Source organism: Terrapene carolina, unplaced genomic scaffold, assembly GCF_002925995.2.
Source record: "Terrapene carolina triunguis isolate 2854851 unplaced genomic scaffold, T_m_triunguis-2.0 Scaffold234, whole genome shotgun sequence".
In the NCBI taxonomy this organism is placed as follows: Eukaryota; Metazoa; Chordata; order Testudines; family Emydidae; genus Terrapene; species Terrapene triunguis.
The window spans coordinates 7,071,298-7,215,476 of NW_020664585.1; the positions used below are offsets into that span (position 1 = coordinate 7,071,298).

The 144,179-nt window shown below is 41.6% G+C and overlaps 4 protein-coding genes across 6 annotated transcripts in view; 2 read left to right on the forward strand and 2 right to left on the reverse strand.

Moving 5' to 3' along the window:
• The window catches only part of CAMKK2 (calcium/calmodulin dependent protein kinase kinase 2), a 46,684-nt gene extending 38,927 nt beyond the window's left edge, over positions 1-7,757 (forward strand). For both annotated transcript variants that reach the window (XM_024196181.2, XM_024196182.2), the window contains exons 16-17: positions 600-700; positions 4,662-7,757. In XM_024196181.2, coding sequence (XP_024051949.1) covers positions 600-700; positions 4,662-4,737 — 177 coding nt within the window. In that variant the 3' untranslated portion in view covers positions 4,738-7,757. The remainder of the gene's footprint in view (positions 1-599; positions 701-4,661) is intronic.
• Positions 7,758-8,109: 352 nt separating this feature from the next.
• On the reverse strand, positions 8,110-25,326 carry P2RX4 (purinergic receptor P2X 4). The gene is made up of 12 exons (XM_024196184.2): positions 25,090-25,326; positions 18,926-19,073; positions 17,235-17,306; positions 17,008-17,080; positions 16,005-16,101; positions 14,933-15,013; positions 14,629-14,770; positions 13,476-13,612; positions 11,470-11,563; positions 11,296-11,361; positions 11,107-11,202; positions 8,110-10,182 (listed from the first exon to the last, which is right to left on the reverse strand). The coding sequence occupies exons 1-12, from the start codon at positions 25,227-25,229 to the stop codon at positions 10,150-10,152; spliced, it is 1,179 nt and encodes a 392-aa protein (XP_024051952.1). The 5' UTR covers positions 25,230-25,326; the 3' UTR covers positions 8,110-10,149.
• A 2,437-nt stretch (positions 25,327-27,763) lies between these two features.
• On the reverse strand, positions 27,764-53,789 carry P2RX7 (purinergic receptor P2X 7). Its single transcript, XM_024196185.2, has 13 exons — positions 53,659-53,789; positions 51,093-51,225; positions 50,466-50,537; positions 48,266-48,338; positions 46,010-46,106; positions 42,752-42,832; positions 41,582-41,711; positions 39,312-39,442; positions 33,724-33,817; positions 32,535-32,600; positions 32,326-32,439; positions 31,033-31,131; positions 27,764-29,856 (listed from the first exon to the last, which is right to left on the reverse strand). Exons 1-13 carry the CDS (start codon positions 53,781-53,783, stop codon positions 29,365-29,367), a joined length of 1,707 nt encoding a protein of 568 aa, XP_024051953.1. The 5' UTR covers positions 53,784-53,789; the 3' UTR covers positions 27,764-29,364.
• Positions 53,790-60,795: 7,006 nt separating this feature from the next.
• On the forward strand, positions 60,796-120,844 carry IFT81 (intraflagellar transport 81). 2 transcript variants are annotated; one of them, XM_024196110.1, is made up of 19 exons: positions 60,796-60,830; positions 62,011-62,175; positions 63,008-63,111; positions 64,735-64,915; positions 68,415-68,504; positions 69,702-69,767; positions 70,079-70,189; positions 71,543-71,627; positions 84,332-84,495; positions 87,679-87,774; positions 89,958-90,104; positions 106,711-106,860; positions 108,499-108,627; positions 110,944-111,033; positions 112,735-112,821; positions 114,997-115,068; positions 115,166-115,251; positions 118,283-118,328; positions 119,352-120,844. In XM_024196110.1, the coding sequence occupies exons 2-19, from the start codon at positions 62,032-62,034 to the stop codon at positions 119,532-119,534; spliced, it is 2,031 nt and encodes a 676-aa protein (XP_024051878.1). In that variant the 5' UTR covers positions 60,796-60,830; positions 62,011-62,031; the 3' UTR covers positions 119,535-120,844. The 2 variants fall into 2 exon arrangements, with proteins under 2 accessions (XP_024051878.1, XP_024051877.1); XM_024196109.1 differs by lacking the exon at positions 60,796-60,830 and having other exon boundaries at positions 61,441-62,175.
• Positions 120,845-144,179: the final 23,335 nt, after the last annotated feature.

The following is a 144,179-nucleotide window of genomic DNA, read 5'->3' on the forward strand; positions in this document are numbered from 1 at the left end:
TGTAAGTTATGAAACTAAGTGGTAACATGAATTTCAAATTCTTTTATTTTGGTAACTTTTGTGCTTCACAGTTAAAGTTAGCTCAGTACAAACTATAGAGTTTCCAATCACAATTCAGTTTTGGCAAGTATTAAAGCATTCTCTCTCCCCCCTTTCCGCCCCGAGCAAATTGTGCTTTGAATGAGTATTCTTGCCATTAAAGACCAAGCAGCTGGAAATTCACAGAAAGTGAACCCAGCAGGGTGACAGATACATGCAAATCAAAATTCACTTTTGAATTGGAAAGATTATTGGAGAAGAAAATGTCACATTCTTCGCTCCGGTTTCATATCCAGTCTCCTGTGGTTTGAAGTATGCATATGTAGCTCTGAGGAGTTCCAGATAAAGAAATGAGCTTCTGTACTAAGCAGTTGGAGACCTGGCAATCGTCGTTATTGTTAAATGAAAACTTTGCCCAGTCTAGGCTTGTTTTTAATAGTTTGCTAAAGCACAAACTCTGTTGGTTCAGTATAAACTTTAAACATTTCTGTTACTCTTGAGTGGAAATGCACTGCTATTGGAAAGGGTTATCCCTGACTGAAATCAATCTTGTCCTGCAGATCTTGGTTAAAACGATGATCAGGAAGCGATCTTTCGGGAATCCATTTGAGGGGAGCAGGAGAGAAGAACGATCGCTGTGTGCCCCAGGGAACCTACTGAAGTAAGTGTCTTCATCTCACTCAGGCGCAATGGATACTTCCAGAGTGATTTACAGTGAGTGAATAGTCACAGTGCAAAACACCAGCAGAGCCTGAGAATTTTTATTTGAAACCTGTACTACAACCAGGCTTTTAGTTGATACGCTGTATGTATTGAATCTAATCTCAACTCTATTTGTACCCATAGAAGACTGCATTTCAGTGGTAAGGGAAGTGGTTCCTGTAAGTTACTTGTAACTGAAGCACACAGTGCTATGATACTACACAAATGGTATCCTGTACCAAATCCGAATGAAATCAAATCCTTGTCCCTAAAGAATGCTCAGCCTCTGTTTTATAGCTCTACTGTAGCCTGAGCCAGTTCAGGACACATGGCTCCCTACGCAAGTATGAGTGGAAATACTGATTTAGAACCAAATGTTCAGAGGTTCTGAGATCCTGAACTCCCCCAGGAGACAGACCTGTAGTTGCAGGAAAAGTGTTCGACGTCCCTCAGGATTTGTCCTTACTGCTGCCACTTTTGTGCGGATTAGAGGCACAGAGTCTCATAAAGGCAAAAAGCCTTCTAATAAAGAGGAGTAGGAGACATATGAAAAGGCTAGCTCTGCTGTTCACTTCCTGCATGTGAATGGGAATGGAGCCTTCCCATCGGAGGAATGTCAGAGTGATTGTAAAACTGGCACCTTCTTATGCATCCCATCTGCTCCTTGGGTGTATTCAGTCAAAGCTGCTCCTGGAAAACCAACACAGCTAGGAGACTGCAAGCTGGATTCTAGTCCACGTTGGTTCCTTTCAGCTCATTATTAGGGAGGTGGCGAAAAGGCCTCGGACACTGTGGTCGTCTTACCTGATTTGTGCTCGTTCTCACTTCACTTTCCCACTCCCCACAATTCTAGAAAAAACAAATCAGTAAATGTGAAATATTACATCAGTCAGACTTACCCAGCAGTGCCTTCTGCCTGTCCATTCATGTATGCAACGTATACTCCATGGAGCTCTGGGACATTCACAGATAATGTGTGATGCAACTCAAGAGAAGCGTTTATCTCTTTGGGTTTGTGTTCCCTTCAAAATTGTCTCCGTACAGAGATCTAGGTACAAGGAGAGGGAGCACAATTTGGGGACACATTTACACCAGGAAGCAGTGTTAGTGCTACAAGCAGTGGCTATCATATGAAGGTTTCAGAATCGGGGGCTGTCCATTCACCAGCGTGCGTGAGCCCAGTAACCGATTGCCATTGTTTCAACCAGTGAAGCCCATAAACTGTAGGAAAATTACATTTAAAATAGGATAGTCCTTTAAAGCATTAATGGAGCTTTCTCAGAAAGTGGATCACGCATTACTAGTAAATAACTGGTAAATAACAAAAGCTCTTCTGGCTGCATGCAGTGGCTGATAGACATGCATGAATTGCTCTTCTGATAACAGGAATGGTCTTGTATGGATTTCCTTGCTAAAATGGAGGACACAGAACTGAATTTTGCCAGTAAACTAATCCGGCAGATTAAAGGTGCATTGTTTTTCTTTCTGTTTGCATTGCAGCTGTGAAACGTTAATAAGTTACCTTATTAGGTAACTTAATACCTTAATAGGAGGGATAGCTCAGTGGTTTGAGCGTTGGCCTGCTAAACCCAGGGTTGTGAGTTCAATCCTTGAGGGGGCCACTTAGGGATCTGGGGCAAATCAGTACTTGGTCCTGCTAGTGAAGGCAGGGGGCTGGACTCGATGACCTTTCAAGGTCCCTTCCAGTTCTAGGAGATAGGATATCTCCATTATAAAAAAAAAATAATAATAAAAAAATAAAGGTTTCACTTTAATAAACTGATCCGTTGTGTTGGGATCTGCTTTGTACTAAATACAGATTAATAAATGAAAACAAACGTTGGACTTCTTGTTTGCCATCATCTTTTCCCCCTCATTTGAAGCAGATTTTTTCACCTGGACTCATTCCATTGATGATAAGATCCCAAGGGCTTGTATGTGGGCCAGCACTGAAGTCAATAGCAAAACACTCACTGACTTCAGTGGAGCCGGGATTTCACCCCAAGTGTCTATGGGCTCCTGAGCTGGAATGAGGCTTTCTAAGGGCCTTGCTGAGCTTGTAGATGCTTACTGTGAAGTTCCCATTTCCTAACCAGCCTATAGTATGCCCGGCTCCACTGGTTCCCAGATGGATGAGGGCTTGGTGTCCTGCCTGCTAGTGCTTAGAATGGGCTGCATCTGCATGGGAGTTCAAGTGACAACATCTCTTAAGCAGAAAGCTCCTGTCTGGGTCAGTCCTGTGTATATTCAGCACCTAACTGCCTGGTGCAGAAAATTGATTTTAATTTGAACCAGAGCCCTTGTATATGAACCCAAAAGACTGCTAATGCCTGTGATTTTGGTGTGTTACATTTGTAATTCAGGCTGTATAAGGCATTTTCCATCTGGATAAACTGGAAGATCAATCTAGTGAAATATCATCAGAGACTTAATAAAGAGAGATCATATTCATTGTCAGTTTCAAGTTACTGAAGTTGAAACGCATCCTGGCAGATTCAATCTGTCTCAGTTTAAGGTTGCAATACAAAGAACACGTTATTGGATTCTGCTGCTCTACCAGTGTCTAACAAAGGTAGAGCTGCAGTTTCTTGAAACACTTGTATCCTGTTTTAATTTCCCAAAGTAGCCTGGGCATTTGCTTGGTTTTTCTACAGAGAATCTTAAAACAGATGCACCGTGGGGGATTGAGCTTTCTGAATGGAAGGGTTGACAAACCACTGAACGTGCTGTTGCTGGACACTGGCTTCCACCACTCACGCTCCTCTCTCTAGCAGTATCTAAAGGGCATGGTAATTTACTTAAATTTTCCCCAAAGACCCTGTATTACGTTGATTACAGGAGGCTCAGCTGACAGATGTGTGTGTAATCTGAATCTTTTCCATAGCCAATGCTCTCGATTCCTTTCTGGGCATGCCTGGAACTTAAGCAAGTAAATCCCCCAATTATCCATTGGGGAGTAGGTTTATATAAGTTCTTGTCCTGAGATGTGTTCAATCAGTAAAATTCACCATGTGCAGAGGGACAGAACAAGGCCTATGCACCAGCCAACTGAATCCTATTTTGAGAGATTAAGTCGGATTTAAGTTGTATCTAGACCTCAGGCTGGCCTGCAGAGGGGTGAATTTCAGTTTATGCATGTGACTCTTGTTGACTTCAGATGGAGTTGTGCATGGAAGACATCTTCCCATAATGTATGTTATTAACTATGAGATAAAAGAATTTATCTGTGTATTTTCGGAGTCTTTTTCTCATATTCCGAATTGTAGCTGACAATCTGACACTCAAATCCTTTTCATAGCGGTGATTTGATTGTTCTACAACAGAGCCGTAATATTTTACATGCTGTGATTAGCAAGCTCCTGTCTCTTCCATCACTGATCAACTACCGAAGCGGTTGTCAAACACAGTAGATGAAAGTAACTTGTTTTATTTTTGCCACCCCCCACAAACACTGGTTAAATCAGTCATGTGAAGTGAAGTAAGTGGCTGAGGGCTAGACAGAGGGGGTAAGGAGGTGATCTGTTCTCTTTTACCATATATGTGTTTTATCATTTGATTTTATGTGGCCCAGAATCTTCCCATATTTCTTTAACCTCCCCCCAGCCTCCACTATCCTGCAGTCTTTCATGTGAGACTGCTTCCATGTGTGTTACGGTCTAATCTTTGATAGCTAGTATTATTGCTTTCGAGTGGTTTGGGATATTGTTACAGCCATTAGAATGCTAGTTCTTACCCAGTCTGCTCTGTCTTTACCTATTTAGGTTTGTTGTGCTTACAAAAATAAACCATGATTGTGATTGGCAGTGTGGGAATTGTTTACTAGATGATATGTTGAGACCATATACAGGGTTTTTTTCCCCCCTCCTCATATAAAATGTTTCCTTTTTAAGGACACTAATGTGTTTTATTTCATTTTAAAGCAGGAAGCAAGGCAGCGAAGATAATCTGAAGTGCAATGACCTGCCAAATGTGGGAGGAGATGAAGTTCTTTCGTGAAATCCAACATTATGGTTATGATGAGCAACTTGGTCTATGGCTCCTTTTATACAATGTGCATCTGAGGATAAGAGATGTAACAGAGCCTAGCCAAATAAACACCGCATGACACGGCACTCATACAGCATTATACGCTGCATGTAGCGCTTACATAGCAGCATGTTGTAAGAAATCAGATTACAGTACTTGTCATAAACATTGAACATCTCTGATTGTTAAATACATAACTAAATGGACGGCTTGATTTCTTGTTGGAAACATGTTGGCAGAGATCAGAAGGGTGAGACGATTGTGAGGGGCAGTGGTGATGATTTGCAAAAAGCAAAGAAAGAAAGATGCAATTGGAAATGGCTTTTAAGTGGTTTTAATGCCAAATATTTCACAGAGACTAATGCCACAAGGTATTGTACAAGGTAGGTCGGCAGGCATGTGAAAGTGTGAAGCTTCGTACACAGCTGTAAAAACCAGAATTATGCACTTTGAGAGTTCACAACCTACCAGAAATATTGTTGCATCTATTTTTTATTGTTTTTCTAATTGACACATATTAATTGCACGGAAGCAAAGTAAAAACCACCACATCACTTTTTTCAACAATGCCTGTCTTTTTGAGCAAAGTTTGAACAGTTTGAATAAACAGCATCTTCAGGTAGTTCACAAACTAATGTTAATTACTGTGTTTTGAAGACACCACTTTTCCTAAAATCTTGATATTAGCATGGATAGATGTGCACTAGCTGGGCCATGTATTCAGGGTACAGATGGGAAATGTATCTAAGGGCTTGAAGTTTGGTCTGAACTCTTACAGCAATGGGCGTTTTGTGTTAGAATATGAGTTAAAACCTGTATTGCTTGTGGGAAAGTGAACTCCAATTTTGAATAGCAAAAGAAGCACTAACTTTTTCTAAATCTTTTACTTGAGCTCAGTAGCTATATAGTTACATGTTAAATTCAGGGTAAAATCCTTCACTTCCGTGTACATCACATGGTTTAATACGTACAAATAGCATAAATTGTTTTTTTAAATTGTATCTAAATAGACTTAGGGCTCATTTAGGATTTAAGATCTTATTGAAATATTTAGATTAGCTGGTAACTTTCAAAGAAGCTTTTTTTTTTTTTTTTTTTTTTTCAAACTCTTAATTTGGATTTTGGGGCTAGATATTTCTGCAGACTAGTAGCCAATAATTTGTGAATCCCTGTGGATCAGAGGCTAGTTAGCAGACTTCAGTAATTTAAATGCACATCTAGTCTACGGATGACTCCTTACTAAGAGCATTTTCATCGTCCCTGAGATTGCTTCGGAATGATTTTGTGGTGGTGGTAAAATCTAAACGGCAAGTGGTGGGATTCTGGCTTCTACATTAGATTTTCAGCTCATGCATGCTCTGTTAGTGGCTAGAGCAGAATAACTGAGATAATCATGAGTGGGGATGAGATTCTCCATTTGATTGGAGAAGGGTCAAAATAGATAGGATAGTCCTGCGATAAAGCATGGCACTGAAAGGCGGAAGAGCTGATTCTTTTCTCAGCCCTCCCACTGACTTGGTGTGGGACCTTGGGCAAGTCACTTAATCGGCCTGTGCAACTGGGAGAATCAAACTTCCCTACCATGTAAGGGGCGTATGAGGCTGAATTCTTTATCCTTGCATGGAAGGCACTATAGAAGTGTCAAGTATTATTTTGATCACTAGTGATTTCCCCCACCCCCTACCCTACAGAGGGCTTATTGGGCCAGAGCCATTATGAGGTAGTTATATTCTTGCCTTCCTCTGAAGCATCAGTTAGTGGACATTGCAAGAGGCAGGATTTATTGGCTCTATGTTCTGACCTGGTACAGCAAATCCCATCACCCTAGAAATGACAGACCTTTATTTAAGAGTCAGGAAGTTAATTTGGTAATTAGCAAGAAAAGTCCCACTTATGCAAGTTCCCTTTAGCATAATAGTCTGTATAGTTGGCAAAACCTTCTGGGTCCCAATAATCCAAGATTCCCTGTGTTCCCAAGTTGGTACTGGAATGGTATAGTCATCTTCTTTCCAAAACTGATGACATGATTCATACAAGAACCACAACTTCAGTAAACGTTTTCAGAGCAGAAACAATGAATCCGCAGCAGTGAAAAGGACACTCCATTCTTCCTCTTGCTTAATTTGAAGCTGTGAACTGCTATTGTTGGCTCTGCTTCTTTGCTTTTGAATACCAAGAGGAATACCAAAGTAAACTCAAGCGTCACAATTTCTCCTTCCTCTTTTCCCCAATCTATTTTCTTTGTGGAAATACAGATCCGATAAAGAGCTGCCAGTTGGTTTCCTGCGCTTGTAAGTGGATTTGTTGTTTTGCAAAAAAAAATGCATCTAAATGCTTAAAAGAAAATTCTCTTTAATTGTTCTTCCTGGGTAGTTTGTGTGTCGTGTTTTTGTTTAAGGTCTGTGAGCGATATGGAGATATAGTGCTGAATTTTTCCATTTCCATTAATGATTTGGTACATGCCATTTTATATAATTAAAGCTTAATTTACAAAACAGGAGTGATCAGGGCCTTGAGAGGTGCAATGCAGGGAGTAATGCATCTACTAAAACAAGCTCAGGTCTATCAGCATCGTATCGCGGCACCAGAGATTAGCTGTAGAACAGTTTATGGACATTGGCCTTTGACTCCTAAGCATCCAAAACCTAAGAGCTTCCTTGAGCAAACTCCCCAAGGAATTTATTTTCCTGCTACAGCTAGCTCCATGGCTGAGTAACAGTCTGCAGCCTGACCTCTCTGCCCAATATACTTTTCTGAATTAAGCTCCTTGTTTTACGTGGGCTTCCTTGTCAAAGTATAAAGTGTACAAAGTGTGAGGAAGATCTGTTATCTAAATGCATGAGCTGTTAGAGAAACTATAGATACAAACCTGTTCAGCTTTGTACCTACCGTCCTTTACTAGTCACGCGATCTTTGCTGTAGTGAAGTAAACCTTTTACCTGTGCCTTTGAACGGGGCTGTGGCTAGTTTTCCCCTTGAAAATCCTTTAACAAAAAAACCCAACACTGGCCATAAATTGCTGCTGACTGATGAGCCACGTGGCTCTGAAATTGCACAGTAAAGCTGTTATTGGTTGGTGGCTCCCTATTCTCTACTGGATAAGCAATCTGTTTTTTCAAAGTTCTGTGATCTTGCTGACTTTTATACCGTATTTAATGCCTAAGGCTTGTTTTATTCCTCTCCCTGTTTACTATGCATTTTACTTCATCAAGTGTATAAAGTTTAAATACTGTGTATTTATCACTTAAATTATATTAACTAATAAAATAAATGTAGGTGTTTTTCCACAGATGTTTAAGCTTCTCTGTACAAGTTGAAATAAATAGCCTGCAAACATCAACCCCCAGTTAGCTTCTTTATTGGAGAACTTTTATTCTGCTTGACCCAGAGAACTTTATCCTGCATTAGAGAAATGGTGAAACAGCAGGAACCTGCTAGCATGGCTGAGAGCTTGATCATTCGTGCTGCTAAATGAGATGGATAGTTCTTAGTAGTGGCAAGGGGAAGAGACCAGGATACCCCCGTTAGCAGTGGTGGGAGTATTGCTGCAGGCCCGCTGCCATTTGTTTAAACCATTGTGTGCAACTGTCTCAGCCTATTTGCATGAGATGGTAGGGAAAAATCTTCAGTGTGGCCTAGGCTTAGTATTAAATGTGCAACTTAAGTGGAAGAGATGAGTAGCAGCCCTCCAAAAGCAAGATCGTTCCTACTGCTGCCTTTGTGGGTGGTTGTGTGCTAATGGATGGCAACTTCTGACACTTCTTTTGGGAAAACTTTTCCACGGCTGGCAAAATATTCAGGGTACCTCTTCCCTTTTTTGCTGAGAGCACCTGGTGACAGCATTATGCAAAGAGCCAAACAACAGAGCTTGGCCCTGTCCACAAGGTAACCCCCCACCCCATTTCCCCAGATGTAGGTCTAGCCATGTCAATGGAAGAAGTGTAGTGACTTTCAGACAAGGTTTAGGAGGCTTTACCTGCTAGCCTCTGTATCCTGTACTTAGGTACAGCTGACTTCCTCTGAAAGCCTGATTTTTCAACCCCCGCCCCCCCAAGCCTGTTCTCCTGGCATTTAAGACAGGCCCATCTAAGCTAAATTCAGTGGCTATGCTGTTGAAGTTTAGGACTGTGGAGGGGAAGGAGAACAGGGGCAGGCTGTAGCTCATAGAGCACTAGTCCTTGCATCTGTCCACTGGATAGATCGTAGCTATTAGGACCACGTACAAATCCTGCTGTGGAAGGGTGAGTTTGGTTCACAGCTGGAGTGGTCAGAGTCTGCTCCCTCCTCTAGGCTGTGTACACCTCTACCCTAGCACCAACATAGGAAAAGCGCTTTTCCAACAGTGGCAGTAGCTGGTGAGAACACTTCAGCTCTGCCCTGGCCTCACCAGCTGCAGCATTTCTAAGAAAAGAGACCATGCTTTACCTTTGCGAGGGCTTTATTGGTTCACTATAGAATGGATTCACCTCTTATATCAAATCACTTAGAAGAAAGTGTATTCAATATAGTTAATTTGTGTATTTGGAATATTGGCATCTCCACTCATTGTGAAGTGCTATCACTGTTGTCATCTTTTTCCTTCATTACAAACACTGAATTTTAAGAGGACCAGAAAAGCAGCAGCCTCTTTATAAATGCAGCAGCCACTTACTCAAATGCAGGAGACCTAGAGAGCGCTTCATCTCCGACTCTGGGCTCCTGAAGATCAGATACATGAGGGGTAACCTGCAGGTTAGCGGTTGACTTGCCCTCACAGTAAGGAAATACATTTTATTACCATCATGCTGTAGCTAGATGCTCTCCAGCCCTGAGGGGGAAGACTAGCCACCAGGTTCACCACAGCTGGGGAAGGGATCTCACCTCTTAAGAGGGGCCTGGCTCTCCCACCAACAAGTAACCTCAAGGGAGGGCAGCTACCCTTCCCCCACTTAATGTCACTCATCTCAACACTCATCCTGGCTCAACTGTCTAAGCCTCTAGCAAAGAGGTAGGCTTTGGCTGGCTGGCCCCTCCAGGGAGCTTTCTAGAGGATATGGGGATACAGGAAGTAATGGGGAAGGGGAGACTTACTCCACTGTTACTTATCTTGAGATGCTTTCCATGAAAGTTTGGCATACATTTGTTTACTGTGGGCAGAATTTGAACAACTAGTAACTTCAGAACTTTCCCTAGTTTGTCAGTGACAGGGAACAAGAATGCACTGTTTGTCAGCCCTAAAGTAATGAGGGAGGTTTCTCTTTCCACTTGGAGAACGCAGATTGATTAACCCAGTTCCAGGAAGGGAAGCCTGCAGCATCATCATCTTACTGTCTCTCCATGAAGCAGAATAACATTCACAGCAGCTCTTCATGTTGGGCAGTTGATGCTGCCGCACCACCGCTGTCATGATTGTGTTCCATAGGTCTCACTGGGTCCCTTTAAAAAGGACAGAGGGTAGACCATCATTACACTTACAGTGAGGGCAAAATGGGCAGACCCTAGTTTAGGGTAGTGCACTAGCAGCTCACTCCTGGAGACCAGCATTGGAATCCTGCCTTGATCTAGTCAGCCAAAAAAGGAACCTTCCCACAAGAAATCTGCTCCCTGTGTGTATTAGATAATCAATTTGTGGTTTTTCACAGGTGAGTCCAGCTCACGCATAAGCATTTCCAACCAAATTTCAGCTGCAGGGCAAAAATCCTGCCCTCAGCAGCTTGGGTGAAGTCCTGTTGAAGACAAGGAGGCAGCAGAGGGCAGACACTCTATTCTCCAAGAGATACTAGGAACAGCCCAGCCTCACATCTAGATCCCAGAATTGTTTATGGTGCTGGCAGTTAGGAAGCTAATGTCAGTTACAGACAGACACTTTGACCTGTGAATTCAGATCAACAGGAATAACTTTTTTTTTTAAAAGTCACTTTTCAGAGCAGGATCACACTTAGGTCACCAGTGGAAAGGTTTGGGGAAGAGGAGTATTAGTCTTTATCCCAACATCTTCGGCTCACAAGAGGCAGGTGCTGGGGTTACAGGTCAGGACTGAAATACAGTGAGAGCAGGTTGAAATTTCTCCCATCCCTGCATCAGGAACAAGATCATGTTTCATGGAGGATAGACACTGGTTCCTAGGGTCTTGGGTTCCACCAATACATAAAATTGGCCCCTTTGAGAAGTCCTGTCCTTCTCCACCCCCTCATCTATGAAACTCTGCATTTGGGATCTGGATAGAGCTAACTTAGGGGTCATCTGGCTGCAGATAATCATTTCCATTTATCCATGGACAAGCCACAACGTCGGGGGGGGAGGAGGGGGGAGTGAACTTGGCTGCAACTATGACTAACCACACACAGCCATGCTGCTTACCAGTTCATAATCTTCTACGTATTTGTATTTCTTCTCTCTGTAGTAATATCTCTTCTTCATGAAGTACAGAACCACGATGTCACACAGGACTGTTGCCTAGTTGAGATCAAAGATCTTGTAACTGTTCTTACTTCAAGGCAAACAGATATTAGTTTAAAAATCTGTCTCAATAAAGACAATGTAACTTACCACTCCAAACAGTGCTAGCCCAGAGCCAATGTTAATCATTGTAGGAATTATATCAAATTTTCCTGCCTAACAGAGACACAGAGTGACAGTTATAAGCATTTTTGCAGACTCTGAAAACATTTAGAAGTGAATAAAGGAGTCAGCCATGAGACTGCTCAAGAAACAAAGAGCTACCTTTCCAAACACCATGATATCAAAACGGATGCCGTAAGCCTTAATTAGTGTCCGCGAGTCAGTGCCACTTGCGTCCTTGTAGTATTTTGCAAACCTGAAGAACAAGTGTTTTAGAGACTTTAAAAAAATTAGGGGTTACTTTCTGTTCCACCCCGATCCCACTGTTGCCATTATTTTACTCATACTGGCCAATGAACGGATGAGCTTGTATTATTACAATTACACATGCCATGCAATATCCATCAAGGAGAAGTTGAGAGAGCCTTAGACAGAAGTAGTTAGTGGCTAGATTAGAAGAGCTGGGTTTGGAAGAGTTCTGAAGCACAGGCAGGGGAGGAGTGGAAGAGGGGAAATCCACATGAGTGCTCTTTATAACCAACCTTGGATACCTCTTCGTGCAGTCAGAGCATTTCAGATGAGTAATTTAGTTTTCAACAGGACAAAGTGCGAGTGAAAATATCAAGAGGGTTTTAGTTTACAGATTTATAGCAGAGCCACCCAAAGGATCCACCAAGCTATATACAGTCTGATGTGGGAGGTACAGAGGATTTTTGCAGGTATGTGATTTGCTAAAGGGAACAGATAGTACTTCAGACTTGAATAAGACTTGCTTAGTGACAGTACTTGGAGCTACAAGGTTGCAGCCACAGAAGTCATTTTCTTAGCTCAAGCAACACTACTTGCATGCAGACATTTAATAGGGGAGAAAGAGGGAGATCAGACTTACTGTGCCATGTGATTTGCTGCTTCAAGTGGAAAGAGAAGAAAGGACGGAAGAGAAGAGGAATGACTGCTATTTGGCTACACGTTTTTTCCATAATAAGCACACACAATGGTAAGTGTCAATGGCCAAGTCTAGAAGCAGTTTACGCTCTGCATAGTTGGACCAGCCTGTTCTAATCAAATACGCTAGTGTAATAGGTCTTGACAGCATTTGGAGTTTGCTAGACATCCTAAAAAGCCTGCAGGCCTCTATAAGTGTGAACAAACCCTATCAGCTTTCCACAGCAAAGCAGCCTCCCGTGACAGACGTTGGATGAAACACTGTCTTCTGTTTACATGAGAATCTCTACATAAAGAGTCTTAGCCTTCGGGCTGTCACATCATAGTCTTTAGGCAGTCGACCTTCTGCCAGAATTTAAGATTCACAAATTTTCAAGTTCTATCAGATATGCCCGCTACGCTAGCTGGAGTGTTTTGTAACCTTAGTGACATAGTAGACACAACTTGAGCCAGCACACATTACAGTTAGTGCTGTAACCACGGTAGACAGTCAGACATTGCTCTTGCCGGTGGTTTAAGCTGGCCCTCCAGCCAGGTCTAGGGCTGTGATCTCCCTGATATAGCTGTACTGCTAAACATCCCTGGTGTAGACGCAGCTACACTGGCAAAATGGAGGGAGAAGCAGCTGAAGCAAGCCACACTTTCTCTTATCATGAGCTCTCCCAGTTGCAGCCACACTAGGAGTGCTTTGCCAGCAGAGTGGTAGAGCTATATTGGTTAAGTGCTTCTAGTAGTTGTCATCTTGTAACCAGAGTGAAACACTATCATCTAGCTGTACCTACATAGTGCAGTGGACTAGTTCTCCCTGCACCCAAAATCTAAACAATAGGGGGCGCCAGAGTTCATTGCCCCACGTGCAGATCCTCTGGGCACTCTATCCTCCTATGAAACATGATGGGAGGGCTGCCCAGATTTTCATAGGCTGCACTGCTACAGACATGATTCAGTGCATGTTAAGCTGAGGCTCTGACCCAGCCACTTAAGTCACCGTATCTCCACTGACCTCAGCATTGCTACAATGAGTTATAGCAGCTGAGGATCTGGTCCACGGTAAGGGGGACTCTTTGGTGGTCATAAGACAAATTGGTTTTTGGTAGCTAGATCATGACATGAACTGGGGCAGAAAGAGCATCACAACCTGGTTCCCAAGAACCCCCGTAGTTGTACTAATAATGTGGAGTGAGCCATAATGACACCGCAGACTCTGCTACTCAACCGTGTACCTGAAATTATATCCAGGTGAGACCGTGTGGTCAGAATCCTTGTTATCAAGGCGACGGAAGGTGTATTTTGGCACACAGTAAGAAGCAGATTTGTCAAGGTCACAGTTCCAGTTGATCTGCACCCCCATTACTCCACCCTGCACAGCACAAACAAACAAAAAAGCGCACACAGAGCAAATGCATCAGAGGGGGTAGCTTAAAATTGCTGGCCAACCTGTCAAAGGGATTTCTTCACGTTGACCTGGACACGCTAGTTTAGAGAAGAGCATATCTGGTTTCGAGGTACACATCAAGATTTGCTTCTCATCCCACTGCAGATACCCCACTAGACTTAAGCTCACACATTTGCCAATGTGAAACTTGTAATTCAGGGGTGATGTACGTGGCGTGTCCCCCAACTTCCTACCCATAGAACAAGCTGTTACTTTCCAGCCCATTTAAAAAAAAAAAAAAAAAAAAAAAAATCAGCAAGAGAAACCAGGATCCAGTTTATTAAAACAAACCAACCAACCAAAAACTACTTACACATGGTGTCTTTCACTGAAAACGCAAGACTTTAGAACGGTCTCAGGCACACAAACCCTTTCCACTGTTAGTGGTGCACAGTCCCAGACCCCAGCTGAATTGTTTACCAGCTTTACTTCACTTATGCTGAATGAGCCCTTGTTCATAATACTGCATAAGCGTTTTCACGAGTGCCACGCAAGACAAACAGAAGGGAAGTTAAATATTTACAAAGTAAAGTTAAAATATTCCCTATGGCCCTGGGAAAAAAAAAAGCCTTCTAACTAGCAGTCGTTTTGCTACTTGTTAGATGGCTGCCAGCACGAGCAAGTATTACGTTCTGAGGCAGTTGAAGAAGCTGCGTAACAATGGCTCCTGTTCCTTTGTTGCGTCCTCTCATTGAACAAACACGAAAGGGCAGGTCTACACTTCAAACGCTGTAGCACTTTCTCCCGTCGGCGTAGTTAATCCACCTCTGTGAGAGGTGGTAGCTATGTCAGGGGGAGAAGCCCTGCCGTCGACAGAGCGCTGTCGCCCCCGGGGGTCAGGTCAGTATAACTGTCGCTCAGGGGAGTGGATAACTGAGTGACATGCCCATGTAAGTTTATAGTGTGGATCTGGCCTAAGTGAGGACAGAATTTCCACATACCTCAACAGCCATCTCTTGAAAATTCTGTCCTGCAGCTTCAACTATTCGATGGACTCGGAAGATTGGGCAGAAGGGATCCGTTTTAGGGTCGTAAATGCAGGTCTTGAGGTAAGTGGTACTGATAGAGGGCAGAATATTTCGCCTGAAGCGGCACGAAAGAAGAGACGAGACGTGTTACAGCAGCCCTGTGCTCCTGCACATCCTCCTCCATCCCAGCCCGCAGCTCACCAAGCTTCTCAACACCCTGTTCAGCAGAGAAGTACTAGCCCCAGTGATCACACTAGCACCTCTACGGGATACTTACCTGGTGAAGTTGAATTTGGGATACCAGATATTGTTCTTCACCAAAATGGTGAAGTTCTCAGCATCCTTTAGGAAAGCCGGCCTATGAAACAAGATTAAAAACATTCACCTTTGCAGTGTCCATACACAGCATCTCAGAGCACTTTGTGAAGCCAGTTATCCAACACCCTTGTAAGGCAGGTAAGTTACACCTACCTTACTGGTGGGTAAATTGAGATAGAGGAGTGAAGGCACTTGCCCAAAGCTCCTATAGCAGTGTGCACGTTATAAAGCTAGACAGAGGGAGTGGGAGTGAAATAGGGGATCATAGGCGTCACGAGTTTGACTCCTGGTTTACTTTTCTAGCAGCACTGAATTAGACTCCTTAGTCTACATAGGGGGATGTATTAGTATTAGATTTATGTTGTGGTAGAAGAGTGCACTGGACAGTTCCTGTAATCTAAAACTGGGAAGTGGCCAGTACGCAACTAAGGCTACGTCCACACTTATGAGCTAGGAGTGTGACTCCCCACTCGAGTGGACGTACTGCGCTAGCTCTCATTGATTAGTACGCTCAAACGGTACAGTAGCCGCAGTACCATGTGCTAGCAGCCCCCAAATAGGTACCTACGAGGTCTCAGCGGATTTGTACTCAGGGCAGCTAGAATGGTCCCACTGCTTCCCAAGTTACGCTATTCTCTTTAGCGCACTACCTCCGATGCCAGCCGGGACTCACACCTCTGGCTTGTATTGCCACCCGGCTGGAAGTTAGCGTCAGCCATTGCTTTCCATGTTACTCATCCACCTTGAGGAAGCAGCCCACTGTGCCGGCAGGTGACACCAGCTGCCATGCAGTTCCGAGATGCCGCAGGGCTTATCTGACAATTCTTTTCAGCAGGCAGTGACTGCTCTCAGCTCTCCCCCATTCCTGCTACAAGTGCACCAAAGCCTCCTTGGCCGTGGTTTTCAAACTTCCATTATTGGACCACACAGTAAGAGCCACTGGCCAGAGACCACCCCTCCGGTTCAAGACCGCATGGGCCGCCAGCCCGCCCATCAGTGGTAAATAGAATGTGGCAACAGACAGCACTCACTTAGGTAAATGTGTGTCATTCTCCACGGGACACCAAGCATAGATCTCACAGGTTTTGACAGAGGTGGAGTATTCCCTACACTTCCCAGTCTGGACTCCTGGAAGGACATGGGAACAGAGTTAATACCTGGGCATCGAGAACAGCATGGCAACATTCACACAGGCTGTGACACACAACCCTCATCACCCTGTAAGGCGCTAACAGGCTGGATAGGTTATCCCCACATCACGGGGAAAGTTCAACAACAGAACCCCCTGGTAACTATACTAGTTAGGGATAGCACCAGTGTAAACCTGCCTGTTAGGGGAGGGCTAACGCCCACCGCAGCGGGGTTAACATTAGCAGTGGGTGGCCTCTAAAGAGTCAGCAGGAAAACTGGCTTCTTTGCCGCTTGGTGAGAATCTGGTAACAGCTGGTTCCTATGGTAAGTCTAACCTGGAAACCTCAATACTGCCCTTGAGAAACTCTGCCAAAATCGTGAGAGGGCCAACCCAAAACCACCAGCCATGTCTCCATCCCAGCCCATAATGGGAAGAGTCTGATTAATTATGGTGCCATTTTAGAACATCAGTCTGATACACTGAAATTGAAGGGCTAGAAGAAAATTCCAGGGTATTTTACTGTTTACACGGGACATGAAGCGTTATAACTTCCCGCCATTTAAACCGATCTTGTTAACCTGGTAAGTGGATGCTGACTTCTGAAAGGCTGTGCGTAAGGAAATCTAACTTGACCAGAGGGGAATGACTAGCACAGCAGAGGTTTACAGCTGCCAATAAACTTCACTTTATGGAGTTCAGATCAGTAACGTTCCTATTTTCCTGTGGTACTAGAACATTTATCCCTTTGTGCTCCCTTTTGTGAGGCCTCTCGTCTAAAGTTGTATTACACTTTGCTTACAGAATAAAAGCCAAGGTAATCGGACGAAACACTGCTTCCCCTCCTGTACTAGTGACAACACAACCTCTTAGGTGTCCCAATACAGTGTACATTGGTTTCATACCATTGCTGTGAGTGCCTATGTATCCTGCAGTACAGTCCTTACTGGAATTACACACAGTTGTCTTATCTGGAAGCTAGAGGGGAAGAATTGTTACTATAAGTCACAAAGATGACTTGCCACCCTCCCCCCTTCCCTCCCCGCCACGAGATGGGAGTTACTCCTCCCAGTTAAGGATTAGACTCTTCTGGAGATAAAGTATAAAGGAGACTGCCAGAGACCGTACCTACCTCAGGACAATAGCCTTGTGTCTGATTCAGTGTGATTATCAGGTTTGTCATGATGAATAACGTATTCTCCCCCTGAATAGGCAAGACAATCAATGAGATTTATGGGTTAGTTCTAAGCAGCGATGCTCTGGAAAGCAAGAGCCTCACTTGATCTGCATTAACAGGTTCTCAGGTGGTGCTGTAGAAAGCTAGTGTTTGGAGAGAGCACATGCACTGCTATTGTAATAGAGTGTCTCAGGCATCACTTGAAGAATCCTCATTCCTTAGGACAGAACAGTCCTGAAGGAGTATAACCCTTTCTACTGTGCTCTGTCCAGAGGTTCACTGAATCCACACTATGACAGTTAAGGACCACTCCATAACTCTCCAATGGTGCAGCTCTAGTGGGGTGGCACTGGCACAGACAAGGCTCCCAGCAGTTGAAGCAACAGCTCAAGTCAGGTGTAATGAAACAAGGAGATGACATGTCACCCTTGATCAGTGGTTCTCAACCTGTGGCCCATGGGCTGCTTGCAGCCCAATCAGCACACAGTTGCGGCTCATGTGACATCCTCAGGGCCATACAGGTAGTGTATATATTATTTGGATGCGGCCCACATAACACATAGAAAGCTGCATAAGCAGCCAGCAATGGTAAACAGGTTGAGAACCACTGCCCTAGATATTAGTTTAGCACCAGGCTGAACACCTCGAGGGACGTTAACATTAGTATGTAGATCTGTGACACGGCCAGAGGCAGCTACTGCTAGAACATGCTGGGGTTTTCATACGAGTGTGCAAAGAGGACCACTGGCCACTGCCAAGGACCACTCAGTCCTGCAAGCTGATCCACACAGGCACAATGCTCCTGAACGGAGTACCATTTATTTCAATAGGTCCGGTGCAGGCAGAAAGCTCCCAACTGCATGGATTAGCTGGCATGACCAGAGCTTGCGTTTTTAATCTCTTAATGTGGAACCTGTTCCAGCCTTAGTGCTTTTGTACTTTTCCACCTGCAGGCACTGATCTCCCACCTGCATTTCTTTAGGGCACAAGCCCAACGGGCTCAGATGCCTTTCCTTGCTCATGCACCAGCAAACTAGTCTTAATTACTTAATTGGCAAGTTCCCACTAAGAAGGCTCTGGCACTTCTCCACCAGGTTTGCTGTGGACAGAGTCATTCAAAGGCTGGCAGGCTGTAGGTGTCCAGGGAGGGTTGAAGGCCAAGTACTGCCCACTCAGAACATACAAGTATCGAAATGGCTGCAGGCTCTCCTCTGTCAATCAGTAACTTCCAACAGTTCCTGTTTAGTTCCGGATCAGGTTATTTGAGAACTGTTAGGACCATTGAGCCTGAGAGAATACAGTGTTTAACTTTGGTCTATTGGCTTTTAAACAAACAAAGCAATACAGAAGTAGGAGAGAATACCTGGGTCATTACTGCAGCTTTATCCAGAGGCTGGATACATACAAACAGACAAGCTTCATGCTCAAGACACAGTAGTGCTGAGCACTCTTAAACCCTGATGAAGTCAGTGGGAGTTGCAGATGTTTAGTGCCTCTGGAAACCAGGCTAATAGCCAAATGCCTTTTTCAGACCAGTAGTTTTGCTGCAGCCACAGAGAACGGGCGTTCCAGAGTTGAACACCTGTCTGCGAGAGACGTCTGTTTGTTGGCAAAGCCCTATCAAACTGTGCCAGAAAAGCCCATACCTGAGGTGGAATAACATAATCAGCCACATCCCAGACCCGGAGTCCCAACTCCGAAGTGTTTGTCATGGTTATTCCCTTCACCTTGGTGGTAACAGAACTGACCACAGAGTCGGTTTCCTGGTAGCCCTTTTCCCACACAAAGACCCAGCTGCAAAAGAAGGAAAATTCATCATGGCTTCTGCACTGAGACACCTTTCGAGATCCCAGCAGTGTGACTGGGAGCCTGGAGGCCTGGGTTCTATTTCTAGTTCCTTAGATGACTTTGGGAGAGTCTCTTAAGATGTGACTCATTTCCCTCCCACCCCCATCTGTAAAATGGGGCTAATAGGGACCCATTTCGCCTGGAAGGACAGCCTTAACTAATGCTTCTCAAACACCTGAAAGACGCTGTAATCCCCCCAGTCACCTGCTTTGTGGGGTATTATATAACTATTGGATCCCTTCAGCAGTGGGTTTGCACTGGAAGTTTTCACAGGTAAGTTTTAGGGCTAGGATCTGAAATGAGAAGGGTGATCTGGCAGACGCCAGGCATTATTTGAGGTGGAAATGACAGATACACTCACAACATCAAATGAGAATCAGCTGCAAAGACTGAAGCAGAGAACAGCAGACACTTGTGGGCTTTTGTATCTAGACAAGTCCCATCCCCCATTCAGCTCTTACTCACACTGGTATAGTGACATCAGTGGAGTTACTCTTGCTTTACACCAGTAAGGGTGGGAGCAGAATCAGGCTGACAATACATATGGGTCCCATGTGCTTTTGTTATCTGACAGGATCATCTATTTTAGGAGAGCCCCAGTGAGCAGCTTGCATTTACCTTTTATTGCTCCACCATCTACAGATGTCACTACCTGGTTTGACCAGTCCATTAGCTCCATTCAGGCAATGTAGGGGCCTGTTCTCCCTGTATTGGGCCTTGCTGTGTTTCCAACCATGAAAAGTGGGTATAAAACGGGACTGCTACCAACAGAGTTCTCCACCCACTTATACAAGTGGTAAATCACTCACACATGCATAGATGCTCTCACACAGGGTACGTGAATGCACGAGGCAGTGGAAAAGTCAGGCCCATAGATTTTTCCTTAAGGGAGGCCATTTAAAGTAATACTGACCAGGGTGGATTTGATTTGATTTAAATCACTAGTCAGGAAGACTTGATTTAATCATGGATTTCTACATAAAAGTGCATTCTGGAATATGCTGCTCAAACAGTTTCAATTTTGTTTCTATTGCCTGTCCCTCCCTTCTCACATTTATCTCCAGACTTCTTCTCCTTGTCCAGATCTATTCTGCCCCAACAATCTTCTATTCACTGAACTTTTTGAAACTTTGCACTTTTAGAGAGAGGTAAGGAATTGACTCTGTGTACACAAATTTGCAGAGGGACAATAGGGTTGAGGTCTGTTCTTTCTCCCCTCTATATATTATTTATTTATTTAAAAACATTTTTGCTGTTAACAAGCATGTTATCTCCGGATACACAAATCCACAGTTTGAGAACGGCAAAACTAAACATCTCTGATGGTATCTTCTAGACTGAGCACTGAGTCCAATTGGGCAGATAGAAAGATTAACCTAAATAATCTATACAGAAGCCTGTGGAACCCCATAAAACTGGATCGCTAATCCATGAACTATTGGAACTCATATACAAGACTTTTCTTAAACATTACGTGAATATATTGTCTCATACTATAGAATTAGAATTTATAATCCCTATTCCATGATGAGATATCTTTGAGCTATAATGTATCTTAATTAAAACTATCTTTAGATAGGTTTTTCCCTCAAAAAGCATTTTATCAAAAAAATCCGATTTAAATAAAAAAAAAATCCAATTTTTTGATGGGGTTTTTTTGTTTAAATTGATTTTTATCCATCCTGATACTGACATTACCTTAGTACATCAAGGTAACAGGAAATTTGATCTCTCTTGCAGTTTTTGAGAATTTTAATGTTGCCAAAGTTTGTCATTAGCCTTGGGATATTTGGAGTTTCTTAAAACCCCAGCTCCCGGACTCGTGTTGAGAATCTCAAAATTTTAGAGAAAAGTCTAGCCCTCATGATTACAGAGAAAAGCTTGAAACCATGAACTCTAAGAGCTAAAAAAAACCAGAAAGCAAATGAAGAGCCCATATTGTTGTTTTAAAAACTTCATTATTTCTAAACCAATCTCATGATCTGTGGGAGGTCCCCCGTGATTTTTGAGCACTGGAGGTTGGCAGTACTGTTACTGACTAGTATGAAGATAGTTCGGGGACAGGAAATGTCTCAAACATGTGAGAGGAGGAAGTTACAAGTAACAAGCCACATTGAAGACAAACACATGAGATCATCCTGGTCAGTGATCTCCTGGTCCAGCCTCTGGTGCCAATTCCCAAGACTCTCATACTGTAAAAGGCAGACAGCTATCCCTCAGCCCGATATGCTTCTGTCCTGCACAACAGTTTAGCCTACGAGTCAGGTATTGAAAATTCAAGCCCCTGAGAGCAGCTTGGGGCATTCCATTCACAACACTTCGGAAATCCCACAATTCGGAACAGCCACAAGGCCATTCTCTCTAGAGAGTTTCTGCTCTGTCACTTGGAAGCCATCTTATGGGGCTGAGCCACTTATTTAGGGAAATCCAGTTTAAGATCCTTTCAAAAGGCCTGATGACTTCCCTGGATGTCTGAGCCTTGACAGCTAAGGACAGCCCCATTAAAGGGAGCTGGCACTAGACGTGACACTATCCATGAAGAGGAGCTACCTTATCTCAGAAGACAGAAACACCAGCAATAGCCAAACAAGCTTAGGTTCCAGTTGAACTCCCAGTACAGTCAAGGGGAGTCTTTCCATTTGCTTTAATGGGACTGGATCAGGCCCTTAAGTTAATTGCCTTAGGTTCTCCATTCTATTTTTGGAGATTTGTTCAGCTGAAAAAGGAACTAGATAGGCTGAGGTTTCTTTCCACTTTACATTTAGTGGGCAGATGGGAAAGGACTTTGGGGAGGATGGCTGTGGAGAAAACCACTGAGCTGTGGTAAACGAAGAACTGACAACAAGCCAAAAATCTCAGAGTAGAAGAGCACAGTGAGAAACCAGATAGGAAGAAGCCAGGTAAGAAATGACCTCAAGTTTTTGTAAGAAAAAGCAGAGATGACAGCACCGGCGTTTTTCCTTGTGCATGGAAACGGGCTGGTCTCCTCTCACCCAGTCCAGCGCATATCAGGAGTAACTCCAGCACAGTCAATAGCATTACACGCATAAGACTGGGGAGAGAGGAGAATCAGGCTGCCAGCAGAAGAATCCAACCAAGTCACAAATTAATGCCACTTTACCATTCCTCTGTTATGCAGTCAAGTCACCCAGAGACCTTTTGGTGCCCCATGGAAGTTAAGGCAATACTGTTAAAAAGACATTCCAATTACATATCTTATTTCTCCTCTTTGAGGGCTTGTGACATCCGCATTAAGTTAAATTTCTCGCTATCATCTGATGTCCATCTTTCTGTTTGTGATATCAGCTATTTCAACAGCAGTCAAGTGACACGACCAAAATTCACAACAGATGACAGAGAGAAATGCAGATTCTATGATAGAACAGCCAGTTAAGAAGACACTGATGTTTCCATAAGGTGTATGCAGTGTTGTTGTAGCCATGTCGGTCCCAGGATATCAGAGGGACAAAGTGGGTGAGGCAATATCTTTTATTGGACCAACTTCTGCTGATCAGAGACAAGCTTTCGAGCTTACATAGAGCTCTTCTTCAGGGCTGGGAAAGATTCTCAGAGTGTCACAACTAAATAAGGTGTCAGCAGTTCAATACAAGACCCTGAATTTTTCAATCTATTAGCATAACAGATATTAGATATGTAAGAACTATTAGACTAAATGTAATTCTCTCCATCCAGTAGCAAAAGGCTCTGTGGCATATTGAAATGCTTTACCTAGCCCAGTTTTAAGTAAAGGGGATTCCATCACTGTCCATGTGAGACTCACTATTATTAAAAAGAACAGGAGTACTTGTGGCACCTTAGAGACTAACAAATTTATTAGAGCATAAGCTTTCGTGGGCTACAGCCCACTTCTTCGGATGCATATAGAGTGAAACATATTGAGGATATATATATATTATATATATATATACATACATACACACACACACATACAGAGAGCATGAACAGGTGGGAGTTGTCTTACCAACTCTGAGAGGCCAATTAAGTAAGTGAAAAAAACTTTTGAAGTGATAATCAAGATAGCTCAGTACAGACAGTTTGATAAGAAGTGTGAGAATACTTACAAGGGGAGATAGATTCAATGTTTGTAATGGCTCAGCCATTCCCAGTCCTTATTCAATCCTGAGTTGATCGTATCTAGTTTACATATCAATTCCAGTGACATCATCACAGGGCCTAATCACATCAGCCATACCATCAGGGGCTCGTTCACCTGCACATCTACCAATGTGATATATGCCATCATGTGCCAGCAATGTCCCTCTGCCATGTACATTGGCCAAACCGGACAGTCTCTACGCAAAAGAATTAATGGACACAAATCTGACATCAGGAATCATAATACTCAAAAACCAGTGAGAGAACACTTTAACTTGTCTGGTCATTCAATGACAGACCTGCGGGTGGCTATCTTACAACAGAAAAACTTCAAAAACAGACTCCAACGAGAGACTGCTGAGCTGGTAAGACAACTCCCACCTGTTCATGCTCTCTGTATGTGTGTATATATATATATATATATATATATATCTCCTCAATATGTTTCACTCTATATGCATCCAAAGAAGTGGGCTGTAGCCCACGAAAGCTTATGCTCTAATAAATTTGTTAGTCTCTAAGGTGCCACAAGTACTCCTGTTCTTTTTGCGGATACAGACTAACACGGCTGCTACTCTGAAACCGGTCACTATTATCACTATTATTAGTAATTCCTGATATTCACCTTAAGTTTCCTAGCTTGATTTCACTCCATTACACCCAAAAAAAAAAAAAAAAAAAAAAAAAAAAAAACAACCTTGGTCTCTAAATAATTCTTTTTCTGTTCTTAGTATTTACTCCCTTGAACTTTTTCTAGGGGATAAAAACCACAACAGCTATGTCCCTCATTTATTGGGACTTACAACTGCCCCAAAAAGATAGTCACTGAAGTCTGAACTCCATGTTTTAATATATTTCAGACCCTGCTGAGTACTCAAGTCAAGATACTTTCTTTTATTAACCGTTTTCCCGAGTATTGATGACCTGGGCGACTAGCTACTATGACAACTCTGTAAACATTAAGTTCCAGGATCTGCATGAGCTTGTAAGATCACTTGGTCAAAGGCCCAACCCATCAGGTGAGCTTTACAATGGGGAACTTCAGGGCACCAACTCTGTTGTGACAGACAAGCTGAGCAAGGATAAGTTCTCTAGGCAAGAGCCCTCCACTGCAGACATAACCTGCCTGCTACAGGAAACTAAAGAGACCAAGATCTTCCTTCTGGCTAAATCCCTACATTTGCCTTAGAATCCCAGAGTTTAGTTGGTTTGATTTAGAGTCAGTTACAACACAGGGATCCGGAGCCATCTGGGCCACAACCTACCTGCCAGGCATATTTCCCTTATCTTGTGGGCAGGGTCACTTTCCTTGTTGCTGCGCATCCTGGCACCCGAAGTATTGAGTCCAAATATTTTGGAGGCAGCGCTGGGGAGCTCCCGTGCTATTACACCACCGCCCAGAGACCCTGATCAGGAGCAGTACAAGCAGAGGCCAAGCTCGCTCCCTGCCCCCAGGCAACTCCCAGTGCAAAGGGGGTGGAAGACACGAACGTAGAAACGTCGTTACACAACTCTGTATCAACTTCACCTGTCCCATGCGCCCACTGCCGCTAGCCATTGCTTGATCCCTGGCCAGGGGACCCAGAACACTGCGCACCCCCCGCTAAGTCAGCAGCCCCCCATCAGGCGGGGGGGGGGGGAGAATCTCTTCCCCGGAATCCCCTTTGCAAAACACAGCTGGGATGGGGGGGGGCTGTTTTCCCAACGGCGTCATCACAAATGAAAGTGAAAGTCCCTGCAAGGGGGGGCGGATCGCACCGGGGGGTGGGGTGCGCCTCGTGCCAGCCCCGGGGCAGGGGCTCTGCAGGGCGGACCCGCCGCGCCGGCTTCCCCCAGCCCCGCTCACCCGACCACGTAGGCCAGGATGGCCAGTTGCACCGCCCGGTTCACCAGCCCCACTTTGCGGCTCTTGATCAGCACGATGCGGGGGGTGTCGTACTCGAAGAGGAAGCCGCGGAGCGCCCCGCAGCACGCCCCGGAGGCCATGAGTCCGGCTGGGGGCTGCGGCCCGCACCTCCCTCGGCCGCGGGTTCAGGCTCGGCAGCTGCTGGACCTGCCGGGGCCCTGGCTCGGGAACTCCCTCCCCCGGCCGCCCCCGCAGCGGTCCGGCCCCGGATTGACAGGGAGCGGGCACCCCCTATTGGAGCAACTCCGCCCCGGGCCAGCCCCCGGCGGGCGTTTCTGGGCCGCCTCTTCCCGCCCTGGGGCAGGAGCCTGTTGTGGTGGTTCTGCTACACAATCAACTCAGGGTTAAACAGGGATTGGGAATGGCTGAGCCATTACAAACATTGAATCTATCCCCCCGTGTAAATATTCTCACACTTGCTTCTTATCAAACTGTCTGTACTGGGCTACCTTGATTATCACTTCAAAAGTTTTTTTCTCTTACTTAATTGGCCTCTCAGAGTTGGTAAGACAACTCCCACCTGTTCATGCTCTCTGTGGCCTGGTCTACACTAGGACTTTAATTCGGATTTAGCTGCCTTAATCCGAATTAACCCTTCACCCGTCCACACTACAGAGCCAGTTAATTCGAATTAAAGGGCCCTTTAAATCGATTTCTGTACTCCACCTCGACGAACGGAGTAGAGCCTAAATCGATTTTGTTAATTCGAATTAGGGTTAGTGTGGACGCACACCACCGAATTACTGTGTTTAAGTTAATGGGGTAGTGTGGCCGCACACCACCGAATTAATGTGGTTTAAAACCGAATTAAGGTGCTTAGTGTGGCCGCGCACAATCGAATTTATACAACCTGTTTCCCAAATTCGAATTATCTAAATTCGGATTAATCCTGTAGAGTAGACATACCCTGTATGTGTGTATATATATCTCCTCACTGCTACTCTGAAACCGTGCATTAATCCTGGGGCTCTCGGGGGGGGGGGGCTGCTGCACCCCCTGGCTGGAAGTGGTTTTACAGGGTTTACAGTTTGGGTCAGTGGCTCTCAGCACCCACAGATACAAACTGTTCCAGCGCCGCGGTTCACAGCCCTTTAAATGAAGGCAGGGGGGAGAGATAGGGATTGCCAAGCAATCTCATGTTCAACAATCATGAGATTTAAAAAGAAAATATCAAATTTTGGGTCCTCTTGCCGCCTGGCTTCTGAGCCTTTAGGGGGCACTACGTGTTTTCAAGCTTTTTCGCTACAACCACAAGGGCTAGAAATGCACTTTTAAAAAACATGAAAGCTGATCTCTCCATGCAATCTCGGATTCCAGCAGCTGGGGAGTTTAGATAAACACTGAATACCGTGAGACTCACGTCAAAATGACGAAAGTTGGCAACACTGATTTAACACAGACAATTTTAATCCCAAGCATTTGAGTTAAGTAGCTGTATTAACAAACAAAACAGAGTTCTCATCCGTCTGAACAAAAATCATTTCCTTTTCAATCGAATTGGGTTTCACTTGTGCGATGACTTTGATATCATCGACCAGTCATCCATAGAGCCTACCCTGCACAATATGGTGGATACGACCTTAATTTCTAATTATTATTATTATTTAACCCAAAAATCTCATCAGGACTAGCCCTCCCCTTGTGCTAGGCAGATGGTGGGAGTACTACCAGTGTTTTAGTGCAGGTAATTTTTCTGTGGAATTTGTATCATGTTATGGCCACGTCCTACCCCAAGAAAAGACTCAACTAGAAGCCCCCAAGGTGTTTAGCAACCACAAGCATGAAAATAGATGCAAAAGGGAAGCTCGCAATGAAGGCAAAGGGGACCCCACTACACACTAGGGTCAGATGACCAGGGCAGTATCAAAGGTTTAAAGAGTAAGTGCGGGAGGAGGTGACTGTAGAAAATCAGGCCAGAAGATTAATGGAGGGGTGTCTTCAGTTTTCAACTGCTGCTGATGGAATTTTAAACAGCCAAGACATAACGGCTTCTGGCGCGCGCGCACACACACACACACAATGCCCGCCCCACCCCCCACTGGGTCAGATTCTCCCTACAGCTACCCTATGCCAGCACACTGAAGTCAGAGGGTTGCTGGGAGCAGAATCTGGCCCAGTAGTTACATATATCTAGCAAGGCCCCAATTCCGCTCCCATTTACAGTGAGGACAGAACTGGGCCCTAGATGTCTTAGGCTCACCATTTATCTCTTCCCTTAGATCAAATCCTTTACTGTATTTTTTCTCTCCTACAAAATTGATCAGATGTTCCAAACAATTGAACTGCAGTGTGATACCAAGCTATGATGACTAGATGACCTCCTGAGGTCTCTTCCAGCCCTAATCTTCTATGATTCTATGAGCTTTAAAAGTGGCCACGATTTGCTAAGGACAAAGAGCTCTGACACTTGGCTGCCCAGATACTATGGCGATGGGGTTTTCGAAATATGGGTAGCAATAATAATGATTTTCATAATAGTCCAACAAAGCATTAGAGAGGGGAAGGGGATTGGCTGGGGATTTAATGTATATGCTACTGCAAAATCACTAAAAGAGAGTCTTCCACTCGGCTATGGATTGATTAAACATTGTATTTATTAATGGAAAAACTCAGTCAAAACTGACCGCAAGATAAAAAGGGTTGCAGAATGAGCATAAGAATGTATTTAACAGGTCCTTAAAAAGACAGTCCTAAACAAACACTCCATGTTCTGACATCAGTATTTCCAAAAGCAAAGAAAGAGTGCTAACCAATATATATTAGTGCAGAAATGTATCAGTGCCAACATTACAAAAATAACACAATCCCAAGCCATCGCTGCAATGAGATGCTGCCACATGAATGTCAGTGCAATTAATACATACTGCCATTGGAAATGCAACTAGAGCTGGAATATTTTTCCAGACACTGGTTTTAAAAATATGTACAAAATTAAAACCACAAACTACGGAGTTGCGCAGATTTACAATAATGCAGAGCTGAAATTGGCCCAGTATATACTAATTAATATCCTTCTTGCCGCATTGCTACAAAAACAGCTAGTGAGTTTGAGTCAAAGCACAAGAAAAAAATAGGAATCAATGCACAAGTTAATCCATCATTTATTTGCAGTCTCGGGGCCGTATATACTGCCCTGAGACTGCATACTGCTATGCAACTCACTGGGAAGCTAACTGAGCATCTTGGACGGTATGTAGCCCTACATGAACTTAGAGCAAACATGAGGCTAAAGTCTGCTCTTAGTTACACAGATACCATCCCGATGACATCATGAATTAGCACCAGAGTAAATGACAGCAGAATTTGATCCAAGGCTTCTGAAAAGAAGGTAGAAAGTCAGTAAAAAAGTTGTCCATTTCAATTCCTGAGTTTATGCTTAAAGGGGCACTATCTACATAATAACTGTATGGTTACAAATGCTTTTCCTGTGTTACCAAAGTGAGCTGGTTTCCGCTGGTAACAGATTTGATCAACCACAAAGCTGAAAGAATCTGAAATGCCACACCGTTTGTGCACGACTTTGTCCATGAAATACACCCTCAAGGGGCTCAATCCTGCAAGACCGTTCTCCGGACCTTAGGACTGCTTGTGTGACTACAGACAACTGACATGAATAACGATTTGCAGGACCGAGCCTGAGCAAACAAGAATACTCTGCAGTTCTAAAGCATCTTTCATCCAAGGCTCAAAAGCCTTTTACTAAGGTAGGTAGGTATTATCCCCATTTGACAGATGGAGAAACTGAGACACCAAGAAGTTAAGGGTCAAATTTTCAAATGTCCTCTACTTTTGGTTCCCTGAATGTTTGGGTTCTCACCTTGAGGTAGCTGTTGGTGCAGTCTAGTTTTCAGCTGGAATGTTGAGTACTCAGCACCTCTGAACATCAGGGACAAGGTGTCCAATACTGGGCATGCAAAAATTGGGGCAAGATTTGAAAGCTACGGGCTATTGCCCTGTTCGAGGTCACAGAGAGAGTCAGCGGTGGAGTGAGGAACAGAACCCAAGACTCCTGACTCCCAGCCTCCTGCACTAATCATTAGCTAATACTGCCTCATTAACAACACAGAATACGGAATTCAGTCATACGGCAGTGGATTCTGAGAAATCACAAGCTTTTCTTTTAAAAATGTCTCCGGAGATAAATGAAGGGGTTTAAACTGTGAGAAATAAGCTGCATTGTGGTTCTGGAGCTATATAATAGAGGCTTAATAAAGGTTAATTCTTCCTCTCTAAACCAGTATACTTGCCGTCCTCACTGGGATACGTTTCTCTGATCTTCCACCTGCAGCAACTTGGTATCAGGGCACTGCTCTCCACCTCAGCAGAGCCAAAACGCCAGTGAATATACTGTCTGTAAGCACAGTGACGAAGCTGGTTATTGAGGGTCTCAGAATTCAAGTCCAACAAGGGCTCTTTGTAAAGCAGGATAAACTCCAGTGCTGATCTGGAAAGAACGAGCTGCTCGAACAAAGCCGAGGTTGTAATGCATGACCCTTCTTTTCTTCGGCAGCAGAGCTGCTCCCGGAAAGCCTGTGTTTGGTGGCATTTCCCACAGCAGCACCAAGAAGGGCGGTCGTGGGATGGAGAAGTTTGCCCTTCGCTTTTAAGGGGTTGCATCTCATGGGCTTTTGCTAAGACAGGGACCCGGTTGGAACATTGTGCTGCGAGCTTGGTCGTGTCAGTAAAAGCCCCATTGTCTCTCGGCAACTAAAATTCCCAAACACATAATCAGAGGAGTCAGGGTGAAAACAAGAAAATGCAGCATTTACTTTGCTCTGTGTCTACATCTGCACTTATCTGTCATTAGAGAATCCCTCTGTATTCCCCGATTTGATTCTAATTCCTCAAGCTTCACATTTAATGCAGCAGGACCGTATAATACAACAGTAAAGAGGCAGATCAGGAAAACAAATGGTTACTGGCTTTGAATCCTAATGCGGAACAAACCCAGGGAGCTGTTGGTTCATTCCCACTCTATATGGGACAAGATCAGAATATTCTTTTAAATCTGTTTTGTAAGTTTATACCCCGTGATCGACTGTATTAGTGACAGGATTCTATGCAGTGTAGTTGTAGCTGTGTCAGTCCCAGGATAATAGAGACACACGGTGAGTGACAGGAGTCCTTTTTCCACATAGCAGTCACAGCACAGGCAATTGTAATAGAAACTTCCCCCATACTTCCCTGCCCATGTTCCTTAATCCTTGTATTATGTATCTTTAGCACTGGATGGGTAAGTCAATTTCATGGTCTTTGGTTTGTCTCCAGAGACAGCCAAGAAGGGACCCAATGAGTGCCAATTATAATGGTTGTCTTTCTGTGATGGGAACACCCATTCCAATGGGAGCTGGGCTGAGAACTACCATGCGTATGTAAACATTGCAATAAAAGATCTGTGGCATGGCCGCGGCTGGTTCGGGTCAGCTGACTCAGGCTCACAGGACTCAGGCTGCAGGGCTAAAAACTGCTGTGCAGACGTTCAGGCTGGAGCCCAGGCTCTGAAACCCCTCAAGGGGGGAGAGTCTCAAAACCTGGGCTCCAGCCTGAGCCTGAAAGTCAACACTTCTATTTTTATCCCCACAAGCCCAAGTCAATTGACCCAGGCTCTGAGACTCTGTGCTATGGGTTTGTTAGTGCAGTGTAGATGTACCCCAAGTTGTTTCACGCAGGCCTAAGGACACCCACTGGGCGGTAATGAGATCTTTTAGTTTTACTCTAGAAAAAACAAACAGTCTCGAGTTCCCAACACAGTCAACTTCAGACGTTTCCCAGGATCACCAGCGTGGCCCTTCCAAAACCTAGCTAGAAACTTAGGGAGAACAAAATCAAGTCACTCAGGAAATAAATCCACAAAAAGTCATAACAGTAAATGCTTGAACTTACCTGAACAATCTCGCCTTTAACGTTCTGCAGACTTGTGCTCAACTGTTTGTCTACCAGAATAATGTGCGGGTCATCAACATATGACACGTACATCAGGGTCTGTGCAACAAAAGGCATTAGCATCCTCAGCTGGAGTATTTATTTAGAATATTCAGGATTTACACTGTATTGATTTGACCCATAACTAGGGTCCTCAGGGCCCAGATCCTGCATTCCTTATTCAGATAAAAATCTCTCTGAAGGTGCATGTTCATTGGGAGGCTGTTCCTGACATAGGGGGCAGCATGGAGGAAGGCCGGGCACTGGGAGCAGGTAAGGGAGACAAAGGGAACAGTCAGGTGTTAGCCCAGGGAGCAGGAAGAGAGGAGGTTGGAGCTGTAGGAGGGAGATGGATTGTACAAGGCTTTAGAGATAAACTTTTGAGCTGAGGTTTGGACACCTAACTCCCTTGGACTCCTTTGAAATCTCAGCCTAGAAGTTCAGCTGTTCAGCATGCCACAGTGATGTGTGCAGCGTGAATTTCTAGAGAGAAGGAGACTCTGGAGCTGAATGTGGACTGGAGCTGATGGACTTGAGAGAAACAAAACTATTTTCATGCAAATGCCCTCAACCGTTTCGTGGGGGGGAGAAGCTCTGAGGAATGCCTCTCTCTCAACCCGTGACCCAATCCTTACACAGCTGCAGCCCATGTGACATCCTCAGGCCCATACAGGTAGTGCATATATATTGTGTGCATGTGGCCTACATAACACATAGAGAGCTGCATATGTGGCCCACAATGGTAAATAGGTTGAGAACCACTGCTCTACAGCATCTTTCCACTGCTCTCTAAAGGGTGAAACCTGCCTCCTGCAACTGTCGCCTCCTGCAGCTGTCAAAGGTCCTGGCTGTAGTAGACCTGTGCAGAGGAGCAGCGTTCTGAGGGCTCAGGCCTTGGGTCCACAGCTTCCATGCACTGCAGAGCACAGCTCTGTGGGGTTTCCCAGAGGCCCCCTGCCTGAAGGATTTTGGGTAATGGCTGGCTGGGGGAGGAAGTGTGGACCCATAACTATAGGGACCCATTGGCCACTTTTCTGTGTAGCTGCAAGGAGTCCTACAGTGCTAAGATCCGCTCCTGCACTCACACCACTCCCCAGCATGCAACCCATTCCTGCAAGGTGCGCACTGGGGGCAGGAGAACTCAGACCAGCGGTGTATTGGGAACAAATCCACAGAGAGCTGATGAAGGACACAATGAAGGGCCCGATACACTGGATTCTCCTACTACTTTAAGCAGCTAATTGCATCCCTTACCCATTTTGGCCCCAGAGCAGACTCGCACTTCTTCCTGAAGTAATATTCCTTGATGGAATCTTTGCAGCAGGGATAAGTGTATGAAGTAATAAGAAAATCAATAACGAACTGAGCCTGCATGCAAAACAAAAGTGAGCAGTGATTCCATTTTCTTAATGAGACTGCGTCTCCCGAAGCCGCTCCATCAGTACAGGAAATAAATCTCTTACCAAGCCAAAGTAGGACAGCACAGACCCGATGTACACCAGCAGCTCAAAGATGTTAAACCGTCCAGCCTTAGGCAAAGCAGAAGAGAGTCATTTGAGAATTCAGATAATTTCCTTCAGTTTGCAGAAGAACGGCAACAATTGCTGCATGATCAGGCCCAGCCAAATTGCTGTCATGTGCAAGATTTCTAGCTCTTCTGACATGATCCGACTTAAAGCACCTAACCAGGTGGAATGTGTTTAAATTAAAGGGTAGTTTTGCTGCACCCAGCTGCGAACTAAGGGGTCCCTTTTAGCCATGCTATCTCCTGCTGGAAGGGTCCCTTGTCTTCTTCCAATCAGAGCCAGTCGCTTTCCCCAAGGTCCCCTTCCCAGCTGGAAGGGGAACCAGAGACAGGGAGCAAGTCCTCATCTGTACAATATTAAGCAATGGCACAAAGGCTCCAACTTCACCTATTCTCTCCCTTCAGCAGGAGCGTCCTTCCCCTCCGCCTCCAACAGCAGGAAAGAAGCAGCGCTCCCTTCCGGGTACATCGGTCCACCCTAACAAGGGCCCCAGGGCATTATCCCCCTCCTCCCTCATCCTCGGAGCTGAGAGTGGTACCTGCCAGGCCGGGAACGAGGGACCAAGCCTTGATCTCTGATCCCACAGCATGGCAAGGCCAAGTCCTGCCATTTGTTTGAAGATTCATTTGATAAGACTCGATCCTGCAAAGTGCCCAGGATCCTCCCCTCCCACTGGCACCCCACTGGCAAAATCAGGCCCTTCATTTCCGTAGTGCTTTGTAGATGTCAAACACTGTCCACCAGGGACAGTACGTAACCATAAAACCATGCCCTTCTACAGCACCTCCCCTCCAGTGACCTCAGTGCATGTTACGAACAGCAAGTGTCACAAGCCCCACCCTGCCGTAGGCACCAAGCACAGCCTCCGTTTTTCAAACAGGGGAACTGAGCCACAAAGAGCGGAAGAGACTTGTCCAAGGTCACACAGAAAATCACTGTCAGGATCAAGATTGTAACCAGGTCCCTGCCACGGTCCTATGCTGTAATCACTAGGCAGTGCTGTCTCCCGGAAGGGCTACACCGTTGTTATTACTGGAGTTATTTTTGCCGAAGGGCCAGAAATTCTCATTTCTTTTTGGAAGCAGACAGGTTTGCAGCGGTGATGAGAAAACAGGGTTGCACTTACTGTGCCGAAGACGAGGATATCGAATCGTATCCCATAGGCTTTGATCAGCGTCCGCTCCTCCTGCCCATTGGGCCGTTTGTAGTACTTCGCGAATCTGTCAAAACCAAACAAGGATCCATGCATCATGTCAGGGGAATTCAATGCCTCTGGGCTAGAGAATAAAATGGGGTTTTGGTTCTACTGCCTCCTCCCCTCTTTGCCTGTTTAGTATTGTACCCTCAGTCAAGAAGTCAAAGCTCTTCCTCTCCCAGGACCCAGGAGTGCTGCCACAGATTGTGGGTCACTTTGATGAACAGCATTTCACCCAGCTTAGAAAAATCAGAGCAATGCCCAGGAAGGGATCTGCTATCCTGAATCAAAGGGTTACTTTTAGCGGCTCTAGGGAGGCAGTCACCTACAGGAAAAGCAGAAAGAAAAACCCAGGAAGATTTTAGCAGCTGGCAATGGTGGGAACACTAGTGTCTCCCAGGCACCAGTGCTTTTACCGCTGTGTTGTCTGCACCTACTCTGAGCTCTTGGGGTCCCTTTCTTCCACTGGTTTTTATAGTCACTTTCTGCTGCTCTGTTTCAAAGCGTCTATGAGAGTATTAGCTACAGGGATAAAGGGCAGCTTTATAACTCATGTAGCTGCCTGGGACAGGGTCACACACCACCTCAGTTGCAGAAGTGAGAAAACTGACCCCCGCAACTCCTGAAACCCAGCCCCTTATTCTACTCACTACACAACACTCCTTCTCCTCATCCCCAAAGTCAATTACCATGAGAAATTCCACTGATAACACCAGCATAAGGATCAGCAAACAGGGACACTGTGAACATAGAACAAAGAGAATGCTCCCACCTGATGCTGAGAGACTTACTGAGAAATGTTCAATGACATTAAAATCTTAACTCCAATACTAACATTCGTATCACTCATGTCAGTGCGCCGGGCTCTTGCTGAAAGCACTGTCCTGTTCTTGATCAGTTTACTTCAGTATTTTCTAATGTGTGTTCTCTGTGGATTCATTTAGCCTAGTAATTCTGACTGTAATTTTTTTAGTGGGGTAAACAGGTGTCAGCTCTGTGGAGAGAAAGTAATTCAAGGTCGCAATGTCACTGCGGATGCCGATTTTATTTAGTGGTTAGTCTCCTGTGTAGTAACCAAAATCTCTGGTAAAAACAGGTGGTGCTCAATGGGAAATGGCCCCAAATGCCAGGCCATCAGCTTAGTCCTCTGCTCTCTAATTGCTCATCTCACAGATGGCATGAAAGCATCGAGGGAAATACAGTTTTCCCTCCTTCCCGGGTTTCAATTAATCTTGCCCCTCATCAGTATCCGGAGCCACGTCTGCCAGAACCACTGAACGACCCAACAATCCAGTTTGGAACTGCTCTCCACGGGCCATATTCTACCCAAGAGGAGGCAAACTCACTGGAACCCAAAAACAGCTAGCAAAAAGAGGGGCAGGGGGGCTGTCTCCATGGTTTGGTGCCCAATCTCATAGAAGCCCCTCTGTGGGTTCACTGCGGAGGTGGGGGTCTGGCTGGATTTGGCACCAAAACCAGGGAGTCGCTGAACTCTGCAGTATGCTTCCCTCAATTCCTTGCACGTATCCAATCAGGAGACTCTGCTCTGTGACTCATGCTACACTGCAGTGACTATGCTGCCAAGGACTCAGCAAGACGGCTGAGCAGCACTGTTTCCCCTTCACCCTAGACCCTGTGGATCCAAGCAAGAACAACCACCTGAGGCAGGAGGAGTTCCCGAGAGAGAAGTAGTACAACCCCACCCAGCCTGTATTATCTTCCTGTCATTCCTGCTTCCCACTTTATGTGGGGGATCCCCCTTGAAAGGCAGGACCCAAGGGCAGCTGCTGGCTTCGGAAGCCTTGTCAGCATGGCTCCGGTAGAGCCCCAGTGCCAGAGAGTTGGGGTGAGGGGGACACAGGGCTGCTAGGTGGACACAGAGGCAAAGGGTCTTTGCACAGGTGCCCCTGGCCTTCTGCTAATGCCCTCGAATCGATGTGTGGGCCCCGTGGTCTGTTCATGGGAGGAATCCTGTGCAAATTTCTTCCCTTAGCCCCTCCCATGGGTCTTCCCTCAGAGGGAGGCAACTAGCCCCTGGGCTCAGTTTTTACACAATCCTTAGTCAGGCAAATGGCTGTCAGGGCAAGTTTAAGGCCTGAACAAAAACTGAGGCAGGAGCAGTGGATTTGGCCCAACGCTCCTGAGTATTCAAGCACCACACTTCGAGGAGCATTTTACCCAGCACAGCAGTTTCTCGTCAGAAATCTCAGGACTGCCTGTAACTGCTGGGCCCGCTCCCGCAAGGTGCTGAGTGCCACCCACTTCCTGCAGTCAGTGGGAGTCGAGAGCACCTGCTCCTATTTGGGGTAGGACCCAAAAAGACAATGTTTCCTAAAGCTGTACATGGCAGGCAGTGAGTGTCTCTGTCATCGCCTTGATACCAGCAAATCAGCCATCAGCCAGCTTTCACTCACTCCCACCTGCTGCAGCACGGCTCCCTCCCATCTCAGTTCTGCAGAATTCTGAAGTGCTTTTAATCTGCATTCCATGTCTTGTGTTCATTAACTTCCCCTTTGCTGAGATCTGTTCTTAAGGCAGTGAGTGAGTCATTCAGCAACGCACAGTGTAATAGGTTCTGCTTTTCCTGGCTGCACAGACACGAAACACTCTTCTATCTTGTGTTCAATGTTTCGGTGATCTCTAGCTGAGGCATGTTTTCCTGGCCAGCACTCGGCTGAGCCTGCGTTGATGCCTGCAGCTCTGTGATGTTCGATTTTCAGGTTTTACCTATGTATTCAGGATCAGATAGTATTCCCCACACACAGGTGTTCTATCCCCAGGAGGAGAAGTCACTTTACATTTGCTGAGGACGTCACAGAAACTTTCTCCTTTGCAGCAGCTTCGTGCTCTGATTTGATATATTAAGAGCGTCATTGATGACCTGCTGTGCAGTGCCCCTTGCACCTCAAATGGTGCTTCGCATTTGTAGCCTAATCCTGATGCCTTTTAAGTCTATGGCAAAACTCCCTTTGAAACTCAGCTGAAGTCAACGGAGCTGCACGCAGGCGCTGATGTTCACCCACACAGAACAGTTTGCATGGTCAGGGCTTTGGACAATAACTTGACTTCCAGAACTTTATCCTCACTCAGATGATAAAAAGGTCCCTGAAATGTATTCCCCCTAGGATTACCCTTACGTAGCCTCACTCTCCTGTGACAAAGGCTCCCTGGACATCCTACAAGGACCTATTGCTCCCCAGACCTACCCAGGAATGCACAAGATATTTAATATGCTTTATTTTGCACTTTGCCATGTGACATTCTACCACATATAAAATTAGTTTGATTCAGTCACAATCAGTTGAGGGCAGGGCCCAATCCTGCAACCCTTACTCACCCGAGTAGTCATACTGAAGTCAATGCAGCTACACTATATTAGTAAATCTTACTCACATGTGCAATGGTTTTGCAGCATCTTTACAGAAAAAGCTCTCCTGACATGTGCACAGGAAAAGAGTGCCTGTGGGACAGCCTCTGGTCTCCCTTATTATGCCAGTGCAAATCTGGAGGAGTTCCAGTGGAGTCAGTGGAATTACTCCCGATTTACACCAGTGTAATTGAGAGCAGAATTCAGCCCCTTCACCAGGAAAAAATTAATCCTGGGCTGAGTTATTCTCAGAAGAACAATGGAGCTTTTTCCTTCAAAATTGTAAATGTGCTTGGAAAAAACAGCATGCTCCGAAAAGAAGTGGATTTTGTGCAGGGTTTCTTTTTCTTCTTGTTTTAATTAGTCTTGTCAGACGGGCCAATTTGCTATTAGGATCTAACCAATCCAAGGACTCATTGCCCATTAATCTTCACTTCCCTGCTTTGTAATTTTAAATTACACATTGTTGATGTTAAACTGCTGCACACAAATGCTCTTCTTCCTTTGTTTTTATTCTTTGAGAAAGTGGTGGGGGTTGGGTGGGGGATTTTCAATGCTCATGGAAGCAACTGATGAACAGCAGTAGCACTAGCCAGTCATCACATGACTTCTCCAAACAGGCATGCCATTCTGTGTTTCTTAAGCCCTGATTGGCCACACTTCCACAATGCCAGGGCTGGGCTTCCCTTGAGCAGAGCTAACTGTGCTGAACTGTAGCAAAACGATCTCGCTACAGATCTGTGTTTTGATATATTCAAATAATGTTCTTTATAAAGTGCCCTCCTGCTGAGGTGCGCTGCCCATTCATTTGATAACAAATATAAACATTCACAAAGCAACCTTGCTGTCCTTCAAAACCCTTCTGTGATGGCTACAAAAATTTGACAACACTTAGGGCGCTGGTGTCATTTACTCATGTCATGTCATGTCTTCCTTGCACACGGGAGGTTGGAAAGCAGCTACTAGGCTTCAGTTCTAGATCTGGACTGGCCACAGAGGGCCCATCATGGAGAGCGATACACAAGACGTATTCTCTTTAAGATATTTTTATGCACTGCCAGGTATGGCTGTTACCTGCTCAGGTACGGTATGTTACACACTGTACCATCTAGTGATTGAATGTTATAAAACACTTTTAGCATTCCATCACACTGAAACCATTTGCCCACCATGCTGATCCGCACTGTCTCATGGTTTCCTTGTGGTCCCCCGTCTGTCTGGCAGTATCCACTTGTTGCCTTTTGTCTTAGATTGTAAGCTCTTTTTGTTTTGTGTTCATAGAATCATAGAATACCAGGGTTGGAAAGGACCTCAGGAGGTCATCTAGTCCAACCCCCTGCTCAAAGCAGGACCAATCCTCAGACAGATTTTTGCCCCAGATCCCTAAATGGCCCCCCTCAAGGACTGAACTCACAACGCTGGGTTTCGCAGGCCAATGCTCAAACCACTGGGCTATCCCTCCCCACCGCTGTTTGTACAGCGCCCACCAGCACAACGGGGTGCTGGCCCATGGCTGGGGCTCCTAAGCACGATGGTAACTCCATTCAAACCCACAACGTAATAAAAGTCACACACAAGTCAAATAAAGGAAGACTACAACCCAGGGGGAAAGAGAAGGGATTTTAGGGGTCAGGCTCAGAACAGTGTGTGCACAGCTAGGTCCCCGATCATATGAGCTGTTTCAGGCAGGCAGCCAGGCAGGCAGACTCCTGTGCTATACATAGCCTCACTCAATGGAGCTCCATGCGGAAACAAAGATCCATTTGCATGGAACAGCTTGCAGGATTCGGATCTTAAGTTGCACATACATTCACTAGAACTATGCACATAGCCTCGGTAAATGCAAGCACAAACGACCAGTTGGATGCATGAGTGGTTGCTTGTGTGTGTGACAAGTCCGACTGATACTGCACAGGCAACTGTAGTAACTGTGCATGCAAGTTAGGTTCATCAGTACAACATTGGCTATTATAAAAAAGAAAGATCACAGCAGAAACCTGTGGCATAGTCAAGTATAACAGCCAGGGCTCCAGCACTCTAGCTACAAACCCCTCGGTTTCCGCCTACCTGATTCCACCTGCACACCCATATCACTCAAGCAATACAGACAATACACTGCTTTTCTATGTATGATTTTAAAAATATCTTTTACCTGAAGTTGTAACCAGGGTATTCAGTCGTCGTTTTGTCATCAAGGCGACGAAAACTGTACTTTGGACTGCAGCGGTGGAACCATTTGTCCAGGTTACAATCCCAGTTAATCTCAATGCCCATGATTCCGCCCTTGACACAGAAAGGGAAAACACACTTTAAATGCATTCAGGAGCACGACAAAAAAAAAAAAGACCGTGCCAGGCCTGGTTCTGAAATTGCTGTGCACCAAACTCCCATTGAAATCAGAGGAGATTTGAATGTGGCCCAATGGCAGGATCACACCTATAAATACACTTATACTTAAGATGTATTTCTACCTCTAGCAAAGACTTCCTTCTAAGTGACTTAATTAACTACACAGATCAAACTAGCTACAAGCTAGAATTCATTCAGATTCTTAAGGCGTCTCTTATTTTTTGGCCAATTTCTCATCCTACCAACAAAAATTCCAACTTCATTGCCACTTCATTCAATTAAACTGTCGGAGAACTGCTTCCACAAAACTAAAGATGGGCTCAAACTAAAATCCCAAACGCAAACTCCCATTAATTTTGCAGGGGATCTGGGATCCAGAGCTGAATGTTGCAGCTTTGATGGTATTGCGGACCGGGACCTCAGGAGAACTGGGTTTGGTTTCTGGCTCTGAGCAAATCACTTCATATTTCTGTATCTCCATTTCACCCATCTGTAATTATCAATCTTACAGAGGCGTTGTGAGGCAGAAGCCTGGTCTACACTACAAAGTTAGGTTGACGTAAGGCGCCTTTCATTGACCGAGTTGCGCACATGTCTACACTTAAATTTGTCTCTCACAGATGTAAAGTGCTCCGTTATGGCAACGCAGTAACACCACTTCCCAGAGTGGTGTTGAGCTATGGTAGATGTACTGAGGTCAATGCAGCACAGGTGTAGACACTATGTCAACTGACCCTAACAGTCCTCCAGCAGTTGTCCCACAAAGCCTGACACTGACCACTCTGGTGACAATTGTAGCCTGATCTATAGATTTTGTATTAATGATATTGATTAATTAAGAGTGGATGGGAGAAAGGCCAAGGAGACCCAGCAGGAAAAGGAGAGGAAGATGCACCAGGACGTAATGGGGCTTCTCCAGCAGCAAACACAGATGCTGCAGACTCTTGTGGACCTACAGCGTCACAAACCACAGGCTCACCTCCCTTTGCACTGCGTGGAGAACTCAATTACAGCAGCTCCCTAAACCCCCATCAACATTCCACATGGCATCAGGGGCTGCATCCTTACCCCTACCACTCCACACCAGGGGACTGTAAGGCCCACCACTGCTTCATGTATATTGACCTGTGAGAGGCATGGTAGCTATAAGTTTAGTGAAAATAGACATGAATGTTCCTTCCTCTTGTTAACTTCTGTTCCATTAATTTATTTACTTGCTTTTAACGTGCACAGAATGGTTTTTGCATGCGCACATACTAACTGCACCGGCTGTATGCCGACATAACTTGCGGCAGCAAAAGTTTATAGTGTAGACATGGTCTTAGGGTACATCCACACTGCAATGAGAGGTGGGACTGTAGATACACCCAAGCTAGCTTTGATCTAGCTAGTTTGACTAACCACAACAGTGAAGCTGCAGCAACCCGGGCTGCACAATGGGAGCCTGAGTATGTGCTTGAGTGGCTAGCCTTGGGCTGCCAGGACTTCACTGCTATTGTTATTTGGGCTAGGTGGATCAAAGCTAGCACAGGTATTTCTATGTCTATGCTGCAGTCACACCTCTCACAGCAGCGAAGACAGACCCTCAAAGCTGGTCTACACTGAAAAGTTACATCGCCATGGTTCTCTCTCTCAGGGGTGTGAAAAATCCATACCCCTGAGAGACGTCATTAACCCAACCTAACCCCCAGTGGAGACAGAGCTAGGTCGTCAGAAGAATTCTTGTGCCAGCCTAACATTTGTGGAGGTGGGGGGGAATCTTTCCCCCGAATACATGGCTCAAGGTGCCCTTTAACAGAATCCTGCGGAGAGGAAGAGTTGACTGGCCTGAGAAGACTGTTTAACTACTGACAATGACATCCAACGTGTATTAAATCAATATGGGCCCAATCCTAGAAGATGTTGCGCACCCTCAATTCTCATTAAACTCTGCAGAGTTGAGGGTGCCCAGTACCTCCCAGGATCAGCCCTTAAAACTGGAACAATTCCATTGTTTGCAACGTTTAACAATTAAAATGAACAAGAAATACTATGGAGGTGTTCTGAATGGAAGACAGAAATCATGCCACAGACCTGAATTGCCATCTCTGAAAAATTTTCTCCTGTTGTTCGGAGAATATCTCCCAGCTGGAAAATTGGGCAGGCTGGTGCAGTTATCTTGTTGAATGTGCACGAAATATTCAATTTTGGTGAAAAGTTTCTTCTGCAAAGAACCACAAGTTATTTGAAAACATAAATGTGAGCTCTTCCCTGAAAAAGCATCTACAAATGCTATTGAGGGGCTCCCTGCTCATTGCTCGTCCCTGAACCTGTATCAAATGCACAGGCGCCGACTCTGTGGGTGCTCCGGGGCTGGAGCACCCACGGGGAAAAATTAGTGGGTGCTTTGCACCCACCGGCAGCCAAGCTCGCCGCCCTGCCCCACCTCACCACCTCCTCTGCCTCCTCCCCTGAGCGTGCCGTGTCCCCACTCCTCCGCCTGCCTCCCAGCACTTGCCGCCGCCAAACAGCTGTAGCAAGCTCCGGGAGGGAGGGGGGAGGAGCGGAGACGTGGCACGCTCAGGGGAGGAGGCAGGGAAGAGGCGGGGCCGGGGCGGGGATTTGGGGAAGGAGTTGGAATAGGGGCAGGGACTTTGGGGAAGGGATTGGAATGGGGGTGGGAGAGGGCAGGACAGGGGTGGAGTCGGGGCGGGGCCAGGGGCAGAGAGGGGTCGAGCACCCACTGGTGCCAGTAGAAGTCGGCACCTATGATCAAATGTACTCAGTTTACTAGTAGAATATGGGGGGACTTTGTAACTACCAGCTCTGCAAATTCCACGTGGGGTCTGAGAGTCAAGCTGGGTCCTTTAGTACTTGGGCATCATCACCAGTAACAAAGGCTTTGCAGATCAAATTATTCCCTCAGTGACACCCGTGCAACCCAATTCTCTTCAAATTATGCCCTCAGTGACACTTATGTTATCCTATGCCTTCAGTGGTTTTACCCTGGTGTAGCCAATTAGAACTTAGTAATTTTGTTACTAATGCATGAGAAGGAATAGAGTCCATCTCACTGTCCTATAGCTGTATTGGGTCCTGCAAGGTTAAGAATAAAGAGCAATCAAACCTGATTTTTGTCACTCAGCATAGCAGATACAGCCCTAAATACACAGAGAAGCTGCAGACTGAAGGTGCTTTATTTACACATTCATTTTTGGAGTAGAACTGCTCTTTAAGAGGAGATGGATGAATGTTTGCACTTACGCAGTGTGATTAAATTTTGGGAAGTGGATATTGTTCTTTATTAACACTGTGAAGTTTTCAGCGCTCTTCAGAACGGCAGGCCTAAAAGAGGAACATATCAAGTACAATGAAAGCTGTTAAACCAACTATCTTCCTTTAGTTAAATACATCAATTAATGCTACACTATTTTGCTATTACCTGGGAAATTGTCAGTAGGAGAACATGATACTGAGAATAATGAGTTAGATGGCTCAGGGGGTTGAGAATAGAATACATAGCTTTCTTGGTTTTACTTATAAACTTAAATTGTCAGTTCTCTGGGGGCAGGGACTGTCTTTTAGACTTGTTTGTATAGTAGCTACACAATGGGGCCTGATTCTGACTGGGGTCCCCAGATGCTATTGTAATACAAATAAATAATAATAGGGGATTGTTAATTTGAAATCTGGCCATTGATCAGTCGTGACTGACGTTATCATGTGATGGCTGTGGCTTATGGGAAATTAGCTGGTGTGTTCATTGCAGTTCCCAGTAGACAGATGGCACAGATTATAAAAATGAGATGTTGAACTACATTCTCCTCCATGGAGGTGTCCCTCCAGGTCAGAGTTCAGTCACATCAGCTGGACCATGTGAAGAAAGCTTGCTCTGCTACTACCCAGGTCATCCCTGTTTGGTGGAAAAATAGAGGAATTCAACTTCCAGCATTGTCAACCTGGCACCAGCACAAAATTAGCTTTGAAAAATAACTTATTGCGAGAGGATGTCAGCCAAGACACTGGCTTCTCCCATTCTCTTTTCAAAATGGGCCAGGAGAGCTTTGATTTTCACCTAGAAAGCCCCCACAGGTGGACACAAATGGTCCCTGAAGCAGCGACCCATCCAAAGGACAGTACTTCGGAGCATTCTCCTTAGTACATCATTGTATTAGCAGCAGAGTCTCTGAGCCAAAGACCTGCAAGGACAGGAAATACTTCAGCAAGCTGAGACAGTGTCAATGACAGACTTTTCAGCATGTCTCCTAAGGAAATTGAAAAAGCAGGTGTTGGCTGCAACCCAAATTTAAACATTTTGAGACATCATCTGAACAATTAGAATTTCTAACCAGTCTTCAGTTTATAATGGTCAAGAAATGAATAATGTATGTTGAACTTTAACAAACTAAAAACAGATTAATCAAAAATTTTTAAACTGCTTATGCTTTCAGGACAGACACCTGGGAATCTCTCCAGACCTCTTCTATGAGGGTGCTGTAAACATTTGTCCTTAGGTAAGTTTATCCAGGTCACTTTGCCTGGCATTGCACAGAGCTGGAGACCAATCAAAACAAAAGAAAGGGAAGTGTCTTGACAAGAAGTTTACAGTTTTGTTCAGTTTCAACCATCACAAAAGGGAAGGGAAGGGAAGGGAAGTGCTCTTTATAATGCACAGAACTTGCACAGAAAAGCCAATTGCGGGTATAGCTGAGAACCAGCATTGTTCTGCCAGAAGTCGATATTTGAAGGCACCAGGCTAGAGACTTCCATACAGGTTGTTTCGCTTATTCATTCAAGTTGCAGAGAAACACTCATATTACCCATTTAGTGACTGCCATGAACTCTTGCCAGTGGATTTTGTGAAGAATTCTCATAATGTGATTTGCCATCCTGGCTCCGAATATTGGTTCATCGGTTTTGGTCTCCTGGCACTGACCAATCGCTGATACATTAGAGGAAAATTGGACAACAATATGGACACTCTGCCAATTGTGCAAGGTAAATAAAGGCAAAATCTCTTTCCTGCTGTGTGCAGCTACCAGCTTGCGCAGTGCAACGTTTGAAAATATTAAATATTCACTGCAGTTACACTGAAAAAAACCAAGAGGTTTAACAACTTGGGTGTTCATTAAGCTGCCCTGCATGACCATCACAAGAAATCTCTTGATTTTTTATGTGAATTTGGGACTCGACCTTGCAAGGTGTTAACCAGCCTTGACTTCCATTGATGCCAATAGGAATTGAGAGTACTCAGCAGCATGCGGGGTTGGAGCCCTAAAGTGGGATTTTCAAAAGGGCTCAGGCCTCAGCCCCCAATGAGACTTTTACCACTGACTTCAAGGAGAGAAGAGTTAAGCCAATCGTGGGATCCTCTATCAATGGAGCAAAGACAGCACTGGCAGCTTCCCCTGTGCCTGCCTCACAACCTGGAGGGCCTACCCCTTGGGATATGTTTAGTTTTAGTTTAGTTTCCCTGGCCTATTTAGTCCTTGGTATCTCTGCTGGAACTGCCAACAAGTGGGCAAATCAATATTCATTGGACTGCTGGGTTTTGTGGTGTGGACACATCAGTTCAGCAGGTGGACTATTAAACACTAGCCTAGTCTCTGTGGGTAAGCCTACCAAACCACATGCAGTGGTAGTGAGGGGAGAAGAAAGCAAAACCATATCATGGGCTAAATACACGGCTAGTGTAGTGGCACGGCTCCATTTAAGTCAAAGGAGCTGCACCAATTTACTCTAGCAGAGAATTTGCCCTGTATATCTTTTCTAAGCAGCAAGGGCTAGTTTAGTACAAGAGACATAGTTCAAAAGCTGCTACATATCAGGGTTTGGTAGAAGCAATATTATATCCTGGGGCTTCAAGTGGAGAATATTTTTGCATTGCACATGTGAATGAAATCAAATGACCATATTTACATTTTTTGCCTGATACAAATGAGTAACTACATGTTAAAGTGGAACCCTTACATCACAGAACACTTTACAATCATGGGATCATACAAATTAGATGTGGAAGAGAGCTACTAGGTGTTATAGTCTACTCCAGTATATTTTATAGAGCATAGTTCAATCCAATTGTACATGTTACCAGCACTAGGCCTTTCACGACTTCCCTTGGACTGATCCACAGTCAGAATTAGCAAATGTTTCTCATGAGACTTATCAGGTTTGCCACATTTTTCCTTGCCATCCTCATTAATTATCAAAATGCCTGTAGTGAATCCATGACAAATTTGTGACATCTAGAATTGTTCTCATGGCAACAGACTGTGATGTCACAAGCTTGGATTTATTACTTCACCACGAGATCAGAGAGAAAGAGAAGCCACTACAAGCAAATTGATGGTACTTAATTTATAAAAATAAGAGTTAATAATAATAAAAGTTGGGTTGGAAACAAATGTTTTACAAACAAAGGTACCAAGGGCCCTCTGCCAGGTGCTGAGCACCGTCAGATCCTATTGTCTTGCAGGATCCGGCCCTTATTGATTACATAAAAATGTGAACACTTTTACTTACACTGGGGCACCTTTCATTGATTCCACAGGGCACCAGGCAGAGACTTCACAGGTTTTAATGGTTGCATTATACTTCACACATCTTCCTGTCTGAATTCCTGAACAGAAGAAAAGTTAGCTATTATTGAGCTCACACACAGTTTGACTGAGTCCTTTGGATAACACAGTCTCAAAGTATTGGTGGGTCTCTACACACAGGTAGGACAGAGACTTGAAACTCAGAGTCAAGGTTTTGATTTTCGCACCTCTTTGTGGGCTGAAGTAGCTGTAGGAGGGGTTATCAGATCCATGCTTCCACTACACAAGCACAGTGCTTAACTCCTCCCCTTGCCCCTGTCAATACTGCACATTGGATGTGGGTGAAGGATTTTCTCCATAGTTGTGCCGGAGTAACAATATTTAAGAGTTTGTAGGGCTTAATTCAACAATATGAGCAAATTAGAGCAAGAACTTCACCCCACAGCACTGTCAGCAAGATGTCACTCAGACAATGAAACACAAGCTAACTATTACACCATCAGAGACAACTCCTATTAGCTATCAGTGTCCTAGAAGGTAGGACAAATTTTTAGAACTAATTAACCTTTCTGAGGGTATCAAAGACAACATAGCCTTAAATAGAGCTTGATCTTTGTGACGTTATTAATATGAAGTGTAACAGTATAGATCCTTGTTGCAACCACTGTTATATATTTGCAGCAAATATTGTACAAAGGTTGTTGTGTGAGGTGTCTATGGAAAGGTTATGATTTGCTGATTATGATTATGCTAGCTGTATGTGTGTATAATTTTTGTAGCTGAAGTTATGAATATTGGCTATGTACTTGTATTTTGGTTCTAAGTAGCCTTAGTAAAGCATTTGGTCAGCTTCTTGAGAAAGGAATTTGCAAGTTAAGTGCCCAATCAAGAAACACTTAACTGACAATAGACCTTGGAAGACTCCAATACACATAAGAAGTCTTCCTGGGGATGTTCAAGATAGCATGTGAGCAATGGCTGCCACCTGTAAAGAACTGAGTCATGCATGGACATGTGGTTTGCCCATGTGACTCCAGGCTCCATCTTGCTGCTGTGATCTTCCACAGAGCAGAGTATATAAAAGGCCCTGAAAACTCCTCCATTTTGTCTTCAATCCTGCTTCTTGCCTCTGGAGGAACTTGGCTACAAAACAAAGCTCCGAACAAAGGACTGAATGACCCATCCCAGCTGTGGATGTACTCCAGAGACTTGATTTGAACTGCAGTTTGTTCTATCACTGCTACAAGCCTGAACCAAGAACTTTGCCATTACTGTATGTAATTGATTCCAGTTAACCAAATCTAGCTCTCATCTATATCCTTTTCCTTTTATGAATAAACCTTTAGATTTTAGATTCTAAAGGATTGGCAACAGCGTGATTTGTGGGTAAGATCTGATTTGTGTATTGACCTGGGTCTGGGGCTCGATCCTTTGGGATTGGGAGAACCTTTTTCTTTTACTGGGGTATTGGTTTTCATAACCATTCATCCCCATAATGAGTGGTACTGGTGGTGATACTGGGAAACTGGAGTGTCTAAGGGAATTGCTTGTGTGACTTATGGTTAGCCAGTGGGGTAAGACCAAAGTCCTCTCTGTTTGGCTGGTTTGGTTTGCCTTGATAGTAAAGGAACTCCAGCTTTGGGCTGTAACTGCTCTGCTCTAAGCAATTTGTCCTGAATTGACACTCTTAGAAGTGTCCCACCAGAACCAGTATCGTTACAATCTTGCAGTCACTCTACATGCTGAACTGTCACTGACTGCAATGTGAATTACACCTGTAGAAAGCACTGCAGGAGTGGGCTCAATATGTACTGTGGTATCTGATTTGCATCCCCCCCTACATCCCCCCTTTCTGTGGCCCCCCCCCCCCCCGCCCATTCCCACCTTTTTGTTAACATTCTCCACAGGGTGGAAAAAAATCCAGGTGAGTGAATACAAATTTCATGTCATTCTCCTTGCTGCTCCTTTTGTTTCCATCTCCCACTCTTGTCTTTATGCCTCCCTCCTCACCACCCACTGTGCTTGGAAGTTCATCTCCCTAGTCAGATAGATCTGCATACACAATTGCCAGTGGGTGTTGCACCAGTATATCTCAGAGCAGAATTTGGCTCTACAGTTGCAAATTCTCCAAGACTGGTACCTCATAATTTCTTTAACCATCTAATAATTATTAACTAAAAGACAGTTGCATTTCACCACCTGCTATGAGTTTTAAAATCTGAATGTGGAATCCATGTACCATTACTCTGGGGGTTCATGTGTCCTTTTTCACAGCTCACATCTGAAGAGCAGACAGCTTTGGCAATGGGGTACTGAAAAAGACATCAATATAAAAGACCATTAAAAATATCTACCTCTCTATTGCTATTGTAAAATGTTCTACACAGAAATGGCAAACAGTAAGATGAAATCACAGAGCGAGAGGCAGAACAGAGGAAGTGCAGCCCTCTTCCATAACCCATTCACTCAGCGTGGTGCTTAATGTGACCTCAGTTTTTGAGAAGGTCAGTACAAGCAAAGACTGAATGGGACAAATTCATCTCAAGTGTAATCTCTTGGCTTCACTGGAGTTAGCCCATGGATTGATTTGTCCAGTGAATCTGATTTAAAAAAAAACACACCAATGATATAGGAAATGCAAGGAAGTTGTACCTAAGCGCCCTGAGTTTCTGGGACAATACATCAAATTCAGTTTTGGTTACACCCATGCCACTTTCTCCCTTCATTGCCAATAGGATTGCAGCTGAGGATTTTGATTAATCAATTTAATTACTTTACATATCAAATATTTTTAAAAACTGACTATCAGAATAAACCAAAGGCTTCTGAGGGATTCAAGTTGCAGCCACAAAAGAATTCAAGAAAATATTCATGGTCCTGTTCCATATAGACCTGTAGAACATAAGCAGGTTTGCTGAGTTCTCCTCATCAAATCCCCCTCAATGCACAAATAGCAAATAGGCTGGTTTTTATCATCCATCTCTCTCTCTCTGCAATTCTCTGGTATCACTCTGATGCTTTGGCATCAGTGATTTTAGGGTACAGACAGAGAATAGAATATAATCTTTTGACAAGCTTGGACATGTACTGTAAGATATTGCTATGTCTATCAGTGGCATGGAATTTATTTCTGTCTGTTTCACACTCATCAAGAGTAGATTGATATGTGTTTTATGCAGGTCTCTGGAGCTGTGCTCCAGCTCCGCTCCAGCTCCAGGCAAAAACCTGCAGCTCCACTGCTCCAGAGCTGCTCCGCGCTCCAGCTCTGCGCTCCGCTCCAAAGCCCTGGTTTTATGTATGCTTGTTTTAAAAAAAATAATTTAATAGTTGAGGCCAGCTTGCACATTCAAAAATGTGCATGCATTTGTGTGCCCACATTTTCATACCCAATGATAACAACTTCCTATCTAAATACCCAGTTGCATGTGCAAATACTTGATTTGCAAAGACAAGTGTGGTCTCTATGTTGTGATGAAAGTGATTAAATCTGCATGCATTTTTGTGTCTCTGTGCCTCAGGTCTCTGTCCATACAAATTTGGTCCTTAGTTATTAACTAACTACTGTATTTGTTTTATACATCAAAACTGTAAAACAGAACAGATGAGGTAAAGAGCCTCTGGTAGCTTTTGATTTTTTAACTTTCCTTGTTTTCCTTTTTAAATTTGTTAGTCTCTAAGGTGCCACAAGTACTCCTGTTATTTTTGCGGATACAGACTAACACGGCTGCTACTCTGAAACTTAACTTTCCTTGGTTTGCAGTAACATTTCTTTCCCTATCATTTGTATCCTTTTCCATTTGGCGAACACTGAGTCTCACCAAGCCAGTCTGACAGTGGATTGTTTAGTTCCTTGTTTGTTAAGAGCACGTACACGCTGTAGCCAATGACAGTCAACTCATTGCTGCGAACTCAGGTCTCTTCTAATAACTATATGAATGAACGCATAGGAGAACTGCAAGTGGCTACAAATTTTGACCACAGATAAAAGAAAAAGACCCAAGCATGATCAAGCTTAGAATTACAGCACAGCAGATTACTGCAGAGAAGCTGGCAACAATTCTCTAACCCCACTGGTCCTCCTAGTTGCACTTTATACCAGCAGGGAATCCAACTGTGTTGAACAAGAGGCACAAATGCATGGGGAGAGTGTGACCCAGGCGCACGTTTAGCTGCAGGGTCTTTGGTGTGGTACATCACACCAATGCCAGTTGATTCACTAAGAAAAGCAAAAGAGCAGAGGGGAAAAAAGGAGTGTAACTAGACTAGTTGTTGCATGTTGCTGAACGAAATAAAGAAGCAGAGGAAGACAAAGCAATGTTCACTTGTGCAAAATTGCCGTAGTCATGAGCCACTAATTAATAATTGCGGCTGCTATGGATTACTTCTGCCAAAGAATGCTACGTTATGCAGGTGGGAAATCACTTACAAAATGCAGTTACCTCAGGGCAAACATTTTGAAACTGGTTTTCCGTCATAATTATGTTGGTTATCACGAAAAAAGAGTCTATTCCCTATACAGAGAGAAAATAAAACAGTAAGTATCAATAAAATACTATGTGCCACATTCTGATCTCAGTCTCCCCTGTGTTAATCCGGAAGGACACCACTAAAGACACATGGGCCTGGTTCTAATCTCACTCACACCAGCGTAAATCAGGAGTAACTCCATTGAACTCAATAAAGTTCTTCCACTGTAAAACTGGTGAAGGATCCATATTTGGATCTCAGTGATGCTAGTGTAAATCAGGAATAATTCTATTAACTTCAGTGGAATTACACCAGGACTGAATTTTTTCCTACACATTCTTTTACTAAAATCAAAAATTATTTGTGGTAGAAACATCAAGTTTCTTAAAATCCCATAAAAGACATTTTTAAATATTTTTTTCCATGCTTAAAAGTTACTGCTTCTAATTTACAACCTTCTTAATTCACGCTCACAAATACAACTGCATCTCGTTGATATGTTAAAATCACTGTGCAGTAGGACAAAGACACATGCCAGCCAAGCAACAGCACTGATCAATGGAAGTCGGACGCTGCGCTGACCTTAAACTGAGACTCACCTGCATGGGAATAGTGTATTCGGCTGTGTCCCAGATTCTTGAGTCAGTCTGAACTACTCCTTTCACTTTAGTATGAATTGAGCTGATCACAGAGTCCTTTTTCTGATACCGTTTGTCAGTGACAAGCACATAACTAACCAAACAAAATGGAAAGCACAAATGAACCCACTGAAATGGGTTGAAATGACAGTCATTTTTTGGCATCATGATTAGAAAAAGTGTACTGTAAATTAAAAGCCATATTAAATTTGTTCAAGGAATTTGGGATCTTATCATGCGTTGAATGCATTTGTTAGGCCAACATCTCCCTCAGTGATACCACCGCAATCCCATTGACTCTGATGGGATTGCACTGATGTATGTAAGAGACATTTTTTAGTGTAGTTCTGGACTATTAGGGTGAAATCCTGGCCCCACTGAAATCAATGGCAAAGTTCCCCACTAATTTCAAGGGGGCTTGAAACAGCTCCCTTTGCATTCCCTCTCGTGCAAAGGGCACATGACAAGGGACCCATTAAAAGCGGTACCAATCGCAGCTTACAAGTCTCTTCAAATTGCTTACTGTCATCTTCATGTGTTAAAAGGTCAATCTGAAAGGCTTCTCTTTAAAGTAAAATCAGGCTTTCCGTATGCTACTGTTATTCTTAAAGAGTCACTGCCAACTTAAACTTGGCCTAATATTTGCATGGTGTAAAAACAAGTTTTTATAAAACCTATGGCCAATATAAAGCTATCACACTCCAGCTAAATACACCGCTACCTTGATATAACGCAACCCGATATAACATGAATTCGGATATAACACGGTAAAGCAGTGCTCCAGGGGGTGTGTGGCTGCGCACTCCGGTAGATCAAAGCAAGTTCAATATAACACGGTTTCACCTGTAACGCGGTAAGATTTTTTGGCTCCCGAGGACAGCGTTATATCGAGGTAGAGGTGTAGTTGTTTGGAAAGAAAGAAATAGCCACTCACCCCACCTCTGCAGCTTCTGGCACCCAAAAACTGCAGCACTAACGACCTGAAAGTGTCTCTATTGTCTTGGGTAACATTTTAAAAAATGCCTAAGTGACTTTGGAGTCTAAGTTCCATTGACTTTCAATGAGACAGACTCCTAAGTCATTTAGGCGCTTTTCAAACTTTTACCCTTGATGTATTTTTACTGTCCAAGCTGAGAGAAATGGAAAAAGTAAACAAAGGGCATAAATAGTGCCTCCTAAACTGGATTCTACACCAAGAGTTTAAAAAGTGATTAATGATTTTGGATGTCTCAATTTTGGGTCCCTAAATAAAGAACATTAAAGGGGCCTGACTTCTAGAAAGCGCTGAGCCCTCTGCCCTTTGAAAATCAAGCCCTTTCAGGAGTTTCAGGTTAAACACCCCAAATCACTAACCGGTTTGGAAAACGTAGGCCTGAACATTTTCACTCTCTTAATAATCTAATGCTTACCAACAACATAAGGAAGGAAATATGTTTGTTTACAATATTTTTTTTTAAAGTTGACAGTGACCTTTTAAGAGTCACTGGCATCCATTGCTTCTGCAGCATGAGGTGTGCAAATGTGATGGGTCAAACTCATGAAACTGAAGACACTTTCCACATTAAATAACGTCATATAAAAAGGGTTTCCTTTCACAGACAAGTCTGTGATTTAGTTGACTGAGTCAGCCCTATTTCAGTTAACAAATAAAAATTTCAGGGGTGAAAAACGCTCTAAAATGTGTAAGTGTGAAGTGACTGACTACACCAATTGTCAGTTTGAAAATCACTCCTAATCTGCCTCGGAGGTGTTTTCTACAGTCAGTCTTTCCCCTCTTGAGAAGAGTGATTTGGGACAGTCATGCTGCTGACATCTGGCTGTGTGAGAAAACAGCTCTCAGCAACAATTTGGAAATGGTGCCTTAATTAGGCAATAGAACTTCTTACAAGTTTATTGCCAATGAAATTGGTAGCAGATGCTCAATGTGTAAAAGCACCCTTCTGTAATAATTAAACATATTTTATGAATAACTAAAGACATTGGTCAGCAAATAATATTGCTGAAAGCAGCCCCAGGTCTGAGGCAAACAGGAAAACATCTGCCCTTTATGATCCAGACCTATGCACTTAATTGTCATGAAACCCTGTTTCTAAGATTTGATGTTCTAGGTGACCCTTCGTGCAACTTGAATAGCAGATCTAGCCTGGACTCTCAAGGCCAGGTTCTGATTTCAGTTACATGAGTGTAAATCTCAGATAACTCTACTGACTGTGCAAATGAAACCAGACAGCACTGTTGGGAAAGAAACTACATTCAGGCACTAGTTACTCAGAGGATTAGAGAGGGGAATATGCAGGACCACACCTCCAGCAGCCAACTCCCTGTTCTAAACAGCCACGCTATAGTATCCCTCCCGTTACCATACAATACTGACCAGCCTTTAAAAAACAGCTAAACAACTGATTTATGTTGGTCCTCTAGCACAGAGTGAAAAAGTTCTCTGTACTTGTTGAAGGCTGAGTCCTAAGCATGCAGACAATCACCCACATAAGAAACACATTTGCTCATCTAGTCACTTTTAACTTACCAAACATACAGGAAGACAACCATATGGAAGGTCCATTTCAAACTCCCATAGGAAACGCTCTGAAAACGGACAACTTTAGAAGTTTCATATTCACACAAATTCTTCAAACTGCAAAATGCACCCATTGTTATCACTTCCTCTGGAATCTACCCTCTCGAGAACTGTAGCCACTTGATTCTGTCTACTTCCACCCCCACAACTCCCTTAGGCAGGCCACACCACTTAAAGGCACAGTAAGAAAAGCGTTTGCATTACTAGCATGGAAGCTGAATAAGAGAAACTGAGTATGTTATGCTCTTTAAAGAAAGATCATTCGTTATTGTTAATCAGTAGCAAGAAAATGGGTTAAAGCGTGCCATCTGCTTTACCTATGGGCAAACAAAATACAAAGAGCCATATTAATCCCTGTTGTATCTTCATTAAAATCAAAGGAATTACGCAAGGGATGAATTTGGACCGTTTGTTGACTAAAATACAATGGTCCACAGCCACCCACACTATGTTGGACAAAGACAGTTTTCAGAGGAGGAATATTTCTGGAATTCCTTTTGATTGGACATTGCAAATATGCTTTAACATTTTGAATATTCAGGACTTTTAAAAAGCAAAAACATAAGTGTCAGATGCATTAATACTCCTGTGATGTCCTCCAAATAACCTGGCTATTCATATCGATGTCCTGGGATCCAAGATCTAATTTCCTGCTAAATTCTCAGCCATGATCCTTCTGTTGGCAAATTCTTATCCTTCTGAATGTCCACTGGAAATCTTGTTCGCGGTGTTGTTGTAGCCATGTTGGTCCCAGGATGTTAGAGAGACAAGAAGTTTGTCCAATAAAAGATATCACCTCACCCAGTTTGTCACTGGAAATCTTGATTCTTACTGAACAAATCGGAATGTGCCAGACACCCATTGAAGGCTCATGAGCTGTAGAGAGGCTCTTGAGGGCTGGTGAATGCCCTCAAATCCTACTGATTTCACTTGGCATCTCACAGGGTCAGACTTCATTAGTTTAAAATGTGCATTAGGGGCCTGGTCCCACAGCCTGAAGTCAATAGAGTTTTTCAATAAACTTCTATGGAAGTAGTAGCAGAGTTAAAATCCAGCAACAGCCTCTCACTTACCCTAGCCCAAGCTAGGAAGCCTTAAAGAATGCACTGGGCCTGAGAGAAAGCAGATGGGAAAGCGAGCTGTGTTATCCACCTGTTTCTCCTTCAGGCCTCCAGAGCACCTAGAACTGCCCAGGGCAGCTCACAGCCTGTGTCACTGTCTCCGCTCAACAGCACCATCTCCAAATGCCACTACAGTCCATCTGTTCTGTTTCTTTATGATCCCACTGACAGAAGATTACATGGGGTAGAGACATGAGAACAGGAAGGAGAAGAAAGATCTGCTATCTAACCAGCATTTGTTACTGGCTTGTTGTATGGCCTTATTAATAGGTTCCAAGGCCAGAAGGGACCATTGTGATCTTCTAGTCTGACCGGACAGGGCAGGTAAACAAACCGGCCCGGCCCACCAGGGGCTTTCCCTGCACAAGCGGCGTCCCAAGTTTGGGAAACACTGACATAGGCCATAGAACTTCCCCCAAATAATTCCCAGAGCAGACCTTTTAGCAAAACATCCACTCTTGATATAAAAATTGTCAGTGATGAAGAATCCACCCTTGGAGAATCTTGGTCAACTCATTTTCCCTCTCGGTGCTTCCTGTTCCTCCTCTGTAAAACAGGAGCGATGAGACATATGCACCTGCCAGGGATTCATCGTTAATGTTTATGAAATGGGTTGCTTGGTCTCAGTCCAGTTCCCAGGGGACAGGTATCCACATGAGAGAGCCCACAAAAGTCACTAGCTGGCTCCATTGTTAGTATTCTCAGCAGAGGCCAAGGATTGAAGGGATCATAAAGACTCTTCTTTGCGTATGTGCAATGTGCCTCAGGTGGCACATGACCAGGATTAATCACTGAAGACTGATCTCCTCTCTCTGTTCCTTGCAGGTCCAGGTAGACAGGCACAGGAGAGGAACAGTAGAGGATACTTGAGCTGTTTCTGCCTTGGCTGTATGTGCTCTATTGATACATTTATGGCTCTCAACCCAGCCCCTCTCATCAACACCAAATTCACAGGACATTTTTAGAAATAAATTAAGAAGCTCCAGAGCCAGCAGAGGGTGACAACTATGCTTTGCAGGATGACATCCTTGTTCTCCAAGAGAGGGCAGTGCTACCTCAACACAGGCCAAAATATCACCATAAGACAGCGTCCCAGCCAGGGATTCACTGTGCAATAGTCCAAATCCATTGAAGCAACTTTGCATTGCTCTGATCTACCTACAAAGGCTAATAGGACACACCTGAGTATGCCCTAGGGGTTTGAAAACATTGGGCTAGGGTATGTCTACACTGGAAACTTCAAAGCGCTGCTGCGGGAACGCTCCCGCGGCAGCGCTTTGAAGTGCGAGTGTGGTCGTGCGCGAGCGCTGGGAGAGAGTTCTGGTAATCCACCTCCACAAGGGGATTAGCTCCAAGCGCTGGGAGCACGGCTCCCAGCACTCGGAGCCTGTCTACACTAGCGCTTTAAAGCGCTCAGACTCGCTGCGCTCAGGGGGGTGATTTTTCACCCCCCTGAGCCAGCAAGTTAGAGCACTATAAAATGTAAGTGTAGACAAGCAAGAGATGAGTATAAAGGAGACTATGCTGGTGTAGCTTACACCTTGTTCTGGCTCCATTAAGGGCCTGATTCTTTGTTGCCTTGAACCTTGCATAGTCATTTGCATCAGTGTAAAGTGGGTGTGATACGCTTCCAAATTAGAATGTTAGTGCTGTATGCCCACTCTGCACCTGTGTGAATGACCACATAAGGTGTAGGGCAGTAGTCAAACAGGCCCTCAGTATGTGAGTTACACCAGATCAGATTCGTAAGTAAGCCTCAGAGGGCCAATTTCCCTCTCTCCTTGTTGCTGTGTGAAAGACCCACATCAGAACCAAAGACACAAGTACACAAAACAAACAAATTCAACAAGATAGAGACAGGCATTTTCCTCTAATCTTTTTCAGTTTATAGTCATCTAAGCTGTTACGTGTGACAGCAGTAGGCACAAGAAAGCCACAAAGAAGTGTGATTTTTAAGTTGGCAGGGTTTCTTGAAAATTGATTTACAATCCCCTACCACACAGGGGCAAATTAACACCTGGGGTAAGCAGGTACTTGTTCATAGAATCACAGTGGACATTGCCTATGCCAGCACTGATTTTGTCCAGGGGTGCTGTGGTTTACAGTATACTATGTTGAGAAACTTAGCAGCATTTCAACAAACTTTGAAAAGTGTGATACAAAATAATAGCAAAAAATAACACAGATTGGGATGGATCAAAGCAAGACCTGTGATACATCTAGGTACTTGAAAAGCTATACAGTAGAAATGGATTTTAATATAACCCAGTCAGATTTAAGTCCACAGCCCCTTATTTATAACAAAAAGGAAAAACAACAGGACTTGGATTCCATCTGGGACAAAGAGTTGCTCTTCAGAGTGTCTTCTTTTCTTCCTAAGCACACTCACATTAACTTCTTCCATCTGCTTGGGATCTGACCTTAGCAGCCAGGCCAGATATGTTCATTTCCTTGCCCATGGATGCTCCCATATAAGGTGATCTCTCTTTTGCTGTTGAGCATGATTTCTATTTGCTCAGGTTTCTTTCCACTCTGATTTGCTGGCTTTCATGGTTGAGCTCCCCTCACAGATTCACCAGGCAGTCATACATGCAGTAGTGTCTGTATGGAGAATGGGGGTGTGACTGCAGATCCAAAGGATTTCGGTTAATTTCTGTTCAGGCCTAGTTCTTCTTCTTACTCTCCTAGCCTCTGGAAGAAGCCCTCACTATAACTCTTCTCAAACAGCTCAAAATATATTAAACCCAATCCTGAGGTTTGTCCCTTTGTGAGTTTCACCTGAATAAGAGCTTTAGGGGTGAATACAGTATTGTGTACCATTGTAATAAAATTAGGAAACCTTGTTCAAATGCCTGTGACACCTCCATCTGAACTATTCCAGGGGATATGGATGCTACACCTGGCTGTGTATAAGAGCCACAGAACCACCCACCTATGTTTTGTGGGACCCCATCCAGATATCGCTTCACCTACATGACCCATATATCCCAGCTGCCTCCTGCCTGCAACTCTCTAGAAAACATCATCCCTCTCACATGTGTGTGAAGTTTCATGGCCTATGTTGTGATGCCAGAAAGCCAGGAGATGGAGATAAAGCTTGATTTTCTAAGCAGACGGAGGGAGGGAGGGCTGGTAGTTAGGGAACTCAGGCTCTGCTTTGGCCTGTTGGCACTGGAGCCAGACGGACTCTGGATGTGGAAATCTGGGATAGCCAGGAGCGCCGCCAGCTTTTTTGCTGCTCTAGGTGGTGGAAGGTCCTGCCCCCGAAATGCTGCCCCCGACAGGGGCAGCGGAAGGTCCCGCCCCCAAAATGCCGCCCCCAACCAGGGCGGCCGAAGATCCGGCCGCCGCCCCCCAAATGTTAGCACCCTAGGCCACCACCTAGGTTGCCTAATGGGTTGCGCCAGCCCTGGGGATAGCACTCTGGCTGGTTTAGGCTGGGTGTGTGCATAGTGTGGGACCCCTAGAAGAAAGGGCTATGAAGCCACACGGATCAAAGGTTGCCTCAGGATCCTCCGTGGCCTTCTCACATTGTGCCACCCCACACCCTCCTCCCAACTAGGAAAGATCTATGGAATCAGAACTTGGCCTGACCACACCTATGTTCCTGTCTTCACAGTAAGGTTTTCAGAGAGGAGGTGCCAGAAGCAGGCTAGATGTGACTATAAAGGCCCATTTCTAATGACTTTCTGTGTTTTGGCTCCCTCCTTCCTTCACCTCAACCAGGGTTTGAATTAGCAAACCACAAACGCTTATACTAGGATAGACAGGTATTTTGATCTTGTTTTGGTTTTATGTTGACACTTTATATGGCACTCAAACCCACTCCTTTCCCTGAATACTCTTTGTGCTCTTGATAAACATGAATGGGGCAGATTCTGTGCTGGGCCTCCTGAGAGACGCAGCCCAAGGGGAGATGGCAAACCTGGCTTTAAGCTACCTGTGTGTTGTCTTGATTTTGGTCCCTGTGGGGGCTGAAATAGTCTGTGGTGTAAGGTAGAAGAACCTCAGCAGCAGCCTCCTTGTGGCTGTGCCACACCCCAGAATCCTCATAGCTCTGAATGCTACAGGCACATCCCCTCACTGGGACTGGCAAAGGGGGGCTTATGTCACCTCTATGCTGCTCCAGCACTGGGGGAATTCTCCCCTGGTCGTTTGTGACTCCTTTATGGTTCCTATACACCACCAGAGCAGCCTGTAGGGGCCAGAATTGGGAACAGTAGCTCCACAGGAAGACACTCTCAAGTTACTCCCCCTGTGTAGTACAAATATTCTAAACACTCAATTGAGGAAAAGAGAGCTTAAAAAATCAGGAAAGCATGTGAAAGGAAAGTGAATCTCTTCCAGGAACTAGTAAGTAAATAGGATTACTAAAGGTCAGTATAAAGACTACTAGTAGCAAAGGAACATGATCTAGTTTTTAAAGGGTGAAACAAAAGGAAGTATTTTTTCACACAATGCACAGTCAGTCTGTGGAACTCTTTGCCAGAGAACGTTGTGAAGGCCAAGACTATAACAGGGTTCAAAAAAGAACTAGATAAGTTCATGGAGGATAGGTCCATCAATGGCTATTAGCCAAGATGGGCCGGGATGGTGTCCCTACCCTCTGTTTGCCAGAAGCTGGGAATGGATGAGAGGGGATGAATCACTTGATGATTACCTGTTCTGTTCATTCCCTCTGAAGCACCTGTCATTGGCCACTGTCAGAAGACAGGAAACTGGGCTAGATGGACCATTGGTCTGACCCAATATGGCTATTCTTATGAAGTCCTATGCATTAATCTTTTCAGGATTGGGATATTATACAGGTGTAAATCCTTTGACGTTAATGGAGCCGCACTAGAATGAGATGAGAATTAAGCTCTCCATCTCTGAAACAGAAAACACAGCTCACATACAGCATATCAGAAAATAAAATAAGAAATACAAAGTTAAATTCTTTACATTTGCAAATCAATTTATGCACCCTGATTTTGAAAAAGAATAAACATTAGAAGGGGATGATTAACAGATAGCAAGCTATTTATTTTTTAATACAACTGGAATCATTTTGGAATTCCAGAGATGATAACATTGCAAAGACTGGTATATGCACCCACCTGCCTGAAATGGGTTACACAGTTATTTTCTCCAATGAGATTCATATTTATTTGTTAGCAATTATGGATATTCAGATACTAGGGTAATCAGGTCCAAATTAAAAAGAAAACCAAAACAAACATTCTCCTTTCCTCATTTTACTCCTTTGTCAAATGAGAGAATTATTTGGGCCTAGAGACTTAATTGAATAATTCTTGGAAAGCAATTTGTTACCTCCTGATGAAAAGGGCTCAGTAGGAGATTGAGTTATTAATAAGCCCCAACAGAAATGGGCACTGACTGTGATGTAAGGAAAGTGCTGGAAGCAACCCTAGAGCTCCCCTGGCTGAATCCCACTCCTGGCCAGAGTCAGAGGTAGGGTGACCAGATGTCCTGATTTTATAGGGACAGTCCCGATTTTGGGGGCTTTTTCTTATATAGGCACCTATTACCCCCCACCCCCGTCCCGATTTTTTACACTTGCTGTCTGGTCACCCTAGTCAGAGGCAGCCCAGCTGGTGATGCACACTGCAACTTGGGCAGCTCACACCCATGTACCAGGTGGAGTCACAGCTGAGGAGCATCCAGGCAGGGTTGCCAGTGGGGCCCACTCCGGCTCCACCTTTACACCTGCTGCCACATAGGCTGCACTTGGCCCCTCCTCCCTCCCCCTGCACCTGTGGGGAAGCAGAGCGCGCCCTTCACTGCCGCAAGCTGCGCATGCGCCTCCTCCTCTCCTCCCCGGCTTGGAGCGCAATGGCCCGTTCCTGTACGCCAGTCGTCATGTACGCCACGTGACCGGAAGTAAGGGTTCCACTCTGCCCTAGCAACCGTTACCAAGGGCCTGGTAACTAGGAGAAAAACTCTTGGGGAGAAGAAGAAGGAGGAGGGGGGAACGACAACGGGTAGCTGGGGCAGGAGGTCAGGTAACGGGGGCTGGGGCGAGGGGGTGGGGTCCTCCGGGGAGCAGCCTGACCCCTGCAGGGAGCAGCGCCGAGGTCCCTTGCGGTCGGCCCCGGCGATGGGATAGATACAAGGGTCCCAATCCCAGCAGTCCCGGCTGTTGGGAGTAAAATGGGGAGGCCCGGGCAGCTATGGGGGCGTGTCCTACTCTGGAGAAGGATCAGACCCCCCCCACCCCCCGGCATCCCGGGGGGTCGGTCTCTGTTGCAAGGAAGAATACAGGGGCTCCCGGCAGCCAGTGGGATCAGGTCCCTCTGTGAGAATTGATATGGGTTCCCCCAGGTCCCCAAAGGAATCGGTCCCTGCTGAGGGGATTGATACAGGGTCCCCATCAGTCCCACTCTACAGAGTGATGAGACACCCCCCGCCCGGCACTCATAGGGGTCAGTCCCTGCTGTGGGGAGGATCTGGCGTCCACTGGAATGCATAGGGCTTGTTCCTCCCTGTGAGGGGAGGATCTGGGATTCCCTTGGCACCCGTAGGGGTCAGTCCCTGCTGTGGGGGAGGATCTGGGGTTCCTCTGTCACCCATAGGGGTCGGTTCCTGTGTGGGGGAGGCTATGGGGTCCACCTGGTACCTATAAAGGTCTCTGCTACAGAGACCCTATGCAGTAATTGCAGCCAGGCTGGGATGACCCACAAGGGCTTCTTGAGTCCATGAACTACTTTTTGCTAGTAAATACAAATGTTTCAATGTACATTTCTTTCTGTGGTCTAAACTAAAAGGTTAGGTCAACCTAGCTAGGTCGTTCAGGAGTGTGAAAAATCCATACTGCTGAATGACTAGTTAAATCAATGTAACCCCCCGTGTAGACAGCTCTAGGTCGATTGAAAAATTCTACCATCCACCTAATTACCACCTCTCGGTGAGGTGGATTAGCTATGCCCATGGGAAAACTCCTCCTACTGGTGTAGATAATGTCTGCACTGAAGTGCTACAGTTTCAAGTGTAGATAAGCCCTCATGATAAAAGGCAATGTATTAGACAGGGTTTGCGTGCTTCCTATCTTGCAGCATCCCTCTCTCCCCCTAGCTCTATGCATCCATCACAGGAGTTTTATGGCCTACAGAGGTTCACATATTTCATTACATCTGTTCTACTGAGTGGATTTTCCCCCCTCCCGCTCTCTCTTCTGCAGGATTATTTTCAGGACCCAATTATGAGTGATCAAATCAAATCAATTGTTGAGAAGCTCAATAAGGAGCCTTTTAAGAAGAACTATAATTTAATCACATTTGACTCACTGGAGTCAATGCAGCTATTGCAGCTTCTCAATGATGTTCTGGGGGAGATTGACCCAAAGGTAAGGATGAAGTTTAAACATGGGCATTTGAAGGCTTGCTCTCAAGAGTGGTGGAAGCAGAAATCTTATGCAGAAAATCTCCATTTAAAGCTAATTTTGTATATTTTATGGCATATGTTTGCTTTCCATGTGTAGATTGTGCTAGTCTTAAAGAGTTAAATGTGCACATCCAGAAGATGATCCTTTCTATCTAGTTATTTTTTGGCAAACTAGAAAATGCTGAAGACCAACCATCTTAAATTTCTGATTAGAAATCAGAATGTGAATCTTGATCTTATTCATATTTACATTTCTTTCATCTAAAGGACAAAATTCTGGCTGGCTGTTGGTCACATGTATAGGGTGGGAAGTGATAAGAAAGTGAATTCTGGGATGCAACTTTCACCCTTGTGCCCAACAAAGCAAAGGAGCTGACAGTCCACAATCCATCTTCCGGTTCTATGAGTGCTGACCTATGGAGGGGAATAGGTTTTTAGATCAGAAGGTGTGGGCCATATATCTGAGTAATGACCTTGCCCACAATGTAATCGTCTTGTCAGGATTACTGTTACTCTTGGCAGAAGTAATCTGTATGACTGGCAGACTGTGGGCCTATGGCCAGCCAGAATACGGCTCTGAAATAAAGTTGCCTAAGCACACATATGGGGAAAGAGTCCAAAGGGAGTCAGAATTTGGCTCTTAGAGTGGTGTTCTGTATGTGACACCTCACTTATGTCAGTCACATGTTATAATAGATCATATAATGGGTGGATCAAGTCCCTTCCTTTAGATCTGTGTGACTAACAATTTGACCTATGCATGGTAATACAGTATTTGTTTTTTTGCTTTTCAGCATGTTGTTGACATTAGAGAGGAGATGCCAGAGCAAACAGCTAAACGAATGTTGAGCCTTCTTGGTATCCTTAAATACAAACCTCCAGGAAGTATTACTGACCTGTAAGTATCAGCTTGTTTATAGATAATGGCAAAATAAGTCATAAGAACATAAGAATGGCTATACTGGGTCAGACCAAAGGTCCATCCAGCCCAGTATCCTGTCTACCGACAGTGATCAATGCCAGGTGTCCCAGAGAGAGTGAACCGTCCTAACAGGTAATGATCAAGTGATCTCTCTCCTGCCATCCATCTCCACCCACTGACAAACAGAGGCTAGGGACACCATTCCTTACCATCCTGGCTAATAGCCATTAATGGACTTAACCTCCATGAATTTATCCAGTTCTCTTTTAAACCCTGTTATAGCCCTAGCCTTCACAACCTCCTCAGGCAAGGAGTTCCACAGGTTGACTGTGTACTATGTGAAGAAGGACTTCCTTTTATTTGTTTTAAACCTGCTGCCCATTAATTTCATTTGGTGGCCCCTAGTTCTTATATTATGGGAACAAGTAAATAACTTTTCCTTATTCACTTTCTTCACACCACTCATGATTTTATATACCTCTATCATATCCCCCCTTAGTCTCCTCTTTTCCAAGCTGAAAAGTCCTAGCCTCTTTAATCTCTCTTCACATGGGACCTGTTCCAAACCCCTAATCATTTTATTTGCCCTTCTCTAAACCTTTTCTAATGCCAGTATATCTTTTTTGAGATGAGGAGACCACATCTGTACGCAGTATTCAAGATTTGGGCATACCATGGATTTATATAAGGGCAATAAGATATTCTCCATTTTATTCTCTATCCCTTTTAAAATGATTCCTAAAATCCTGTTTGCTTTTTTTAACTGTCTATTTTAATTGCAGACAAATACTAAAATGATCTACTCTATGTAAAAATATTGTATGTCTTCAGATTTTATAATTTGTTACTTGAAGGTCTGTCTTATTAATTCTTCTGCCATTGCCAATATCCTTTTCTTGGCTCAAAGAGAAAATTATATATTTGTACCAAATTCTCTCACTTTCAGACTCATTCATCAATATATCTCTATTTAGAAGTTATTGTTTTGTTCTACTGTTTAAATAGTAGTGTCAATCACTCAAAGTATAGAAACTGATTGTTCCACTTAATATGCAGATGTTCGGAAAATATTTCTTCCATTAACCCCTAGGAGATGTATAGTATATGGCACACTTTGCTTGTGGTAGTAAAGAATTGAAGGGCTTGGGAGTTGCTTCTCAATCCTGTCCTTGTTGGTTTGCTCCACACTTGTGCTACCTTCGCTTTTGTATCTTGTGATATTCAATAGGTTAGCCAGTAGAGGGTGCTGTATGACTAGTAGGGTCATCACCTTCCCTTAGAGACCAGGCACATCAGTCTGTACTGCACTCATCCTGTACCACTTTGTAGTCTGGTAACCCAGGCCATTCTCAGATCTTCTAGTTTTCTGGAGGATACCTCAGAAACACAAGATCCATTGCTGCAATCTTTGTTCACTGACTTCTGTGGGAATTCTGCCTGCATAAGGGCAGCAGAATCAGGCCCGAGGTCAGCAAACTGGCAGCAACATTAGAGAAAAGCATTAGCAGGTGGGGGAGGGAATCATAAAAATTGCTAATAGTGTTTGTTCCAAAGCAGTGTTCTTTAGTTGGAGACTTACTGTTTTTTATTATTATTTAGGAGTACATTCCGCCAGGGTTTAGTTATTGGAAGCAAACCTGTGATTCATCCTGTCTTACACTGGCTCCTTCAACGGACTAATGAACTCAAGAAAAGAGCCTATCTGGCACGTTTCTTAATTAAACTTGAAGTGCCAACTGAGTTTCTTCAGGATGATCCTGTGGCTGACACCAACAAACAGGTAGTGTTTTAGATGAATTTGTTACCCAGCTATTATTTTAAATTAATAAAATAGGTAAAAGGAAGGGCAAAAAGGGATGGTTTAGGGGATTATTGCTTGGGTAGACTAAGAAAAAATTTGATTTGAAAAGTGTGTTAGCTACACCTTTTAAATAAGTGGTGTTCAAAAGCTTGTTAACACCTAATGTACACAGGGTTTAACACTTTTAAAAAACCATGACCAAGTTTTTAACATCTGAGCTAACATACATTTTTCCTATTCTAGACAAGACCGTGGAGTTTTTCCTGTAGGTAACTCGTAATCTGCCCCCGGACATTAGTGACTACATGCCATTGTCTTCTGATTGCTTTTTGATTACTCAAGTAAAATGCATTGGTGGGCTATCCAATTTCTAGCAGACAGATATCTATGTTCTGTGGATAAACAGAGGACTTCAGTTGCCAAGGATGACATTCCAGCATTTTGTTGTGAACCTTAAATGTGCATCTTAAGTAATCAAATTGGGTGGGTCTGAAATTTAAAGCCAATGAAATGTAATTAAGATGTGTGTTCAGATTTATATTATCTGAGTTACATGGTTACTCAATTTCTATGCAGTATTTTTAGTGCATTTCATTAGGTACAGGCATTCATGAAATCAATATTATGGAATGTTTGTAACAAGTAGCACTCATTATACTTATGCATCATGAAAGCTGTATAGCTGCATGCAGGTTTGGACAACCCTTCCCCCCCCCTTTTTTTTTTTGTTTACCATCGTCAATCTCTGATTTTATAACTTTAAAATAACTAAACAGAAGCAGCAGTTAGAAAAAGGAATGTAGATTGTATGTTTGTTCAGTATGTGGCAGTCCTAATTTGTATAAATATCCAACTCTCTTGTTTCCATTACGTAAATTGTGTTCCTTTTTTGGGATTAGAATAATATAACTATATTATTAAACTAATACTGTACTGACTAGTTCAAAATAGAAGCTGGAATAATATACCAGCTTTTATGCAATTTGACGTTATCACGTGAGAGTATTTAAATGCTGATGAAGTTAATCGAGTTTCACTGACTGTATCTGGCTATGCAAATGTACAACATTGTATTTTAGGGATAGACATCAGCAATTGACAAATGACTTCTTGGAAGTAGCATAGCTAATGCAGGTTTCTTTGGTATATGGTACTTTGCTTAATTGTATTTTTCCAATTACTTAAGCAGATGACTTGAAGAAATTACCAGTTTCCAGGCCATGCTGTGATCTGGAAATCAAATTGGCTGTAGTTTATATTAAATAACCAAGAAAATATAGACCTAAATCTCTGTGGCCAATCTTTGATGAAATTGCCCCCATGGCATTGATAGTCATGCCATCACTGAACCTATAAGCTTTCTTGGGTTGCTTGTGTGTGTCTCCTGTTGCATGTGCTGTGTGTACTCCTTCTCCAGCTGCCACTGGTAGTTCAATCCAATGAAACTGGCTAACCATACTCTTGTTATGGTCCAACATACTATACTGGCCTTCACTCAAGTGTATAAGCCTCTCAGCCCATGAGCTATTGAGAGGTGGATCATCTGAGTACAGCCTCTTGCCTGGATTGTGCCTCATTTGGAAAGAGGAATCTGTCAAGCAACAAAAGAAAGCCAAAGAAAATACCAACTATGCACACTTCACCATGAGTATGTAACTATCCAGTGTCTCTGGATCCCAAATGAAGAAGGATCATAGAAAATAGAAATGGAAAAGCCCTTCCAGATAATCTGATCATCCACAGATACCAGTGCAAGATTGTTGTTTATAGTATACTTTTCTAGGGCTTTAGCCAGTCCTATTTCAAATGTCCCAAGCTCTGGACTTCCATCACTGCCCTTGGAAACTGTTCCACAAGCTAACTGATCTCTGTATATGAAAGCTTTCATTATCATCATCATCAATTTTTCTTGTATTATTATTATTATTATTTATCATTTATACTGCCATAGTGCCTAAAGGCGACAATTTCACCCCACTACTCCAAGGCTTGTTTACACAGAATGTTACTGCATAGTAAGCCAGGGTGTGAATCTATAGCGCAGCAGTTGGCCACACAGTAATGTCCTAGATGGACAGTACCACAGTGTACTAAAAGTTCTGTAGTGCACTTTGAAATCATCCCGTTTCAGTCAACACTACATCAAAGCACACTATGGAACTTTTGGTGTGCAGTAATAGTGTCCACTGTAGATTAATATCTGGCTTGTCATGAAGTAATGTCCCATATAGACAAGCCCTTAGTCATGTTTCTACTCCCACCTCTTTGTAAATAATTCCTTGTCATCATTGATGCATACATCTTATCGTGTCTCTCTCTCTATTTGTCACTTAGCCACGCTACATGTATTTCATCTTTTACTATTTTCTTGTAAATCAGTCCCTCAAGCCCTTAATAATTTTGTTGTTGTTCTCTGAATTCCTTCCACTTTGTCAGTATGTGTCTGATATTGAAGTGCCTAGAACAGAATGTAGTATTCCAGTTGCTATCTCACCAGAGTTATTTAGAAAGGAATAATCACTTCACTGCTTTGAGATATGATACTTTTCCCATATTGTGTTGAACATTAATATCTAATTTGCTCTTGTAAGGGAGTAAGAGAGCACTTGCATGTCAGTTTTTAGATTTCTCCATCTTATTTAATGTCTGTGTTTCTGTGGGCATTACCTTTCCCTGGATGTTGATTTGCATTTTTCCAAATTTAATCTAATTTTATTTCCTATCTATATTTCTAAACTCTCTAGGTCTTCTGGTATTATTTCTTTACTTGCACTTACTTTCACATTGACTCTCAGTTTAGGATCGCTGGTGGGAACGCAATGTCTTAGAAGTAGCATGCGGTATACTATCTTCTATCAAATCTATTGTAGTATTTATACTGCCCCACTCACTGTAGCATCTGAGCACATTGGTCTCAATTCTGCAAGGGCTAAGCACTCTGGCCCCAATTACATTCTATGGGACTACTCACATGCTTAAGTGCTTTGTTGGAGTGATGCCAGAGTGGTCAGAACCTTGCAGGATCAAGAAGCTTGTGAAACTTGTATTTGCATTCTCAGATCAAGATTTTCCTCTCTGGGCTGTTAGGGTTACACAGGAAGTGTACTCAGACCTAGGGAGAGCCATACACCAACCGACCAATAACTCTTACTGAGGACATACATGGATTATCTCCCCATGGAGCCAAGCAAGTCTTCCTTAGTTAGAACTATGTTGGCTGCAATATGTGTCACTGAGAAAAGCATTAAAGCAGGGGAGAAATTGTGGGGTTCATGAGGGCACCCTCAAATAAAAGGTTGTTCGCTGCAATGATGTAATAAATGTGAATGTTTGTTTTATATGTTGACTATTTTTCAGATGAGAAAACAGCTAAATGACCCTGTGTGCACATATGGTATTACTAAAAAGCAATGTAGTGATGTGCAACCTATTAGTACAGTGCTGGCTTTGAAGTTTTTCTTTCCTTTGTGTTTTGTAGTATGAAGATCTGATGGAAGCCTTTAAAAACTTGCATAAGGAATGTGAGCAGCTCAAGACTTCTGGCTTCTCCACTGCAGAAATAAGACGGGTAAAAAAAAAAAACCCCAAAGGAAACCATAGATTTGCAACAGTTTTGTCTAGATTGTATCTTAAGTCGGTTTGTTTCATTTTCATCAGTTCCATGGGCCCACTGCAGTACCTAGTGTGTAGGGGTCAGCGCTAATAGATACTGCAGCTTTGTTCTGCTTAGCTGGACTAGTTCTCTGCTGACAAAGGAAGACGAGACCTAAGGTCACGCTCAGAACTAGGTCTTCTGCAGCACATTGTGAAGCAGTGCTGCCAAGTCATAGGACTGGCCTCAATAATAGATTTTCAAATATTAACACTACATTTCCCTCTAAACGCACATTGTCTATAAAACCTCTTTCTTTAGTAATGTAGGATAACATTTTCAGAAGCACCTAAGTGACTTAGGAGTCAATTGAAAGCAACAGAAATGTTGAAAAGTAAACTCAATTATAAAAGTTATTTCAGTTATGATAATCTAGGTGGTGGTATTAGTAAATAACGGTATTTTCATAAAGACCCTAATGGAGCAAAGCACATGCCTAGCTTTTCAGTGGGGCTGCTCGCGTGCTTAAAGTTAAGCATGTGTTTAAGTGCTATGCTGGATTGTGGCCTAAATATATAGTCACTGTTTATAAACCATGGGTCTGATTACTGTTCTCACTTGCCCTTCTTTTACAGTGATGTCTCTCCATTGTTTTACTCTGTTTCTCCTCTCACATCATTGTATCTCTTTAAATGTAATTTCACTGGAAAAATGGCAGAATGCAGCTCTCTTATGTAACTGAATGCAAAACTGGAATTCAAACATCTATCTGCATAGAAGTGGACATGATGGCAGCTTTTAAGGGCATACATGTTACAGGATCAAATTTGGAGTTGTCTTCATGTTTTTGTTTTTCTAATCATCAAAGAAATCCATGTGCTCACATTTTAAATGTGCACAATAATTACATGGTGAATGCTATGCTGTCATCTAGCCTGTTCTACATAAAGATTATGAGGGTTGGAGTGATAAGACGAAAGAGAGCGGGACTGGAGCCTTGGATGATTAGACCATGAATCAATGAAGTTGCAAGTGTATCAGTATGTAAAAGGACAGATTCAGATTTTGCTTACTCCACGTTTACGTGACTTTAACAGAATCTGGCCCAACTCCTATATTATAATATAATATTGTAAGTACATTAGTATTTTGTTTGTTTTTGCTGCTTTGTAGGATATCACTGCAATGGAAGAGGAGAAGGATCAGCTCATCAAGAGAGTGGAGCGTCTTAAGAAGAGGGTAATGAGAGAAGTAACATTTCAGTGTCACAGTCCTTGGCTTGCAACTCTGATTTAGGAATGCAAACAAGGATTAAGATGAACATGCTGTATGTCTGAGGAAGGAATTGAATAACTAATTGACGGAAAGGGAATCTCCCTAGGCAATAGTCCAAAGCTTTTAAGGACCTTGAATCCAGTGCCTTACTGTCATCTCTAAGTAGCAATATATGTGGAAAGGAAGTGCTAAGTGGCTTTGTGAGACACATGATCACACTAATTTATTTCTCAACTATCTGACAGTAACGTGCACTATTTATCCATGTGCTGTAGGTGGAGACGGTGCAAAACCATCAACGAATGCTTGAAATAGCAAGACAGCTTCGAGTAGAGAAAGAGAGAGAAGAATCTTTAGCCCAGCAGAAGCAAGAACAAAAGAATCAGGTATCCATGTAAAAGCAAATCTGTTAAACATAAGGAAAGAAATGTTTGGCTTTATTTGGGGATGAGCCCTAGGCAGGTTTTTAAAAGAGTAACACTGAAGATGATATTAGGTGACCGTGTCTAGATGCTCCCCCAGGAAATTAAAACCTATTTTTAATAGGAATATTTTAGTAAATTTCTATACTAGGGGCTTGATCCAGCAGGGTGCTGAGCACCTCTCAGGACTGTTTGGCAGTCTTAACTGCTACTGACATCAAGGCCACTTAAGAACTCTGTGCTCTATGCCATATGATTGTATTTCTGAGAGACAGAGAGTTGAATTTATCGTAGTGAGGAAATATTGATTTGATGTGGTTTGTACTTGTATGCGTTTCCATTAAGATTAAAGATGGGAAATAGCAGAAACAAACACAATGGCATTGCACTAGCCTGTTGTGTGGGATGTGGGTTCAAGAGTAACCTTGCGATTTTGTCTTTCCAACTTGAAGAGCATGTGTATCATAGATATAACATGCTTGATTGGAAGTGGTTCGTATCAGAATGGCAGGCTGGACTTTGCTTACAGGTCACACTGACAAAACAAGACTTTTTAACGAAGTCCAGTGCTGTCTGATGGCATTGTTTATTATACCAGCTAGCCAACTTCTGACGACTAACGTGAACTGGCAAAATGTACTTTGACTTTTTCTTTCAGATTTTAATATTGCAGGCTTCATTTGTGTTTGGCACTTGTGCAGAAGTTAGTGGATTCTTTCAGCTGTTGAGTCCTAGCTTGACATCTGGGTTAGACCACAAGTAAAATGAACTTGATGTTCAGCTAGTTTCACTTCTTAGTGGATATTTGTCCAAATCACAAAAATACTTTTCAAGCAGGTGCTGTTTAGCAGCAAACTTGGCAGTGTCTTTGCAAACTTGGCTCAATATTATAGCGGGTTGCTGCGACAACTCATCCGCATTGCCAAAACACTGTAAGGATACTTATCCAGTACCTCCCTTCGCTCTCCCTGATCCTAGTTACTGTTTTTTGTCCATGAATACTTCACGAACACTAGCATCTTTTGATTTTAAAAAAATTGTTAAATGAGTTTTTGTGCCATAAAGAAAAAATCACTCGGATGTAGCTCAAGAAGTTTATATTCTTTAATTCTAAAATGCAACAAATAAAACTAAATTAATTGTTGAAGCATTTGTTTTTGCATTGTAAGAACATACTACCTTTGTCTTGTGGAACAGATGTTCTCTAGGTGCAAACTGTTACCATTTTTTGTATTTTGGGCATCTTGTTGATATTATATTTTGTTGTTGCATTTCAAAAGAGTACATATATTAATAGAGTCAATTATCTTTTATAAGCTGTTCCACGCGGAGCAGAGGCTGCAAAGAGTGCAGCTCCAGCTGAAAGATATGCAACATGCAGTCGTGGATTCAAAACCTGAAAGTGAGTAACAATCCATAAATGTTGCTTTTTATTTCTCTTGAAGTGCCAGAAAGGAACTTCAAAGAGACAAAGAAAGAAACAGTTTGTACAGTGAAGAGCTTACAATCTTAAATTTGGTCAGCCCTGGCACAAGAAGGAATGAGGGAGACAAATAGTAGAGAGGGATGGAGTGAGGAGGGAGGGGTTAGAGTGATAGCAACATGAGTGTCTCAGTTTAGGCATGTGCATGCTTTTGTGGCTTAATTAATTTTTTTAATGTTTAAAGAATAAAATATTCAATATTAATGATCATATAGTAGAAAGAGAGATGGCTGGAATTAAAAATGACCAGTGTTGTAAAAGTAGATGGATTTAATACAAACTCGGTTTTTTAAGTAGGAAGATTTTATGTGGATCATGTCTGTGACTGGGAAAGAGAATATATAAAATACTGACTTTTTTAGAAATGAACATGTACATGTAACGTTGTGATAAGTATAGTCTTGTTTTCCATAATTCCCTTCATTTGACAAAATATTTGGTTGAAAAAAACCGTTGAAACATTTTTATAGCTGGTAGAGAAGATCAGCACTGTAGCTTTTATGAAACTTGAAATAAAGTCAATTTTCAGTAATACTTACTTCCCAGTGCACAAATTGCATGTGGTGCTCTGTTCTTTCTATATCAGCAAAAACAACGAGGAGTCCTTGTGGCACCTTAGAGACTAACACATTTATTTGGGCATAAGCTTTTGTGGGCTAAACCCACTTCATCAGATGCATGGAGTGGAAAATACAGTAGCAAGTATATATACACAGTACATGAAAAGATGGGAGTTGCCTTACCAAGTGGGGGGTCAGTGCTAACGAGACAATTCAATTAAGTAAGTATCATTGTCTAGTGACTGGAGCACAAAAACGAGGTTCAAATCAAGGTTCACTTCCCATCTATATGTCTGACGTGATCTTGGGCAAAACACTTCTCAATGTCTTGGTTTCCTCTTCTATAGTATGCAGATGATGCCTCATAGGATTCGTTAGAGGCTTAATACATTAATGTTTATACAATCACTGAGGGTGAAATTCATTGCTGTATACAGGGTTAGCACAGGACCTTGCTAGTGGATCATAAACCTTGAGTTGACCCTTTTCCCAGGGTAGTTAGGATGGAAGGTGCTGTATAAGTGCAAATTACTGTTATTATGGTATTAGCCATGAAAAGCTATGGCCTGGATCCTGCCACTGTTCCTGGACTTCTGCCTCTGTGTAAAGCTCTGTTAGATTATGGGACACACTCAGAGTTCCACCCGCGTAACAGAATCGGGGCTGTGTTGCCAAATAAAGTGTTGCTCTTCCCCTTCTGGTACTTTAAATGGTCTGCTAGCAGCACATAGATGAATCAGCTGGTTCAAATTCTAGGACACCAAATCCTCTCTCAAAAAGTAGGGCGTCTAGTTTTCAGCAGAGTGCATTGTTTATCTTGAAATGTACAGTCTCCTTTACCAAGCGTTCTTAGTCATTGTTCATAGTTGTCCAGTCAGATACCAAGGTGATAGAAATCTCAGATTGAACACAGAATTTACAAAACAGGATGTATGAAGGAGGTCTAATTCACATACTGTTAAAATAAATGAATACGGGTTCAGTTTTTATATTGTATAGTAAACCGAATGAGAAGACTAATGCCCTCATTTCTTACTTTTAAGTCGTTTTTAAAAAATTCCTCCTGGAAATATACAGTGGAGAAGATAATATTTGCACACACTTATGGCTTGGGGGCTGAGGAAGCAGTGACTTGCAAACTTCTTTTTTTTTTATTTTTATTTTTTAACCTGGTTGAAGTCTGTAAGAAAGCTGCACAAATGGGATAGGAATCAGGTCTTAAAATGGTAATATACAAAATGGTGAAGAGATTGAAGAATTTAATTCTGTATGGCTGAAAAAAGAAAAATGGGGATGCAGCGTCAGCATGTAAACTTCAAATGGAACCAAAAAGGGATCTGAATTACATGCTTTACTCAAAAGAAGTATGTAGGGATTTTGTAACCGTTCCATTTTCTCAGGAGTGGTACTCAGCTGCCAGAGATGTTGCCATACCAAAGCTACGTCAACATTTCTGCACCAGTTCCAAGTTTTTTTTTTTATTATTATTTTTAGTCTAATGGAAACTTTAGGGGTTAGTTTTGTCTTAGCTTACAGAAGAAAAGGCAGCATAGTAAAAAAAGTCAGTAAACTTGTCATTTCATCATTGAGATAAAAACACAGATTAGGTTAATATATTGAGATCTCATCTTCTACCTTGCTTGCAAACGAGAACCAAGTGTTTAGAGATTCTGGCCTAAATCCTGGTGTCCTTACTTAAGTAAAGACCCTGTTTTGACTGAGTAAAGACTCCAGGATTTGGGTTTCTGATTGTAACTAGCGTTGGGGAGAAGCAAAGGTACTGCTCTCTAGAGCAATTACTGGTCCTCTGTTGCTTTTTACAGATTCAGACTAACACGGCTACCCCTCTGATACTAGAGCAATTACAACATAACCAATATGGTTTACAAAAATTAAATTAGATGACATATAAGTGTATTAAGTAGGGTTTAATTTATTGCTTTGTTGGTCTGTAGTTGGAGCTATTATATCTCTTAAATGTTTGGCTGCAGCTCTTTTAGTCAGGATGTCTATTCCTACCACTTCAAATCCATGTCAGTTTAGAGGCTGTCTGAAAGCAATGGAGTCTCACTGAAAGTTTGGTATTTTCTCCCCTAAAATCATTCTCCTCCGTTTTAAATCTGTATCAGATTCTTTCACTTCTGACACAAGGAGAAAAATCTGTTTAGTGAGTGTGTTGCTCTTCAGCGGGAGTGCTTAATTGGGAGCATTCTATCTGTCTTTCTAATACATACTACTGTGATCTAATTTTGAATTATTTTTCTCCATGGTTACATCAACACTTCGAGCTGGGGGTGTAATTCCCAGCTGGAGGAGACATACTTACGCTAGCTCTCATCAAGATAGTGTGCTGAAAATAGTGTGTGTCACCATGGCAGCATGAGCAGTGGGAAGGGCTAGCTGCCCCGAGAACGTGTGTAGGGTCTCAGGTGGGCAGCTAGCCTGTCCCACCACATGCATTGCCATGGCTACACTCTATTTTTAGTGCATTAGTTCAATGAGAGCTAGCACAAGTATGTCTCCTCCAACTGGAAATTACACCCCCCAGCTTGAAGGGTACACATACCTCATATTATGAACTAAAATGAAGTTTAATTTTTAAGAAAAGTTTATAAACATGGAACTAGGTCACTATTTCTTATTGTGTCAATGTGCAATTAGGATCGGTGTGCTTTAGCCTTGCCAGGAAAATATTACAGCTAATTGTTACTAGAGGTTTTATTCTTCTAGAAGTGTAGCTCGGGTAAGTGATTTAAAAAGACGTATTGTACCATGAAAAATGGTTGACCATTGTACTAGTCTATATAGGTTTTCTGTTAAGTGTTTTGAAGTGACTGTTCTCCTTGGTTTCACTATGGCACCCCATCCCGGTTTCATTAAGTTCAGCATTTCTTAATATTTTGTTTAACTGTGGAGGCAGTTGTTGCTGCTGTTAGTATTAAAGTATGTGGCATGAATTTGCAGTTTCTAATTTTTTGCCCAGGATATGACATAGTATTTTTGTTGACAGTGGTCAGTAGCAGAGTGGTTTGAAAAATCTAACTCATGCTTTCTCAGCAAGATTGCCCTCGATTTGCTTTGAATATCTCTGCTGGCATAAACACAAATTGTTAATGCCAAGAAGGGAACTGAATTACTTAAATTCTTGGTTCTTGTCCACTGTAGAGAACACCATTGTTCATTTCATTGGCACGGATACCGGGATGTGGATGACTAGCTGTAAAATATTGATTAAAATAATGTATTAAGATGACTATCGTTGATAAGCAGTAAAATTGGTACACTTGGTCAAATTAATAAATAGTAATAGGATCAGAGGAATAGCCACTTTAAAATACCAGTAAAAAAGGAATTACTTCATATAAACTGTATCCAATATTTAACCTTACTCTGTACATATGATGAAAAAGAGAAGCATGAGATGCCCTTATTAAAATACATTACATTTAATTTAAAAATAGGTTACAAAGAATTTTTTAATTATATGTCATTATAAATGCATTGTATTTGGTTCACTGAAGTTTCTTCCTCTATATTCTTAGGGACAAATTCTTCCCACAGATCCTCATGTTCAACTCCCACTTATAGTCAAAGTTGTGTATTATAGGGTAGATTCTTGCCCGTAATTAAAAAAGAAGAGTTAATTTAAAAAAAAGAAACCAGAGAAAGAGCTGATTGATTTGGTGTTGACAAATAAGCCATATTTTAATGGGTTTCTCATACACTTGCATTGAAATCAGGCTGGTGTCCCCAAATCCCTAACATTTGGATGAGGGATATTGGTATTTTTCACATTTTTTAATTTCACTTTTTATTTAAAGAGGACAGATGACAATAAAGATAGATTCAGGTTCTTATCCATGTCACTGCTTCAACCCTGAGTCAGTGGGCTTGGCTCAGGAAGTTTTTCTGGCAGTTGGGATGGGGGATAAAGACAGTCCTCTCCCAGGTCTTACTCTAATAGCAGAACAGCACCCCCGCTTTTATAGGACCTGATTCAAAGCCCATTGAAATTGGTGGAAAGTCTTTTGTTGACTTCAGTGAGCTTTAGAACACAGCCACAGAACACAGCTCTGTAGTGGGCATGGAGCACCCAACTCTCCTCATGTAGTAGAACCGTACCAGCCCTGCTGTATTTCATCTGGTATGTGGCTGTGGAGGCAGAGGGAGGATTTGCTCCTGATACCTTAAACTCATGTAGAATCTGATTCTTCTCCCGTTGAACTTAATGACAAAATTCCCATTGACTTCAGCTGAGGTAAGATTGGACCATCAATCAAAAAAAAATTATTAGTTAAAAGCTGAAACTCCTCTCCTTAATGTGCCCCATTGTGCTTAGACAGTTCACAGATGTCCCTGACAATGATGTGATCTAGCACATATACAATATGTGCTGCAATACAGAGGCATAATAATATTATAATAGCTTAATCCTTAATTTTTCATTGCTTTGGTTTTGGGTTTTAATTAAGACCATTTGGGCCAGATTTCAACCTTGGACTGTTTCTTTATGCCAATTTTTGCAGGTACAGATTATTGATTGACTTTTGCATATGCAAAAGTGAGTGCAGAAATCAGAGAAAACACTGAGACTGATTGAAAAATAGCCCTTAAAATTAAAGTATGTCCTTTGTGTATTTTTATTATTATTTATTATAGAGGAGCTGATAGCTACACATATACTTAGGTTGCTTACCACTTTCTGTAATAAAAAATTCTAGCATACTTTTTTGAGAAGCTCTTGTTGGCAGCAGGCCTTTCAGTGAGCAGAAAGCCCTTGAGCCAGAGAAGAGCCTTTTCTTTAGCAAACCTGAATAGAATTTCATGGGCCAAAGTCCACAATCCTACAGTAAGGAAAGAACACTACACTATTTAGAAAAACAATCTGGGTGAAAAGGGAAGTGAAAGAAGCTATAAAAAATTTAAATAAATATCAAATGGAAAAAAGGGGCAGTTGTTAGCAATGAATATCAATTTATAAGATAGGAATTGTAGAAAATTGATATAGGAAGTAAAGGAACAGAAGACCTCAATGGCCGACAGACTTAAGGACAGTAAGAAGTTTTTAAAGTATATTAGAAACAAAAGGAATCTGAACAAAGATATTTGTCCAGATGGAAATGGTAAAATTGTCAATAATAACGCAGAAAAGGCAGATGTCTTCAATAAATATTTCTGTTCTGTATTTGGAAAAAAGCCAGATGATGTCATCATGTCATATGATGATTAAATACTTTCCATCCCAAGAGCAACTCAGAAGGATGTTAAACAGCAGCCACTAAAGTTAGATATTTTTAAATACCAGTTCCAGCTAACTTGTACCCAAGTGTTTTAAAAGAACTGGCCGAGTAGCTCTTTGGACTGTTAATGTTGATTGTCATTAAGTTTTGAAATACTGGAGAAGTTCCCAAGGGCTGGAAGAAGGTAAAATTGTGCCAGTATTTAAAATGAGTAAACAAGATGACCCATGTAATGATAGGCCTTTCAGTCTGACGTTGATCCCAAGCAAAACAAATACAGGACTTGATTCATATCGAAGTAAAGGACGGTAATATAACTCGTGCTAATCAACGTGTATATGAAAGTGGATCTTGTCAAACTAACTTAATTTTTTTTATGATATTACAAGTTTGATTGATAAAAGTAATAGCATTTGTGTAATATACTTAGACTTCTGTAAGTTTTGACTTGCTAGCACACAACATTTTAAGAAACTGGAATGTTATAAATTCTACGTGGCACTTTCAAATGGATTTAAAAGCTGGATAAATTGTAAGTCTCAACGTGTAATTATAAAAAGAGATTAATCATTGAGCAGGTGTGTTTCTAGTGATGTCCGACAGGGGTTGGGTCTGGCCATATGCCGTGTAACATTTTTATCAGTGACCTAGAGGAAAACATAAAATCACCACTGATAAAGTTTGCAGATGACACAGAACTTTGGGGCAGTGGTAAATAAGAAAGAGGACAGGTCACTGATACAGAGCTGTCTGGATCACATAGCAAGCTGGGCACAAGCAAACAATATGAGTTTCAATACAACCAAATGTAAAGTCATACATCTAGGAACAAAGAATGTAAGCCATACATACAGGATAGGAATCTCCATCCTAGGAAACAGTGACTAGTACAAAGACTTGGGGGGGCCATAGTGGATAATCCATGAGTTAAACATGAGCTCCCAGTGCAATACTGTGGCCAAAAGCATTAACAAGATCCCTGGATGTTTAAACACAGGACTATTGTGTGGGAGTAGAGAGGTTATATTACATCTGTATTTGGCACTGGTATGATTGCTACTGGATTATGATGTCCAGTCTGATGTTCAGAATTCAAGAAAGATGTTGAAAAAACGGAGAGTGTTCAGAGAAGAGTCATGAGAATGATTGGTAAACATGCCTTATAGTGAGAGACTCTCGGAGTTCTATCTGTTTGGCTTATCAAAGAGAAGATTAAGGGGTGACTTGATCACAGTCTATAGGTACCTAAATAGGAACAGAAGTGTTGATAATCGACGGCTCTTCAATCTAGCAGATAAAGGTATAACAATTTCCAATGTCTGGAAGCTGAAGCTAGACAAATTCAGACTGGAAATGTGGAGCAAAATTTTTACTGTGAGGGTAATTAACCATTAGAACAATTTACCAAGGGCTGTGGTGGATTCTCCATCACTGGACATTTTAAAATCAAGATTGAATGTTTTTCTAAAAGGTATGTTCTAGTTCAAACAGGAATCAAGGCAGAGAAGTTTTATGGCCAGTTTTGTGTAGGAGCTCAGACTAGATGATCCCAATGGTTCCTTCTGGCCTTGTAATCTGGGAGATATAAGCTTTTGAAATAATCTTTTTCTCTCTGTCATTTGCATTGCTCAGGAAAATTTTTGTAGCATGCATCAAATAACTCAGGCCCATACCACTGCCAAAGCAACAGTCATATGCACTGTACTGGGACCCCTGAGGGGGAGACAACCTCTCAAGGATGAGGAAAGAGAGTCAGAGCAGCTCCCCGATAACCCTCTTGGACCTAGCGCATGGCCCCAGTAGACATCCTCCCTTTGGGGATAACAGCTAATACTCCTGCTGCCAGCTAATTCAGTTAATCTTGTACCTGAAGCTGTGCTGCAGTGATGAAGGTTCAGAGTTCAAATCTTTCACTGATGCATGATGAGGGGCAATGTTACCGTTGCACATAGTAAAATTTGGTTTTACCTTTTTCCTTTTAAAAACCCCTCAAAGAAACAGGAAATTACATACCAAAAAACTACGTTAAAAAGATATGACTGTGTTATTTAGGTTGCTAACTTAAGCACTCAAAAGTTAGGAAATGTCACAACCTTAATTTGGCCCTTTTGCGTATTCATTATGATAGTCTTTCATTACATGGATATATACTGTTTTCTTCCACGGGACCCCTGCTTCATTCAGTGCCTAGTATGGGTGGTGGTCAGGAAATGAATCAGGACTGTGTAGTGGAAATGTCTGTACCATCCATACCTTATGTGCTATAGAAATTGGAAGTGGTGAAGAGAACAAGATGGTGACTGCAGGAAGAGAAGGGATGATCTTATGGTTAAGGTATGTGAATTCTACGCAGGAGAAGTCCGTTCTAGACCTGCTTATGTCATGGTCTTCCTGTGTGGTGTTGAGCAAGTCACTTAAACCAAAATTTTGTCAGGAGGCCACTAACAGTATGTTCCTCTATTTAAAAAAAAAAAAAACAAAAAAAAAAAATCAAAAAAAACCACAGATTGGTTAATGTTTCAAACGTTTATGGTACAAATTTGCACAATTAGCAGCTTGGAAAGAACTAAGAGTCTGAGAGCTGAGGCAAGTCTGAATTTATGTTCATTAATAGAATCGGGGCAAGAAAGTTGCCTAATTCCTGCATAACTGAGCAAGCACTAAATAACTCTTCACCCACTCCTTTCCTGTAATAAAAAAATCTGAATGGAAAACATTAGGAATTGCTGTTAATAGCTTTTCACGAGTAAATATGGGGTTGGCAGAACTCAGCTAAAATAACCTTAGGGCACTGAGCCAAACTTACAGTGCAGCTTGTGTATAGAGAGACAGAAAGTCAGAGTTGAAAAAATTAAACAAGATTTTGAAGTATGTAATGGAAAGATTTAAAGTACACTTGCTTCTCTGCCTTCTAGCCTGGGAATTTGAAAAAAGCATGATTCACTGGAAAACACTGTTTTTAAAAGTTTCAGTTAAACTGCAGAAATAGCATTTAGGTAACTACTTCCCCATATGTCTAATCCTACAGAGAGTAAAATATTCCAAAATTATTTGTAAAGGAAACCAAGTAGATTAGTCATCAGTCTTCTGTTTGCACTTTCCCATCAAGTTGTCAAGTTTTGACTTGTTTCACGGCTTTACTGTACCTTCAGGAGCATTCAGGGTATAAGGAGCAATCAAAATTTAGTAGCTTGGTAATAGCTATCAGATTATTGGAGGAATAAGCCCAAATAGAAGCAGGTTCATAGCCCCTTGAAGCCAGTTGGTCCCTGCTCCTCTGGAAATGCTTGATTAGAATGTTTAGCTTGATTACAATATGTACAGTGGGATATTTAGAAATGTATATCCTTATAATAAAGATGTAAGTAGCATTAGATATCAAGAATAATATTTGAGGGTCATGGTGGATAATCAGCTGAACATGAGGTCCCAGTATGACTCTTTGGCCAAAGAGCTAATGTAAACCTGGGATGCATAAAAATGGGAATATAGAGTAGGTGTAGAGAAGGTATTTTACCTCCATATTGGGCACTGGTGCGACCACTGCTGGAATACTGTGTCCAGTTCTGGAGCCCACAATTCAAGAAGGATGTTAATAAATTGGAGAGGGCTCAGAGAAGAGTCATGAGGATGATTAAAAGATTAGAAAACATGCCTTATAATGATAGGACTCAAAGAGCTCAATCTGTTTAGCTTAACAAACAGAAGATTATGATGACTTGATTACAGTCTATAAGTACCTACAAGGTTAACAAATATTTAAGGGGCTCTTCAATCTAGTAGATCATAGAAAGTTTATGATCCACTGGTTGGAAGTTGAAGCTAAACAAATTCAGACTGGAAATAAGGCATACATTTTAAGAAAGAGTAATTAACCATTGGAACAATTTACCAAGGTTCATGGTGGTTTACCAATCACTGGTAACTTTTAAATCAAGACTGGATGTTTTTTCTAAAAGATCTGCTCTAGGAATTATTTTGGGGAAGTTCTATGGCCTTTGTTATATAGGGGGTCAGACTAGATGATCTAATGGTCCCTTCTAGCCTTGGATTCTATGAATCTATAAGGTTAAATATATTGTAATCTCCCTTTCTTATTTAAAAGGAAGTTGGAAAGCTAGAAATCAGCCTAAAGTAAAAAAAACTAGCAGTTAGTGTCAGGGTAACTCAATTGGCATCACTTTTGTTTCCAGGCCAAGGGCCATGATTATATATCCCAAACCAGGGTTTTTGTTCCTATTCAGTGCTGATGCTGAAGTTTAGTACACTGTGTATGTGGGAGAGGTTGCTGCAGTTGTAGAGGTGCTGTGTTTCTGTTGAAACACTAACCATGGGCAGAAGGGACCCAACTCTGATGAAAGGCCTGGTGAAAGTTAAAAATCACAGCATGGTGAAAACCCTGCCATGCTGGCCTGCATTTCCTTTTGATAAATCAGATTCTAATGGGCAAGGTGGCAGGTGAGCTATTGCTGAGTGCATAATGGCTACTGCATGAACCTACACATTCTATCCCAGTTCTGAAGTCACCATTAAGGCTGCATTTTTATTTATTTTATTTTTTAATAGAAACACTTGACATTTTCCATCAAGTAAAACAGTAAATTTTGTAGGGCAATATCTATTTTCTAAGCATGTTTAAATGGCCAGTATAAACAAATTATCCTTATAAACTGCTGGAATGGAAATGAAGAATTCACTCACTTTTGGGTTGTGTCAGTTTTACTTCATTAATAGTACTGCTTTCTGTGGAGGTGGCTTTCTTCTATGTTTTTAAGACCCTTTCCTCTCTTCCAGCTGGTTTAGTTCCCTTAAGGCAGCTGAAATGAGGACCCCCACCCTTTCTGTCTAAAAAAACTCTTGAGAACAGAAAGGCAAAGAGGATCTGGCCCTCCCCATTTTCCAGATGTAAATAGCTGCAGGAGAGTCAAGACCCCTTTTCATAGGTCTGTTTCTCATTTTGTTTTGACCTTCTCCCTCTGTCATTCTTAATGACAAGGCCTCCAGACCCTCAGCCTGAGAGAACCAAAGGGCAGGCCAGCTGACTCCAGCCCTGGTCCCATTCCCACCTGCCTCCTGCATTTCCATCGCTGTCTCAGCAGGATCAATCATATCCATGTGTCTCAGGTTTTTCCCTACATGTGTGCAATAAGTGAAAAACTGGCAGAGTCTGAATTTCATGTTTTTCTTGGCATAGCTAATTTAACGTTTTCTGTAATATCTGTGACAACCATGAAAATAACAGTCATGCTTCTAAAGCACTTTGGATAGCTACAGCGCCACTAGTCTTTTTTGTGTCCATCAAACCGATGAAAATATTCTAAAATACCTCTCCCCACTGTCATATTATCTTGTGTATGCTTTCCAAATCACAGTCCTTGGCACTAGTATCTTAAAGAACTAATTGAGCTATTACCACCTACTGTCATCAGAAGACTGTACAATGTAATTTTAAAAATCTCACAGCTACTTGACAGAGTAAACTAATTTCCCACTGGTTGTGAATTTTACTTATCTGGATGTATTAATGTTCCTTTCTGAATTATCAGGAAAATAGGCTAACCTACGATACCTAGCAAGAGCAAAATGGTCAGAAGCTTGGTAACAGGCAGTGCACATCAGGCTTCTACAGAGCAAACAATGCTCTCTCCTGTTGCATCCGTGGACAGAAACCTCAGCAATTTCTTCTTGTCTTTTTTTCTATTTCATTTTTATTTTCAGTATTCTTAGTCAATGTACAGTTGTGTGATTTCTTTTTTTAAGAGAACCGGGACACCACTCTGGCAGTTTGAAAGAGACTTAAAGAGAGCATAAATTGCAATTCATTCACTTTTAGGCTCCTGTACCCTGCCAGAGCAGTGTAAAGGGGCCTTATTGTAAATGAGAATCAGGCTGAACAGGGTCGGAGATTATCAGAAATCTGCACATCAGACAGGACAAACTCTCACAAAGGCCCATGTTAGAACACTTACAAATGCTTATTAAAGATAATGGGTCAAATTCTAGACCTGTTCTATTTTGAGTCACAGATAGAGGGAGGGGGTCAGGTATAGTAATGGTGCAGAAGTGATGCTAAGAGCGGACAGACAGAGATTCCTTTCCTCACTTCCATGTAATTCCTATCTGGGGCTGAAGTAATCCACGTGTGACTGGGATTATCTGTGTGCAAATCTACATCACGATGCCTACTTTGATGCTCCGACCCCGGAGGTCCTGAGCCGTGAGAGTTTTAGAGAAGCCCTGAGCAAGCCACCAGACTTGTGCTGTGCTTGGCCATCCCTTTTTCTGAATACACATAAGATGGATACACACAAGCAGCCTATATTTGGTCATCCTCTTCTAAAACTTCGTATACATGTAGTCTAAAACCACATCAATTTTAGCATAACAAAAAAGTACTACAGAGCCCAGTTTTCTGAATGAAATGGGGCACATGGTGTTTGTTTGAATGGGGTATAGTGAGACTTTTCATGTGAGTGCTGTAAATTGGAGATTGTATCCAAATTCAGATTAATGGAGTTTCACAGAAGAGGGGGTTTTATTGTAGTTAAATCCTGAAGAAGGAAATTTGGAAGGGAAACACATGTAGTTTGCTGTATTATATGTTAGTCTTATTTAAAAAGAGAACCAGAATTTAAAGTATAAATTAAAACTAGGTATTCCTTTCAGTTTTGAGAAGCGGGCTCAAGCATTATGCTCTAATTATTGTAATCTGTTGCTAAATAGCTTGATGTGTTGGTTAAATTACAGTTATTATGGAATGAAACCTAATTACCCTCTACATTCCTTTGTTTAGACACATGTTGATTTAATATTTTTTTTCAAGGCTTAATGAAGAGACTGGAAGAGGAGATAAAGTTCAATTCATATCTGTGCTCTGAAAAATTTCCTAGAGAACTAGAAAGTAAGAAGCAATCATTGTATTTCCTACAAAAAGTGGTTTCAGAGCCAGCTATGGGTCAATCTGATCTCAATGAACTTGAAACTAAGGTATGTTGACTAAAAACCCAACTAGTTTGTCTTCTGGACTTATATAAGCATCAACTGTCTTATTTCTGCCCTAAATCCTTGAATAAATGTTTTTAATTCCCAAACATAATTACCTTCCTTTTTCAGAGAAAAGAAAAAGTATGAGTTGCTGACTCAACCCAGGGTCTGGCATTACTCAAAACCCCACCTTACAAAACTGTTTAGAAAATTGTTTTAGTAATTTGGGTTTGTATGAATAGAGATATTCATTTATTATTGTTGAAGGCCTGATTTTTCCCCCCCCTCCCCCGCCACTCCTTACATCAGTTTTATACTGGTTTTAAGTCCATTAACTTCAGTGTAGTTACATTTACATAAAACCAGTGTTTAATAGAGTGGAGAATCAGATCCTCAGTATGTAGTATATCACTGACATTTCATTTTAATGCAATGTGCAGAGGTGTGAAGATAATTTGCATACTTGGATAACTTGCATGCTTTTTGTTTCAAATGGTAACATCTCCGCTAATTTGTTGATCAAAGCTAATATATTTGATTTACTCTTTATTACAGTTTTTCAAATGTCAGAAACTGAAGCTGTTCAGATCAGCTAAAATCTTTGATCATAATAGATTTCTTATTTGCCTAGGAAAATCTAATGCTTAGTAAAACTGAATATTTATTTTTTATGATCCACAGCAAAGTATAATTTATAAAAGAAAAATTGGCATAATGTGTGGAGTTCTATCTGCAACAGAAATAAGTTTGCATATTTCCCTCAATTATTGCATCAGCCTACATGAGAGAATAGATGTGTAATGTAATGCATCTTAGAGTTACTATTAGAAATGTAGTGAAAAGTAAAATACTGTTTAATGGTATATATGTTGAGTATAAGAAAAGCTTGCTGCAGCCTTAACTACAGACAGGCTAATGACTCTCCAAATGATTTTTGTACAGTGTTTGGTAGAAATTTTTTCTCCCCAACCTAAAGCTGACCCTTCATGATCTCCCCAAATGCCTCCAAGCCTTGACGTGGCTCATGAAAGATGGGGAGTAAAGAAACTGAGGGTGAAATCCTGGCTCCATTTAAGTCAATGGGAGTTTTGCTGTTGACATCAGCGGGGCCAGGGTTTCACCCTGCAAGTCTTTGTGATAGATTTTAATGATAGTATTTAACTGCGTCCCAGCAGTTATGTGTACAAGCTACTCTAATATATGCTTTAAAATACTTTGTGATAGTGTAATTAAGCCCCTCACTTTATCTGAAGAGCTGGGAAAGAGTGGCTGTGGGAAGAGTGATGCTTTAGCTCACACTGTGATAATAACGAAGTATTCCACACTGGTGTAATGAAGGAGGGACAAACTTCTAAATGGATAGGCAATTTAGAGGTGATCTAGTGGGAAGAAAAATAATCTGGAACCACGAAAAGATCATATGCCTACAATGCACTAGGGAAAGGAAGGTACAAGAAAGAGCTACATGTCTAGCAGAAGTGATTGAAATCACGAATGCTATTTTGATTACAAGAATCACACCGTGGTGGATGGCAGAGGCTCCAAAGGTGAATCACACCGCTATTGTAAGGCTTCAGATCTAATCTGTAGTTTAATAATGGAGTCATTCTTAAAGAATATACCAATCAGAGTATGGGAGGACATGGTGCTGTCATTGGCTTTACTTTGATCAAAACAGAGGCTGCTGGTACCAGACGCTGTCCAAGCCGGATGGGTGCATCCAGGTCTGCAGCATGAGTTCATACCCTCCACCCACCTCAGCACCACCTGCAGCTGGTGTTGATGCCTCTTCCTGAGCTCGGTCGACGCTGGGCAGCTACCCGATTTAGACCCCCCCCCCCCCAAACCTCATCTTCACTTCCCCCCATCTCACCAAGAAGCCTCCTTCATCCCCATCCCCAAAAGTCCCTTTCCCACACTTAATGCTTCTTTCAGCCCAGCCAGCCATTCCAACACCTCACCCCCAAGGGCAGGACCTGGCCCTCTTCCCCCTAGCCCAGCATACCATGAGAGGAATTTCTGGGGGCATCCCTCATGGGGTAGATCACTCTCAACCCCTGGGCCCAGTCTGGGGATTACATTAACTGAGATTAGCCCAAAGGGGGTCATGGCATTAAAAAGTTGGGAATCACTGATATAAGGGAATTCACACCCATTCCAACAGAGAGTTAATGCCTTTAGAAATAAAAAAAAGAGAATCCCACATAGAGGAGGAAGAGTTCAGGAATCTCAGTATTTGGAAGTCTCTCTACACCATTATTAAGCAATAGTCTTGACATATTTGGTCTTCAAAGTACACATCTGTTGCCCGCAGAATTGCTAGGGTAGTGCCCAGTACCATGCCTGTGTTACTTTCAGAGTTCCCTCTGATTGCAGCACACTTTGACAGGATTTGCTTATTAGCACATATCTTCCTAGGCAGCAGAGAATTAAGGCAGGATGCCTGGGCTCTGGGCTCCATGGTTAGAGGGAACACCCAATGCAGTCAGAGTTAGAGTATCAGGTATCCGTAGATGATCATAGCTCCTGTTGACTGGCTGCCAGCTAAGGTGGGCTCACAGACGAGGAAAATCAAGGTTTTGGGAGAAGAAGCAAAATGAGCCCGTCTTGGAGGAGTAGAAGGAACATACTGCGCTGTTGGGGTAAGTGGGTCCTGGGATCTTCAGAATTATAGTGGAACTGGGCACCATTTAATTTGAATCAATCTCCTCTTCAGACTAGTGATAAATGGCTTATTAAAGAAGAATTATAGCTGGTCATTGATATAATCAGGGCACACAAAGCAATTGTAACATCATCCCTTTTCTCTGCAAGAGTCCATCAACCCAGTTCCTTTTGTAGGATCAAGGCCTTAGTTTGGAGGGACTCTCTAACACAGGTTGATCTTGTTGTTGAGGCACAGGACTGGGAGTCTGAAGACATGGGCTGTATTTCTGGCTTTGCATCAGACTTACTGTGTAATCTTGGCAAGTCACTTAACTTTTTTGTGTCTGTTTCTCCATCTTTAACATGAGTCTGATAATACTTCCTTAAAAGTGTGTTGTGAGGCTAAATTCATTAACTTGCAAAGCATTTTGATATCCTTAGAGAGAGGACAAAGTATTAATATTCTGTTTTCCCTAACTCTGCTAATGTTTATTTAGTAAGAAATATGGCATTTTCTTGATCTTCCACTCTTTATTTCAGATAAATGGAGTCAATGCTCAAATTAATCAATTGATTGAAAAGAGAATGATGAAATATGAGCCAATTGATAGTAAATTTTCCATGTATCGACAACAGGTAAGAAGGAACAAAAGCTTTATTGTAAGCAGCAAAATCCTGTCAAATTGACTGACTGTTATCTACAGTCTTGTGTTGTCTTTTTTTTCTTTACTTGTTTCTGAAAAACTAAATTAAACAGAAAGACATGAAGAATAAATAAATAACAGTTGAACACAACTATATTTACGTTATATAAATCCTTCAACCGCTTACTGCTGGGCATAGTCCTATTGACTGCAGTGGGACTAAGCCTGATAATAAGCAATTACAGGATCGGGCCCGTAGGCTTTGTGTGTTAGATACAATAGAGAGTCTGTATTCTAGGCCTAACATCTGAAAGGTGCCCTCAGCTCCTATAGAAGTTAGAGGTAGTTGGGGCATGTTCCAGGATTGGCCTATATATTGCATACTCATTACTGAGTTGCTAGTCTACACTTGGAAATTTACTGAAATAGCTCCTCTAGAATAAGAACATTCACACTGGGGCTTATTCCGGAACAGCTATATTGGTAAACTTCCAAGTGTAGACAATTCCTAAAAGAAAAAAGCCTAGATCCTTATTCGGCAATCACTGCAGTTCTTACTACCAGTCACATCCCATTTCTTGTGTGTGACCATGTATCATAGCATTTTCCCAATTGTCTCTATTTCAGAACGTATGTTACAGACTTAAAGTGAAAAGAAAGCAAAGAACAAATGCTCTTGGTCAAGACACGATAAATCCACACATTATAGATCAAAATTTATGAAAACTGACCATGTCTAGGGCTTATATAGTAAAATATTAGATTTATTTCCCAATAGCCTGTGTGACTTTGAATTTTACTGGCATTGTTCATGATAGTTTCTACAGTTATGGAAAAATATTTTTCAAAGTTATTGCGTAAAAATTGTAATTTAGTGGTAGAATGTGTATTATTTTTAGATGCAAATGTGATCTGAAGTATGTTGTCTTTGTTTTGTAAAGATGTGTTTTGTTGCCCAAGATAAGCATGCTACATAATGTAGTGTACAAAAAGCCATCTGGCTCCTAATATAAAGTTCTGATGTTCTACAGAGGAAACATTCCAGGAATTCAGCTTGAGTGAAATTCTCTGCTCAGTTCCACAATGAGTATAGTCAACTTTACAAAATCATCACATGTATTCACCACAGTTTGTCTCTGTGGATAATCTTAAGAAGCTAAGAGCTGAGATGTCGTGTAGGCAGAATCACCTCTGATATATATTTAGAAAAAAAGATGTTCCTTTAGTCCAGAGAGGAGAAGCTAGCATTGAAGATACCTACATTGTGGCTATATTTTATTTTAATATGCCGAAAACACTAGGTTGCACGTTATAACTTTAGTGTTTTGATTCTTGAAAAAAAAATTCTGATATAAAAATGCTTTATTTTTCTGATCTACTTTACACCTATGTTCTTAAACACATTGATTTTTTCATGAAATGTTAGGCAACACTAAAAATATTATATAGTATACATGGTGTGAAAATTTCATTTAAAAACCAATCTATCTCTGTGAGGCTCAAAGGGGTGAAATAATCTGTAATCCTTTATTCCTTTCCTCGTTGTCTTTTTCTAGGTTGCAGAGATTTAATGGCTCCATTCTGTTGCTAGTTACAAGCTACATATTTCTGTAGGTTGGAGTTATAAAAATCCATATTATGACATTTTGAAATCTTGCAAAATCTTGGATACCTTTCCAGTTAAGCCTGGTTAGTGCATCTTATATATGCACAAAAAAGACTAAAGAAATTAAACTGAGCAACAGTAATCTACACCTCTTTTTTTCTTTAATGAAAATTAAAAATTCAGTTACAGAAATTAAAGCTAAATGTAACAATATTAACATGAATCTGGAATATAAATGTTTAATGTGAATCTGGAACGTAAGTGCTCCAGGTGAAATCCTGGTTCCAGTGAAGTCAATGAGAATTTTGCCATTGACCAAAATGGATTCAGGATTGAATCCATTACTATTGTTGTTATTATTTACTTCCAGTATAGCTACAAAGGGGTATGTTAACAACAAAATTTTCTCCTTAATAGTAAATTTCCTCTCTACTATTTTCTCTCCAGTCTCAATGTTACCCCACCTGAATTTTAAAATTTAAGTGTTAGATTTTATTGATGGTTAACCATGGGTGACCAAGTGCACTTTTTATTTTGCTCATCCAAGTTGACATTTGATAATCCCACAGGCATCCATAATTTCTCGGAAGAAAGAAGCCAAGGCAGAAGAGCTTCAGGCTGCCAAGGAGGAGATGTCAAGCATGGAGAAGCAAATGTTACAGAAAGCAAACCAGGCCCGTGAGTTGGATGGCACAGAAGTTTTGAAAGGTGATGAGGTGAGCTGAGGTAGCAATGGGGTTGGGGAGGATGAGAGAAGGTAAAAGATGGAGCATTTCCAGTTGAACTTTACTATTTGGTAACAGTTACTAGAGTAATTTACCAACATTTTATGGAATGTTCACATCAAAGAATATGACAATGTAACTAAATTAGGTCTCTACTTTCTTGCAAAGTATAATTTAGAATTTGATACCAAAGACTGTTTTAAGACTTTTCTTTTAACTTCACGCAATCAGATAAATAACAATATTTTCCATAGTTTATACTACAACAAAGCTTTTTAAACATTTGCTTTGCAGCTATTTTCAGGTTGTTAATGTTTTACCCAAATCATGTATAAATATTCATATAATGTGAACTAGAGTTGTTGGTATCTCTCAGCCTTTTAGTGTCACAAGTCAAAATAATGTCAGAGTCCATCTCATTGTTGGAATGATAAATAATGGTGTTTGGTCTTGCTAATAATCATGGTTCAGTCACAAGGAATCAGAATTCAGAGATAAGTCATGTAGTGCACTTTGCTAAGGGATGTACAATAAAAAAAAATCCACCAACTTACATTTTATTCTCTTTAGGACACATCATCATAGAGTGAAATGATCAGCAATGACATGAAACATGATTTAGTACCATTTGTTCATTATCCAGATACATTTTACTTTTTTTTTTTCCTATTCTCCCAGACCCACTTGAAGTTTATCTGTAACACAGATTTTGACTCTACTTTCAGTTTGGCTCAGGCAAAGCTTTATTTGAAGCTGCACACATCAAAGAAGCTTCTTCTTCTTAGAAGGTTTGTGAGGTGTCAGGCTGCTGTAGCTGGGCAACAGCTTGTTGCCATGCCAAATTGACTTTCCTGATATAACACTTCCTCTCATGTGGAAAAAACTGTCGCCCATATTGAGGGAGCAGAGGGAGGCAGAATCAGTAAGACAAAGCCTGCCTTAGCTTTAATCCACCTTCTTACCTCTTGTTTCTTTTCACTCTTCTGCATATGTTCTTTGCTTAGCCCATACTGCTCATCTGGAGTGATCCTTAGTGATCTTTTCCCATGCTAACATCTTGCCTTCTTAAGAAAGGGCTAGTCTACACTGGCAACGCTAAAAAACCCACTTCCACGAGGGGCGTAGATACCAGTGCTGGGAGTGCAGCTCCCAGCGCTGGTGCACGGTCTACACTGGTGCTTTACAGCGCTGAAACTTGCTACGCTCAGGGGTGTGTTTTTTCACACCCCTGAGTGAGAAAGTTGCAGCACTGTAAAGTGCCAGTGTAGACAAGCCCTTATATACTACTCTGTGTGGGGAACTCCCGTCCGGATCCCGTCAGCCATGGCTCCTCCATTAACTCCCTCACCAAATATCACTTTTCCTTCAAAGGAGCCTTGCGCACACACATACTTTTAGTGTGTATGTGCACGTGTGCACTTGTGCATGTTTATACTCTTTCATAAGTAATAAAATAACCGTTTAATCCGCAAGAGGGACACGTTACTCTAGTGCATCTTGCTTGTTCATACCACCTTCCCATTTGCCCTTTGCCTACCTCCTCCCTAAATTATGCTGAAAACAGGTGGAGGCAACAACAGGAACTTCCTATCCATGGTAGTGTTTAGTACCGTGAATGGTTCAGTTGACTCCAGTAGAATACTCATGTTAGCAAGACCCAAGTAAGTCTGTGTGGCAGACCGTGTACCCCAGCACCCCTTTGTGGCAGGGGTAGGATGGGGTGCTGGTGCCTCACCACTCTAAGTCCTAACGTCCGCCTCTCTGCGGGCGGTCAGTGACGGCCTCTTGGCCTTTCTCCCTACTATCACCCCTATCTGGCGCGGTAGCGCGACCCAGCGGTCGGAGTCTATATAAACCCCCTTACAGGCAGGGTAACACGGCCTAGTGGCCAGAGTCCATATAAACCCCCTTACGAGCAGGGTAGTGCGGCCTAGTGGCCAGAGTCCATATACACCCCCTTACGAGCGGGGTAGCGCGGCCTAGCGGCCAGAGTCCATATACACGGTTCGGTGGTGAGGGGGTAGGGGGACTCGGGCCTGCCCTCTCCACCGAGCCCCGACCCAGGGCCCTGGTAGTGGCAAGCTCTCCTTGCCCCTCGCTCGGCGGGGATCTGCCCGCAACATGCCGAGCGTCAATGCGGCGCTAACGCTGTTTGTCTCTAGAGTTCCCCTGGGTCACTTCCTTCCGTGAATACCAGTTCATCTGCGGCGGGGGGTCCTCTGTCGGGGTCTCAGGTAGTGCCTTGGCTTGACTGACTCCCAGATCCTGGCTCGCAGGCCCTCCTTCTGCAGAAGCTAGTGGTGTGCGTCCTTCTCCTCCGGTGGTCAGCCCAGACTGAGCTGATCTGCAGGCTTTTATATCTGTTCTCCAGTTGGACAATGCCCAGCAGAGCTTCCGGGGCGTGGCTTCCTCTGCTAGGAAGGAAGGGTTAACCCCTGCTGTACCGGTGTGGAGTCGCTCTGCCCCGTCACAGTCTGCAAGATCAAGGCTTTAGGCTGTCAGCTCTTTCCTGTCTTGTAAAGCACTAGACATATCTATGGTGCTATATCAATAGTAGTAATAACAAAACCACTGGATTGGATTTCTCACCACCACCAGCTCTTTAGCCCCAGGGTCCAGCTTGTCAGAGTCTGACAGCTTTTTTTAATAAAATTTGGAAGCAGGCAATCTGTGCTTCATGACATCCCCACTATTCAGAAAGAAATGATTAATTACTCAGCAGCAATTTTTCACAAAAGTGATATCCACAAACACTCCGTCTTATCTCCAGGAAAATACTGCATATCTATGTACTATACAGTAAATGAAAGAAACTTCATGTTGTGGCAACATCTGACAGGAACAATTTGTTTGAATCCAGGAATTAGACAGTCAGGTAATATAGTAAATCAGGGCGCTTTGTTTCAGGTACCAGAAAGACATTCGGTGACAAAATATTCAGGTTGCATGGCTGGGTCATAGCATGGAGCAAGGGATGTGGCCCAAGATGGAAAAGCTGAAGAGAAGAGGAGAATCTTTGTACATAAGATGTGTTGCCCGTGTTCAGATATGCTCTTTTATTTTGCTTTTCATGTCTTCTTAAGTCTTCGTTTTAGGAGCTGCTGCTATTTTGGAAAAAGTGCCTGCTCCCCTTTTTTTTTTTTTAATATACTTCCTGTTTTACAGAAAACACGTTTGGATGCAGACCCAAGGGAACACACACTATTTCCCAATCATGAATCACAATATAATACAATTTTTCTACAATCTTATTCTTTTTATTTATTATTAGTATTGCAGTAGTGCCTAAGAACCCCGATCCAGAACTGGGGTCCCATTGTGTTAGCACTGTATACCACCATGGGCAGTATACCACCACCAATTTTGAGGGGCCCCAATTCAGTCCCATAAGGAACTTAGAAGGCCTCGGTACCGTCCATCCCTCCCCTCCATTCTCAGTCAGCAGGGGAGACTTTTGAGGAGCAAGATCAGACAAGGAGGTTACCTTTGCTTACAAGTATATCTTTGTCACCATCTGTTGAGGCACTAATGCCACCACTGCCATCATTAACTGATGACTTTTGGCAATTCCAGAACCTGATGAAGTTGGTTGCTGACACCCTGCAAATTCCCCTGAAAAAAGTCCAGAATTCCCATCACAAGCTCCTAGACAGATTGCCAATTAATGAAGGCCTTCTTGAGCCAGCCAAGACCATCTGGCAAACTCCAGAAATGCCCCCACCATCCCTCGCAAGCAGGACAATAAAAAATACTACATCCTGGACAGGGATTCTGAATTTTTATTTTCTCACCTAGAACCAAATTCTCTGGTCGTGGATGCAGTGAATGAAAGGAGCAGGCAACATGCCCAAAAAGCTACCCCATATAAGGACCAGAAATGTCTGGACCTTTTGGGATGTAAAATCTACTCTTTGGCAATGTTACAGTTCAGGAGAGTCAATTACCAGGCACTAATGTCAAAATATGACTACCTGAACTATGAGAAGTTAAATGCTTTTATTGACCATTTGCCACAGGAACACTGGGAACAGTTTAGCAACATCATAAAGGAAGGTCAGCTCTTGGCAAAGACATCTCTGCAGGATTCACTTGGTGCAGTGAACACTGCAGCTAGATCTTATTTCCACCACAGTAGTAATGAAATGAGCTTCCTGGCTTCAGTTGTCTGGTTTCTCCAGGAAGTACAATCAACTATGAAAGATTTACATGTAGAGGGCCACAAGCTCTTTGTAGACAACACAAACAACTCGCATCATACACTAAAGGATCCCAGGGCAACACTTAGGTCTTTAGGGATATACACACCTACAATTAAGAGAAAATGTAGCAGGTCCCAGTTGGTGCCAAGATCCCATCTTGCTCAATTTTCAGCCTTACATAGGCCACCAGAACCACCAGCTAAGAAGTTAAGGTTTTCTAAAAAGAAGCCTGCAAGTACCTTGACTGCATCATCCAAGCCATCAACATTATCCAAACACCGGTTTTGATGGTTTGGTCAAGAGTCCAAACCACACAATAACCAGAATTTCTCAGCTGCATGGCACAGCCTGTCCTCGCTCAATTTAGGCATCATCTCTCTCTATTCCATCAAACATGGGAGGCTGTAACATCAGCGAAATGGGTACTAGAGCCCATTATATCAGGTTATAATATCTGATTTACCTTCATCCCTTTTTCTCATCCCTCTTTAAGTACCCGTACCTCTCACAATCATCTACTGACACAGGAGATCGCATCATTCCTAAGACTAGGGACCAGAGTACCAGTTCTATTTCAACCAGGGGAAAAGGGTTCTACTCAAGATATTTTCTGATACCCAAGAAAAATGGGAATTGGAGGCCAGTACTAGATCTCAGACAATTGAACAAGCATCTTAAGACATCTGAAATTCAGGATGGTGTCCCTACCAGGTATAATTCCCTCCCTGAAATCCAGGGACTGGTTTGAGATCCTTGACCTCAAAGATGACTACTTCCATGTAGCTATTCATCCCTCTCACAAAAGATTTCTTCATTTCACATTTGATCACAATTATTAGTAGTACCAGGTCCTACCCGTCATCCTGTCTTCCACCCCAAGGGAGTTCTCAAAAATCATGGCTGTTGTAGCTGCGTACCTCCGTCATCTAGGAATAACAGTCTTTCTCTACCTCAACGACTGGGTCCTCAAAGGTCGGTCTTATCAGGAGGTGAGGTTGGCTGTTCAAACAACAACTTCGCTATTTCGAAGTCTAGGCCTATAGATAAATCTTGAAATCAATCTTGATTCCTACACAGCGAATACTGTTTATAGGAGTGTTTCTGGATTTGATAAAGGGCAGAACGTACCTCCCTCCTGACAGGTTCCTTGTTCTAAAGAACCTTATCCAAAGAATGCAGCTCAGGCCTGCCAAGGACATGTCTGCAACTGCTGGAACACATAGCAGCTTGTGTTTTTGTGACACAAAATGCTAGGTTGCATCTTTGATGTCTTCAGGGGTGGCTCACAACAGTTGTGTACCCAGCAAACACAATCTGAACAAACAGGTGTCTGTACCCAGCTGAGTCCTTCAGGCACTCACCTGGTAGAAGAATCCTTCCAATGTTTGTGCAGGAGTCCCATTCAGCCACAATCCCCCTATGGTCATGTTAACATCAGACACTTCCCTCTTGGGATGGGGAGCATATTTGAGTCCTCACACCGTCCAAGGCAAATGCTCACAACAGGACAATACATGCACACCAATCTGTTGGAGTTAAGAGCAGTCAGAAATGCTTGTCTTCTCTTTCTTCCTCTACTCAAAAACAAGTCCATCAAGATCATGACAGACAACATAACTTGCATGTATTATGTGACTCATCATGGTGGAGCATGTTCCCCCTTGCTCTGTACCGAAGCGATAAAGTGTTGGAACTTATTCATAGCCAGCCAAATAGTCATCTCAGCTTCTTACCTCATGAGTTTACAAAACACCATGGACAGACAACCTCAGCAGACATTTCTCCCTAAATTACGAATGGGACTTGGCCTCTTGAATCCTCAGCAAAATATTCCTAACTTGGGAACTTCCAGAGGTTAACCTTTTAGCCATGGCAGCCAACACAAAGGGCAGGAAATTCTGTTCTAAACGGGGACTCGATCCCCAATCTCTAGAAGTTGCTTTCTTCATTGCATGCATATCCTCTAGCGCCACTGCTTTAAAAGTCCTCATCAAGATCAAGCAGGACCAAGCCAAGCTCATTTTGATTGCACCAGTTTTGCCAAGACAGGTTTGGTTTCCTTACCTCATCAAACACAACCCTTGCCCTCCATGGTGGCTCCTGAGCAATCCTTGACCGTTGTCTCAGGATGCAAGTCAAACACTTCACACCACTCTGAATGTTCTGCAACTACAAACATGGTTTCTAACTGGTTCTCGGGATTAAGAGGCGGCCTGTGTTCTTCGGGAGTACAAAATGTACTTTTAAGTAGCAGAAAGGAATCTACAAGATACACTTATTTTCAGAAATGGAGATGATATCATCTCTGGTGTAACCGGCACCACCTTACACCTGCCCACTCGTCTTTTTTCACAGTCCTGGATTACTACTTGGAGTTGGAAATGTCAGGGCTTTCTGTGAGTTCTGTCGAGGTACATTTAGTGGCAATAACAGCTTTCCACATGCCAGTACAAGGTTTCTTGATGTTCACTCATCCAATCACAACGAGATTCCTGAAAAGCCTTATGACTCTTTTTCTGCAGATTAGAACCCCTATGCCACTTCGGGATCTCAACTTTGTTCTTAACCAGCTCACCTTTTTGATGGCCATCACTTCTGCTCAAAGGGTTGGGGAAATGGGGACTCTAATGGCAGGCTCTCCATTTATTGTGTTCTCCAAGGAGAAGGTATCATTATGACCCCACCCAAAATTTTTACCTAAGGTTTCTTCTGAGTTTCACATTAACCAAACTATTCACCTTTCAGTTTTCTTTCCTAAGCTACAACAATTTACACAGGAATCTACCTTGTATACGCTAGATGTTAAGAGCCCATCAGCCTTTTACTTGGACAGAACTAGGCCATTCGGGAAGACTCCTAGACTCTTTGTTTCTATTGCAAATAAGTCTAGTGGATTCTTTATCTTCACTCAGAGACTTTCTAAATGGATCTCTGGATGCATTATTGACTGTTCATGGTTCTGCTGAGGTTCTACCTCCCCAACAAATGACTGGACATTCTACTAAATCACAATCTGCATCTGTAGCCATACTCAAGGACATTTTAGTTGTTGAAATCTGCAACGCTGCAACATGATTGTTGGTGCATTTGTTTTCCACCCATTATGATTCATACTGCAAGATCAAATGCTGCAGTAGACGATATATTTATTCTGTGATAGACTCTTCCAAAACTCCGACCTCCTTAAGAGGTTATTGCTTGGGATTCACCTGAAGTGCAGCACCCACAGGGACACTAGAAGAAGAAGGAGAGGTTACTTACCTTACGTGTCCCTATGGGTGCTTCATACCCGCCCTCCTCCCCTTTGCTTCGGCGTTTCCTCTGTGGGACTTTGCGGTAGAGAGGGAACTGAGGGTGGTTCACCCGCACAGCCCTATATACCTCAGTATGGGGCACAAGGATATATAGGGCACATGCATGGGCCAAATGGGCACTGCTATGGAAAATCTCCTATCAAAGGCACATGATGCATGCGCATCTGAAGTGGAGTGCCCACAGGGAAATACATCTCCACCTCTCCATTTTGTATTTGTACATGATTTTTAAAGGGGTTAAATGCAGTCTTAATGATGAGGCTAGCTATTAACACAACTATCTTCTTCCCAAGTCCTATAATAAAATCAACATTTTCTTTTTCTCTTATACTTAGGCATTAATGTCTGTGATCTTACATCTTTAATAATTTATTATCAAATTGCTCTCTCTAGTGCTGCTGTATCCCCTTATGGCATGGCACTTGCTGCATTTGGCATTCAAATTAATATCTTCTTTGCCTGGATTCTAAGACCAGCAATTGTATCTCCAGTTGAGGTCTTCTTAGCTCTTCATCCACTGAAAGGTCAATCCTGGCTTATGTTTTTGGGAGCTAGTGTTTTGCCTTCTCGTCTAATCGTGAAAAGGAACATGCAGTTTTCCAGTCATAACTAGCTCAAGAAGTTGCACAGCCGGATGGAATTTACAGGCAACAGCAGGGAGTGACCAATTCATTCGATACCAAACTACAAAATGCAAGAGCTAAATTGTCTGTCTGCTGCAGGGATTGTGAAATCTTTTAAGTACTTCAAACAGAAGTACAATGAACATAGGGGCAAAGCTGACAGCTGCAGCTAACAGCTTGCCAGATCCTGAAAATTAGGGAATCAAATTTTGACACTTAAAAGGGTAGATGGTTCAATTACAAGTGATCCTAGGTAAACCTGTGATATTTTTAGCTCTTTTCACAGCACATCGTACTTTTCAGAGTTCAACGTAGGACCCCAGGAGCCTAGACTTTCCCAGGGTATCAGAATTAAATAGGATCAAAGCTAGGTTCACCCATAGTGGATGAAGTCGAAAAGAACATGTTGTTGAGAATGTAGCCTAGGACATCCCATGGATTTTTAAACATATAGTTGAGTTAAGCAACTTGCTTGGTTGGTGAGTTATTTTTACATACACATCTCTCTCTCTCTCTCTCTCAAGGAGAAATATTTTGTTTGCAAATATTAGGAGAAGAAAAGAGGCCTTTGACTGTAGATCAATCTGCCCCAAAAGTATCCTAGTCAGTGTGAGTCCATCAAAATACAAACTTCTGTTAGCAATACCAGATAGATAACTTTAAAAGTGTGGTCATCAAGGAGCTGGCAGTTTAGGCGTTAATGGGTTTAAGCAGGGACCTGGGATATATTTTCCCCACCATTATGCAACCATCTTTTTCTCTTAACTACCAAGTGAAATATTGGAGAAAGGTTTTAATCCTTTCTGCCAAAGGTTCTATAAATAAATTAAACAGGGGGAATGGATGTTATGGTCAATCCCACTGTGAGTACAAAGACAGCAAGTCTATGGAATTGTTACTGAAGCCCAAAGCTTTTGCTGTAAGACATTAACCACCACCAAAACCAAATGTATGTTTTGAGTCAGACTTAAAATACGACTTCACACAACTGAATGTTCTTTCAGCACCCACAGGCATGAATAAAGCATTAATCTTATTGATCTCCATGTTTTCAGTGATAATTGGAAACACTCTTTCATTAAATATATTCGGATTGGTACAAATTATTAGTAATGGCTGCCGTAATATCCCTTCCTGCCCAGCAGCAAGCATCTTAGAAGAAACCTGCTAGTCAACATTAATGAAGAACTTCTGTGATTGGTCTGTCTGATGAGCAGACTGTAGGATAATTTTCCTTTTACTATACCAAAATAATTGGCTTCTCTCTAAAAGTTTGTCCTAAGTATATGAGTCATTAGTTATATGTAAAAATATCTATACTGGCTCAAACACAGAGATCTGATAAAAGATTATTGAAAACCTGTCATGCCCAGGAACTTTCCCTGACTGAATTTTAATTGCTTGCAAGGCCTTTATCATGTTAATTGGACTGGCTAGAAAATTAACCATCTGCTCCTTGATTCTCAGTACACCGATTTGGCTAAGATTTTCTATGGCTGGCGTACTGTGACAATGATAATGTCCCAGGATTAACAAAACTGCTTGTTCAGAATCTGCATTTAATTCTTAATTTCAGAAGGAAAAGTCCCTCTTTAGGGTTTAGACTGACCTAATATTATCCAGGTGTTCTTAATTATTAATAATTTAGTTGGTTTTCGATACCTTGACATAACTGCTGCTAAAATCTTTTCTTCACATTTAATACCTTGTTTTCTACATTGAGTTTATGCAAAAAGGAATATTTTTAATATGATGTATCTAAAATGATATCCCCACATGATACCATATTCAATGATTGCCACAAAAGTAAGGGATTGATTTGTGGATTTGTTTCACCCCACCCCATCACCCCCCAAAAAAACTAGCCTCTCCTTTCATCTTTTCAATGTTTGCTGCTGTTAATCCTGGAGTAAGGAGTTTGTGAAATCTCCATTCTTTTGTTCTTTTTCCTGTTTACATGATAGAGGATACCCAAATAAACTAGTGCCTGGCTACATCTGAAAGGTTTTTATCTAGTAAATCTTTAAATATTAATAAATATTAAGTCAATGGCAGTATTAATGATAAAGTAGAAAATAAAATTCTTAACCCTGATAAGCGACCAACTTCTGCTCTGATTTACACCATTTCCTACTTCACTGGAACTGCCCAGGGTAAATCAGTACAGAATATGTCCCATCATGTTTATAAACTCATAATCCCAAGCACTCAAAAATCATGGGATTGGCTTAAAAATAATGAGATTTTTAAAATAAATATTTTGGATTGTCTTTTGTTGTTGTTTTTTCCTGCTGGATTTTTGGGCCTTTAGGGTTATCAGGCTTTTCTCTGCAACTATGATGGCTAGAAACTTATAACATGACTCCACAAGCAGGATCTTAAAGAAAAACACCAAATATTGTGAGTTGTTTAAACTTATGATTGACACTTTTGGTTATTGAAAGAAATATAGAAGAAAACCTGAACTAACATAAATCAGAATTATGCTGCTTGCGAAGGGCTCAATCTTGCAGAGCACTTCAGTATATTCGTAGCTGTAAGTATGTTAGTACTGCCGTTGAAGTCAATGGAACTACTTGTGCTTAAAGTTAAGAATGTACTTGTGTTTGCAAGATTGGGGCCAGAATGCTGAGAACTTTGCAGGATCAAGCCCTAAACTGTGTATAGTACATATAATGGACATAGTTTATAGAGGATTAGAGTATATTGTATACCAGTGTTCTTTCATTTGGGAAAGCATTACGAAAAGAGAGGAAGCAAAGAAATAGGAGGGAATGAAGATCACCATTTATGTTCCTAAGAATATAGTTCTTTAAAAACAAAGACTTAGAAATGTTGTCTGTTCGTTTATGATACACTGCCCTTCCCAGGACTGCTTTGATTGTGTCAAATATCCCAAATACACTGAGAATTGTGAGAGGTGCTAGGTCAAAAGCCAAGTGACATAACCATATGAAGGGAATATGTTACTTAAGTATTACTTTTAAGGAAAGGAAAGATGGTCTTGTGGTTAAAGCGTAGGACTGAGAGTTAGGAAATGTAGGTTTTGGCTCCAGTTCAACAAAGCAGTAAGCATGTGCTTAACACGCTTACGTGCTTTGCTGAATGAGCGGATAAATTCACAGGTGTCCCACAGATTTCCTGTGTGCTCTTGTGAAAGTCAATTTAATAGCTCGGACTCAGTTTCCCCATCTGTAAAATGATAATACTTATCCATCTCACAAGGGTGTTGTGAGACTTAATACATTAATATTTCTAAAGTGCCTTTAGATAATAATATGGAAGTCAACAGAGCAGGGGTAAGTGATAGTGTTGGTGGTGGATCTTTAAATAAAATGTGAGGGTTACACAGCTAATCTGTCCTGGGATTCTAGGTACCCATATGCCTCAGAACTATGAGTTCTGGTCAAAGTCCGACTTTTATTCAATCCATTTTATAGCATAGCTACCAGGCTTTCATATTACATCCACCCATATAAATAATCAAGTGGAAAAGCATAATTTTTCTTTGCTTACATTCAGAGTTTCTGTATCTCAGGGGGCCTCTGACTTGGCTAGCAAGCAACGGTCAGAAGGCTGGTTTGTTTACTTTAAATGTTACCTCAGCGCCAGCAAATGGTTCTTGTCCAGTCATTTGATCTTTGAAGCTTAAATAACTATTAATGTTAAGTTGCTTGAAAACGGAAAGCTCACTAGTGGACAAATGTCTTTGAAATGATACTTTACTTTGGGAAATAACAGATCCATAGGAATGCTCTAAATGGATTCTGCTGAGCTTCTATGCAGGAAACAGATGACCTGATCTATGAGTAGATTGCTGGAAAATGGACTCCTTTCTATTCCTGCTGGCTGGCTGAGTGATCTTGGCAAGCCACTTCACCTCTGTGTGTCTCAGTTTCCCCATCTATAAAATGGGGATAATGATACTGACCTCCTTTGTAAAGTGCTTAGAGATCTACCAATGAAATGTGCTATATGAGTGAGGTGTATAATTTGAAAGCAATTTGGCTAAATGTAGCTAATCCTTTTCTTAAAGGCTTCTTACCAGAGTAAAATGTAATATTTTATTAAAAGCTTTAAGGGCCTGATTTCCCCCCCACACAGCTAAAGATGAGTTGCAGGGCACTGCAGATGCTAAGCATGTCTGCAAATAATCACAGAATCACAGAACCAGAAGTGACCTTGAGAGGTCATCTAGTCCTGCCCCTGCACTTGTGGCAGGACTAATTATCTAGACCATTCCTGACAGGTGTTTGTCTAACCTGCTCTTAAAAATCTCCAATGATGGAGATTCCACCACCTCCCTAGGCAATTTATTGCAGTGCTTAACCACCCTGACAGTTAAGAAGTTTTTCCTTATGTCCAACCTACACTTCCGTAGCTGAAATTTAAGCCCATTGCTTCTTGTCCTATACTCAGAGGTTAAGAAGAAAAAAAATTCTTTCTCCTTGTAACAACCTTTTACATACTTGAAATGCCCTAGTATGCTTTCACACATTTGAAAGGATTGGTAATTTGCAATTAGACTAGTCATAAATTCCCTGATTTTGGGGATCTCTTGGTTTGATTCATGCTGCTGGGCTAGGGGGCACCTGGGCTGCCACAGATCTGGTAAGTCTGCCATGAGCTCATTTCCAGTTAGATTTAAATGGAGTTGCACCTGCTGACCTAGCACTGAATTTGGCCCTGGATTTAGGAGGGTTTTCAAATCTGTGTTACATTTGGAGAAGACTAAGTCTGTAGAAATTCTGCCAGGCTATTTGATTCATTATCTACAGAACATTGTCATCTTGCTACTATTGCTTATATCTTGTTTTACAGTTTCATGTAACTAGAATAATGTAAAAACCAAAATATGCATTTATAAACCAGGAGATCGCACTATATTAGAGCCAGATTTGCTTGTCCTAAAATGGATGGAGTTGCAACCCTGTCCACATGTCCCTATCTGAAGGTTTCATCCATTTTTTTGGGTTTGGATGGTTGCTTATTATATGGCCCAGACTCAGTCCGCTAATAATAGAACATCTGTGGAATCAATTCTTTAATCAACAGGGTCCTTTGGTTTCCATTATTAAGTAGATTGTGCTTGGCAAAATACTGAATATGCAAATACTGTGTCTCCCACACAGGCTATTTTCAAGACCTTAAAAGTAGTTATGGAAGTGAGGAGAATAATAGCTTGCTTTCAACCCTGGGGTAAACTGACAGAAAATCATTCAGATCTGACAGCTGTCTATAGTCACATGTGAAAACAGTTTCTTCTCTTACATAATTCTTTACTATATCCTGCTGTCCAAATGAAATATCACTGGAACTGCTCCATAAAGAGAGAAGAGGGCAATCCATGTTATGTTTTTGTTATATTGGTTTGTGTTAGTTGGAATTATGTCTGATTATTTTGTAAAAAAGTATCTTCTGTAATAGCTCGAAAACCACAAAAGTCAGCGTTTGCACAAGCGATAAAACATTTTTTTCTAGTCTGTATAAACTGAAAGGATGTGTTTCTTTTGCTAATTAATGGGCTAGTTAAACTTGCAACAACAACATTACAATTGTACTGAGGTCTTTATTGTAACAAAACTGCTGCTTTACTGTTAGTGCTATGACTTTTGTGACCTTGTCCTAGGTAATACGCACAATGTAAAATGGTATTCTAAAGCCACACATAGTCCAATCTGCATAGAGCACATTGAGTAATTTGTGGGTTTGTTCTTTCACGAAAAACGTTTATAGCTTTTGTCTTTAAAAATAGTTCTGGAGCATAGCAAGATAGAAAAAGCTTTGGCCTAGATATTGCACAGGATGGCAGATGAACAGGGTGGATTTCATTTTGGGCATTTTGCCCAGGACACTTTTTATAGAACATAGTTACTCTAAGGGTTCTTAGGCTGTAGTCACATCAGTTTTATGCATTATTCTTCAACAGGGAAATTCGCTCACAAGCTAGGTACTTTCATGCATCTTAATTTTTAAAGTTTAAAATTGTATCTGTGGTACTAGGACTGCTGATATTTTCTTGTGATTCTTTGTTAGTAGACTGCACTAATTCTACAATAATGACTTTATCCCAGCTGAACATTTTGAAACCTGTTTTACACTAAATTATCATAGTGTATTTTATTTGTTTTGAATTCCATGCTCTCCATCTGTGGATCTAAAAGCACTTTACAAATATCAATGATTTTTGCCTCATAACATCCCTGTGAAGGGTATCAATAAGAGCTAACCTCATTTTATAAATGGGAAAACTTAGAGATAAGAGAACGTTTAGGTCCTACATATAAAAAAAAAAGTTAGTAATTCAAAGAGCCTCAGTTCTTCTGCGTTCAGCTTAAGAGACACCTAGGGCCTGATTTTTCAGGGGTATATCAAGTTGAACATGTAAGAATTGAGAGACAGATTAAGTAAATGTGATGATCTGTAAGGCTCTGGATTATTATGCTTTACTTTTTAATAAGCAAAAATTGAACTCCTGTTCACTAATTCTAGCTGTGTGCCTTTTATGCTAGTTCTATGTATGACAGTCCTTCAGCTGGGTACACGGAGTGAAGAGTTGACATTAAAAGAGATCAAACGTTAAAAGAGATCAGTATTTTAACTACTTACAACCAGTACTTAAATTAAGAGTCTTTTCCCTATGGCCCGTCTCAATTTCTCTTAGCATTTTTCTGCCCTTTCCCATCATAATTGAGAACTCCATGAGTTCAAGCTCAGAAGGGACCACCAGTCTGATCTCCTGTATGTCACAAGCCACCACCAGCACTGCACATTATCCCAACAACCAAAATCAGACCAAAGTATTACAGCCCACAGGAGACTAGACAATTATGTGCCACAGGCAGAGAATAGGAGGCACCAACTGAAGTGCACCAGTGCTCGAGGCCCCTGCAATGGCAGGGAAATAATTAAATGAGACATACCCAGACAATTGTGGCAAGTGACCTGCACCCTACGCTGCTGAGGAAGATGGAAAAACCCCCAAGGTCACTGCCAAACTGATCTGGGGGAAATTCCTTCCCAATGCCACATATGGCGATCAGTTAGACCTTGAGCATGTGAGCAAGAACCAGCCAGCCAAGCACCTGAGAGAGAGAGAATGCTTGGTGCCATAGGCGCCGACTCTGTGAGAGAAATCAGCGGGTGCTCTGCACCCACCAGTAGCCAAGCTCCCCCCATCTCACCACCTTCTCCACCCACCCCAAGCGTGCCGTGTCCCCACTCCTCCCCCTCCCTCCCAGTGCTTCCAGCCTGCCCGCTGCCTAACAGCTGTTTGGCGGCACTTAGGACTTTCTGGGAGGGAGGGGGAGGAGCGGAGATACAGTGCACTCAGGGGAGGAGGCGGAGAAGAGGCAGGGTATGGGTGGGGACTTGAGGGAAGGGGGTGGAATGGGGGCGGGAAGTGGGCAGGGCTGGGGTGTGAAAAGGCGGGGTGGGGCGGGGACTTTGGGGAAGGGGTGGAATGAGGGTGGGGCGAGGGTGGTGCAGGGGCGGGGCAGGGTGGGGGGGTGTCGAGCACCCACCGGGCAGAGGGGAAGTCGGCACCTATGCTTGGTGCCACTTCAGAGCCCTGGTTAACCCCGTACAATGTCCCATCTCCAGATGTGGCCATCCTTGATACTTCAGAGAGAGGATTTTTTTTTAAATACTCTGTAGAATGGGTGGGGGTGGGGGTGGGGGAATCCATTCCTGACCCCTGCAGGTGACTCGCTGAAACCCTGAAGCATGAGCTTTAGGATCATAGGACTCTGTAATTCCTGTGTGTTCACTGGTTAAATTTGGGGGGGGAAAATAGAACACTTAATTAAAAAAAAATGTCATTGCCATGGTGACGTGAATCAGAGGTAACTGGAACATTAATGATAATACTTACCACTGCCTTTCATCTTAGTAGAAGAAGGGCAATCTTGTGGCTCAAGCCCATGAATAGATAGTGGGAGACCTGAGTTCTACTCCCAGACTGCCACAAATGTCTTGTCACTTTGAGCAAGTCATCTCTCTGTGTCTCAGTTTCCATCTGTAAAGTGAGAATAATAATGATTATCTACTTCACAAGGATGTAGTTCAGTTCTGTAAAGCTCTTTGATGTTTTTGGATAAAAGGCATTCTCATGTAAGTGCAAAGTACTATTATATTAACTTTATTATTATCCAAGGGTCTACAAAAATTTTCAAACATCAGTTAGCCATTCTAGCCCCCCAGTGGGGCAAGTAAGTAGAAATGAATGATTTCCAAGTTCCAAATGGCTAAACAGAGATATAGAGAGATGGAACTGACTTTTCTGATGTCTCATGGTGAGTGATTGGCAGAACTGAAAACAGAACCTGGGAGTCCTGATTTGCAGTTCTCTGCTAAATGCTATCTAAACAGGATAGTTTATTGTATACAGTTACAAAGTGTGATAAGGCCATTTTTTTCATTCAAATTAAATTACAAATATCCCTGTTATGTCTCATTTCAGTTTAAACGATATGTTAATAAACTTCGAAGCAAGAACACATTTTATAAAAAGAAGCGTCAAGAAATAGCAGAAATTACAGCCGAGTACGGTATCCTACAGAGAACAGAAGAACTCCTAAAACAACGTCATGAGGCTATTCAGCAACAGTTGGTAAGGCAAAATTCTCCCACTCCCATACAGGCTAGCCACTACCACAGCGATAACCATCAATACAATGATATGGACATAATTGGTTTGGAATTTTTTAATGTGTTTTAATCTTTAAAGCTCTCTTACTATTATTAGCTAAACACTGATAAAGCGTGCTTGGTATAGGAATTGTTTTAATCTGCCAGTTATACTCAGCTATCATATTTCATGACTAGAAATAGTTTCTTATGGACAGTAGTACAAGCTCTACTTTTTTTTTTTCTTGAGTCTGATGGGCCTAATCCTGCACTCAAGTGAAATCATTGGCAAAAATTTTATTTACTTCAACAGAAGTGGGACTAGGTCCTTAATTAGTGGAAGGTAAGCTTTAGTATATTTTGAGGGCTTTAAAATTACTTTATCAACAATAAGGTACAGATACAAGCTGTCAGAGATACTGGAATAGTATTTAAAAACAGCAACAACAACCAAGCATTAAGAAGCAAATGTACTTCACAGTGGTTCCTGAAGTAAGTTAGAGAATATGTATTACTCAGAAATTGAAAACTAGCCAAACTCAGCTTCTACCACTAAACAACAAGAAAAGGATTTCCCACACCAATCAAGGGCAACTGAATATGCATGAGTACAGAATACAAATCTCCAGGGAATAGACATCCATTCTAATTGCACTAGAATTTTATGGCAAGATAGATAATGTACATTAGTTATCCTGCAGTAAAAAACACACCTTTTTTGGCAATGAAGGCAAAGCCTATATCTAATGCCATACAGCTATTAAACCCCATAAAATGCTCCACACCAAAGTGGCTGTAGATATTATAAGATTAATATTTTTAAAACCACTAGAGTTGAATGGGGTTTTTGTAAGACTGATGGAGTTGGTATATGTGTGTCACTTTTAGAGAATTAATGCCCTGCATACTAGTCTACCATGACTGCTTGAGTAGTCGCTCAACATTCTGTGTTAACTTACATTTCTTTGCATATTTAATGATCAAATACTGTAACCACTGTGTGAATGAAAAGGTAAAGTTTTGTTAGACTGTGAATGGAATAAAAAATAGTTAAGAGAATAATTTCTCTACTGTACTACATCCCAAATATTTTGAAGAAATGTATGGGGAAAAATAGCTTTATATATTGAGGCATTACCTTAAGCTATTTTCTTCTATAAAAAAACACGATTGGAGAATACAGTTACAAAACTGTTCAGAAATATTGTATTCTGTTCTCGTTTACAAAGTAGTTTTTTTTATAGAATTAGCCATATTTACTACAGATTACATCCTTCAAAATAGACATCCCTCTTTTTATATATTTGTTTGCTGCATAGAAGATCTGATCCAAAACCCACTGAAGTCAATGGGAAATGTTCTTTTGACCTCAGTTGGCTTTGAATTAGCCCCAGATAGAGGTCTTGCAGAAAGTCGTTGTTAACCTACCATTTGAACAGAATGGCAGATACTTTAGTTAGCTCTCATGGCAGTCATAGTTTCATCACTCTTAAAATAAACTGATTCCAGCACTTAGCTTCACTTTCAGCATTCTTGCAACGTTTCACTTACATTAGAGAACTCACTCCATGGTCTGCCAGCACCTGTCCTCACATTTTGTATTTGTTTCCTATGTCCACAGCAAGCTATTGAGGACAAGAAGGGTATCTCTGGATACAGTTACACACAGGAGGAGTTGGAGAGAGTATCTGCAGCAAAGAGCGAGATGGATGAAATGAAGGGACGAACATTAGATAACATGTCTGAAATGGTGATTTTGCCTAATTTAACTATTGTATTTCTGCAAGCTGGATGTTTAATTTTAGAAAAAATAAAATCAGGATTAACATTTCTGGCACAGGTTTTAAAATAGAATGCAATGTATGTTTGTAGAAATACATTTTGCAACATACTTTTGGGCAATGTACAGCTACAAAGGTGACCTGGAAGCGATTTAGTAAAATTGGGCGTGTGCCCCTTTTTGATGTACAAAGACTGGCTTTTTAAAAAGTATGTGTGCGTGCGTGGGCAATGTTTTCTGATCGTTTTTCCTTTAGAATTATCAGGGGTATCAAGTCTAGGCTTCCTTGTTTTGACATTTTTGTGATTTCAGTCATTGTCTATTGTTAGTATTGGCACCTCAATTGAAAACATGGAATGGGATTGAAACTTAACAAAGACTCCCTTTTCCAAAATGTGATTTAATCACTGGAAGTATATAGTTGTTGTTAAACTCAAAACATAATGAGTTTTAAACAGCCTGATTAATCCCTTCCCCCTCTCAATTGCTCAACTTTCTTTCAACTGTCATGAATCTTATGATGTCATCATTTAACGCATCATAGAGTCTTGCAGACAAGACAGGACTTGAATTTCTAATGAAAAAATCACACAGAAAAAATATTTATTTAAAAGCTTCTCAAGCCTTCTTTATTTATACATAGTAAAGAAACAACAAAAAAGGGCATAGGTTGTTCTTTTACACTTTGCAGGTCCCTTTTTAAACTGACTGGTGAAAACAAAAAAGCATTCTTCTCAGCCAGGAGGCTGGATATGATTTGAACAGTTGGGCAGCGTCATTTCATTCTTTCAAAATATTTCTAGTTTTCAAAGTGTTTTACAATCATTTCTAAAGCAATCATAAATGTACTTGCAAAAACCTCATTGTTGCTGAACCAGTAATAGGAAGCCCCGGAGCAGGAGGGATTTCCTGCTCTGGAATGTCCCGTCAGAGGAACATTGAGTACTCAGATTGATTTCTATATATTTTTATCAGGGGAAGCCCCAGCCTGTCAGCACATTTGCAGAAAATATAACGTTAGAATCCAGGAGAGAGACTACCTGCTGGGTGTCTAACCAATTTAAAATTAAAAGAAGGACTGGGGATTGGATTGGAATTAGACTGATGGAAAGCAAGAGGATCACACAAGTTTCTTGGGAAGCAAGAGATTGCCATAAGTTAAATAAGGTTTGAACCTCATAAATGTTTGAGGTTCTCCTATCTTTACTGCACAGATTGGTTCCTCTTTATAACACTTCATTGTAAAGTTATGCCTGTTAAAAGGTTTTTGTACTCTAGATTACAATTTGTATTGGTCCTAACACAACTTCCATTGAAGTGAGTTCATCCATTAAGTTCAGTGGGCGTTGGATTGGATCCTGTGTTCATGGAAATGCTCCCTCTTTATTACACGCTGTACAAAATACCCGGTTTTCAGAAACAGTTTTGGGGCAGGTCTATACTAGAAGCGCTACATGGGCATAGCTGCGCTGCTGTAGTGCGTCTGGTGAAGACGCTCTCTGTCAATGGAAGAGCACTCTCCTGTCAGCATAATTACTCCACTTCCAGGAGAGGCGGAAGCTAAGTCGGCAGGAGAGCGTCTCGCGCTGGTGTGGACAGCGCTTGGGTCGCTGTGATTTGCGTCGCTCACAGGGGGGTGTCTTTTTCACACCCCTGAGCGATGTAAGTTAAATCGACTTACGCGGTAGTGTAGACCTGCCCTTGGAGAGAGAGAGGACTAAATTTGGTGTAATTTTGTATCTATCCTGATGAAGAACATTATAAAATATCAGTAGAAGATTTGATACTCTTATTTAATATATATATTTATTTGTAGCTATTCTCTTTGTGCCCACCTTATAGATCAGTAAATGCAAGTAATGTTAGAAGCTGACTAGAACTTTTTCCATTTTTTCGGTTCTTGTCAGGGTTTGACAGGCCATACACCTGAGCTAAAAAGGTTCAGAGACCTTTATTCACAATAACTTCCAGTCTAAGCAAGGTATTAGGTTGCATAATCAGCAGGATAGAATTCATCTATATACAGAATAAACAGGCAATTCAAACCATGAGAGCAGAGCTGAAGTAGATTGTGATGGTACCCCTATTATAAAATGTACTATGTTTCCTAATTATCGTTTGCCTATCATTTGTTTTACGTAATATATGATTCAGTTTCTTTTCTTCACATCTCATACCTGTTTTCTCCCCATATATTTCCCTTCCTTTTCTTTGCCCTCCCATTCTTAATACTCTCACTGTTTTACTAATCGCATATTCATGTAATGCCTTTTCTTCATATATCAGGTAAAAAAACTGAATGCTATGGTGGCAGATAAGAAGTCAAGCTTAGCTCCAATTATCAAAGAATTGAGACAGTTGCGGCAGAACTGCCAGGTTAGTAAACACGTTTAGGAATATATTGTGTAATAGACATTAGTGAACTGTCTGTGCAGTGGGACAAATTTTCAGAAATCACCTCTAAATTATGCTTTGCAGTTTTGCCCATGAAATCAGGGACACATCTGCGACCTGCTTTACTCCAGATTTATACCAATATAACTGTGTTTGGTTTCAGTAGCGTTACAGCAGCATAAAACTGGTATCACAAGTGGCGAATCAGGTCTGTAGATAAGTCTGTCTGTAAACTGCCATTCAGAAGTCTGTGTCCAAAACTGATTGCATGTGCAGATTTAGAGGCTGAGTTGAGGCCCCTATGAAAATTTAAGGCAATATGCATGTTACTTAAGTTTTATTCTTAGTTGTTGGAATCCAAAGAGCTAGATCCTCTGGTGGTACAAGTCCATACTGTCTTGTGGACACAAGTGCTGGGGGTGCTGCAGCACCCCTGGCTTGAAGTGGTTTCCATCATATACAGGGTTTACGGTTTGGTTCAATGGCTCTCAGCACCCCCACTATACACATTGTTCCAGCACCCCTGCTTGTGGATTTAAACAATTTAATTATAAACCTTGGGGATTTCCCCCCAGAAAATAGAATGATTTTAATGACAAATAACACTGTCATGTTAGTTACATGAGAGCCTCCTTACAGCTGTATGGAAGGCAAAACCACAATTATACATGATTTACAAACCTCTTTTACCTAGTACAAGACCACAGTCAACTTGGAGGAAAGCTGGAAGGTATAGATTAGGTAAACTGTGGTGAAACTCTGAGAAAAGGAGTTTGCAACATGAAGTGGCCAAAGGGGTCTGGAACTCTTAAAAAAACAACAATATAGCCATACTATCAGTCTGAGGCTTTTCCCCTCACAATAGTAATTTCTATGGTGATGACCTCATCATCACAAAACAAAATATCATAGTTAAGCAGTTGTAGCTGAACACACCGGTACCATCTTGAAGATGGCAATTTTATCCATTGGCTTTAGAAAGCTACAGGGCTCGGGGGAGGGAAGAAAAAAAGTCATCCAGATCCTCAGCTGGTGTAAACTGTCCCACTTCCAATAAAGTAAATGAAGCTCTGCCCCTTTTTTACCAGCTGAGGATTTGGACACACTCTTTTTGTAATTCATTTTAAAACATGTGTCTGCAAATACAGGATAACTAAATGGGATTTAGTAACAATATGTACTCTTTGTAAGGGGAAGTACGATAACTTTCATTGTTTGCTAAAAAGTTTTAATGTAACATCAATTTTTTCTTTCTTTCTGCAAAGGCCAACCTATTCTTGTTTTATGATGTAAATTAATGTCGACAAAATTGTATTTATATGGAACATAATTGATCATCTAAACTATCTTGTAAGCTTAATGTTTAAAGAGCAAGTAAAACCTTTGACACTTTGTGAACAACTTAGAAATTGAATCCACCATGTTAAAGACTTTGGATATAAATATCAAAAGGAAACTTGTATGTTACGTTGTAGTTTATACTACTGATCCTCCAATATGCAGGGCTAGAAGTGATATCCTTGTAATTCTACTCGTATGTCTGCTTGGTTTATGTAAGACACTCTGAGTGTGCCAATAGCTGAGGTTGAAGTGTGAGATTGACAAGAACTTACATTGCTTAGGTGCCTTATGTTACTAGACTGAAGTTTTCATTTACATGACCTTTTGCCCTCTTCACACCAGGAGTTAACCCAAGAATGTGATGAAAAAAAAGTCCAGTATGACAGCTGTGCAGCAGGTTTAGAAAGTAATCGCTCCACACTTGAACAGGTAAGATTGTTATTACTGTATATTTACAAACTCTATGAAGAATATAATTCATTATGGGATAAATTCCCCCTACCCTGTCTCTGGACAGGAAGGATGGCCCAGTGAGTGGGGCACTGGTGGGAGACCCAGGCTCAATTTCCTGCATTGCCACAGACTTCCTGTGTGACTTTGGGAAAGTCACTTAGCCTCTCAGTGCCTCAATTCCCCATCTATAAAATGGGGGTCCCAGAGAAGAGATGGGGATTGGAGGGATAAAACCGCCTATTGAAATGTCACGGAATGATGCCCTTGTAACTGGGATAAACGCAGACCCTGCTTTCTGGACAAGGAAGACCCCAGTGCACGCAGGTTGGGAGTGACTTGATTTCCCCAACTATGCATTTCCAGCTCCACACATCCTGAGGTGCCTAGGTCTATCTGGAGTTGTACACAATTTCTGTTTGAGCACAACAAATGCATTGAGTGGGTCTTCCAGGCCCATCCAATGGAATCTTGTCCTGACCAGCAAAATTCTTTTTGCAGAAGATGCATCTGCCAGAATCCCTGCTCACTCATGTAGCACCTGCTAGGATAGCATTTGGCTGTTTGAATGTTAATGAGTTACCAAGAGAAATCTTCAAATGTTTATGTAACTGGAATGCCATTTTCACTAAATTTAGCAAAACAAAACCAATGGTTAATGGATAAATGTAATGAAATGTTAAGCAGCTGCTTTCCATAGGCATACAGAGTAATTGTTTTCCCTGAGAATTTAAAAAATGCTTATAAAACGTGCCTGTTTGCATATTGGATAGATTACAGATATCACTTTTTATAAATATACAAACATATACTTGTATGTCTAAGTGCTTGTCTACACCTAAAATGCTACAGCAGCACAGCTGCTCCGCTATAGTGCTTCAGTGTAGACACTATCTATGTCGGTGGGAGGAGTTCTCCCATCGCCGTAGGTAATCTGCCTTCCCAAGAAGCAGTAGCTAGGTCGACGGAAGAATTCTGTCAGCCTAGCATTGTTTTCCCTGGGGGATTAAATCAGTATAGCTACCTCTCTCGGGGTGGATTTTTCACATCCCTGAGAGATGTACCTTTACTGAGGTAAAATCCTAGGGTAGACCAGGCCAAAAACAGGGATTGTATACACACAAGTTTTGAACTGCTTTAACTATATCAATTTAGAAACTGATGTAGTTAAATCCGTGCAATCCCCCAGTGTGTATGCAGATATACTAGTATAAACATCCTTGTACTGGTCTAGTTTCTATTTCTGGAGACCAACCCTAACAGTTTTGTCTAGACTTGAATTTTAAGTCCTATTCTAACATGTTAATTGATTGTCAATTAACGTGTTAGCTAACATGATGGTACCTTCTGATGTAGACATTTCACAAATGTGTTCCAGGACACAAACCCTTATGACGTGAATAAGAACTAGGATTTGAGTCCTGGAACACATTTATGAAGTTTCAGAGTGGTAGCTGTATTAGTCTGTATCAGCAAAAAGAATGAGGAGTACTTGTGGCACCTTAGAGACTAACAAATTTATTTGGGCATAAGCTTTCGTTGGCTGAAAAAGTGAAGTGTCTGTGTTAGAAATTATGATCATGTTAGTTAAACGTGTTAACTGGTAATGGATTAACGTGTTAGAACATGACTGAAAATTCAAGTCTAGACAAAACATTAAGGGGCCAAAGGGATTTTTTTTAATCCTTTCATTACCATTTTAAAAGGAGCTTTAATACTGGAAAACCCAAATGATTTCACCGTTTAAGGTACTGAACAGTACATGGTGATATGCATTACCTTCATTTGCTGCTGTAGAATTTTAAGATCTTTTGGTTCAGAAATCTTTTTTAAATATTTTTTTTAATTCTTGGTAATTTCTTATGAAGCTTCTCTCATGACTGATGAGTGCTGAATGTCTCAAATTTAAATGGATGTAATCTTCATAGAATTCAAAGATTTTGAGCCCAAAGCAGCGAACAATGCTTTGCACAATAAGCAAAGGGAATTCAATTACTAATTCACATGACATTGACTGCAGTCAGAATTCTGCACACAAAATTATGGCAGGATGTTGCCCTAAACACTTCCAGTTGTACTTCATACAATAACAGTCTGTCTGCTGGGGACTTTCAAGAATACTGCCGAATAAAATAGATTGTTCTCACACTGCAGGAAGTAAAAGGGCTGCGTGAGGAGTGTATTCAGGAAGAAAGCTGCTATCATCATACTAACTGCATGAAAAAGGTAAGTCCACAAGAGAGAAGTCTAAACATGTGTAGGTGAGAATATTTAAGTAGGAAAGATGGTATATGTCTAAAATATGCTGTGTATTTCCTTTTAGAATCTAGAAATACAACTTCAACGTGCTAAAGATGAGATGAAGACATATGTTTCCCCAGATCCACAAGACAGAAGAAAAGCAATTAGGTAAATGTTCTTGTCTGTCTCTTGTGTGTTAATTCAGAGGATTTTTATAAACTGAGCCTGAAGTTATAAATTTTTTCATTGGTATTTGAACTGGAAGAAAGAATTCACCATCTAAGCTTAAAAATACTATAATATTAAAAAAATAAGTATCCTACATCCAAAAGATATTATTGTATATCCAGGAGTTCTCTCAAACATACCAAAACCTTTCTCTTTGTGTTGGAGACTATAGGCCAGACAGTAGCTTTTAACTCCAGGTTCCCATTGGAGGTGGATGCAGAGGTGTCTTGCTGCAGCTAAGCCCAAGGAGGAAATATGGGTGAGTCAAACAGAGAGTCAGCCAGATTTCCTCCAGGGGTTTCTGAAAGTGCACACTGAAGTAGCAAATTCATCACCTTTTCAAGGGAGTATAGCATATGTTGTCCTCAGATCCTGACCAGCTCTTGCCAGTCTGATACAATAGCTAGCACTAGTACTGGTGCTTGAAAGGAGGAGTGCCTATGCTTCATAGGAGAATTGTGTGTTGCTCCTTGTACCCTCCTGATACCATTCACCCCAGCAGACACAAGTTGGTGCTACTGGAATATAAATATTTAATAATAATAACCGGTCACTTATGTGCAGAGAAGAACTTGAATGTTCTACAGAGGGGCCGTTATTAGTACACTAGAACTGAAACTGGGAATTGGTGTAGGAGAAAAGTGAGAGGGCCAAGTTGAGGGTGAAGAGAATTTAGTGAATATAACTTAAAAACACAAACCAACCTCCAAATGTGTCTCATCTCCTAATCTCTTTGTATGTTGTATCCCTTTCCACCACTCAGCTCCCCTTATTTTTTATAAGACTGGATGCTCGTTAGGGCAGAAACTGCATCTTCCATTGTGTGTGGAAAGTGCACGGCACATGGCAAACACTACTGCCATCTGTCAATAATGGTTTCATGGAATCAAATAACTGTGATTGGGCAAACAGAGGAGCAAGTAGGGGAAATGCGGGAATTGGAAGATGGTGAGTGGAGTTATGGGATTCTTAGCATTGGGAGTAAGACTTGAGTGGAGCGTTGCCACTTCTCCTGCTGTCACTGTTTCACTGAACCTTTGCTAAACATGAGAAAAGAAGCTAGATAAGGTAACAGTTTCTCTGAAATTATAAACATTTTATTTTGACCTTCTGTGAGTTCAGAAAGCATTCACATTTATAAGTATACTGAAGGCTTTGATATGCAGATATTTACAAAATGCAAAATAGGGAGAGAAAATGAGTTTCTAGACCTCCTTTCAGGATGTGTATGTATTTTCACTGGGCACTGGAATGTAAACAGAGCTAAATTGAACCATAAATAGAACAGCACTTTCCTAATAACGTATTGAACAAAAAAGTCTTAATTCTGACCCTCTTTATTGGATATAAACTCTGTTCCATACAGTCAGTACTAAGGAATGTGAAAAGTTAATTTTGTTCTCTAAAAATAAAGGTTGGGTTTTTTTCTAATTTAAGTTGCATTCATTCCAGTCATCATTATAAATAGTAAAGAAAAAGACTACCATGAAAAAAGAGTTCTTGTTCTTTATCATTGTTTTGCAATAAACAGCTTTACTTAAAACAAACAAAAAACACATCCTGGGGCCAAGTTCTTAGTTGTACCTGAGTAACATCCAGTGAGCTTAATAGGAAGGAGGAGACTTTAGATGGCTTTCTGCTCTTTTGATCTGGTGGGAATAGCCAGGGCCAGTTTGGCTCCTAGCACAACTTAGAGCAGCCTCATGGCTGTTCGGACTTACACACTGGCTAGAATGGTTCTGAGTTGCCAGAGCACAACATGCTCCAGCCACCCCCTCTCCGGCCCCTAACACATCTACTCTGCTGAGAGAGCAGGAGCCAGGATCAGATGGCATGGAGCTCAAAGAATGTACTGGAGCTCAAAGATGGAGTAATCAATGGGAATGGGGAATGTATCACAGCAGATCCGCCACCCTTGCCTAATAATACCCTACTAGCGCAACCTGCTGTGGTTTATTGATGTGTTTTATCCTTTTGGAAACTAGGATTTCCCCATGCTGAGCAATTTTGAAAGTTCTTTAGATATTTGAACCACTCTGTGTTCCATGAACTCCCAAACCCTCTGCAGCTAAGTGTGCTTGTTACACACCATCATACTTAGTTCTTAAAAGAGATCATGTTTCTTAATATCTCACCTAAATTTGAAAAATATGTAAATAAGGGCATAATAGCATATCAGAATTTGTTATGATTTGCATATTCTATCATGCTGTCGGGTTTCACGTACATCAAGGGAATAGCTTCATCCACCGATGACAGCAACAGGCCAAGATTTTTAATATTGGATGTCAAGAGTTATGCTCCTACATCTATCTCTAGGCACCTAAATAAGAAGCCTGATTTTCAGAAGTGCTGAGCACCCAGCAATTCCTATTGAAATCCATTGGAGCTGCAGGATGCTCAGCGTTTTTGAAAATCAGGCCACCAGTGTTATGTTTTGTCAAACATGAGACCAAATACTGCTCATCTTAAACTCCTGAGTCTTCCCATTTGCTGCAATGATACTATTCCCATGAGCGAAGCAGTCTGGATTTGGACACTGTATGGCCTTTGTACAGAAGTATGACACTGAGCAGTCTCCGAATACTGGCGACTTTAATGCAGTATTAAAAAGGATCTCAACCATGCATTATTCGGGAGGAGCCATGTACCCAGACTTCACGTGGGGAACCCCAGAAATCAAACTTGCTCTGAAAGCTTAACAGTGACCTTATCCATTCGTGAATAGCATTTTATGCCAACTGCACAATTATGGGGGTCAAAGAAGTCCTGACGCCTGATGATAAAGTTGTTTCTTCATCTCACTCTTTTGACTTTCTTATTTAGGGGCCCTTACATTTTGATGGTATCCCCATCCTGGCTATACTTGTAAACTTTCTACCACTTTCCATTTTTCCCCCACTTGTAGAGTTAATCTGTTTTATTACTTAGAGCTAATTAAAATTATAACTCTATTATGTACCTTCTTTAGAGAACAATATACACGAATGATCCTTGAACAAGAAAACCTTGGGAAGGTAAGGATGAGTTTGGGTTTTTTCACTTGAACAAACATGTTGCAGTTCGTACTTCTATTTGGTTCAATGTTCAAAACTGTGCTCATCCTTTGAAAAAGCATATTGCAGAACACAGAGAAACTCCATTACTGTTGGCATCAGTAATGAATCCCCTGAAAAGATATCACACTTACCCTTCAGAGTTTGATTTCCTACAGAGCATAGCATGAGCTTCTTGTAAAAGATAGTCAAACAGCTTAACACAACAGCACATTCCCTGTAAACCATTTGGATAAGAAACTGAAACATAGATATAACAAACTGTGCCAGCTCAAATTTGAAGTCGTATATAAAGCAACCTGTTGAAGTCAATAAATTTTAGAGCTGTCAGTCTTATCTTTATAAAAGGCTAATGATATCTTCAATGTAGTTGTGTTAACAAAAGCCGTTGTCCAAGTTTATTCACATCTGAAGTTCAGGCTAGTGAAGGGCTTAGCCATACTATTTCAACCAGAATGTCCTCTTTTTCCTCTCTAGTTTTCCCTTTGAGTCAGTTTGCGAGTGAATTTTACAAGTTTGTGTCACTACAGTTGAGAATTAATTGCAGTTTCTCATGTAAAAGTTTAATTTCAGGATATATAACTTCATGATCAGAATCCATTACAGGCTGTAACTTGCTATGCAGTGTCTCAGTCTGGAAGTGAACTGATTTTTTAAAATAAACTTTTACAAAACAAATGGGACTCCCCACAGAGAAACTGGGAACACAGCAGGGTAAAGTTGCACTATATAAAAAATGGGGTGTTATTTTCAAGGAGCTGCAATAAAATTAACATTATACAAGGCACACACATCAAAGACTCTACAGAGAATGCTGCATATCCATTTACAAGGAATGTTTTTGAACTTAACTGAATATTAATAATGTTTCAAGGGGAGAGGAAATTTTCTTTATTCACATTAGGCTACCTATGTAAGCTAACGTTTGTCATGTTGAACCTATCCAAAAATCTGAAATACGGTAACGTTATTTGTTTATAACAGAAACTACGAGAGAAACAAAAAGCTGTGCGGGAAAGTCATGGACCAAATATGAAGCAAGCTAAAATGTGGCGGGATTTTGAGCAACTGATGGAGTGTAAGAGAGAGTGTTTTCTAAAGCAACAAAATCAAACTTCTGTTGGTCAAGTCATTCAGGAAGGTGGCGAGGATAGGCTGGTATTATGAATTCATTTAGAATTCTTACCTCGTCATTTCCTCAGATCGTTCAATTGAATATTGCTTTGCTTTCTCACTGTTTCTACATAGGTTACTTTTAAATTATTTATTTTCAGTGGGTAATATAAGGTTGAAATTAACTCCCATGCAGAGAGCCCTCTACATTATTTAAGTGCCAGGTTAACGGCGTAAGTCATATGGAGGGTCTTCTGTGAGCCTTCTGCACTGAGGTGAATTTCACTGTAAAGTCTATGGATCTTCCCAAAGAAACCAAGGGGACAGAATTCTTTCCCAAGGCCACAGAAAGCTGGTAGAGCTGCTCTTCAGCTGTTACTGTCGCCCTAACACTACATTTCTCAGGGGGAAGGATAGGAAGTTCTGGTCCACCCATTTCCTAGCTCGGCCCTCTCCTTCCTGCCTTGCCTGAATTCATTCACTATGTGCTGGTAAGCATGGAGCCATTGCAGAACCAAGCTCCACGCCATGCCAAAGGTGCGCACACTCCACTCCCAATCTCCTTACACAACTGAATTGTGCTGCCAGAGGGACCCTTCATTGGCACAAAGACAGAAGCAGGATTTGAGAACAATTACTTGGATTCTGAGCTTTTTCCACTTTTTTCTTTTTAAATATGTGCTGTCTTCTAACTTTGCCCTGTGGTTGTATGTTACCCTAATGAAAACTTAAACTAGGGCCTAGTAAGAAATACAGGCCTAGGGTTTCCCCTGCACTGAGGCAGCTTTGTGCTGCTTTATTTATGCAAAGTGATTCTAAAGCAGTGATAGCTGCCCACAGGAGGATCAGCCCAGTGTAGGGGCAATCCTCCAGTGATGTAGATCTGGCCCAATTCTTCCTACATAAATTAGGGAATGGAAAAGTGTTTGTGGACAAGACTTCCCTGCACCCTGACTAGTTGTCAGAATAGTCCCTGGAGGTCACTGGCAGCCTTCAGACTGTTCTGAGAGACATCAGTGGATCCATCTGGTGCACAGCTGGCCCAGTATCAGAGGAGTGCAAAAATGGCTTGAAACTCTCCTTCACCCCTCCTGATTTTTGCTGTGCACTCCTTGGCCAAACAGACAAGGGTCAGAGCTATAAAGTTATGTCATGAAGATCAAAATTCTTACTGCTTTTCTTATTTTCTTTTGGCCTGTAGAAAAGCCATTTGGAAATTTCTATCCTGTTTGAAATAAAATTGACCTAATTTTTAATAGTACCTTCAGTGTTACTTTGGATATAACAAGTATTTTAGCCTTCTCTGATATTTAACTATACATCCACTTGCTCCTTTTTTGTGTGAACCCCTTCCCTAATCTGTATTTGCATTAAATATATTTAACAGAAATAGAAGAAAAAAAAATCTGGTGTCTATAGTGTGGCTTTGTAATTTTTTAAAAGTTTCTTTAGTTGATAGAAGTAATTGAACAGTCATTATTAAAGGCAAGCAGCTTGCTGGGCCTAAGAGGAAGAAGGCGTTTGAAAAGCTCAGATTCACGTCACAGAGTTATTTCCAAATTCTCCCTTTGGCAGCAAAAAGTGTTTGCAGCCATGCTAAGAAAACAAAGCCTTCAAATCCCGCACAACCCTAAGATTTGCCTGGAGACAGGGTACAGTCCCCTCTCATCCCAATGTGGGGCCCTGCCCCTTGGCTCCTCTTTCCCCTTCAGGATAGATCAAGGGACTCTTTCTCCACAGCTACACACTAACCTTCTCTCCAAGGATAGGTAGAAGCTGCAAAGGGTTAAGCAGCATTAACTCCTATGCAGATTTTCACTGGTTTGGAGGGAAGCCTGCTGTGTAGGGGGCGGACCTGAGGTAGATTTACAAGCAGCTGGGAGAGCATGTCTCATTACCACCATGTGCCTCTTCCACAATTTGAGTGCCCTACATGGCAAAAGGAGGATTGTCTTAAGGTTAAGGCACTGGACTGAAACTATATCAAACAATGTGCTAGGGGCAAGCTCAACAAAATGGCAGCAGACTGTGTGGTATGGGGAAACCCAGTTCCAGGAATATCTTTAGGTTCTTCTCTTGCTAGCCCAGTATTTATTAATTATTACTTATTTATTTACAGTGCTCTGGTGCCAAATGGAGCTGAAGAAAGTTATGGGAGTTACATACTTGGCCTTTTGAGGAAGGGTTATAGGCATCTTGTTGAATGCTTGTCATCAACAGTGGAATAGCATGGCCATCTAGACAGGAGATATATTAGGGGGAGCCTGGGATGATCTCCAGAAAAGGGGCATTTGGATTCCTTAGGGGTCATGTGCAGTGGTGAAGGAGAACACATGCTCCAAAGCCACAGAAAAGGGGGGAGGGGAGAGGATGAGGGAGGGATGTGCACATGAAACAAATACTTAAGAAAATCCCAAACTCTAAAATCACATTGATTATTCACTAAATCATTTAGACATCTCTTTTTTATATGGCATTGCCAGTTACGCAGGAGTTATGCTTTTGAAATCTATAGGAGTAATGTACAGTCCAACTGGATGTAATTTTTTTTCTGTTCAGTGTTATCCTGAAAGCAGAGTCTCTTTCTTTTTAAAAACAAGTTATTGGTAGTTGATTTAAGATTACATGATGGTTGCACTGATTTAATTAGTGCGGCATCATTCTTACAGCATCAGAATGACTTGCTGAAGCGAAGCAGAAAATCATAATTACTCTAAGAAAAGACAATTGGAAAAACTAAAAAGCTGTTAGTTATTTTTAGCCTTTATATAAGTGGACATTTAATGCGGGTTTAATGGATTCTGTTCAGTGGCTTTTCCAACCAGTTAGTGATTTGATGGGAGCATTCAAAAATCTTTGATTCTGACAGTTAATTTCTTCTGCTGGTAATTTACAAAGAAGCTTATTATCTTTTGCTCTATTAGTATTAATAGTCTAGCTGAGATTACAAATACAACTTGGAAAATCACCTGCCTTTTACTTGTGAAGATCCAAATAAAAAAAAATGTAGCCAGTGAAATTCTGTGTTTCTGTACTTTTAAAAATGTCTTCCTATTAAGACACCACTCTTGCTAACAGTTGCTAGGACCAACTGCATATACTGATTCAAGAGACTAGTACCTATCTTTACCCAGAATTAAATCAGGAGATAATCCAACTTTAAAGGCTGTTTGTGTTCCATAGCATTGCATGGTTTTGTCATGCAAGCTTAACACTGATTCAAGGGATGTCCTTTTCAAGAGTTACAGGCAACTCCCAAATGAGTAAGCACTATGAATAGGGAAATCAGAAATGGGCATGAGCAAACTTATTTGGCTTGTTACATAACCGATCAGTTAATACTTTTATCATCTGGATTTCACATGCTCATTTGTTTCCTCAATATTAGCAGTTACCATTTTGCTTCTATTAGAGCATTAATAGAGGAGAATATTAGAATATCCCCCAAATGGCTCAATCTGCAAACACTATATATAAACATATAACTTTACTTACGTGATTAGTACAATTGAGCAATTCACATATGTAAAGCTGTCCACCTGCTTAAGTATCTGTAGGCTTGAGCTCTATAGCTGTATTTTATTATGTTTAAATACGTTAAATTTTTGGTAGATATAAAGTACAAAAAAAGATCTGAAGAAAAATCTAGTTCAATTAAGACCTTAACATTTTGTTCTAAAAATAGCACCTCAAAAATGTTTTGGCACAGATTATCCTAATAAATATAAAATCTATTAAGGATGTCTCCTTAAGAAAGCCCTGCAAACATCTGTCTTAATGTACAGTATAATAGAAACAGTTACTTAGTGACAGCTCAGTGAGTTAAGAAAAATTCTCATTGTGAGAATGTCCTGATTAATTAAAATGGATAGTATCATTCCCAATATGTCATATAAAATCTGTTCTTATGGTGACCAGATGGCCTGGGGAACTGGAAATGGGATACAGAGCCTTTCACCTTTAGATCACTGTTCCATATCTGGCCCAGATCAGCAGTAGCTGAAAGTCACTACTACCTGGAGGCTGTCCTCAGCTCAGTTAAGTATGCATAATGAGTTGGCAGTATCAGGCCAGTTCCTAAATCACTGTGGCAGCTGGCAAAGTTTGGCAACCCTATAGCCATTCTCAACAACAAGGTAGGCACAGGATTGATAGGGCCATGGAGACCAACCTACCCTGTCACCATAGGTGTCCCCGCCAGACGAGGGTTGTGCCAAACTGGCATGGCAGAGGGTGGGAAGATTCTTGTATCTGCTTTGTGGATAAAGAGAACTACAGACTTGATGCCTGTAAATCTGGCACCTTTCATTAGCGCTGTATTCGCTCAGATTTAAATGACCACCCCCCCACAAATAACTTGTTCTCTGTATGTCCTATGTTATTTATATCAGCAGGTTTCCTGCTGAAGAAACCATGTTAACTCATCAGCTGCCTTTCTGTTCTGGCCTTTGTTCCAGCCTCAGAAGGGTAGCAGAATGCAACAATTTTCTTGGACATGTGAATGCTCCAATAGGGAAGTATTGCATGGATCAGCTTTGGAGGTGTCTATTTCTCAAGGTATCAGCTGCATGAGGCAACACCCAAATAATTAGGTAGTTAAACAGTCTCAAAATTTGGCCTATTTTAAACTTGTTTTAATATGAAGAGGAAGGGGCCTCTGGATCCTGAATGTGTGACCCATACAAACCCAATTTTTCTGCTCTTGTGCTCCCTATGTTCGTTCTGCAGCAGCAGTTTCCCGACATCATCGCTAACCTATCTTTAACTAAAACATGGCAGGGGATGATTTTTCACAAATAATTGTACTGTGCTGCTTTCAGTGATTTTTGGTATACAAACAAGGAAGTATTGTAAGCAATTGGGGCCATGATAACTTAATGCCCCATTAGAAGCAGAGGGTTGTAGGAAAGGCAGAGCAAAAATTCCTACATAGTTGAGATAAAATCAGCAAGGAATTGTGGGTCAAATCCTGCAGTCCTGACAAAATTCTTGTTGACTTCAATTGGAATTTTGTCACAATAAGGTCTGATGGAGTTAACCCTGTGTTCTTTTTCCTGGCCAAACATCAGTAGTTAAAGGGACAATGTAAAACTTTAAAAGAATAAATTTAAAAATATATATTCTTGCCTAAAATAATGGTCTTGATCCTGCTGAAGACTCCCACTAAAGTGGGACACTTTAATTAAAAGACCTGAAATTTATTAAAGATTTTCGCAGCATGAAAGATAAAAAGAGGCCAGTTGGTATCACTTTAGTTTGTAGTTGATGTCTATTCAGTTTCACTGTCAGGTTCTCATGCAGTAGCACAATTCTGCAATGTTTAAAAAAATTAAATTATTGCTTTTTTATTTTATTTCATGGAAATATTTATTTTCATGAATGGTAAAAAAAGAAAAGAAAAGAATTTTCCCCATTTTTCCCCATTGTTCTTAGCTTAGAGAAAAACACAATTTTTACAAAATTGATCCAAACATGTCCCTTTAACAAAATCCTATTCCCAGAGCAATGCAAATAACATATAATATAGCCACGAAGAAAATGAAACAAAATCCTTCAGGTTAGCTGCAACTCTGCTGAAAACACAGAATCAGTATCTGCCAAATGGATTACGGCCCTGATCTTGCAATTGGATCCACAGAGGCAGAGCGTATGTCTGCGCAGAGCTCTATTCAAGTCAATAAGTACTGAATAAAATCACATTTTTACGCTTTTGATTGCAACTATCAGAGTTTTTAAAAAGCACCCATTAACACAGTAAGAACGTCACAGTGTCTCTTTTTGGAATATAATAAAGCCAGATCCTGCACGCTTTGGCCAAACTAATCCTAGCGAAGCGTTTGGTCTATAGGAGTAGGGCAAACAGGATTTGACCAATATTTAACGATAAATTCTTCTCGCTCACTGCTCCCATCCCTTTGACTGGAGAGGAAACTGTCCTCGTTATTTTACAAATAATGAACTACAAACACATGCATTTTATGCAAATAATAAAGATGTATGAGGGAATCATGCAGAAATTGGCCAAGTAATGTTTTGTTTTTAAATTATGCAAATGATGCATAGAGATGAATAAACAGTTAGAGAAGATACTGGGTTAAGTGAGATTTTTATATGGTTTAAAAGCATTAGTTTTTCCATTGAATTATTTTTAAAAAATCTATTTAACAATTGAAAGTCTGAGGCTATAAAATGTTAAGTGAAAAATTCAGAATCTTATTTGATTTACTCCAATGGAGCATTAGCTGGACAGTAACATGTTTAGACGTGGCTGTTGCAAATGGAAATGTCAGGTCCATAAATGAAGAATTAAGTGAGGAAAAGTTGATTGACCCAAGATTTGAGAAGTTAAAAATTGTGTGAGAATTATACATATTGGATATTGGTGATCAACTGACTTTTAAACTGTACATTCTCCAAATGCTGAACTCTTTCAATACAATTAATGTTTTACAATTTATTTGTAGATTGTTGTATTAACCTTGCTTTAGTCTGCCATATTTTTATTGTATAAAAATGTATTTTTTAAGCCTTAAAGATTAAAATGGTGTCATTTGAATTGCTTCCTACTAAATATAATACAGCCAGGTCACAACTCTGGTGTATACCAGCTGAGAACTATCTCATAGAGCTGGAAGGGACCCTGAAAGGTCATTGAGTCCCACCCCCTGCCTTCACTAGCAGGACCAAGTAGTGATTTTGCCCCAGATTCCTAAGTGGCCCCCTCAAGGATTGAGCTCATAACCCTGGGTTTAGCAGGCCAATGCTCAAACCACTGAGCTATATATCCCCCCAGTAATATTTAACATCACCATTACACCTTTCATCCTTGAGGATTTCTCTGCTCTATCACTAGAGGAAATAGGAATAGATTGTTTTGGTACCTCTAGGAGCCAGCCTGAAAATCTTTAGAGACTCATTTATTGTCTTGAGGATATTAATGAAAATGAGGTATTCATTAACTCAGACAATGACAAATGACCATCTCAAGCTTAAAGCTCACCAAGAAGACAGCTTCCACAACTTGTAATTAGAGCAATTTGAACTCCTCTCAGATGACAAGAAGCCGGAGTGTGGCACGCTAAATAATGTTAACAGTTATGTTCCTATTCCTTTAAGGATTGTTTTTTTTTTTCACATTGATTACACCAGACTTTCAGTCTGTCCATATGGAACACATCACTTTATACTCTTTCTAGACACAGCTAAGCATGCCTAGTTTTTCTTGAGGTTGATTAAATTGCATGAGCTGAAAGATTAATCATAAAATATCAACTGTGTACATAGTAAGCTTTCTTACATTGTAAAAATCATCATAAACGTTTTCCTAACATCACTAACACAACTTGGTAACCCTTCCCAGCTTTTGGCTAAAAAAGATCGACTTACGTATAAGGTACTTTTTAATGACATATTTTAAAAAATTTTACAGTTCGCATAATGTCAGCTTTAATGTTTTTAAGTCGGGGGGGACATCCTATAGTCCTTACCACTGTTGTCAAAGCTATTTTCAGCCTTTAAAAGGATTCACTTGCTAGTGACTTGGCAATGTCAAACAAATGTTCAACTTTTATTCTGACACTTCTTGAAGAATTTGATTGAAACTATATATGTCTAGATAACATCCAACAAAGTGCCCCTCTTGCGTTTGTTTCAAGATATTTTTGGAAACAACAGAGGCGACCTTGGACAGAGCTGCTTTTCCAATTTAGGACTTCAGTTGGTCTAACTGAATAATTATAATCAGCAAACGTTTTTCTAAACACACAAACAGCAAAACAGTTTTGGTAATATATTGTACTGAAGAATTGTGCTTTTCTGTAGTATGTACTTTGCCAGCTATGCTGATCTATTTAAGGCAAAATCAGTATATTTCATATTCAACAATCTACTTCCAAATACATTTACAAGTGGCTCTCTGGTGCACATTTGCTGTTCATCAAAAAGTCTCTGTGTAATTTTAATTGAACAGTGCTTATTTATGTAATATTTTAGTTTCTGTAAAACTAAGAACTAGGAATTAGCCTTTGCTTACTGACATCAAAAGTCTGATTTCAAGCCAGGGCTCACTCAGACTTGATGTAAAGTCTAAATGAGGACAGTGGTAATGCTGGCAAATGCTCTGTGATGGGATTGCCACCTGTCCAGATCATAGGAGAAATACTGCTTGTCAAGCTTCAAGTTTAAAAAGCAAGGTTAGGTGCCAAGGTCTGTGTACATCTAGTCTGGGACAGATCACTTGCTTTTCTTTCCTCAGTTGGCCAGTCTTACAGTTATATCTGTAAATCTTTGTTGCATCCACTCAGGAGATTTAAACATTTTTGCACTTAATTTTATATCCAGTCAATACATTTGCATTTGTTTGTTGTTACAGCCTAACAGTATGTTACGAAGAAGTCGTAGCTTACTGCAGTAATAATGCAGTTCAGAGACTTTAAGGTCAGAAGGGACCATCATGATCATCTAGTCTGACCTGCACACTGCAGGCCACAGAACCTCACCCACCCACTCCTGTAATAGACCCCTAACCTCTGGCTGAGTTACTGACGTCCTCAAATCATGATTTAACGACTTCAAGTTACAGAAAATCCACTGTTTTACTGTTGTGAAATAAGTTCCCTGTAAGCTGTGTGGCCGTGTGGCCACACAGCAGGCTATCAAGGGCTGTGCAGGTGGGGAGCGGTGCCCCTCCCCTGGCCCAGCCCAGGCCCATGGGAACTGCTGGGGAGAGGAGCCCATCCCTCAGCCCGGCCCAGCCCAGCCTCACCGGAACCGCCGTGGTCAGGGAGAAGCTCCTCTCATCCAGTGCCGAGCTGCTGTGGTGAGAGAGGACTGGGGGGAGTCCTCTCTCCCTGCTGCAGCCCTGGGGCAGCCTGCACCCCAAACACTTCATCCCCGGCCCCACCCCAGAGCCTTCACCGCTAGTCGGAGCCCTCACCTCCTGCACCCAACCCTGAGCCCCCTCCCATATCCCAATGCCCTCACCCCAGGGCCTGCACCCCCACCCAGAGCCCTCACACACACCCCACACTCCAACCCTCTCTGCCCCAGCCTTGAACACCCTCCCACACTCTGAACCCCTCAGCCCCATCCCTACCACACATCACCTCCATATTGGAGCACATAACAAAATTCATTCCACACACGGATGTAAAAAATTAAAGCAATACTGGTTGTGAATGCACTGGGCATGCTTAGAGGCACTTACTGGATCAGGTCCCATTCAAAATCCAGTCGGAGGAGGTGGAGGTACCCAGCTTATAACTGTTAGCTCAGTGGTTAGAGCACTCACTGGGATGTGAGAGCTCCAGGTTCATTTCTCCTCCCGCCTCCCCTCAGAGGTGGAGGCAGGATTTGAATAGGAGTCTCCCACCTCTGAAGAGAGTTCTCTAAACACTGAACTGTGGGATAGTCTGATGTGCACCTTTCCCAGTCTCTCCTGTAAAAGCTGTTGCACTCTAGATAAATCATGAAGGACTGATTGGAGCAGAGGAATTGGACTGGACCCATGGTCTCCCCCTTCCCAAGTGGGTGCCCTAACCACTGGATTACAGAATCACAGTCTGGCCCAATAACTATTTAAGTATTTGTCCACAGTGAAACGGTCAACAGAAGAGAGCGAGGGAGTCCCATATCAGAATATCCCTTAGCTCAGGAATTAGAGAGTTCGGAGAGTCCTGTCTTTCTCCCCCTCTGGCAGAGAAGGGGGGAATTGAAGCTGGATCCCTCCCATCCCAGGTGTGTGCTCTAACCACTGGGGTAACAGTTATAAAATGGGGAATGGCACCTCCTCTTCTGAGCGTTTTGTGCGGAGCGCCTAACAGTCCTGTAAGAGGCACCTAAGCCACCTGAATCCGAGGGGGGTGGGGGTCCCATTTGTAGATCACTAAGCAGAGCTAGGTGCCTCCCTACAGCATGGATTTAGGCACCTAGTGCAGAGAGAGAGTCAGGGCGTAATACACATCCTTCTCTTTGGCTTCTCCTATTGGCTAGTTTAGGCAGCTTCCTGCCTAGCATTCTGGCTTTTGTGGATAGCATTTTTCAGCATCTGTCTCCCCGCATTCATTGTATAGGGAGCCTAACTCAGGCTTTGTGGATAGCAGTGTTGTTCCTGTGATTATCTAGGCACCTAAAAGCAAGGCGTCATGATGCTCAGCATTGCAATGCCTAAGTCCTTTCGTGGTTCCCACCCATGAACACTAGCCACAATTAATTGGACCTGTAAACATGGCAGCTGTTTTTAAAAATCAAGATGCATATACATGTGTATGCATGTGTGTGCTTGCATATGCTACTACTAAATTAGCTCAAAATCAATCATATTTGGCACTTATACAGGACCAAGCCTATGAACAACCTGAGATAGGTAAGTAAAAATTATTAACTTTATTTGTAGATAGGTAAATAAAGGCACAAAGAGATTAAGTAATTTATCCAGCTTCATACAGTGAGTCAGAGGTAGAACCAGGAATTAAATCCAGTACCAATGAGTCCTAACTTCTAGTATCCTGGTCTGACCTTTAGGCCACCTGCCACTCCATACAAGGTAAATAATTTTAAAGGCTGAATCATCGTCTACAGATTAACAGTATGATACTTAATTTGTTAAAATCTTTGTATTGAATCCAATTACACACTCAGACAAATATTAATATCAAGCCAATTTTTAACGGCACTGAGACTAAATTGTAACATTTGTGGACGGAACATCGGTGCATAAGATATCACATCAGAACTACCTGCAGTGATTTATATATTAAAGATATTCATTCAATTGCATGCAAAGACACCTGCTAGTTTTAGGCCAAACTCCTGGAGCCCTTACAAATTTATGCAATTCTTATTTGTGACAATAAACCCACTGACGTCAACCAGACTATGGGCCTGATTCTCATTGTCCCAGAGCAGTGTAAAGGGACCTAAATCTGGGTATGAATTATACTTCCCCCACTTTAAGACATCTTTAAACTGCTAAGCCTTAATCAGAAGCACTCTCAGCACAAGAACTATGCCTGTGAGTAAGGTTTGTATAATTAGGCCCCTCTTTTGTAAAGAATGTATTTAACTTTATGAGACACACAGTATTTTTGACAGGTGTGTCTGTCCTGTGTACATTTCCATTCTTCTGTGAACATCTAACTGGTGCCATAACTGAAGTGCATTAATTAAATAAGCAAGAGCAAATAGTAGCTATTCAACTGCAGAATCAACAGCAGAGTTTGCTTTTCCTGAAACCCTTCATTCCCTGCGTTATTTGGTACTGTCTTTTACAATGCTAAAGGCGTGTAATAGAAAAAGAGAAAACAAAAAGGGAAATTCGATGGGTCAGAGCACTGATAATGGGACATGGAGTTTCCACTTCTCGTTGGTTTCCCTGATTTGGAATGACCAAAAGCTGTTATCTTCTAAGGCCTCCTTAGTGGGCCAAATGTGATTAATTTAGTTGTGTTCCGCCCTTTCCTGTGGCAAAGACACTATCACAAAATCAACAGCACAATTGACACTAAAGATCATACTCCACTCTCATTTATATGGGTACAATCCAGGTTAGCCCCACTGGTCAGTGGAGCTACCTTGTATGTACATTGGTGTAAACAGCAGAATTTGGCTTTAAATAGTAACTATGAGTCTGACCCTGCAAACATGTGCTACTAGTAGAGCTAGTCAGGTTTTTCTGTTCCCCCTGTGGAAAATTTTTATAAAACCAAACAAAAATTTCTATATTTTTTTTGAGTTTATAACAAAAAAAACCAACAATTTTTAGCGACAAACTCCAAGGTTTTGGTTTTCAACTGAAAAATTTTTGGTTTTGGTTTTTTTTGGCCCAATGTTGACATTTTCCATTGAAAGGAGATACTTTCCATGAAAATGTGTGTTTGGTGGATAATCAGTTCTGATGGTAATGTTTTGACCAGCCGTCACTACAAGGCAAAAGGCTTATTATTGAGAGTAATTCCCTGAAAACAAGTGAAATTCAGAGCAGTAGGCAGTGGTGTTTGTAGGATTGCGCCTTATGCAGAGTGGGCATGGAGAATGAAAACTTATCTACACTTGGGATTTTTGCTCCAATACAGGTGCAGCAGAGCAACCATCCAATGCAGACACTCTGCACTGGTGTGACCCTTGGTTTGCAACTGAGGTGATCTGTACTGGTGCAGTCACCTTTTACGCTGATGCAAAAAAGAAAAGAAAAGAAAAGAAAAGAAAAGAAAGAGGTGACACACCTAACCTGGGACATTATACCTACCCACAAATAATCTTAATGAAATGAACACCACCTAGGTTGTTGTATTATTCAGGATTTAAGCATGCAGAATGTTTTGCAAATCTCTTTTAAACAAGAAATATTTTTTAAAATGGCATGCAAATAAATCCTGCCTCATTATTTCTCAAAGATCTGATAAGTTTATGTATAAACATGTGATTGATTTATGCACAGAAGTAACATGCTTTTGACATACGCCTTTGCAGTGTTTATGGTGCCCTGCGGTGAAGGAATCATGCAGACTGGTCTATTTCTCTCTGATAAATATTTTCATCAACCTGAGGTTTATCATTAGAGTTTAATAATACACATACATATCCCCAAGCCACTGATGATAATATCATTAGAACGTAAGAATGGCCATACTGGGTCAGACCAATGCTCCATCTAGCCCAGTATCCTGCCAACAGTGGCCAATGCCAGATGCTTCAGAGGGAATGAACTGAACAGGGCAATTATCTGGCAGTCAAAGGCATCCAGAGCATGGAGTTGTGTCCCTGAACATCTTGGCTAATAGCCATTGATGGACCTAACCTCCATGAACTTATCCAATTCTTTTTTGAACCCAGTTATAGTTTTGGCCTTCACAACATCACCTGGCAACGAGTTCCATAGGTTTACTCTGTTTGAAGAAGTACTTCCTTTTATTTGTTTTAAACCTGCTGCCTATTAATTTAATCAGGTGACCCTTAGTGCTTGTGTTATGTGAAGCATAAAAAGCATAATGCTTTTAAACCCACAAAATGTCCTGTACAAATGAGAATTTGTATTCATAAGAAATATTACAAAGTAAAGTAAAGTAGCAATAATTTTATTCTGTGATCAAAGGGACTGATTCTCCTTTTAGTTACGGTGAGTGATATAAATCAGAACTAAACCCTTTGAAGTCAATGGGGTCACTCTGATGTAAATGAGAGAAGAATCAGGCCCAAAAAATCTATAATCAGATCATCAGCTGGTAACACCATCGACCTCCAGAATGACCTGCGCTGCCACCATTCTCCAGCTACAAAAAGAAGGATATATCACATTCTTGAAAGTGACAGAAAAATGAAAAAACAAAAGCATATTATAATAGCAATAATACAGTTGTACCTCTGTTTTCCTTGGCAGTAATCTAATTCCCTCATATGTTACCCACTCAAGAATCTGATTATGACCTAGTCAAACAGAAGAGCAATGATATTATTGCTTAAATAACATGAGAACAATTTTATTGCCTTTTATTGTGTTTTGAAGAAAAAATCAGGTGCTCTATGAGTGTGTTTTTAAGGCTACGCAATCAGGCTGACCTTTCTTGAAATCACTTCCTACAAGCCAAGATTCAAAATAATGTCTTACATCAATCTACTTTTAGAAGGGCTGTATTGCATCAGTATTGAAGTTTATACATAACATGTCCCTGTAATACCCATACATATTAAGATTTTATCTTTAAAATGTTACTTGCCTTTTACGGTCTTGATGCTTTTGGAAGAACGCAGAGTGGTACACAGTGCTTCTAGTGCTCATTTTCCATTAGTCTACTACAAATGTAATGCACATCTGTCTTTAATATTTCATATCAACTTGTCTATTAAAGTAAAAGAAAATGTTTCTATTTTAGTAACTTATGCTTGAAATTAAAGTGGTTTACACAGAAATTCTACTCTGATTTAGAATATCTGCCTAATTCACTAGACAGTGTTGATGACTTTTAGGACTGTTGAAATGGAAAATCTTAGTGGCACAAAATAGGACATACTAATTTTCTTTAAAAATGGACACTTTCAAATAATATCATATTTACAGTATAACCTCAGAGTTACAAACACCTCAGAAATGGAAGTTGTAACTCTGAAATGTTCATAACTCTAAACAAAATGTTATGGTTGTTCTTTCAAAAGTTTACAACTGAACATTGACTTAAAAACAGCTTTGAAACTTTACTATGCAGAAGAAAAATTCATATCTTAATTTAAATGAAACAAGCACAGAAAGAGTTTCCTTACCGTGTCACATCTTTTTTATTAACTTTCCCTTTATTTTTTTAGTAATTTACGCTTAACACAGTACCATGCTTTATAGTATTTGCTTTTTTTTAGTCTCTGCTGACTGATTGCATACTTCTGGTTCCAAATAAGGTATATGGTTGACCGCTCAATTTGTAACTCTGGTGTTCATAACTCTGAGGTTCTACTATATTAATGTACCTCAGTAACCTACTGAGCCATGCAGGATCCTTAAGAACCAAAGGCCCTTGCCCCAATTTTAGGCCTTTTTACGCTCATTCTATGGTTTATGTTCTTCCAAATGTCATAGTAAAGAGAACCAAATGTAAGGGTCTAACTGAAGTTCTTTCTCAAGTCTAACTCAGCCAAAATATGTCAGAGTTAACGGTTGGGTTTGCTCTTAAATGGTGGAGAAGTTGCAACATGGAGCATTGATTTCTTTTTTGACTCAATAACTACAAACAGCATTAATTTCTCTGAACACTTGTAAACCATCTTGCAATGTCACTTGTGGTGAAAGAGACAATAATGATTGGGGGCTAGTAAACCCATATATCTTTCCATGATTTCTTATGTATTTTGTTTGAACTTCTTGACTGTTTACCAACCCAGAATAAGTTGCTTTTGTGATCTTACTTGTTGTTTTCAGTACTATCGGGCACAGAGGGTACAGCAGACATGATGTGATATCCTCCCTTCAGCACAGATCTGTGTTCATGCTCTGTACCATGGTATGTAATTCCATCTCTGACTTGGTGGTTGGAGGAATAGAGTCCATGTAAGAATTACTCTTTCGGATTCCAGCCAGGATGATAATCAGGACAGGTTTATGCCTCTGTCTAGTTGGGATGGATGTCTAGATGCAAAGGAAATGGTGGAAGTTGGAAAAGAAGAGAGAGAGAGAGAGAGAGAGAGTGTGTGTGTGTGGGTGGGTGTGTGTGCGCGCGCGCGCGCAACTTTCCAAAAATAAAGCAGGGAAAATGTGTCATGATAATGACAGGCAGCTTGATAACTGTGGCATGATTAGAGAAGCAAAGTCACAAGAAATCCATGATCATGTCATGAGCACAGAACAATCTTTTTTTTAAGAGAGTATTCCTCATTAGAAAGGTAAAGCTAGTTAAACACACAGTCAATCTCAAGCAGGAAGTGCTTTCATGTGGAATAGATTAATTTGGTACACTAAAAAGATTTATTTGCCACTAGATTAAATGTTTTATTCTCCAATGAAGGTATGGCATGGATGCGCTGTCAGAGGTTTGGCCAAGGAACTTAACACATCTTTCTTTAGATTCTCCTAGACGTGTCTACATTGGGGGAAAAGATGTGTTTTTAACAACCATTAGCTTATGTATTAAAATCCTATCGTTGACAGGTAAGTTGTAGGTTTAACATGTGTTGGTTGATCAAGATAAACCCTAGTCTACCTTACAGGGTTGACCTCTCTCAGTTAACACATATTAAAATTAAAATTGCCCTGTCTACACTTAGTTTTTAACACGTTAGCTAACATGTGAAAACTCCCTTTTCTACAGAAGAAAAGGCCCTAGTGTGAAGATAGAAAGGGAGAGAACTGAAGTATTTCTCATTGCCTCAAAATGGTCCTAAACCCCACAGTTTTTGGACATAACACAGCTGTGTAAAGTAGCTCTGAGACCTCTCGTACATCCAGCTCCGGCTCCTTTGCGCTAGAAATATGATGGCTGAAAGACAGATCTTATTAAGAAATTAGACCTTCAGCGGGTCACACCCCCTATTTCATCATACAGACCTACCTCCTCATAGGACATATTCTAGAATGTGGTTAAGGTTCAATTGAAGGAGCACTATAGCTAAAGGGCACTCCAAACTGGGATACTAATCAAAATGATTAATACAAGATTTCTTGTTTCTTATTTTTCTTTCAATTTTGAGTAGTTCTTCTCCTCTTTACTTCCTGCTAGTGACAGATAGAGAAAAGAAACAAACAGGGAAGACATTTTCTTCTTTGTCTTAAATTATCCATCTGACATATCCACCATTTCCGACCCACCCTATGTAAACAAAGTATTGACCAGGGTGGGGTTATGAATAAGTATCTAAAATTGTCAGAGCTATAAAAAGTTCAAGTTAACACATATTTGTACTTCCATAGCTTCTGTCATCTATGGATTTCAAGGTGCTTTACAAACATTTATTATCTCAACACTACTCTAAGCTCATTTACAGATGGAATTATTCAGGAAAAGCTATTCCTGAATAATTCCACATGTGGACACTCTTGTTTCAGGACAAAAGTGCCTTGCTCCTGTTTAGTTGTTAAGCTAAACATGAACAAGGAACTCTTGTTCCAGAATAAGAGTGTCCACACATGGAGTTGTTCAGGACTAGCTTCTTCTGAATAACTCCATCTGTAGACAAGTCCTATGGTACAGGTAGGTTACTATTTTTATACCCATGTTAGAGAGAGGGGAACAGGCATGGAGAGGTCTACAGTATGTCTTCACTGTAGAGTTAACTCAAGTTACCTGCACGTGAGTAACTTCTCTTGAGTTAGCCTAGTTTCAGTATAATCTTCAAACTGCTGTGTCCGCACTGGCGCTGCTGCACTCACGTGTCTGTGTGGTGCTAGGCCAACTTGAGTTAAAAGCACGACCGCATTGGAGCTAAGGGTTTCTGTGTGTGAAGGGACAATACTCAAGTTATAATTGAGTTAACTTTGCCATGAAGACAACCTTTTAGTGACTTACCCAAGATCACACTGTCAGTAGCAGACTGAGGAATAGAACCCAGCAGTAATGCCTTTCAGTCCCCTTCTCTGACCATTAGATCATGTACCCTCCCAATGTACAGGTCATTACAGTTTCAGAACTCTTTTCCTATCAGGAATTGGTTTGGGCAACTCTACCAATCCCAATACCCTGAAGTGACAGTTTTGAATAGCTCCAGAACTGTGAGCAGAAGGAAAATAGCTTGCAGCAGATGGGTGAACAGGTTAAGATACAGGAAAAAAAAGTGTTATTTCATACTGCAACCAAATAACCTAAATGGGGAAAATGTCAAAGGAAAAATGCATCTTCCATCTGCTCAAGGCACAGACCTTATTTTTAGTTTGAGGCATTTTCTATTGTAGTGAGGTTGCCTTGCAATCTTTCACATGTAAGACTTTAAACAATGTTGAGTTTATCATGTCACCAACTGCAGTAGCCAATAGTTACCGAATATAAACTTGGGTGTCTACTTTCTCCAAGTCAATGCCTCACTAATATCTTTAAACATAATAGTCCCTGCTTGTTGGCTTGATTTTTCATGGGGAGGGAGACAGAACATTTTGTGTTCGCTTATCTTCTACAGTGATGAAACAGGAGGAGCGCCACAATGCGAAACCAAATCTACTGCTATTAATAAAACATCGCTTCCCAACCACAGAGAAGTAACTTGTTTATTTACCTAAGCTTGAGAGATGCCTCTCTCTGACCTTTCCACAACCTCTGTGCCTCAACTAGGAGCAGATTTCTCAGACCTGGGCACCTTTTTGGATAAACTAAATTTCAAAGAAAAAATAACAGATCTAAGGCTGTGTCTTGAGGAATGTGGAATGTCACAGAGAACATCAATATTCAGAAGAAAACCAGCCACTAAGAGAGTCCATGATCAGCTTTCATCACTTGAAGTTGTTACTGTGCCCTGCACAGGGATTACTTAACCTCCCATGGCCGATTTGCACTCCTTACTGCAGGACAGTGCCACATTCAACTGACCACAGCCAAATGGGGGCTTACCAACTGTCAATACAGATTCTTCTTGCAGAATCCAACGGCAATGAAGGCTTTACTGTGTGTGGAATAAAGGGGAAGATTGGATAAGGAGGATTTCCTTGCCTCTGGTGGTATTCATTCACATCTATGGATTCTCCTAAAGCATTCCTGCTGGAGTAAGGAGGGAGAGACATGATTTTTATCCCTGGCTCATAAAGAGATTGTTTGATTTGGGACAGCACTCCAAAACAAATTATGTTCAAAATATTTCTCCAAAGGAGGCGATCACCAAGCCCCATTAAAAAGGCATCATTCTCATTAACACCTGCAATTCATTCTGTCTGAACTCAGGCCAGTCTATACTGAAGAAAAGTTCCAGTTATTTAACTAGATCTTAAACCAGTGCAAACCATAATGTAGATGTAAATTTAAATTTGTTAAACCATCATTTAAATTGGTTTGGCCTAATTTGGTAATTTGCCAATGCCCGTTAAATTGATTTAAGTAAGGATTAAACCATTTAAATGCATCAACATTAGAGATTTGCATGTGTTTAACTAGAGAGATTTAGAATTTATTTAGTTAAACTTGTGTAACTTCTCTAGTATAGACAAGGCCTAAATCAATGGGAGTTGCACCCACCTAAGCCACATGGGGGCCTGCATCTGACCCCATGTTTTTCTCAGATCCCTGGATCTTAACTTTCATGGATACAAATTCATCTCTGTTGCAACAACAGTAACCTCAGTGGGGGTGGGAACAAGGATGGATTTGGTTCAGTATTTTCAGAAAATCAGATTTAACTCCCTCTTTTAGAATGAAACTAGGTAAATCCCAAATTTACCTTAACCAATATCTACAACCACATGAGAAAACTGGGAAATTTGGGCTTGTTTGGTTGCACAAAACATATTGGTACAATTTTAGAAGTTGGGTGGAGGCTGACTGAAAATTTGGAACATGGGGCAAATCTTTCTTTCCGTGGACAATTCCAAAGGGCACTCCAAATCACCACAGTGATTTGGAATGGAAGGGGGGTGGGGTGGGGGTGGGGAGTGGATCTATAATTATATGGCTCCAACAACAAAATTCCTAAATGGCAGATGGAAGGCCCAGTGGCTGTGGAGTCTACTGTGGTCCAGAGGTTGTTGTAATGGCCACAATGTGGCTACACTGCTGCTCCTTGAGATTTGTCAAAAGGAGTATCCCCGCTCTGAGCCTTTTTATTCAGGTTGTATGCCAGAACTAGGTTTTGGTCCACAATGATGAATGTGATCTCGCACACTGAATTTTCCATTGTAAACTGGTTCTTTAGAGGAAGATGCCCAAACTGGGAAGCATGTGGAAAGCTCCAGGATAAGGATGAGGGTTGACAATTTCACTCCTTCAACACAATGGAAATTTCTACTATGAGGATAAAGCTCATCTGTGAAGGAGACAGAGCTTCCTCCAGGGCCAGTCCAAGATCATGGAACAAACTCCCACAGAAACTAAGGACCATCACATATCGCACCACCTTTTGCTCCAACTGCAAGGCATACTTCTTCGACCTGCCTTCGCTAACATAAACATATAGTAGCATGTACACCCCCCCGTCCCAATCCTACCAAAACAAAACATTACACTGCAAACGCAAGTCTCACCCTCGGGAATGGATGAATGAAAGAATGAACCATACATGCCAGATGTTAGCCATATCACTTAATGCACTACTGGAAGGACCAAGGGTAGACTAGAATAGTATGTGGATTTTTCTGGTTAGGATTCTGTGGGCTCAAAAAACTGCAGACTTGCTGCTCAGACACTTTCTGGTGGCCTCTTGGCTGCCTCCAGTCCCAAGCATGTGTTCATCTGGTATTGTGCCCACTCACAAGTTGTTCAGAACATTGGACTAACTGGCAAGTGCCAGACAGAGATGATGCTTTTAGACAGAATAAGAACACTTGTGACGTAAACAGGCTCTAAATCGAGAGGGGGTGGATTAAGGATAAATAGGGCACAGATCCAGCAAAATGTCACCATTCCCCTATGTCTGCTACCTGCACAAAGTTCTCCAGACAGCCCCTTCCCTTCCTCCTACTTCTGAGCTTGTGATCTTCCTTCCAAGTGAGACTGCCCAGTGTACCCCAGCTCACAAAGAGTTGTGACTGACTTTCTGAACGGGTTCTTTGGTTTAGCAGAAAATAATTACATGATTTTCTTTTGAAGAAGGTTGTAACTTTTTAACTGCACCTGGACTGAAACCTAAGCGTTTTATTTTTGGTCACAACAAAATGGGACAAACTCCTGGTACAACTCCAGTGAAGTTAGTAGAGTTACCTCCTGGCAGAATTTGGCCCAACATGCCTAAAGCATCCTTTGGGATGTTTCAGCTCTAAATATTAGGCAACTGGAAGCATCTGCAGTTGCCAAGTGTTGTGATGTTTGGCACTGGCACGTGGAGCATCCCAGTGGATTTTTGAAATGAGCCAGGTCTCTTCTTAATAGATCTTATCGTTGTTTCCTTGGCTATTGCCAGGGCTATGAACTTCTGGATTAACTCCGAAAAGCCTGGGAACAAGCCATGTTTTCAGTGTTGTCTAAATGTCTTTGTCAAGTCAGAGGAAAATTAATCTAGTGTCCTCAGTTTAGAGTCTACAGATAGGAGGAGGAAAGCATATAGTTCTTAAAACAAATAATTTGTTAGCTAAGGATTTCCTGGATTTTTCTGCTTTATTTATACTATGTTCTGGCCTTTTTTAAAACCATTGTTTAAGTTCCAATATTATTTATGGAAGCCAGGCCATTGCTGTTTCCAGATCTTACCATAAAAAATCAGGTCACAATTTCAATACCTGGTTTAAAGTTCTGTCTCAAATTAATCAGCTACAAAGGAAAAACATGCTATGGGTATTTAACCCTCTCATACCAAATTCTGAGCTGTGGACCAGATCCTTGACCCCAAGTCTGATAGCACAAAGGAGACAGAAATTTGTCCTAGAGGGAAAACTGAAGATTCCCCAATACAGGGGAATCTTTGGCTGGTGTAGAGCTAACTATGCTTTCTTACCACCCACTACTCCAAACTGCATGGAGGACTAGAGGGGATGGGACACAGTGGTTAGTGCTCCAGCTGATCCTCAGCTGCCATAGCAGTCCATATGAGACCACTACAGCCAGCATAATTTAGAACTGCCTTTAGGTGGCTCTATCTGGGGGGAAACTTCAGCCTCCAGCCAGACTGTCATCAAGAGAGCAAAAAGCTGGGTTAGACTTTCCTTCCTTCCATTGTCCTAAGCTAATTCTTAGCTCTGGTGAGGATTGATCCTTTTAAGTGTAGTGTAATATCATCACTGTGCAATTAAAGCAGAAAGGTCCTGATTCACCACTGCCTCACATCTTGGGCAGTAATTTACATCTGCACAATTGGGTGTAAAATGCTACTATTCAGATTTCATAGTGAATTACATCAAGATGCAAGGTGTTGGTGAATCAGGTCCAGAGAAAGTAACCCACTGCTCCTATCTCTGTATACAGCTTCACTATCATGAGACCCAAAACATGAAACGCTTCCTGCATGGCGATCCTCTATGAATCCCAACTAAGCTGTGCAGAATTTGAAGTGTGTTTTCTTAGGCTCTGTGAAAGGTCACTAAATAGCCAAAATACATATTCCTCTTTGGACTATGTTGTAGTAATTGAGTCTTTGAATCTGGAGAGGCGGTAAGTTTATTAACTCATAATAGACTCCTGGGTCCTCAAAGCATCTCTGTTGTGATCACTTAGATATAACCACATGGGGCTTGTATCTAGGTGCTCCAATGGTTCTTTCTTCATCTGCCACAAAACGGGGAGCTCTAGATTTATGGTTGATGGAAGAAACATATTTTATTATTACTTTTCTCTTTTTCATTCCTCATAATTGGCATTTTTTCAGAAGGACTGTAATGCAGAGCCAAATCTTTTATTGTAAACAAAGAGGTAGATCAAGGAGTGGTTTTTTTTAGCAGGAACACAGCCAGTTTGTTCCAGTACAACAGAACATAGACAGGGTCCACAGAGGAGAGAAAGAGGGTAATCCCATGAATTTAAAGATGCTCTTAACATAGAAAAAGAAGACGGGGAAGGCTGAGACCCACTAATTCACCATCTCCTTGCGGATCACATGGGTATGGGATATATCCATCTGATCCTGAACAGATTATCTTGATTTAGTTCTCCACAGGAATGAGGGAAAATCCATATTCCCTGCCAATATGTCCAGGGGCAAAATTCCTTCCTGTCAACAAGCATCATACACTGAGGAAAGTACATGTGTGATTTCCACTGTATTCTTATTTTGAGTTACAAGTGTGGTTATAATCTGAACTTTCTGTTCCTGTTTCTTTAATATAAAAGTTCTGCATTAATAATGATACTTTCCCCTTCTCTACTGCATGCCATCCATGGATCTCAAAGAGCTTTGCAAACAAAGAATAAGCATCACTATGCCCCTGTGAAGTAAATATTGTCCCAGTTTAACTCCAGAAGAAACTGAGGCACAGAGCGACTGATTTGTCAAAGTCACAAATATCTGTGGCAAAGCTGAGGAGAAAACACAGATCTCTTGACTCTGTCTTGTGTATTAACCACTAAACCTTGATCCCTCTTTCTAGCACGAAATGAATGTATTCTCCTTTCAAAAATATATAAAAGAGCATACAGCACACTAAACATAACTTACATACATTTTAGAGAACTAATCTAACATCACCACAGATCAATCAAGTCACAGAAAACACATTTTCAAGATGTCAAGAGAACATTTAAGCTTTTGGCACTAAATGTTGGGATTTCCCAATGCTTAATTCTAGGACAAAACATATTAGTACTTAGTATCAGGAAATCCTGACTGCCAGTGTTGAGAGGTTAATGAGATAATTGTTTACATTAGCTGTTTATTACTCCAGTATCACTTCCTCACAATATTAATGGGTTATTTAATCCAGGAAGGTCAGTGAATGACTCTTTAATACTTTCCAAAACCCTTTGCAACAAGTCTTGTTATTTTTTAAAATTAGTTTTATCAGTAAAGAACTGGTTCTACACCTATAGACTTCCACTGATCCTCATCCTGAAAACTTCATATGTCACTGTAAATTCCTGGAGATATCCCCCACTGGTTCCTGACCACAACAACTAAGTAGAGACTGTCCCAGAGAGTTAATTCACAATTTGCACTGAGCCCAATGTGTGCTGGGCCAGGACTTCGGGAGTTTAGTTATTACTGTGTGAATACCCATGCAGTATAGATATGAGCAATAAATATCATATTTATGTATGTCCCTATTCAATCTCAGTACCTTAACGTAAGGAGTGCCCAGAAACCTGAGACATAACATCCACCAACTTGAGAGTGAGATTCAGTTACATCAGTTCACAGGGGTTTGCGTTAAGAGCCTATTCAGTATTGATCCACTACATCACTTGCAAATGGTATGATAGGAAGAATTAGACCTAAACTGCATGTAAAAGTTGGATAAAAACATGCAGGGTATAGTGTAAACTGACATATGCCCCAATCCTGCAAGCTGCTCTCCACAGGTAGACCCTTACAGCCATGCAGAGCCCCACTGAAATCAATGGGGCTCTGTATGGCTACAAGGATCCACTTGCACAAAAGCCGCTTGCAGGATTGGGGCCATAGGCAGAACAGGCATGTATAACTGGCACAGCACTGGAAATCCTGGTATAGGCCCAGGATTTAACTTAGTGGGTAGTGGAATGTACAAACATGGTGCAGAGATAAGACTGTGGAATTAGGCTGCTGGCAAGTAGCAGCTGAGAGCTGATTGAATACAACAGATTGAGCTTTCACAACTGGACAGACGGGCAACAGATATTTAAATGGAATATTAACAGTTTTGCTCCTAATTATTTCCAAACCTTCTAGCTCATGCACACTCAGCATGAAGTGTATTTTGGCCCCAGTTAATTATTTTCTATTTTTATATGATCCCAGCTAAGAGAAAGCTAAATGTTTTGTTGGGAGTTTCAGCCTATTTTAAATTATCTTCACTGTTTTTTTAACACTCCGTTTTCTTCAAACTGCCACTATTTAAACAATAAATAAACTTCCCATACAAATGTTTACTTCTCCCCATCCCATGTAGAATTTAACCTCAAAAATTAAAGTGGTTTTAGGTCCAGAATGGGTAATATTCAGTCCTGGACCAGTGACAGCTGCAAAGCCCAATATCTCATGACATTGTAAAGCTAAAAATGGAAACTTTATGCCATCTGAAACGGGAGATTCCTATCTTCCCAATGAGACAGCATTTGTTTCTATCCCTGCAAGGGCTGAAGATATCAGAGACTTTAAATCTATTACACTTTTATTATAGAAAAGCTTTTTAGAAGTTTATAACATTTTATTAGTTATAGATTTTCTTTACCACTGAAACTCATGCAGCTGGACTCATAATAACAAAAACACCTGGTCTGTAGCTGGAGGGATTAAAAAATTATCAGTGAAAAATTTAAATCTCTCTAAAACATCTATTTTTCTATAAAATGTGTGGTATGTACTTATTACATTATGTATGATATAGATTGTATTGGTACACATATGCGATGACCTGCATAAATCATTTGTAGATTCACCATGAATGAATAATGGAACCACCCCAGAATGATGCAGTTAAAATCTTTTCACCACACCTGTATTCCTTTATATAACAAGATTTGGCCC

Coding starts and splice junctions, on each gene's coding strand:
- P2RX4 (XM_024196184.2), bottom strand. CDS start 25,229: ATGGCCTCCGGGGCGTGCTGCGGGGCGCTCCGCGGCTTCCTCTTCGAG. Junction 11,362..11,469: donor ATATCATGGTGTTTGGAAAG/GTAGCTCTTTGT, acceptor TGTCTCTGTTAG/GCAGGAAAATTTGATATAAT. Junction 11,203..11,295: donor GGCTAGCACTGTTTGGAGTG/GTAAGTTACATT, acceptor GATCTCAACTAG/GCAACAGTCCTGTGTGACAT.
- P2RX7 (XM_024196185.2), bottom strand. CDS start 53,783: ATGGGTGCATTTTGCAGTTTGAAGAATTTGTGTGAATATGAAACTTCT. Junction 41,712..42,751: donor CCAAAATTTAATCACACTGC/GTAAGTGCAAAC, acceptor GGTTCTTTGCAG/AAGAAACTTTTCACCAAAAT. Junction 32,440..32,534: donor TGCTGTCCTACTTTGGCTTG/GTAAGAGATTTA, acceptor TTTTGCATGCAG/GCTCAGTTCGTTATTGATTT.
- IFT81 (XM_024196109.1), top strand. CDS start 61,909: ATGCATCCATCACAGGAGTTTTATGGCCTACAGAGGTTCACATATTTC. Junction 62,176..63,007: donor TGGGGGAGATTGACCCAAAG/GTAAGGATGAAG, acceptor TTTGCTTTTCAG/CATGTTGTTGACATTAGAGA. Junction 84,496..87,678: donor TCAATGAACTTGAAACTAAG/GTATGTTGACTA, acceptor TCTTTATTTCAG/ATAAATGGAGTCAATGCTCA.